General features: G+C 44.4%; 1 protein-coding gene across 1 annotated transcript; it reads left to right on the forward strand.

Annotated features, from left to right (window-relative positions):
* Nucleotides 1-12,370: 12,370 nt before the first annotated feature.
* Nucleotides 12,371-69,121, forward strand: CLIC4 (chloride intracellular channel 4). Its single transcript, XM_040424486.1, has 6 exons — nt 12,371-12,663; nt 45,096-45,205; nt 51,351-51,476; nt 54,123-54,229; nt 67,704-67,885; nt 67,977-69,121. Exons 1-6 carry the CDS (start codon nt 12,595-12,597, stop codon nt 68,139-68,141), a joined length of 759 nt encoding a protein of 252 aa, XP_040280420.1. The 5' UTR covers nt 12,371-12,594; the 3' UTR covers nt 68,142-69,121.
* Nucleotides 69,122-144,179: the final 75,058 nt, after the last annotated feature.

Consider the following 144,179-nt stretch of genomic DNA (forward strand, 5'->3'; position numbering starts at 1 on the left):
AAGCAGTAGTACAGGAAGAAGTCTGCATCCTTCAAGAAAAACATGATTTTCATGCAGGACAATGCTCCATCACACGCGTCCAAGTACTCCACAGCGTGGCTGGCAAGAAAGGGTATAAAAGAAGAAAATCTAATGACATGGCCTCCTTGTTCACCTGATCTGAACCCCATTGAGAACCTGTGGTCCATCATCAAATGTGAGATTTACAAGGAGGGAAAACAGTACACCTCTCTGAACAGTGTCTGGGAGGCTGTGGTTGCTGCTGCACGCAATGTTGATGGTGAACAGATCAAAACACTGACAGAATCCATGGATGGCAGGCTTTTGAGTGTCCTTGCAAAGAAAGGTGGCTATATTGGTCACTGATTTGTTTTTGTTTTGTTTTTGAATGTCAGAAATGTATATTTGTGAATGTTGAGATGTTATATTGGTTTCACTGGTAAAAATAAATAATTGAAATGGGTATATATTTGTTTTTGGTTAAGTTGCCTAATAATTATGCACAGTAATAGTCACCTGCACACACAGATATCCCCCTAAAATAGCTAAAACTAAAAACAAACTAAAAACTACTTCCAAAAATATTCAGCTTTGATATTAATGACTTTTTTGGGTTCATTGAGAACATGGTTGTTGTTCAATAATAAAATTAATCCTCAAAAATACAACTTGCCTAATCATTCTGCACTCCCTGTATACCAACTTTTGATTGGCTTACTTTGCAAGGTTTACACCATAATTGTGGTGCAATTTTGGCTCAAATTGGCAAATATTAGGCCATGCCCCTTTCCAGTCTGGCCTTTTTTGATAAGCTAAACTCTCTTTTCAGACTAGATATAGTTAACTTCTCTAAACAAAGAGGTGCAAAATTGTGCCATATTTTGGCACAATTTACTCTGAAATCTAGATGCACTAACATTAGTAAATGTGGGTCATTGTTTGCTTTTGTATGCACATAACATTTTCCTCTCTGGTAGCGACTTCTGCTGTTTATATTTCTGGTCCACCTTCTCCTGCATTCAGTGGTGGACTGACATGCTCAGTAGCTTTCCTGCTCCCTCCATCTTCTCAGTATGTGCGTAGGAAAAACAGCCTAAAAACCTTTCATGCATTCATCCCTGCTTTAAATTCATAGAAGTACATACATATCTCCCTCAGGACAGCGGAGAAAGAAATTGTGGGGGCATTACCATATGTACAATATCTCTGGGGATGTGATCTGGTGATGTCAGGGACTTTTTTCTATTCAGAGGAGGGAGGACTTAGCAATAACCGATTGCAAGACACCCTGGGAGATGCAGGTGCTTAATTGTAAAGTCTGCAAGATACATAAGGGTACTTTCACACTTGAGTTAAAGTTTTCCGGCATTGAGTTCCATCCTAGGGGCTCAATACCGGAAAAAAATGATCAGTTTTATCCTAATGCATTCTGAAGGGAGAGCATTCCGTTCAGTATGCATCAGGATGCATCAGTTCAGTCACTCTTACGGTATTTGGCCGGAGAAAATCCCGCAGCATGCTGCAGTATTTTCTCCGTACAAAATTCTGGAACACTTGCCATTATTTTCCATTGAAATGCATTAATGCCGGATCCGGCACCAAGTATTCCGGCAAAACGGATCCGGAATGTGCAGACCTATAAAAATGCAAAAAAAAAAAAAAAAGGATCCATTTTTCCGGATGACACCGGAGAGACGGATCTGGTGTTTCAATGCATTTGTTAGACGAATACGCATCTGGATCCGTCTACAAATGCTATCCATTTGCACACAGATTTCCGGATACGGCAGGCAGTTCCCGCGACGGAACTGCCTGCTGGATCTTCACAACGCAAGTGTGAAAGTACCCTAAGTAAAGATTTTAATATTTGTGTGCTATTAGGATAGCCTAAGCCCTAAAAGAACACGTTAAAGGGAACCTGTTAAAAGATACAGTGCAATCTGTTGGTAGCATGTTACAGAACAGAAGGTGATAATTTCATTAAACAGCATATTAAGCAGGATCAACCCTATCTATACAAGTGAGGGCTTAACCACCTCCGGACCGCCTAACGCACGGATGCATCCGGAAGGTGGTTGATTCATTCCTCCTGGACGCATCCGTGCGTCATCTCGCGAGTCGCGAGATTTCGGTCAAAGCCGGCCCGCGCATGCGCATCGCGGGCCGGCAAAAGTTAAAGTACAAGTTCGTCACCAGCCTGCCAGCAACGATCATTGGCTGGCAGGCTGGTGATTTTCAAAAAAACGAATCACAAGCTGTATAACAGATCATATTAGTAAATATGATCTGTTATATGGCTTGTCTGCTCCTCTGCTGGTCCTTTTCGTCGGTTGGATCCAGCAGAGAAGCAGACTGAACTGTGAGTAGCACCAACAGTACACCTTAGCCCCAGATCACCCCCCTGCACCCCAATTAACCCTTTGATCACCCCTTTGATCGCCCCTGTCAATCACTAGTGAAAGGAAAAAAGTGATCAGTGTAAACTGTCACTTTTTTTTTCCACTGGTATTGACTGTTAGGTTTTAGGGATAGTTTAGGCCCCTTGGTTAGGTAGTTTAGGGATCAGTTAGCGCCCAGCCCACCGCACCGCAGTCACTTATTCGCTGTTTAGCGTATCGCTAATCAGCATTTGTACTTTTATAGTATCTGTAAGTGATCAAAACTGATCACGGTCAGATCTATAATTGTATTAGTGTCACCTTAGCTCACCCTCCACCCAAAACGCAGTGTTTGCCCGATCAGGCCTGTTTCGGTCGCCCACACGTGCGTTCACCCACGCCCGCCCCGCCGCAGTGACAAAAAATATATATTTTTTGATCACTGCACATTCACTTTACACGCACTGCGGCGATAAAAAAAACAGTTTTGATATTTTTTATCAACCGCAGCGGCCTCCGGTACTTCGCTAGCCTCCCATTTGTAAGACAGGCTTGCTTTTTTTCTTGGGTAGTCTCAGGGAATACCCCTAAATTTAGTAGTCCAAATGTCAAACAGGGGGTATTCTTCTGAAGAGGCCTACAGGATTCTGACCCAGTCGGATGAGGAGTGGGAACCCTCATCTGACGAATCTAGCGGGTCAGAATATGAACCTGTAGAAAGCAGTAGCTCTCTGACTCAAAGTTCGGACGAGGAGGTTGAGGTCCCTGATAGCACCAGGCGTACCCGGCCCCGTGTCGCTAGACCACAGGTTGCGCAGGATCCGCTTCAAGAGCAGCAGAGTGGGGCTGGCACTGCCGATCACGTGGTGAGGCATACACCAGCAGCGCAGCCCTTCCTGGACCTAGTACCAGCACTGCTGTACAACATGGTGAAGTAGCGAGCACCAGAAGGGCAGTTGAAGCTGGTACGGTGGCACGTGCAGTAGTTACCCCGTCGCCGCCACCGCACAGACAGGCCCGTAGAGCCCCTAGAATCCCTGAGGTGCTGGCAAACCCTGATTAGCAGTCACCAACTTCAGCCGCACCATTAGTTCCCCCTTTCACCGCCCAGTCTGGAGTTCGGGTTGAGACGGCTCAGATCGGTTCGGCCCTGGGATTTTTTGAGCTGTTCTTGACTGCGGAGCTCTTAGACTTAGTTGTGGCAGAAACAAATCGGTATGCCACACAATTTATAACCGCCAACCCGGGAAGCTTTTATGCCCAGCCTTTCCGGTGGAAACCAGTCCAAGTTTCCGAAATTAAAATTTTTCTGGGCCTTCTCCTCAACATGGGTCTAACTAAAAAGCATGAATTGCGGTCATATTGGTCCACGAACCCAATTCATCACATGCCCATGTTCTCTGCTGCTATGTCCAGGACACGATTTGAGACCATCCTGCGTTTCCTGCATTTTAGCGACAACACCACCTCCCGTCCCAGAGGCCACCCAGCTTTTGACCGGCTCCACAAAATTCGGCCCCTCATAGACCATTTCAACCAGAAATTTGCAGATTTGTATACCCCAAAGCAAAACATCTGCATAGACGAGTCCCTAATACATTTTACCGGACGCCTTGGCTTCAAACAATACATCCAAAGCAAGCGTGCCCGGTATGGGGTCAAATTGTATAAGCTCTGTGAAAGGGCCACAGGCTATACCCACAAATTTCGTGTCTATGAGGGAAAAGATCAGACCCTGGAGCCGGTCGGTTGCCCTGACTACCTGGGGAGCAGTGGGAAGACAGTCTGGGACTTGGTGTCACCCTTATTCGGCAAGGGGTACCATCTTTATGTGGACAATTTCTACACAAGTGTGGCCCTCTTTAGGCATTTGTTTCTAGAACGGATTTGCGCCTGTGGCACCGTGCGACCTAGTCGCCGGGGCTTCCCCCAACGGCTCGTTACCACCCGTCTTGCAAGGGGGGAGAGGGCTGCCTTGTGTAACGAAGAACTGCTCGCGGTGAAATGGAGAGACAAGCGTGACGTTTACATGCTCTCCTCCATTCACGCAGACACGACAATCCAAATTGAGCGAGCAACCCGTGTCATTGAAAAGCCCCTCTCAGTCCACGACTATAATTTGCTCATGGGAGGGGTGGACTTCAATGACCAGATGTTGTCTCCGTATTTAGTTTCCCGCAGAACCAGACGCTGGTATAAGAAGGTGTCTGTATATTTGATTCAATTGGCGCTGTATAATAGTTTTGTTCTCTACAGTAAGGCTGGGAGAACACGATCCTTCCTCAAATTCCAGGAAGAGATCATAGAGAACCTCCTGTATCCAGAAGGTTCCGTGGCCCCATCCACCAGTGTAGTTAGCCGTCTACACGAGCGACATTTCCCCAATGTCGTTGCTGGTACCTCAACCCAACCGTCACCCCGAAAAAGATGTCGTGTCTGTAGCAGGAGTGGAATAAGGCGTGACACCCGCTATTTCTGTCCTGACTGTCCTGACCACCCTGCCCTATGCTTAGGAGAGTGTTTCCGGAAGTACCACACACAGGTACACCTAGCATAGGGATCACATCTCACCAGGACAGGCACACAGGGCTATTAGGGCCCATTCACTCACAGCTGCTGCAAACGTCTCCTTTCACATGGGACAAAGTGCATAACGCACTTCGCCACATCTTTGGGCGATTTGCGCTTTGCACATTGACCCATGGGGAAGGAGAGGTTTGTTCTATAAAGGTAAAAAACAAACAAAAAAAAAACACCAGTAAGCAAAAAGGTTAATGTTCAGTTCAAAAAGTTAAAGTTTATATGTTCTCTTCCAAAGTTAATAAAATTATTGTGTTGCGGCCTGGTTTTTTCTTTTCTTTTTTTTTTTTTTACCTTCCAGGTGGACCAACCGATCGACTAGCTGCAGCACTGATGTGCATTCTGACAGAAGCATTGCGCTGCTGTCAGAAAACACGGAAGTCGGTGTATGCGGCGCTGCAAGACGAGATTTCTCCTCTGCAGTAAAAGATACGTTTGCCGAGGCATATGAGCTGAGGAGGTGGCGGTGTTCCTATGCTTTGGCAAACACTTTGTATATAAAAATAAAAATAAAATCCCGGCAATGATTTATTCATCCACATCGATTGATGTGAATGGAGAAATCTGGTTTGCCAGGGCATACGAGCTAAGTGGGTATGGATGTTGGGCGGAGCTCCTATGTCCTGGCAGACGCCTTTCCCCTCCTTTTTTTTTTTTGGCAGAGATTTTTTCATCCACATTGATCGATGCAAATGAAGAAATCTGTGCCGTTCATTTTTTTCTTTCAGCCCAGAGGCTGAACGAAAAAAAATAATCTCATTACCTGTATGCTCAATATAAGGAGAATAGCAGAAACTCCTAATGCTGGCCATACATGTAATGATTGCGGAGACCCTCAAATGCCAGGGCAGTACAAACACCCCAAAACTGACCCCATTTTGGAAAGAAGACACCCCAAGGTATTCGCTGAGGGGCATATTGAGTCCATGAAAGATTTAAATTTTTGTCCCAAGTTAGCGGAAAGTGAGACTTTGTGAGAAAAAATAAATAAATAATCAATTTCCGCTAACTTATGCCAAAAAAAAAAATTCTATGAACTCGCCAGGCCCCTCATTAAATACCTTGGGGTGTCTTCTTTCCAAAATGGGGTCACATGTGGGGTATTTATACTGCCCTGGCTTTTTAGGGGCCCTAAAGCGTGAGAAGAAGTCTGGGATCCAAATGTCTAAAAATACCCTCCTAAAAGGAATTTGGGCACCTTTGCGCATCTAGGCTGCAAAAAAGTGTCACACATGTGGTATCTCCGTACTCAGCAGAAGTTGGGCAATGTGTTTTGGGGTGTCATTTTACATATACCCATGCTGGGTGAGATAAATATCTTGGTCAAATGCCAACTTTGTATAAAAAAATGGGAAAAGTTGTCTTTTGCCAAGACATTTCTCTCACCCAGCATGGGTATATGTAAAATGACACCCCAAAACACATTGCCCAACTTCTGTTGAGTACGGAGATACCACATGTGTGACACTTTTTTGCAGCCTAGGTGGGCAAAGGGGCCCACATTCCAAAGAGCACCTTTCGGATTTCACCGGTCATTTTTTACACATTTTGATTTCAAACTTCTTACCACACATTTGGGGCCCTAGAATGCCAGGGCAGTATAACTACCCCACAAGTGACCCCATTTTGGAAAGAAGACACCCAAAGGTATTCGCTGATGGGCATAGTGAGTTCATGGAAGTTTTTATTTTTTGTCACAAGTTAGTGGAATATGAGACTTTGTAAGAAAAAAAAAATAAAAAATCATTTTCCGCTAACTTGTGACAAAAAATAAAAAATTCTAGGAACTCGCCATGCCCCTCACGGAATACCTTGGGGTGTCTTCTTTCCAAAATGGGGTCACTTGTGGGGTAGTTATACTGCCCTGGCATTCTAGGGGCCCAAATGTGTGGTAAGAAGTTTGAAATCAAAATGTGTAAAAAATGACCGTTGAAATCCAAAAGGTGCTCTTTGGAATGTGGGCCCCTTTGCCCACCTAGGCTGCAAAAAAGTGTCACACATGTGGTATCTCCGTACTCAGCAGAAGTTGGGCAATGTGTTTTAGGGTGTCATTTTACATATACCCATGCTGGGTGAGAGAAATATCTTGGCAAAAGACAACTTTTCCCATTTTTTTATACAAAGTTGGCATTTGACCAAGATATTTATCTCACCCAGCATGGGTATATGTAAAATGACACCCCAAAACACATTCCCCAACTTCTCCTGAGTACGGCGATACCACATGTGTGGCACTTTTTTGCAGCCTAGGTGGGCAAAGGGGCCCACATTCCAAAGAGCACCTTTTGGATTTCACCGGTCATTTTTTACACATTTTGATTTCAAACTTCTTACCACACATTTGGGCCCCTAGAATGCCAGGGCAGTATAACTACCCCACAAGTGACCCCATTTTGGAAAGAAGACACCCCAAGGTATTCGCTGATGGGCATAGTGAGTTCATAGAAGTTTTTATTTTTTGTCACAAGTTAGTGGAATATGAGACTTTGTAAGAAAAAAAAAAAAAATCAGCATTTTCCACTAACTTGTGACAAAAAATAAAAATTTCTATGAACTCACTATGCCCATCAGCGAATACCTTAGGGTGTCTACTTTCCGAAATGGGGTCATTTGTGGGGTGTTTGTACTGTCTGGGCATTGTAGAACCTCAGGAAACATGACAGGTGCTCAGAAAGTCAGAGCTGCTTCAAAAAGCGGAAATTCACATTTTTGTACCATAGTTTGTAAACGCTATAACTTTTACCCAAACCATTTTTTTTTTACCCAAACATTTTTTTTTATCAAAGACATGTAGAACAATAAATTTTGAGAAAAATTTATATATGGATGTCGTTTTTTTTGCAAAATTTTACACCTGAAAGTGAAAAATTTCATTTTTTTGCAAAAAAATCGTTAAATTTCGATTAATAACAAAAAAAGTAAAAATGCCAGCAGCAATGAAATACCACCAATTGAAAGCTCTATTAGTGAGAAGAAAAGGAGGTAAAATTCATTTGGGTGGTAAGTTGCATGACCGAGCAATAAATGGTGAAAGTAGTGTAGGTCAGAAGTGTAAAAAGTGGCCTGGTCTTTAAGGGTGTTTAAGCTATAGGGGCTGAGGTGGTTAAAGGGGTTGTGTCACAAAACGTAGTCTACATTTTTCAAACCAGCACCTGGATCTGAATACTTTTGTAATTGTATGTAATTAAAATGTATTAAAGCCACTGAGTTATTCAATAAAATGCATCTGTATAGCGCCACCTGCTGTTTGTTATTTTCCTTATTTTCTGTCCGTCTCACTGAGCTGGTCAAAGGTGCCCAGTTTAAATCTTCAACTGCCACCAGCCATATGTTCTGTTAGAAGCTGTGGCAGTTACAGGGAGAGAGCTGCAGCAGAAAGCTGCATGGTCTGTACAAACATCATTTTTCCATATGTATTGGCAGCAAAAAAACTCAAACTTCTACAGTTTATAAGTGTTTTATACACATATTCCCAGCATCTCCAGCAAAAAATTGTTGCAATTTTGCTACCATTTAAGTTGTAAAGTGCCGAAGACCCACCAGAGCCCACTGACTATAATGGGACACGGCAGGGATCCGGCCTGTTTCCGGCATTAGTGCCGGGATTTAGCTGGACAGATACGATTTTAGCACTAGTGTGAAACTAGCCTTAGCATAACACATTGTACTGCATAAATATACCACTATAAATTGGCAATACCAGTGTATAGTGTGTTTACAGAAAGGGAGGGACGTTTAATTGCCCCTGTCTGTGACCTACCTAAAACTTACTGTTTAATAATCTGTGTACCAAACCTGTGACTTGTTTAACCCCTTCCTGACAGCCTATTTTTGCAAATCTGACGTGTCACTTAATGTGGTGATAACTGTAATGCTTTTAATTATCCAACTGATTCTCGTGACACACCGTACTTCATGTTACTGGTAATTTTGGGTCGATATATTTTACCTTTATTTATGAATTTTTGTTAAGTTTAGTAGCAATTTTTTATATTTTTAAGAAAATTTCCAAAACCAACATTTTAAAAGGACCAATTCCATTATGAAATAATTTGAAGGGCTTACATAATAGAAAACACACATAAATGACCCCATTTTAGAAATTCCAACCCTCAAATTATTCAAAACTGATTTTACAAACTTTATTAACCTTTTAGGCTACTTTCACACTCGCGTTTGTATTATCTTTAACATAGCCAAGACGGATCCGTCTTGAACACCATTGAAAGTCAATGGAGAACGGATCCGTTTTCTATTGTGCCAGATTGTGCCATAGAAAATGGATCCGTCCCCATTGACTTACATTGTGTGTCAGAACGGATCCGTTTGGCTCAGTTTCTTCAGACGGACACCAAAACGCTGTAGGCAGTGTTTTGGTGTCCGCCTCCAGAGCGGAATGGAGACTGAATGGAGGCAAACTGATGTATTCTGAGCGGATCCTTTTCCATTCAGAATGCATTAGGGCAAAACTGATCCGTTTTGGACCGCTTGTGTGATCCCTGAACGGATCTCACAAACGGAAAGCCGAAACGCCAGTGTGAAAGTAGCCTTATGTGTTCCACAAGAATTAAAGGAAAATGGTAGTGATATTTCAAAATATCAATTTTTTTTTGTAGATTTTACATTTTAGGCCTTCTGCATACGAACGTTTTTTTTTCCGTTTCCGTTCGTTTTTTTGCGTTCCGTATACGGAACCATTCTTTTCAATGGATCCGTAAAAAAAGGACGGTACTCCGTATGCCTTCAATTTCTGTATTTCCGTTCCGTTCAAAGATAGAACATGTCCTATTATTGTCCGCATAACGGACAAGGATAGTACTGTTCTATTAGGGGCCAGCTGTTCCGTTCCGCAAAATACGGAATGCACATGCAAATACTGAAAAAGGCCTCTTGCACACGACCGTATGTCTTTTTCAGTATTTTGCGGTCCGCAAAAAATACGGATGATGTCTGTGTGCATTCCGGAACTGCTGGCCCCTAATAGAACAGTAATATCCTTGTCCGTTATGCGGACAATAATAGGACACGGAAGAGAAAGAGCTCCATGTGCCTGTGAGGCCTAGTTTGGCGATTTACACAGTACTGGCCGACAACTGCAGAGGTTCTGAGGTGAAATAGGAAAGGAAACCCCCAAGAAGTGACCCCATATTAGAAACCACACCACTCACAGAATTTATCAAGGAGTGTAGGGAGCATTTTGACTCCACAGGTGTTCTGCATAAATGAATCAAAGTGAAAATTGCAGTTTTTACATAGATATTCCATTTCAGTGCCCAAAATATGCCCAGTGTGTGCCAGTGAGAAAGGTCATCCCTCTTATTATTATGCTGTGCTTCTACATATGGCCCTACTCTTTTGTGTGAACGTATGAGAGGCTCAGGATTAAAAAAGCACCATGCGCATTTTAAGGCCCATTGTGGTGATTCACATAATTTGTGCTTAAAACTGTACAGGATCTGGGGTGAATTAGTAAATGAAACCCCCAAGAAGTGACGCCATTTTGGAAACGCCATCCATTAAGTTATCAAGGTAGAGTGAGCATTTTGACACCACGCGTGTTTTGCAGTTTTTACACAGATATTGAATTTTGGTGCCCAATATGTCTTTTTTTCAATTGTAAATGGCTTGATGAAGCAAAAGGGTGCATTTTTCTTTTTTACTTCAACTTTTGGGGGTCTGATCCCTTTTAGGCCTCTTTCACACGACCGTATGGCTTTTTCAGTATTTTGCGGTCTGTTTTTCATGGATCCGTTGTTCTGTTTTTTGTTTCTGTTGTGTTTCCGTTTTTGAGTATCACATATACAGTATACAGTAATCACATAGAAAAAATTGGGCTGGGCATAACATTTTCAATGGATGGTTCCGCAAAATCGGAACGGATACGGAAGACATGCAGAGTACATTCCGTATGTGTTCCTTTTTTTTGCGGACCCATTGACTTGAATCGAGCCACGTAACGTGATTTGCGGGCAATAATAGGACATGTTCTATCTTTCAACGGAATGGAAACTGAATGCATAAGGAGTACATTCCGTTTTTTTTGCGGATCCACTAAAATGAATGGTTCCATATACGGAACACAAAAAACAGTCCGCAAACGGAAAAAAAAACGGTTGTGTGAAAGAGGCCTTACAGTGCAGTACAATATATGTTTCTGTAGCTGGCAGGCCGCAATGCCTGCGTAAAGTCTTGGGCTACCTTAGCCACCATCTGCACCCTGCGATCATATCGCGTGAAGCTGATAGGGTCAGACAGGGAACTCCTTCCCACTGTAAACCCCTTAGATGAGGCAGTCAACACTGCCCGCCACATCTAAGGGGTTAATCCTCTAGCATGAGAGTTTTCACCAATGTCGGCGGTTACAGCAGGGCCTGGCTATCAGTACTATCGTATAGTCGCCATGCCTGTCTTGCGGAGGCACAGACACGAAAGGGCTTTGAGTGTTTCTGTGGGCTTCCGATCCATGCCTCCACACTGCAAAAACATGTCCTACCTTTTGCCGTATCTTGTGGATTGCGGACCCATTCAAGTCAATGGGTCAGCACCGCTGCACATAGCCGGTGCCCGTGTTTCGCCGACCTGTTGTTTGCGGTCTGTAACATGGCGCGGCGGCCATACGGTCGTGTGAATGGGCTCTAACAGTGACATGCTAATTGACGGCACAGGTGGCTGAAAACTAGCTTTCTGCATCCATGAGGCATCGTCTGCCACTGCCAGGACCAGAATAAACTGAAAAGTCAATTCCCAACTGACTGGTTGTGTGGCAATGTACAGGAAAAATCGTCCTAAAAATGAGGCACTTTCTCCGCCAGCACAGGGGGTAACAAAGAACGGTGTAAAAAGCCGGTCCTTGTAGATGACCCCTACTAAGGGCAGCAGATCTGCCGGAATTTCGTGCCACAAAACTTTTGATGTGGAAACGGTGCAGATTTGCCACATGTAAACTGACATGCTGGAGTAGTTTTCACAGACTGCCAGAGGTGCGCCTAATTTATGACCAGACCTGCGTCCCGCCGGCAGCGCAGGGGCGATCAAAGATCTTTGATAAATGACCCCCTCAGGTGCTTATCTAAACCACACCACCATTGCCTAGGCTCCCCCATTAGTGAACATGGCAGAAATCACAGAAAGTGGCCATTATTAGGATAGAATTACACAAATCCCCAGAGAAGTCCTAAGCACGACTGACAGAAGTCCAGTCACACACAAGCGTTAACTGTCCCCCACAGAGTCCATTTTCTACTGCATAGAGAACAGAGCGGTGTATTATACTGGGAGGTGAGGTCCTCCACCCTCCAGAATACTGGGCCACATTGTGCGTGTGTGACGAGCACGAAACGGTTAACCATCCACTCGCCGCGCCCTCCTTCCCGCCTCCTCCCTTTCTCTGCCTCAGCTGCCAGTAACGTCCCGTTATACGGTCTGCCTGCCTCTCTCAGCGCCTTTATCCTCCACTGCGCCTTTCCCATCACTTCCCTGAGACTAGAGGGCGCCGAGGAAAACCCCGACTAGTTGTAGAGTAGGTGGTAAGTCCCCACAGAGTGCCCTGAGGGGTGGGAGAAGATAGCGCGGGGAGAGGGACCACCAAACAAGGAGGAGAAGTTGGCCGAGCGCACTGCACGGCAGAGGAGCAGAGATGTCCGTGTCTGGACCGCAGAACGGAGTGCTGGAGGACAAAGACAACCTCATAGAACTCTTCGTCAAGGTGAGTGCTCGTGTGCCGTCTCCTGTGGTGATCCCTGGCGCTTATAGCACTAATCGCCTCACTAATCCCTGATGTTTGCCCTCCCTGGGCGCATCCTGCTGGAGGAGAGGACCATGTGCTAGCCTGGTACAGCAATGGCCACCAGCACATGGTGGAAGAGCATCCTGGGATATGTAGTACCATGGACGTCTGCCGTGTTACACCTGCTGGGACAGTTCACGTTAGGGATTGTTAGCGTTTATCATTCTCTTTATGGCTAGTTTAAAGGGGTTGTCCAGACCTGTGTCCTAGTAAGGTATGTGGATGACATAGAAGGTCGTCTTGTCACGCCACCGTTTATTACAGGGTCGACCACTGCCGTGTAATAAGGTGGGGTCGGGCAAGGCTTCCCAATGCTCATGTCACACACAGGTGGCATATCGCTAGGATAGAAGTGCGGGTCTGGGACCTGCTCCCATCTCCAGAACAGGACCCCCCAAAATGAAGATGGGAGTTCTGAAAATAGTTGAGTCCGAGCGTTCGGCTGTTTTCCGGAGCCCCATAGCGGTGAATGGCGAGTGCATTGTATGAGTGTGGACTATGGGACTGGCGGAAATAACCAAGCCAGCCTCGGGTCATTTCAAGAACCCCCCCCCCCCCCCCCCCATAGCGGTGAATGGAGAGTGCGTTGTATGAGTGTGGACTATGGGACTGGCGGAAATAACCAAGCCGGCCTTGGGTCATTTCAAGAACCCCCCCCCATAGCGGTGAATGGAGAGTGCGTTGTATGAGTGTGGACTATGGGACTGGCGGAAATAACCAAGCCGGCCTCGGGTCATTTCAAGAACCCCCATAGCGGTGGCTGCGTTTGTGAGGCTGCTCTGTTCACTTCGGGGGTCCCTCCTCGGGTCTTCTTGTATGTGACATTGATGCTACGTCCTAGCGATTTGCCATCAATGTGTGAAATGAGCCAACCCCTTTGAGTGGTTTAAGACACAGGATAGCTGATAAGTGTCTGATTGCTGGGGGCCTCGTGCCTGGGCTCCCCCTCACACAATCACCAGAATGAGGGCCCCCTATCCGCTGGATAGGCCATCAGTATCTGACCGGTGGGCGCAGGGGCGGACTGGGAACTTAAAGTGGCCCTGGAAAAAAAACGAAGTCGCCCCAAGTTATAGGTGAGTCCAAATTGACAGTAGGCAGGGACAACGCAGGCCAGTAATACTGTAGTGCAGCACAAAATACCACTCCATCAGGACCAAATACCGTAGCGCAGCACTAAATACCGCCTTATCACCATACTGAGGATGGTGATAGTGTAAATTTGGGAGGACACCTGTGGCTGCTGGCCATGTACATAAGAGCATCAGACTGTTATGTAACTGCCCAGCAGCCATGAGGAGGGCCAAGCAGCTTCCTTAAGCCCACCGGGAAATTTCCCTGTAGAGTATATGACTAGTGCGCCCCTAGGTGGGGGTTTGACGCTCCTGTGAGCCCCGCATCCTTCTCCCTGCTCAAGCACAGCACCGTACACTGTATAGCGGCTGTGCTTGGTATCGCAGCTCAGTCCCATTCACTTCTGTGGATAGGGGATAATTTCAAACAACCAGAATACCCCTTTAAAGGCTATGTACACCATCGGAGGCAATTTTGTTTTTATGATTGCATGTTACTTATTTTTGGCAAAAAATCCTTTTTTCAATTGGTCTTTATTAAACATTTTTCAGCTGTTCTGTCAAAGGGTTAACAGTTTTTCTAGCTGTGTGACTGGTACTTTCACTTTCACTTTGTTAGTCATCTAATATACCTTATCTCTAAAACACTTTATTTAAGCCACATTCTTATCAGTGAGATAAGAACTGAGCTCTAATGAGTATTTAAGAGGTCAGAGAGCAGAGATAAGGAGACCGTCGGCTCCTGGTCTGACGGAAAAGACAGAAAATCCAAAGGGTGCTACTAGAGCATCTCGGCTCTGTACAGAAAAAGGATTCCATATATTTTTTTTAATAAAGACCAATTTAACAAATTACTTTTAGTTGAAAATGAGTACAATGCAGTAATTTAAAAAAAATGCCCCCAAAGGTGTACATAGCCTTTATCATCTTTCCCAATAATTTGAATTTGTACCCTCTGGACAACCCCTTTTTAAACTGACTCTCCATTTTGTGTGCAGTTTTAACACTTGTGATATAGGTGTGTGTTGGCTGTACAATGAAGTATCACAGATCATATTCCATAAGGGTGGTTGGACATTTCCAGTAATAGGTTGACTGACTGGGAACCTATCATCCACTTTATGGTGCCCTGACTAAGGGCAACATAAAGTAGTCACCGATGAGCTACAACTAAGTGGTTGCTGAGAATCGGCTTTATAGTCATCAAAGCCTGGTTTAGAAGAGTCGGTTATTCATGATCTCCTGCTCTCCATGCCTACCTGATGATGATTGGCAGTCCTCTCCTTTAGGGCTCTTTCACACGAGCGGATAATCAACTGCAAGAGAGTGCCAAGCCCCTCTCTGGACAGCAGAGACGCGGAGCATTATCATGATTGATAATGCTCCGTGTCTCTGCTGTCCAGAGCGCGACTTGGCACTCTTACTTGCAGTGAATTACCCACACGGCATCCGCTCGTGTGAAAGAGCCCGTAAGAGGGTTTCTGAGACTGAGACCCCCGCTGATCAGCTCTTTGAGAAGGCACCAGCGCTCCTGTGAGCACCACGTATGGCTCCCCACATTGTATAGCGGTTGTTCCTGGTATCGCAGATCTTGTTGTAACTCTTGTCAGGCAGCATAAAGTTGACAGGTTCCTTTAAGGCAGGGGTGAGGAACCTTTTTGCTGCCGAAAAAATTTCACCCTATTTAGAATTTGTTTCCCGCTGCCTACTACATCATATGCAATTTTAAGTGGTGGTGTTAGAAAGTACAACTTGTCCCGCAAAAAAAAAGCCCTCATATGTGAACCGAAAAATAAAACGGTTATGGCTCTGGGAAGGCAGGGAGCGCAAAACGAAAACACAAAAAAAAACCTCTGGGCCTGAAAGGGTTAAGGTTTAACCCCTTAAGGACCGGGCTCATTTTCACCTTAAGGACCAGGCCATTTTTTGGAAATCTGACCAGTGTCACTTTAAGTGCTCATAACTTTAAAACGCTTTGACTTACCCAGGCCGTTCTGAGATTGTTTTTTCGTCACATATTGTACTTCATGTCACTGCTAAAATTGGGTCAAAAAATTTAATTTTTTTGCATAAAAAAATACAATTTTTACCAAAAATTTTGAAAAATTAGCAAATTTCAAACTTTCAGTTTCTCTACTTCTGTAATACATAGTAATACCCCCAAAAATTATGATGATTTTACATTCCCCATATGTCTACTTCATGTTTGAATTGTTTTGGGAATGATATTTTATTTTTTGGGGATGTTACAAGGCTTAGAAGTTTAGAAGCAAATTTTGAAATTTTCAGAAATCTTCAAAATCCCACTTTTTATGGACCAGTTCAGGTTTGAAGTCACTTTGTGAGGCTTAGATAATAGAAACCTCCCAAAAATGACCCCATTCTAGAAACTACACCCCTCAAGGTATTCAAAACTGTTTTTTCAAACTTTATTAACCCTTTAGGTCTTCCACAAGAGTTAATGGCAGATGGAGAAACAATTTTGAAATTTCTATTTTTTGGAAAATTTTCCAATATAATCAATTTTTTCCAGGAGTAAAACAAGGGTTAACTGCCAAACAACACTCAAAATGGGTTGCCCTGATTCTGTAGTTTGCAAAAACACCCCATATGTGGTCGTAAACTACTGTTTGGCCGAACGGTAGCACATAGAAGGAGGGGAACACCATATGGGTTTTGGAAGGCAGATTTGGCAGGACTGGTTTTGTTTATACCATGTCCCATTTGAAGCCCCCTGTTGCACCCCTAGAATAGAAATTTCAAAAAAGTGACTCCATCTAAGAAAGTACACCCCTCAAGGTATTCAAAACTGGGTTTACAAACTTTGTTAACCCTTTAGGTGTTCCACAAGAGTTAATGGCAGATGGAGAAACAATTTTGAAATTTCTATTTTTTGGAAAAGTTTCCAATATAATACATTTTTTCCAGGAGTAAAACAAGGGTTAACTGCCAAACAACACTCAAAATGGGTTGCCCTGAATCTGTAGTTTGCAAAAACACCCCATATGTGGTCGTAAACTACTGTTTGGCCGAACGGTAGCACATAGAAGGAGGGGAACGCCATATGGGTTTTGGAAGGCAGATTTGGCAGGACTGGTTTTGTTTATACCATGTCCCATTTGAAGCCCCCTGTTGCACCCCTAGAATAGAAATTTCAAAAAAGTGACTCCATCTAAGAAAGTACACCCCTCAAGGTATTCAAAACTGGGTTTACAAACTTTGTTAACCCTTTAGGTGTTCCACAAGAGTTAATGGCAGATGGAGAAACAATTTTGAAATTTCTATTTTTTGGAAAAGTTTCCAATATAATCAATTTTTTCCAGGAGTAAAACAAGGGTTAACTGCCAAACAACACTCAAAATGGGTTGCCCTGATTCTGTAGTTTGCAAAAACACCCCATATGTGGTCGTAAACTACTGTTTGGCCGAACGGTAGCACATAGAAGGAGGGGAACGCCATATGGGTTTTGGAAGGCAGATTTGGCAGGACTGGTTTTGTTTATACCATGTCCCATTTGAAGCCCCCTGTTGCACTCCTAGAATAGAAATTTCAAAAAAGTGACTCCATCTAAGAAAGTACACCCCTCAAGGTATTCAAAACTGGGTTTACAAACTTTGTTAACCCTTTAGGTGTTCCACAAGAGTTAATGGCAGATGGAGAAACAATTTTGAAATTTCTATTTTTTGGAAAAGTTTCCAATATAATACATTTTTTCCAGGAGTAAAACAAGGGTTAACTGCCAAACAACACTCAAAATGGGTTGCCCTGATTCTGTAGTTTGCAAAAACACCCCATATGTGGTCGTAAACTACTGTTTGGCCGAACGGTAGCACATAGAAGGAGGGGAACACCATATGGGTTTTGGAAGGCAGATTTGGCAGGACTGGTTTTGTTTATACCATGTCCCATTTGAAGCCCCCTGTTGCACCCCTAGAATAGAAATTTCAAAAAAGTGACTCCATCTAAGAAAGTACACCCCTCAAGGTATTCAAAACTGGGTTTACAAACTTTGTTAACCCTTTAGGTGTTCCACAAGAGTTAATGGCAGATGGAGAAACAATTTTGAAATTTCTATTTTTTGGAAAAGTTTCCAATATAATACATTTTTTCCAGGAGTAAAACAAGGGTTAACTGCCAAACAACACTCAAAATGGGTTGCCCTGATTCTGTAGTTTGCAAAAACACCCCATATGTGGTCGTAAACTACTGTTTGGCTAAACGGCAGGACATAGAAGAAGGGGAATGTCATATGGTTTTTGGAAGGCAGATTTTGCTGGACTGGTTTATTGACACCATGTACCCTTTCAAGCCCCCTGATGCACCCCTAGAGTAGAAACTCCATAAAAGTGACCCCATCTAGGAAACTACGGGATAAGGTGGTTGTTGTTTTGGGACTATTTTAGGGGTAAATTAGATTTTTGGTTGCTCTATATTACTCTTTTTGAGGCAATGTAACAAAAAAATTAAATTCTAAAATTGTTTCTACATTCGCTATTTAGTTTTGTGGAACACCTAAAGGGTTAACGTAGTTTGTAAAGTAACTTTTGAATACCTTGAGGGGTGTAGTTTCTTAGATGGGGTCACTTTTTTGGAGTTTCTAGTCTAGGCTACATCAGGGGGGGCTTCTAATGGGACATGGTGTCAAAAAAAAAACTGTCCATCAAAATCTGCCTTCCAGAAACCATATGGAGTTCCCTTCGTTCTATGCCCTGCCGTGCGGCTATATAGCCATTTACGACCACATATGGGGTGTTTCTGCAAACTACAGAATCAGGGCCATAAATATTGAGTTTTGTTTGGCTGTTAACCCTAGCTTTATTACCGGCAAAAAGGATTCAAATGGAAATTTTGCCCAAAAATGGGTGTTTTGGCACCGTTTTTATTTTATATTTTTAACACCGTTCATCCGAGGCGTTTGGGCAAAAGTTATTTTTATAGCGACGACTTTTACGCACGCGACGATGCCCAATATGTATGGCTCTCAGACTTTGGAGACACTAAGCAGGCATCCTAAAAACTGCGGCCCTCCAGATGTTGTAAAACTACAATTCCCACCATGCCCTGCTGATGGCTGTAGGTTGTCTGGGCATGCTGGGAGTTATAGTTTTACAACATCTGGAGGGCCGCAGTTTGAGGATGCCTGCACTAAAACTAATATTTTTTTGGGAAAAAAAAAATGTTTCCGTGTCTCCAAAGTCTGAGAGCCATAGTTTTTTATGTTCTCTAGTGGACTGTTGAGGATTATAAAAATTTAGTACTCCATGGAAGTGTGATACTCCCTGAAGCAATCGATAATGCAGAGGCCCGGATGATCGGGGCACGTGTCACACTGAGTGGTGGTGTCCTTCCGTATCCCCCTCTTGTGACACACTCTGCACTTTTTTTGGGTTCGTCCCTTCTTTCCAGTATGGGGGACCACACCTGGAAAGTGTTGGCCAGGGACGATCCGGGCGCCTCCAATTCCCGAGGTACTCCGGCCTGCTCTTTCCTGGTCCGAAAAGATCAGGGCCTTGAGGACTGCCTCATAGAATTGGAGGAATGTCCCTGTGCTGCCAGCACTTCGGGATAGTACAAAAGAGTTGTACATGGCAACCTGTACCAAGTAGACCGCAACTTTTTTGTACCATGCCCGGGTTTTGCGCATGGCGTTATATGGCTTGAGGACTTGATCAGAGAGATCAACTCCTCCCATATACCGATTGTAGTCGACGATACAATCGGGCTTGAGGACCGTTGCCGCGGTACCTCGCACAGGGACTGGGGTGGTGCTGTTACTGTGGATTGTGGACAGCATAAGGACATCCCTCTTGTCCTTATACCTGACCAGCAACAGGTTTCCACTGGTAAGGGCACAGGTCTCACCCCTGGGGATAGGTACCTGGAGGGGGTAGGCAGGGAGGCCGCGTTGATTTTTCCGCACGGTCCCACAAGCGAACGTGGATCTGGCGGCAAGGGACCTGAACAAGGGGATACTGGTATAAAAGTTGTCCACGTACAAGTGGTAACCGTTATCCAGCAGTGGGTACATAAGGTCCCACACGAGTTTCCCGGTAACACCCAGAGTGGGGGGACATTCTGGGGGTTGAATACGGGAATCTCGCCCCTCGTACACACGAAATTTGTAAGTGTACCCTGAGGTACTCTCACAAATTTTGTATAGCTTCACGCCATACCTCGCCCGCTTTGTGGGAATGTATTGGCGGAAACTGAGTCTCCCCTTGAACGCAACGAGAGACTCATCAACCGCGACCTCCCTTCCAGGTACGTAGGCCTCCATGAATTTGGCCCCAAAGTGATCGATGACCGGCCGTATCTTATACAGCCGGTCATAGGCAGGATCACCTCGGGGTGGACATGCTGCATTATCGGAATAATGCAGACATTTCCGGACGGCCTCAAACCGGGAGCGTGTCATGACCATACTGTACAGTGGGGTCTGGTATAGGACGTCCCCACTCCAGTATTGCCTGACACTGGGTTTTTGGACTAGACCCATATGCAGCACGAGGCCCCAAAATGTCCTCATCTCGGCTGCACTGACCGGCGTCCAGCCACCGGGTCTAGCCAAAAATGAGCCTGGGTTTTGAGCGACGAACTGTTGGGCGTACAGATTCGTCTGCTCCACCATCAGATTCACCAGTGGGTTACTGAAAAAAAAACTAAAATAGTCAATTTCAGTAAACCCCACTGTGGGAATCTCAAGCTCAATCTCAGGCTCAAAGTCCACTGGGGGACACCAACTAAGTTCATCGGCAGGGGGCTCCGGTGGACTTATTTGGTGGGCCGGGAAACCAGTACGAACCCCAGGGCGGCTCGTACTAGGGTGGGCCACAGGATCCCTAGCATGTGGGGCCCCTGGCTCCGCCTGGCGGCGTCTCATCCTCATCCTCACTGGGGCTCTCAGAGTCGGAGGCAATCTGGGCGTATGCCTCCTCGGCCGAGAACATCCGGCGGGCCATGGGTGTGTGTGTGTGTGCGTGTATGTGTGCGTGTGTGGAAACCTTTATTATATGTGCGTGTGTGTGGGGGCAACGGGTGTTCACGTACTAAAAAAGGCAAAAAAAGAAAGGGCAAGTGTTAGGAAAAAAAAGTTCAAATTTGCTGATCAGCGGTACAACGCTGATCAGCGGTCGGTGGGGTGGTGCGGTGGTGGGGTGGGCGATGCGCTAACAGTGGACGGACGCTAAAAAGTGCCGGCCAGTCAGCGCACGCAGAAAAAAAAAAAAAAAGTGGTGGTGAGGGGAAGGGGGGCTGGTGGTGAGGGGAAGGGGGGCTGGTGGTGGGGGGAAGGGGGGCTGGTGGTGAGGGGAAGGGGGGCTGGTGGTGAGGGGAAGGGGGGCTGGTGGTGAGGGGAAGGGGGGCTGGTGGTGAGGGGAAGGGGGGCTGGTGGGGGGTGGGGGGGCTGGTGGGGGAAGGGGGGCTGGTGGGGGGTGGGGGGGCTGGTGGGGGAAGGGGGGCTGGTGGGGGGTGGGGGGGCTGGTGGGGGAAGGGGGGCTGGTGGGGGGGGGGGGTGCGGGGCTGGTGGGGGGGTCTGGGGTCTGATGGATCAAAAAAAGTTTTGAAATAAAAGAACTTTTTTTTTTTTTCTAACTTTTCCCTTCTTTCCCTGCCTAACGGTGCCTCTCCCTCACTGACCCTAACCTACCTGGGTGGCGATGGGTGCAGGAGGGTGATGGATGGCGATTAGGGGGACGCAGGAGCTGGTGCCGAACGGTGCTGCACGGTCAGGGTGCTGGACAGGAAGAGGAGGGGAGAGAGGAGCGCAGGAAGTTTGAATCTCGCGCCTCTCTCCCCTGCTCCAATCAGCACCCTGGACAGCGGCGTTCAGCACCAGGGCCAGCAACGCCTCTCCAAATCCTCGGACTGCGATAGGTGGTGTATAATTACGCCACCGATCGCAGTCTTTTTCCGGTTCATCGGGTCACAGGACACCCGAATGGACCGGAAACGCAGAAAACCGCAGGTCTGAATTGACCTGCGGTTTTCTGCGATCGTCGATACGGGGGGGTCAAATGACCCCCCCCTGCATTGTTACGGGATGCCGGCTGAATGATTTCAGCCGGCATCCCGTTCCGATTAACCCCCGCGGCGCCGGAATGCCGATTTTAAGTCAGGACGTACCGGTACGTCCTGTGTCCTTAAGGACTCGGGAAATAGGGCGTACCGGTACGTCCTATGTCCTTAAGGGGTTAATGTTATTTCTGGTTATACGTGTGGCCATGTTCCTATACGTAGCTCACCTCTGACTTCTATGGTGCAGATCTGTCGCGTTGTACCATTGCCAATCGGCATTGAGTACGTTTGTTACACCCATTCTCCTCACAAGAATACATTTGTACAAGACATAGAACAAAATGTGCTCTCTTAAATTTATTGTGCTGCTATGGCCAGTGACCTTTTTAGGGATGCCTTTTAGTAGTAAATGTCTAGTGCTTGTTATGTGGATGGCAGCTGCCCGGCATGGTCGTCCTGTTTACTTCACAGGAGGCATTTCATTCTAGGTTAGCGCTTGATGGATGGCTTTCTCTGACCTGATATTACTCTTCTTTTGTCCTTCAGTTATTTACTGAGCGTTTGCTCTGGAGGGAATCTGTGTCCTATTTTCTTCTGCTTGCTGGGAAATGAAAGGGGATTCGCCAACCAACGGCTCTTCACTGATTCACACTTCATTGGCTCAGTCCTGGGAGAAGTAACACAGGTTTATCTTCTGCTCATGCGGTGCCAGTCATCCTGTTGAGAGGTGCCCCCAGTACTGAGTGGGGGTCATTTACCTGCACTTCCGGAGGATTCGCCTAGTTGTCATGAATTAGGGGCACCTTTGGCAGTCTGCGCACCTGGAGTGAAAACTACTCCAGCCCCTGACTGCCAGCATTTATAAATGTTAGTAAATGTTGGTAAATTTGTCAGGGTTGATTTTCTGGCCAGGCTCCCACACCCACCACTCCCATGTGACAAAATATAGTTGCATGGGCATTTAATAAGTTGCAAAAAAAACAGGTCTTGTGACTATTTTTAAGCCAAAAACTGACTTAAAAACGTGTGTAAATGACCCCATTGACCGTAAGGGGTTCCCAACCCCTATAATGCCCAGGCACCACATACAGGTTATACTTGCCCAGCTCCCCAGCACCCGCGTCGCTCCTAATGCACGACCGCCCGTCACTGGATGTTTTGATCTGATCGGGGTTGGGGGGCTTAGCCAATAGCAGGTTGCGACGAGAACGAGCCTCCCTAGCATCGTGGGTGACGTGGCCTGGTATTGGCTGACCTCCATCACCAGATGTTTTGATGCAGCGGCGACCATACAGGCATCAGGAGCAATGCGGGTCCTGGGGAGTTGGGTAAGTATAACCTGTATCTGGTGCCCGGACATTTTGGGCGCCATTATAAGGGTTGGATAACCACCAGATGCAGGAGACACAAGTGTTATTTGCTACTGCCATTTTTTCAGTGTAGTGGAAATTATAATTTTTTGTCTCAGGCATGGTGAACCAATGGGGTTTCTAGAAAGAAAAAAAAATTGCTATCCAGGCCCCTAGAAAAGTCAGAAGTGAACACTGGCTTTAGCTAAAAAAAAACCTGCTTCATAAACTACAGTGATGTTTTTCCAGAAAAATGTGGTGTATAAAACAACTTTTGATTAGATTTGCACCAGCAGCAGTTACCTTACAACTCTGAGGCTACGACCACCCTGCACTTGGGATGTGGTCACCTGGGGCCAAGTACCACACGCCGTCCGAGCCCCAGCTGCATCCTACTTACTGACTACAACCTCCCCGTTTCTTCTTCATTGGTAATGGCTGTGTAGTTTTGCGGGTTACCAGTGTGGTTGTAATTATGTGGTCGTACCCTGAGTGCAGTGCGTGTCAGGCCTCATGCACACAACCGTATTTTCTTTCTATGAACAGTCTGCGTTTTTTGCAGATAGCACATGGACTTACGGTATTTTGTTGGGTCATTTCTATGGCTGTGTGTTTTAACTGCTTCTTAATCAGGAGCATACATGGAGGAGAAGGGGGAGGGGGGGGCCCCAATTGAAAATCTTAAACCCACCCGTGATGCTGTCAACTTTAGCTCAGGCCACCATTCTCCATGGGCACCATAGCAGCGAGTGGTGCCCTTGACCCTAACCCATGCATGCTGTTTCTGCAGAATCTATCAAACAGTATAGAGCAATTGACTGTGCCAGCATGTGAGGCTCCAAAGGAAACACAACCCGGATAGTTCAGTCAGACATTGCTGGATTTATTACCCGCATGTTAGAAAAGGCAGGATACAATGCGCTCTGCCATACATGTGCCACTCCATGGGGCCTGAGTGGATGGATGTTGTCCCTGCTCTTTTGTCACTAGCTTGGCAGGCAGCGCTCGCATACAAATGTCGTCTTCTTCTCTTTGTCATGTATGGAGCTACTCACATGGGAATAATTCGGCTATTGCATCAATTGTCACTTGATTGACTTTTGATATGTGCTGTTTACGGACGGCTTCTGGGACACACTTGAAAGTGCTGTAAAAGCGGGGGCTGTTCTTTGTTAGGGCACTCTTAATGCATGGGGCCCAGTGTTGCCCCTAGTGACCGATGAGATGGCCTCCTTCATTTTGCACAAGCCTTTTGTTAGAACCTTTTCACCCCCCGGGCATTCTCGAAGTTACGGTTGCTGATTAAAGTGTGTTCCACGTGGATCATTTCTTCGAGGCTGACACAACACGTCCTGGAATTCCTCCACGGATCTGGCCATAAAGCCGGGATTGTTGGACAGCAAAAGCCACATATGTCACATGCAGATTTTGCTGTTGAATGGTCTGCATACTCATTATGGATTTCACCCCTAACCATTGTTGAGGTGAAAATCCTTACACGTGTATTGTACTGTAATGGACGTGAAAGTTAGTGAGAAGACCAGATGTGTTTGCTCATTGCCTGTGTCATAGTCCTTAGGGTACTTCATGGTAGTTTTAGCTGCTACAGCTGTCGTGTGACCATAGATGGGCTGCCATAGAAATGCATAGGGTGGCAGTGCAACTTGCACGTTTGCTGCTACCGCCATTCTTTTTTGCGATTTTCATGTCATGGTCGCAGCAAATGTGCAAGTCTCGTTGCAGTCCCTTTAATTCCTGTTGCAGCCCTGCTGCATTGTGACAAGTGTCGTGCCCTAAATTGCTGTGCAGACGTACCCTAAGGCCTCGTGCACATGACCGTGGTGTGTTTTGCGGTCTGCAATTTGCGGAACAGCACGGACAGCCTTTAAGTCCGCAAAGCGCGGACAAGAATAGGACATGTTGTATTTCTATTTTTTGCGGTGCCATGGAGCGGCGGCTCGGATGCGAACAGCACACCGAGTGCTGTCTGCATCTTTTGAGGCCCTATTGAAGTGAATGGGTCCGCATCAGAGCCGCCAAAACGGCGGCTTGGATGCGGACCAAAACGGCCGTGTGCATGAGGCCTTATGCACATGGTACCATATTATGGACGTGCACACCATCTGTATGATGCCTCTGTATATAGAACCCCTGTAATACAGGATCTAATTGAGTGTGCCTTACATTTTTACTTTCTTCATTTGGAGTCTAGGTTAGGGCTCTTTCACACTTGCGTTGTTCTGTTCCGGCATAGAGTTCCGTCGTCGGGGCTCTATGCCGGAAGAATCCTGATCAGGATTATCCCAATGCATTCTGAATGGAGAAATCCGTTCAGGATGCATCAGGATGTCTTCAGTTCCGGACCGGAACGTTTTTTGGCCGGAGAAAATACTGCAGCATGCTGCGCTTTTTGCTCTGGTCAAAAATCCTGAACACTTGCTGCAAGGCCGGATCCGGAATTAATGCCCATTGAAAGGCATTGATCCGGATCCGACCTTAAGCTAAACGTCGTTTCGGCGCATTACCGGCTCCGACGTTTAGCTTTTTCTGAATGGTTACCATGGCTGCCAGGACGCTAAAGTCCTGTTTGCCATGGTAAAGTGTAGTGGGGAGCGGGGGAGCAGTATACTTACCGTCCGTGCGGCTCCCGGGGCGCTTCAGAGTGATGTCAGGGCGCCCCACGCGCATGGATGACGTGATCGCATGGATCACGTCATCCATGCACATGGGGCGCCCTGACGTCATTCTGGAGCGTCCCGGGAGCCGCACGGACTGTAAGTATACTGCTCCCCCGCTCCCCACTACTACTATGGCAACCAGGACTTTAATAGCGTCCTGGGTGCCATAGTAACACTGAACGCATTTTGAAGACGGATCAGTCTTCAAATGCTTTCAGTTCACTTGCGGTGTTACGGATCCGGCGGCCACCTCCGGCAAATGGAGTACACGACGGATCCGGACAACGCAAGTGTGAAAGAGGCCTTAGGGATCCATCCAGCCCTGTCATATGGCCATGTTCCTGCGGCCTGGGCTATAGGGAATGTCTGGGAAAATGGGTTGCAGAATTCAAGTTGCATGCTGTGACATTTATGGGGACAAAAGAAGTTTTAAAGGGCACCTGTCATCACATTTTTGCCTATGCAACAAAATGGTATGTTGCTGCTGGATACATTACTGTTTTTAAGGGCTCATGCACACGACTGTATGTTTGGTCTGCATCTGATCTGTATTTTATGCGGATTGGACGTGGACCCATTCATTTCAATGAGGCCACAAAAGATGTAGACCGCACACCCCGTGCCGACCACATCCACACGTCCGTTCTGCCCCACAAAAAAGATAGAACGTGTCCTATTCTTGTCTGTTTTGCGACACTTCTATTGCAGTACATAAGAAAATGACAGCATGTACACAGCCGGTAGCCACGATTTGCAGACCGCAAAACGCATACGGTCGTGTGCATGAGCCCCCAACCTGTTTTTATTAAAACTGACCATCAAATCTTTTTCCAGAAGTTTGGATTTGGTCCTGGCTTGAGCTCAGTGTGGGACCTGGAGTCACCTGGACACATGGGTGGATTCACAGAGTCGTGGAGTCATCGACATCACATTAAGTTGCTGACGCCATTGCCTTCACATCCGAAATCCCATGCCTGCGCATTGAACCCTGTCTGTCAACCTGGATGTGGGTGGTGGGACCTCTTGTGCACAGCGAGCTATTAAAGCTGCGGGTTTAAAACACTGCAAAGTTGTGTGAAGGTCACACCCAAAGTGATGTACTGAGTAATTTCTGCACTAACGTCCTGCTGTAACGCTGCCTGCAGCAGAACATGCTAGGTGTTGTAGTTGTAAAGTAATTGAAAATGGCAGAGCTTTTTCCAGTTTTGAAGGTTGACCTATAGTAAGTGGTTCACTGTGACCTTTCTTCCAGAAGAGAAAGGAGTGGTGCTGATATCTCCAGCTGGTTCCTGGAAGCCTTTGAGATGGTAGTTCTTAATCTGAAGGCTGAAGATTTTAGGGTCCTCGGCGCAGGTAGACATCTTCCACAGAAGGCTGTCCTGCTATTCTCAGAATCCTCTCCGGAGAGCCTCCTCACAGGGGCCTGGTAGCTAAGGGAGCTTCATCTCCAGGGATGGACTCTTATCTTGTTATCCCCTAGGCTACATTATTGGATGTGGGGTGTGCCGACTGTCAGCGCTGTCCAAAATGATATATTACGCGGAATAAAAGGGACACAATTCATTTACTTCGCTTCAACCAGCATTTTTAACAATACAAAGGGAAGAGGAAAGAATTGAAATGTGCAGATACGTCAGCCAAATGTCAGGGTGAAAAAAAGCTTCCTATGGCACAAAGACCCCAGATGGTTGGAACTTGTGCACTTGTCAGCTGTGCAGGCCATGACCTGTGACTTGATGTAGCCCTTGTCCTGACACCATGTATGGAGCCATCCTAAGGAAGAATGGGACACGTGCTACAATGGGTGCAATGCCCCAGCAGCGGAAGCTTTCCAAATATTCCTGGTATTAAACCCCATTAAATAGACTTTTGTTTTTAGTTAATTAAGCAGCAAAAATCCTAAAAGCTGTAACAATTCCTAATCTCCAGGACATTCTCTCGATCTGAGATTTCTCATTCCTGGCAGTTTGTAAAAGATTTGTCATAGTTTCTCTGTTTAGTGCCCTTCCCCCTTCTGGGTTCTTTTCACGCTCTCTCCCACCATCCAGTTTTCCCCCTCCTCTCTCACGCTCTCTTGACTTCTGTTCTCCGTCCTTTCTGCTGCTCCTGTGCTCCCTCCCTCCGTCTCTTCCACGGAGGCTTTTTCTGGACCTCCGCTCTACTCATCCTGCGAGCTACTGTTGGAGCAGCAGTTACTTTCTATGTAGCAGTGGCTGTCGATGTAGGAGACTGATGTGCTAAGGCTGTTAAAAGTTTTTATTGGAGTGCTATGTACTATAGGCACCAGACAGGGTGATTATAGACAGACACACAGACATTTATGAGGACCGTCGGAATCCTCGGAGGTTTACAGTGAGGTCCATCCTTGCTTTCAAGAATGCTTATACAGGACAGTTATATAGGCCTTGTGTCCGAACAGATTGACCAATACTTTTGTCTACTAACCTGTCAGCTCATGTTGTCCTGGACAGTGTTCTCATATGGATATATAATGCAGACAAAACTGACTGAACTTGCTTGCAAAATCACACGAGTTTCACGGTCCTCATCCTGAGAGAATCTGTAACGCTTGTGTGAAAGGGGCCTTAGTAAAGCTGCCTCCTTAGGTCACTTTCATACAGTCAGTGTTTGATCAGCAATTTCCATCAGTGATGGTGATAACAAAAAAAACCAGATGCTTCCATTATACCTTATTTCTGTAGGCATCGCTCCTGGTTTTGGCTCAGTCGCTGATGGAAATCGCCAATCAACACTAAGGCCTCATGCACACGAACGTGTGCCGGCCGTTCCATGCATTGGGGACCGCAATTTGCTGTCCCCAATGCATGGGTACCATCTGTGCTGTTGCCGCAGACTCATCCAGACCCATTCAACTTAAATGGGTCCGTGATCTGTCCGCACCACCAAAAAATAGAACCTGGGGTTCTGTGCCTCCGTTCCGCACCGGACCTTCCAGATTGCGGACACGTTAAAGTGAATGGGTCTGCATTTGTGATGCGGTGTGCACGCGGCCGCTGCGCGTATATTGCGGACTGCAATACGAGCACGGCCAGGAAATGGTTGTGTGTATGAGGCCTAACTGTGTGAAAGCTGCCCAAGTCCATTTTCATCCACATATATTGTGGATCGCTCCTGAACCCATTCATTTCTATGGGGCCACAAAAAATGTCATCCATGTGCTGTCCACATCCGTGCAACGGTTACGTAAAACGGACTATTCTTCTAGCCACAGGATAGGGGATAACCATCAGATCAGAGGGGACCTACTGCTGGAACTTCGACCGTACCCTGTGGATCCCTCCTGAAATGAATGTACAGTTGTGGCCAAAAGATTTGAGAATTACATAAATATTGGAAAAGTTGCTGCTTACGTTTTTATAATAGCAATTTGCATATACTCCAGAATGTTATGAAGAGTGATCAGATGAATTGCATAGTCCTTCTTTGCCATGAAAATTAACTTAATCCCAAAAAAACCTTTCCACTGCATTTCATTGCTGTCATTAAAGGACCTGCTGAGATCATTTCAGTAATCGTCTTGTTAACTCAGGTGAGAATGTTGATGAGCACAAGGCTGGAGATCATTATGACAGGCTGATTGGGTTAAAATGGCAGACTTGACATGTTAAAAGGAGGGTGATGCTTGAAATCATTGTTCTTCCATTGTTAACCATGGTGACCTGCAAAGAAACGCGTGCAGCCATCATTGCGTTGCATAAAAATGGCTTCACAGGCAAGGATATTGTGGCTACTAAGATTGCACCTCAATCAACAATTTATAGGATCATCAAGAACTTTGAGGAAAGCGGTTCAATTCTTGTTAAGAAGGCTTCAGGGCGTCCAAGAAAGTCCAGCAAGCGCCAGGATCGTCTTCTAAAGAGGATTCAGCTGCGGGATCGGAGTGCCACCAGTGCAGAGCTTGCTCAGGAATGGCAGCAGGCAGGTGTGAGCGGATCTGCACGCACAGTGAGGCGAAGACTTTTGGAAGATGGCCTGGTGTCAAGAAGGGCAGCAAAGAAGCCACTTCTCTCCAAAAACATCAGGGACAGATTGATCTTCTGCAGAAAGTATGGTGAATGGACTGCTGAGGACTGGGGCAAAGTCATATTCTCTGATGAAGCCTCTTTCCGGTTGTTTGGGGCATCTGGAAAAAGGCTTGTCCGGAGAAGAAAAGGTGAGCGCTACCATCAGTCCTGTGTCATGCCAACAGTAAAGCATCCTGAGACCATTCATGTGTGGGGTTGCTTCTCATCCAAGGGAGTGGTCTCACTCACAATTTTGCCCAAAAACACAGCCATGAATAAAGAATGGTACCAAAACACCCTCCAACAGCAACTTCTTCCAACAACAGTTTGGTGAAGAACAATGCATTTTCCAGCATGATGGAGCACCGTGCCATAAGGCAAAAGTGATAACTAAGTGGCTCGGGGACCAAAACGTTGACATTTTGGGTCCATGGCCTGGAAACTCCCCAGATCTTAATCCCATTGAGAACTTGTGGTCAATCCTCAAGAGGCGGGTGGACAAACAAAAACCCACTAATTCTGACAAACTCCAAGAAGTGATTATGAAAGAATGGGTTGCTATCAGTCAGGAATTGGCCCAGAAGTTGATTGAGAGCATGCCCAGTCGAATTGCAGAGGTCCTGAAAAAGAAGGGCCAACACTGCAAATACTGACTCTTTGCATAAATGTCATGTAATTGTCGATAAAAGCCTTTGAAACGTATGAAGTGCGTGTAATTATATTTCACTACATCACAGAAACAACTGAAACAAAGATCTAAAAGCAGTTTAGCAGCAAACTTTGTGAAAACTAATATTTGTGTCATTCTCAAAACTTTTGGCCACGACTGTAGAGGCTGGTTGGTAATGCATGCCGCTGCTCCATTCATTTCTATGGGAGTGCCTAAGAGCGCTGTACTCGGCAAGGGGATAACTTGTTATAACCAGAATACCCCTTTAAAGGCTATGAACACCTTTTGGAGGCAATTCTTGTTTGATTACATTTTACTCATTTGTGATTAAAAATCATATTTTCAATTTGCCTTTATTAAAAATATTGATCCAATCTGTCACAAAGGGTTAACCGTTTTTCTAGCTGTTACTGGTACTTTCACGTTGTTCTAGTCATATGATAAACCTTATCTCTAAACTACTAATAGGTCATAAACACTTATTTAAGCCTCATTCTTATCAGTAAGATAAGAACTGAGCTTTAATAAAGCTGGGGTCACACGGGCGTCACGTTTTGGCTCCGGATGCGTCCCGGGTGCATTGCGGCAAACCCGTGCGAGTAGGTACGCAATTGCAGTCAGTTTTGATTGCGTTCCGTTTTTATCGCGCGGGTGCAATGTGTTTTGCACGCGTGTGATAAAAAAAACTGACTCTGGTACCCAGACCAGAACTTCACTGAAGTTCAGGTTTGGGTTCAGTGTTGTGTAGATGTAATTATTTTCCCTTATAACATGGTTATAAGGGAAAATAATAGCATTCTGAATACAGAATGCTTAGTAAAAGGTCAATTGAGAGAGTGTGTGCATACATACATACATACATACATACATACATACATACATACATACATACTCTCCTCCTCCAATTGACCGCGTAGCTGCCGGTCTCCTGTTCTTTCTTCAGGACCTGTCAAAGGACCTGTGGTGATGTCACCACAGGTCCTTTAGCCGGCAGCTAATGATTAAAGAAGTAAGAAGAGATCGGCAACTACGCAATCAAGTGAGTTAATTTTATTTTTTTTAACCCTCAATTGACCTTCTACTAAGCATTCTGTATTAAGAATGCTATTTTCCCTTATAACCATGTTATAAAGGAAAATAATACAGTGAATAGACTTTCATCTTAGCAACCATGCGTGAAAATCGCACCGCTTCCGCACTTGCTTGCGGATGCTTGTGATTTTCACGCAGCCCCATTCACTTATATGGGGCCTGCGTTGCGTGAAAAACGCACAATATAGAGCATGCTGCGATTTTCACGCAACGCACAAGTGATGCTGAAAATCACCGCTCATGTGCACAGCCCGATAGAAGTGAATGGGTCCGGATTCAGTGCGGGTGCAATGCGTTCACCTCACGCATTGCACCCGCGCAGGAATCTCGCCTGTGTGAACCCAGCCTAAGTGTTTATAATGTCAGAGATAAGGAGTCAGTCAGCTCCCCAAATGATGGAAAATCCACAGGCTGCTTCTAGAGCAGTTCAGCTGTGTACAGAAAAAAGGATCCATATTGTTAATAAAGACCAATTGAAAAACATTATGTTTAGCTCAAAATAAGTACAATGCAATAATAAATAAAATTGCCCCCAAAGGTGTACATAGCCTTTGGTGGTTATTGCCACTTATGTGAGTATCTGGCAAGGGGCAGTCATAAGTATACTATTAGATAAAAGCACTGTACCTTTCCCCTCTTTATTCATACCTCAGCATCTCATAAGCCTGGATCAGGCACTTGTGTCTTTGTAGATACATGGAGGCTTTGATATTCTGATCCTTGCAGGTGGGCAGTAGCCGTTACATGCTGTTGTTTCTTCTCTGGACCCACATGGAAAAACACTTGGGGTAATACCGGTAATATATTTATTAGCCTATTTGCCCAGCAGCATGGATGTATAGTACACCGCTTACTCACTCAGTTCATTCTCTACTAGACGGACCACCCTCAACCGATCTTTCCACACATCTGTTGGCTTTTAATTTTCCTTCCAGCAACAGGTGTCATCTTGTTCCATGGGTGCAGGCTTACAGAGAGATCGCCCCCTCCCTACTATCCAGATAGTGGGAAACAGGATGGTATTGTCGAGGCAGGTATTCTCTGGCTGTGCCATCTCTTGCTTATTTCATAGTACCCCCAGCCGTCTTCTACTTGGATGCCAGATATTGTGTCTGCAGAGAGGTCTTGGTTTATTTATTCTTCCTTCCCTTCCAAATAAGTCCTTGTTATGGTCTTTACAAGAAGCGGGTCTGGTACAAATCATGGGATTGGCTGTGCAAACACTTATTCTGGAATTTGCCTGCTGTTTTTCAGACATCTGTGAAGAGGGAGCCACGTCGAATGAAACTTTGTGGGCTTACAAACTCTGAAGATCATACAGCTTTATTTTGCTAGCATAATGAAATGAGGTTTCAATTTTATGGGGCAGAAGAAAATTATCATCAGCACCATAAAGTTCTGTAGTGCTTTCACACGTAGATTTTTGGTGGAGTGTTTTTTTTTTTTTTTTGTTTTGTTTTTTGCTGTGTCTTTTGCAGTAAAAATTACTGCTCCAGATGTTAGCTGAAGGTCTATGGCACTCTAGCTGCTGTGAAACTACAACTCCCAGCATGCACACTTGCACATCTGTTCGTGTAACTCCCAAAAAAAGAAAAGGAGCATTCTAGGAGTTGTAGTTTCAGAACAGCTGGAGTGCCGGAGGTTGCTGATCCCTGATCTATGCGAACTATGAAATAAAGGAAACGTTGTTGTTGTGTGTTTTGTTTTTTTTTTTTTGTTTTTTTTTTTTGCTACTGTTTGTTCTTTTTGGTGACTTTTTTTTTTTTTTTTTTTTTTCTTGCTTCTTTTCAACAATGCAGCATGTTGTAGCTTTTGCCATTTTTTTTGGTAAGACACACTTGGGGGAGATTTGTTAATGCTTTAAAGGGATTCTGTCACCAGTTTTTTACCCCCCCCCCCATTTAAAAATATGGTTATGTTCATGGAGCACTAGCGATTCCTAATGTGGTCTTATAACCGAAATCTGTAGGCTCATTTTGTCTAAAAAACGTTATAACTAACCTGTCATTATGCCCAAGGGGATGCTCATGTCTTCCAGATGCTGCCCGCACCCGCCGCCGTTCGTGCCCAGCTCCTCCTTTGCTGTCATCAGCGCCGCCTCAGAATCCTTTGCTACGCCTCCGGCTCTCCCTCACTCCCCCTCCTTCTCTAACATCCCGCGCGTGCGCAAAGGCCTGTGCCTGATGCGCGCGTGCGCAAAGGCCTGTGCCTGATGCGCGCGTGCGCAAAGGCCTGTGCCTGATGCGCGCGTGCGCAAAGGCCTGTGCCTGATGCGCGCGTGCGCAAAGGCCTGTGCCTGATGCGCGCGTGCGCAAAGGCCTGTGCCTGATGCGCGCGTGCGCAAAGGCCTGTGCCTGATGCGCGCGTGCGCAAAGGCCTGTGCCTGATGCGCGCGTGCGCAAAGGCCTGTGCCTGATGCGCGCGTGCGCAAAGGCCTGTGCCTGATGCGCGCGTGCGCAAAGGCCTGTGCCTGATGCGCGCGTGCGCAAAGGCCTGTGCCTGATGCGCGCGTGCGCAAAGGCCTGTGCCTGATGCGCGCGTGCGCAAAGGCCTGTGCCTGATGCGCGCGTGCGCAAAGGCCTGTGCCTGATGCGCGCGTGCGCAAAGGCCTGTGCCTGATGCGCGCGTGCGCAAAGGCCTGTGCCTGATGCGCGCGTGCGCAAAGGCCTGTGCCTGATGCGCGCGTGCGCAAAGGCCTGTGCCTGATGCGCGCGTGCGCAAAGGCCTGTGCCTGATGCGCGCGTGCGCAAAGGCCTGTGCCTGATGCGCGCGTGCGCAAAGGCCTGTGCCTGATGCGCGCGTGCGCAAAGGCCTGTGCCTGATGCGCGCGTGCGCAAAGGCCTGTGCCTGATGCGCGCGTGCGCAAAGGCCTGTGCCTGATGCGCGCGTGCGCAAAGGCCTGTGCCTGATGCGCGCGTGCGCAAAGGCCTGTGCCTGATGCGCGCGTGCGCAAAGGCCTGTGCCTGATGCGCGCGTGCGCAAAGGCCTGTGCCTGATGCGCGCGTGCGCAAAGGCCTGTGCCTGATGCGCGCGTGCGCAAAGGCCTGTGCCTGATGCGCGCGTGCGCAAAGGCCTGTGCCTGATGCGCGCGTGCGCAAAGGCCTGTGCCTGATGCGCGCGTGCGCAAAGGCCTGTGCCTGATGCGCGCGTGCGCAAAGGCCTGTGCCTGATGCGCGCGTGCGCAAAGGCCTGTGCCTGATGCGCGCGTGCGCAAAGGCCTGTGCCTGATGCGCGCGTGCGCAAAGGCCTGTGCCTGATGCGCGCGTGCGCAAAGGCCTGTGCCTGATGCGCGCGTGCGCAAAGGCCTGTGCCTGATGCGCGCGTGCGCAAAGGCCTGTGCCTGATGCGCGCGTGCGCAAAGGCCTGTGCCTGATGCGCGCGTGCGCAAAGGCCTGTGCCTGATGCGCGCGTGCGCAAAGGCCTGTGCCTGATGCGCGCGTGCGCAAAGGCCTGTGCCTGATGCGCGCGTGCGCAAAGGCCTGTGCCTGATGCGCGCGTGCGCAAAGGCCTGTGCCTGATGCGCGCGTGCGCAAAGGCCTGTGCCTGATGCGCGCGTGCGCAAAGGCCTGTGCCTGATGCGCGCGTGCGCAAAGGCCTGTGCCTGATGCGCGCGTGCGCAAAGGCCTGTGCCTGATGCGCGCGTGCGCAAAGGCCTGTGCCTGATGCGCGCGTGCGCAAAGGCCTGTGCCTGATGCGCGCGTGCGCAAAGGCCTGTGCCTGATGCGCGCGTGCGCAAAGGCCTGTGCCTGATGCGCGCGTGCGCAAAGGCCTGTGCCTGATGCGCGCGTGCGCAAAGGCCTGTGCCTGATGCGCGCGTGCGCAAAGGCCTGTGCCTGATGCGCGCGTGCGCAAAGGCCTGTGCCTGATGCGCGCGTGCGCAAAGGCCTGTGCCTGATGCGCGCGTGCGCAAAGGCCTGTGCCTGATGCGCGCGTGCGCAAAGGCCTGTGCCTGATGCGCGCGTGCGCAAAGGCCTGTGCCTGATGCGCGCGTGCGCAAAGGCCTGTGCCTGATGCGCGCGTGCGCAAAGGCCTGTGCCTGATGCGCGCGTGCGCAAAGGCCTGTGCCTGATGCGCGCGTGCGCAAAGGCCTGTGCCTGATGCGCGCGTGCGCAAAGGCCTGTGCCTGATGCGCGCGTGCGCAAAGGCCTGTGCCTGATGCGCGCGTGCGCAAAGGCCTGTGCCTGATGCGCGCGTGCGCAAAGGCCTGTGCCTGATGCGCGCGTGCGCAAAGGCCTGTGCCTGATGCGCGCGTGCGCAAAGGCCTGTGCCTGATGCGCGCGTGCGCAAAGGCCTGTGCCTGATGCGCGCGTGCGCAAAGGCCTGATGCGCGCGTGCGCAAAGGCCTGATGCGCGCGTGCGCAAAGGCCTGTGCCTGATGTTCGGCTTCATGGAGCGAAGTGCATGCGCCGGCACTTCGCTCAGAAGAGGACACAGTTTTAAATTAGAGGGGCAAAGGTTTAAAAGTAATATAAGGAAGTATCTCTTTACTGAGAGAGTAGTGGATGCATGGAATAGCCTTCCTGCAGAAGTGGTAGCTGCAAATACAGTGAAGGAGTTTAAGCATGCATGGGATAGGCATAAGGCCATCCTTCATATAAGATAGGGCCGGGGGCTATCCATAGTATTCAGCATATTGGGCAGACTAGATGGGCCAAATGGTTCTTATCTGCCGACACATTCTATGTTTCTATGTTTCAACCTCCCGATGACCTGAACACTGGCGCCAGCCTGTCAGAGGCCTGTGCGCACGCGGGATGTTAGAGAAGGAGGGGGAGTGAGGGAGAGCCAGAGGCGTAGCAAAGGATTCTGAGGCGGCGCTGATGACAGCAAAGGAGGAGCTGGGCACGAACGACGGCGGGTGCGGGCGGCATCTGGAAGACATGAGCATCCCCTTGGGCACCTTTGTGAGATGAATGACAGGTTAGTTATAACGTTTTTTAGACAAAATGAGCCTACAGATTTCGGTTATAAGACCACATTAGGAATCGCTAGTGCTCCATGAACATAACCATATTTTTAAATGGGGGGGGGGGTAAAAAACTGGTGACAGAATCCCTTTTAACAACTTTTTGCAGTGTTAAAAAGTCAAAAATTATTCTGTCTGCATGCCCTATTTGTGCCATAATTGGCGACTGTTTGAGCTCCTCGCCACTTCTCTGAAGTGGTGAGGAAAAAAGGGGATGGGGGCTCCTCAGACCCACCAGATTTACGCTTGACATACGTTATAGCTCAAGTGTACGCCAGCCCCTTTCTTGTGTAGATTTGAGTTTCTGGAGCAGATATGTGCCTAATCTATTAAGAGGCACCTCCTCTCCGGCGCATAGAGGCTCAGTGCCAGTTATGATAAATGTGCCCGATTGCGTGCAGAAAATACTACAAAAAATGCCCCAAGAAAACAGGTGGCTAAAAAAAAAAGCTTTTAATTCTTTTTTTTTTTTTATTTTTTTTTTTTATTTTTTTTTTTTATAGAGCTATCGAACTCTAAACAACAATAAGGGTCCATTCACACGTCCGTATGTGTTTTGCGGATCCGCAAAACACTGATACTGGCAATGTGCGTTCCGCATTACATCGCTGGCACTCTCATAGAAAATGCCTTTTCTTGTCCGCAATTGCTAGTTTTTTGAAAATGACTGGGTCCGCACCTGTTCCGCAAAATTGCGGAATGGATGCAGACCCATTTTGCGGATGTGTGAATGGATGCTATACTATTAAAAAATTTAAAAATGGAGCTCTGCAGATGAAAATGCCTCAGGGCCTAAAAATGAAGACAAAGAATCCAATACAGGAAGATCTGTTCACACACGGTAAATTTTCTGTGGCTGTCGCATTCATCTTAATAAAGCTTGGAGAAATCCATGCACATGCTGCAGAAAAACCTACGCTAATTCAGATGAATGGTGGTCTTGCACAAACTGAACAGCTCATCTGGTAGTCATGTTTCTTTCTAATATTGTCTCACAATTAAATATTGAATATCTGTTAATCACATGGGGGAAAAAAAATAATAATTTCAATCGGCAATGTTACACCCCCTCCGTGCACGTTCTCTGAACCTCCGTGTAATACGATCATAAGGTGCTTCTACTGATTCTTATTAGGACATCCATTGGTATGTTTTAGTGTGACACACGTGTCTCCTGAACCACTGGTTGGAGATCACCACTTCCAGTTTACTAGAACATGGTCTGTGTCTCCTCCATTCAGGGTCACTGATGCATACCCCATTTTAAATAAAAGTGCTTGCGTGGCTGAGATCACATTTAGCATTTTTTTTTTGATCTGTTGAATGTATCTATCATAAATTTTATGGTTAGTGTACTTTCACTTAGGGTTCGACTGATTATCGGTTTTACCGATTATTATCAGCAGATATTCAGGATTTTGAACGTTATCGGCATCTATTTTGCCGATATTCCGATAACTAATCGGGAACACAGATCGTGCTGCTGTCAGTGCTCTCCGTGTTCCCTCAGCAGCACAGGGTAGAATGAAGCAGTGTCTCCCTCCCCCTGTGCTGCCACCAATTACAGGAGGGAAGAGAAGGGGAGGGGAGGGGCTGTGGCCACTGCGCCACCAATGAAGATAACACTCTCATTAATTCATATACAGGAGGCGGGAGCTGGCTGCAGAATCACATAGCCGGCTCCCGACCTCTGACAAGTAGCTGCGATCTGCGGTAGTTAACCACTCGGGTGCTGCACCTGAGGGGTTAACTGCCTCGGATCGCAGCTACCGCTCAGAGGTTGGGAGCCGGCTATGTGATTCTGCAGCCAGCTCCCGCCTCCTGTATATGAATTTAATGAGAGTTATCTTCATTGGTGGCGCAGTGCGCCCCCAACCCCAGTATTAAAGACATTGGTGGCAATGGCCACAGGGTCCCCCCCCAACCCAAGTAATTTCATTGGTGGTGCAGTGTCAGTTCTGATGTGAGCCCCAGCAGTGTAAGCCTGGGGCTCCGATCGGTTACCATGGCAGCCAGGACGCTATTGAAGCCCTGGCTGCCATAGTCCGCTCTCTGCTGCTGTGTGCACAAAGCACAGGGCAGCAGGGAGAGTTAGAGCTCTATCAGGGTGAATAGGACAAGAGTTCTAGTCCCTAAGGGGCTAATAGTTTAATAAACAAAAACAAATTATTAAGTATAAATGAAAAATTTACAAAAAAAATAAATACACGTTAACAATAAACATATTCATTTTCAGCAGATTTGTGTAGTAATTGTAAATTTTATTTTTTTCAAAAATTTAAATTCACTGAATATCGGTATAAATTATCGGCCTGAAAGTTCACAGATTATCGGCGTGGGTGTCGATCCCTATATGTTTTTGTTTCTGGCCAGATTTTCTGCACGTCCTCGATGCAGCACTTATTTGGACCCCATGCAAAATGAATGGGAATGAGCAATTGTAATACTACAATTTGTCCATATTCATATTGCCTTTGTCCTGTGGATTAAGATACGTTCCACAAACCCTTTTTAGACCCCGTTCACAACGTATTTTGACTCTAAATTCTGCTCCAAAAAGCCACAGGCAGCCATTGTTGTCTGTGGGAGGCCACACAGCCTCTCATGCGGTAGGCTGGTTTTGGGAAGGAAGCAGGGCCAGCAGTGGATCAGAGTGCATTATCTTCTCATTTGCCTATGGGTCTAAAGTACTTTTTCTCCAGAATGAAGCATCGGACGGCTAGGTGAAACCTTCGCTCCAGTGTAGATGGCATGCATTGAAGATGAAGTGTGAGCACCACAGCCCCTTCAATTATGAAACTGGAATGCCCATTAACATCAATTTTCCTGGTGACAGATTCCCTGTAAATGTAGTTTTATTTGTGCACTAGATTACATAGTTCATGTACTGAGTAAGTGCCAGTTCACAGTTTTTGGTGCTGATTTTGGCATGTTTCTGCCTCAAAACAGCCTCCCATTCATTTCAATGGGAAGTGGCTCTCGCATTTTCCATGTGGAAAAAGAAGCATCATGTCCTATCTTGGGTCAGAATCCACTCTGAATCTCCTATTGAAATGAATGGAAAGCGTCAAAAAAAACTTCTCCATGCATATCAGGGCACTGGTCCACTCCAAAAACCACACGCTGAAAATGCAGTTTTGTATTGAGGTAATCGCCGATTGGTTAAAAAACCAAAACGCTGAATTTTGTAGTTGGATTTTTTGAATCCATTATGTGAACATAATAGATTAGAAGCTAAACATTCAAAAGTACCCATACATATTGGATTGAAGTTGATCAAAACAAACATTTTCAACCAAAATGATTGTTCGTCAGATGAAACTTAAAGGGAACCTGTCATCAACTTTATGCTGACCTCACTGAAGGCAGTATAAAATAGTGACAGAAATGCTGATTTTAGCGGTGTGCCACTCATGAGCTAATAGTATCATAATCATTGCAGCACAGACCTTGAAAAGAGTCAAATCTACCTGAGAAGAGTCCTGGTTATCCATAATCTCCTGCTCTCCCCGTCCATCTGCTGATGATTGGCAGTTCTCTCCTAGAGAGAAAGCGAGAAAACTAGGTAGAAGACTGTCAGTCATCAGCAGGAGAGCAGGACTTCATGAATAACCAGGACTCTTCTCAGGTGGATGTGACTCTTTTCCAAGCCCAGTCTGCAATTATTGTGAAGGTTCTCTGCAACCACTTACTTTTAACTGACAGACCGCTGAAATCAACTCACCTGTCGCTACTTTATTCTGCCTTTAGTATGGGCAGCATAAAGGTGAATGACAGGTTCCCTTTAAAGACCACTGTCCGTTTTAGCCGACCGATCAGACCAACATCTGAAAAGAAGTCGGCCATGGTTAATATTTTCATCCAGTAGTCAGACGAAAGATCTTTCCTTCAAAGAAAGGTCGTTCATGGATGAAAGCTGTTCCTTTGATAGAACGTTCCCAGAAAGATCTTTCGTCCATTGAACATGTATGGGCAGTAAAATATAGATGTGTCTGTGAAATGAACGGTCACCAGATTAACTGCTGGTCGACCAACTTCTGTCTGATGTGTATGGTCATCTTAAGACTGGAGCATTTCCAAGATTCATTATAGATTATCATTCTGTTGTCTACACACAACTCATTACAGAGGGTAGCACTTTACAGCTCTGATGCCCGCCTATGCCAGTGTGGTACAGTATTTGATCTTTATGGAGAGTAAGCAGCTTATGGGAGATAAGTATTGTCCAATCAGTAGTCTACTGCTAGAAAGCCCTGTCTATTGTTCATTGAACTGACGACCTCACTCCCACGGCCTGCAAAGAATATGGCGGAAAATGTCATATTAACATATTCAGATTTTATTTAATATTCTGAAATATTAATGACAAAGCATGGTATAGTATGCAGAACACTTACATGGGGCTACAATCTCCTCACTATCATTCTTGCATCTTACAGCTGTGATTTGCTGGTCATGGAGCTGTCTGAGCTCAGTGCCTGATGCAAGTCAATTGAGATGTTCTGCACAAATACATCGTAAGAAAACCGGAGAAACCCTGATGTATATCTGCCTCTTTCACATATCGGGGAACCACACACAGATCCATTGGCTTTAATGTGTTTTATTAACTCATCAGTGGTCTTCCTCTGGCCGGAGTGTTTTGTCAGTGCTTTTCACTGACCAGTTCTAGGATATGCTCTGGAAATTCCTTTTTACACATGGAGGGCATAAATGAACATATGGCTCTTTCACAGAACTGTTTACGGATGACACACTGTGGTCTCTTTCATACATCTGTTTCTGTGACGAGAAGGTTTCAGTTGTGAAGATGTCTGTGACGGGTCAATTGTTGGTCTGGGTGTCTGTTTTTGGCCCTCCAAGTGTCATCTATCTTCCATGTGCACTGTAAGGGCTGTATTACACCAACAGATTATCTGACCAACTTCTGTCCAATCAGACCAATAGTTTGTGTGTAGAACACAAGATCTGAGCAATGATAGGTCAGAAAATCTGTCCGATAACCTGTTAGACCTTAGAGCAGACCTATAGACTGCAGTGGGCATGTTGTGTCCTCACAGACCAGAGTAGTGCATGCTTCTGTTACTTGTCCACTGACCATGGGAACAAAGATGTGTGAATAAGCCGTATATATACGTGATTCACTGCCGTTTGCTGCACCCTGGCATTGACTCCGATACATCTCTTCTCTCAGCACATACAAATCTTGGGTTTTTAAAGGGAAAAAAAATATGGCTGTTCCTCCTAAAAGCTAATTGCCATATTACTAAAAAAAAGGCAAAAAAGTGAATAACCATTTTGTTCATTCTTGTCACAGAACGCAGTTGGGTAAATAGCTTGTAAACTGGGCATGCAGCCGGCAGGTTGTGTATCCATAGTGTCTATAGCCGGTCTGTGTGTTTTGGCCTTGCACACAGGCGCAGTGTAAGGACAGTTTTAGGCCGGCTACATCTGGAAACTGTCAGCAGCAAAACTACTGAGAAAAAGCCTCTTTCAGAAGCATCAGGTTTCTGTTTAATTTTGGCACTTTAGTAAATGGTATACCCAGTGTCCAAGCCGGCTGAGGAACAGGTCCCTATTATACTCTAATAAGAATATACGTGGCACTGACAGGGCTAGTCTCTAGGAGGACACACAGGAACGTTTAGCCGTTGGTCCACCGGTCATTTGACTATATTAGGTTTCAGAGCGATGCAAATGTCCTGCAGATAAGAATGAGCAGAAGGCACTAAGAATAGCACATTGTGTTAGGGGGATCACAATCTGAATGGACATTGTCTCCTTACAGCCCAGGCGACACTTAAGGTGGATTAGATAAAGACGTACTATAAATGTAAGCATTGCTGTAGTATTAGTGTGGCGTTCAGAAAGTATAGAGGGAATATACTTGGCATGGCATGTTTTTGGCGATGCAGTTCACATAACCTGTATGTTTTAATCTACTGTTTTTTGAATTATTTTATTTCAGGGCTCGACAAATCCCAGGCGCCACGTCGCCATGGCGATCAGGATTTTGTCCTGGCGCCTGAGTATTTGCCCTCACATGGCTGCCCCCCAGTAATCCGGGGTGCTCCTGGCACTCTGCCTCCCCGCCCGCTCACATCGGAGCAATGGGGAGGAGACATCAGCTTCTCTAGTGGGCGTTCCTTCTCCCTGGATGTAGCGCTGTCCAATCGCAGCGCAGGGAGAAGGAACGCCCAGGAGAGAAGCTGATTTCTCCTCCCCATTGCTTCGATAGTAATTAGCATATGGAGCAGGAGACAGTAATGGGGCATGGCGGGTGAACGGAGCGGCGCCTAGGAATAATAGGAAGTGCTGGGACATCTCTGGGCGCCGCTCTGTGTAGCCTAATACTTAAAGTCCGGACCCATATAAGGTCGTCTTTAACACCATAATACAGGAGGCAGGTGTTGGCAGTAGAATCACATAGCCGGCTGACAGGGAGCTGCGATCAGCGGCAGTTAACCCCCTCAGGTGCGGTACCTGAAGGATTAACTGCCGCTGATCTGCTGCCAGTACCCACCTCCTGTATTAAGGGTTAATTATCATTGGTAGCACAGTGCTCCCCCACCCCATTAAAATCATTGGTGGCACAGTGTGCCCGCCCCTCTCAAACCCCCAGTATTAAAATCATTGGTGGCAGTGGCCACAGGGTCCCCTCCCCTTCTCATTGGTGGCAGTGGCAGCTTCTGATCGGAGCCCCAGCTGTGTAATCCTGGGGCTCCGATCAGTTACCATGGCAGCCAGGACGCAACTGAAGCCCTGGCTGCCATGGTAACATCACTGATGCTGTGTGCATAAAGCACAGAGCAGCAGGGAGTGTGTAAGATCCTATTCACCCTAATAGAGATCTTAGTGTGAATAGGACAAGGGATTAAAAGATCCCAGGTTCTGGCCCCTAAGGAGGAAATGGTTATTAAATAAAAAGTTGTAAATAAAAGTAAAAAAAAACACCAAAATATTAGGTATAAATCACCCCCTTTCCCAATTTCACATATAAAATATAAACAATAAATAAACATATCAACGTCAAAAGTCCAAACTATTAAAATATAAAAAAAAAATCTATGCGGTGAACGCCGGAACAGAAAATAAATAAAACTGCGTGATTCGCCATTTTTTTTAAAATGAGGAATGCACGTGGCTTTTTTAGTTTTTTTTATGGTATCGAAATCTAATCAAAAATTTGGTTTCGCAACAACTCTACTCTGTACACTGCCGCTATATGTGTGTGTGGTTCTGCACACTGCAGCTGTATATGTTACTTTAAGAGGTGTTGTTTTTGTCGCTGAAAATAAGGCTTTATATGGTAAAATAAAAAAAGGCTCCTAACTTTTTTAGCTGGCTCCTAGATTCCAAGGAAATTTGTCAAGCCCTGTTTTATTTATTTTATTTTTTAGGACTTCTACATCCAGCTGACTGCAGGGCTCACAGCTCACCAGGACTCGGTGGCCATGCCTGGTCTCTGCAGCTCGGTCCCGTACGCGAGAATGAGGGAGGGCTTTCAGCAATAGGGGGCAGACACAACATGGTGTACAGAGCTGTGCCTGGTGGGCTGTGTGCTTGGCAATCGATGGGGTATCTCATCAGTATTAGGCCATTATGCCCAAAAACATTTTGCACAGTGATTTTTGTGTAGAAAATACAGTACCAACTAAGTAGGTCATGTGTCCAACATCTCATCTACACGGTGCAGAAAACTTCCATGTGTAAATTAACCCAAGGGGAGGTTTTGAAATCTGCAGCTTGTCAATTTTTTTGGTGCAGATTTCACCCTTTGCAAATCTGGGGCAAATCCTCATCAAAATCCACAGCAACTACACTGCTGTGTGCACGTGCTCTAAAAGTCCTGGAAAACCTTTTAGACATACACTTCTTTTTTTTCTCTTTAATACATGGAAGCTTGTGGGCTGCACTTGCCAGTGCTGTCTATTTCCAACCCCGACTTCTGGTGATAGAGCTACAGCTGATTGGCAGGGGTGTAGGGCGTCGGACCCCCGCTGATTAGCTAGTGATGGCCTATCATTGGGCTCCATTCACACGACCATATTTTTGGTCTGCCAATCCGCATTTTTTTCCAGAATGGATGCAGACCCATTTTATTTTAATGGGTCTGCAAAAAAATGTGGCCTGTGTGCTGTCCGCATCCGTATGTCTGTTCCTCAGTCCCACAAAAAAGCTACATGTCCTATTCTTGTCCATTTTTGCAGACTAGAATAGGCATTGTTACACTGGTTCAGCAAGTGTCTGGGGGTTTTACGGTCATTTTCTATTAGGATAGTTTTTGTGTTGGGAGACAATGCATGTTCTGCAATTCTGTTGCCTGTTTCAGATGATACATTTTGAAGGGAACTGCTATTCTATTGGGAACAAGTTAGTACAGTCATGCTGTCACCAATATTCTAACCTAAGACTGACGCTTACAAGTGTGCTCAGACCCTTTGTACCATTTTATAGTAAAACCGTGTTATTGGTATCCTTCCAGGCCGGCAGTGATGGAGAGAGCATCGGGAATTGCCCCTTCTCACAGAGACTGTTTATGATCTTGTGGCTGAAAGGAGTCGTGTTCAATGTGACGACAGTTGACTTAAAGAGGTAAGAGAACCGCCAGAAGGAAGGAACCTGATGTAAAATTGGGCGTTAATTATTTATCTCTAGGTTTTGTATAACGTTCATTCTGATTGTCCAGACCTGTTCACAGAGGGTATCATATGGTTAGCAGATGACAGGATGAAGGTAGGGAAGTGTCTTTGTATTGTGTGTAATATTTCTTGCATTGTTCTAAGGCTTAAGATGTTTTATGGAAAACGTTTAATGATCTAGCACCCTCAAGTGTAAGCTCTGTCAGAAAATGGTACTTGCCTGCTCCCTAGTAATTTCAAAAGCATATAATAAAAATGATAGCATAGACATGCACATACCTGCACTGGTGTCTTGACGTGCACTTTAGCAGCAGTGCCTTCAACATGGGTTCCATGACCAAGAACATAAGTAGGTATTGCATGTCTGTAGTAGAGTTGTTGCGATACCAAATTTTTGATTCGGTTTCGATACCATGAAAAAGTATTGCGATACTCGATACCATTCGATACCACGCGAAAAAAATAAACAAAAAAAGCCACGTGCATTCCTCATTTTTAAAAATGGCGAATCGCGCAGTTTTTATTTTATTTTTTCTGTTCCGGCATTCACCACCTAGATTTTTTTTTTATATTTTAATAGTTTGGACTTTTCTGACGTGGCGATGTAATATGTTTATTTATATATTTTATATGTGAAATTGGGAAAAGGGGGGTGATTTATACTTCATATTTTAGTGTTTTTTTTTTTTCACTTTTTATTTAATAACTATTTCCCCCCTTAGGGGCTAGAACCTGGGATCTTTCATCCCTTTTCCTATTCACCCTGATAGATCTCTATCAGGGTGAATAGGACTCCACACTGTCCCTGCTGCTCTGTGCTTTGTGCACACAGCATCAGGGATGTTACCATGGCAACCAGGGCTTCTGTAGCGTCCTGGCTGCCATGGTAACCGATCGGAGCCCCAGGCTTACACAGCTGGGGCTCCGATCAGAAGCTGCCACTGCACCACCAATGAGGGGGAGTGGAGAGGTCCCTGTGGCCACTGCCACCAATGATTTTAATACTGGAGGGTTGAGAGGGGCCGGCGCACTGTGCCACCAATGATTTTAATGGGATGGGGGGATTGAGGGGGGGGGCACACTGCACCACCAATGATTTTACCCCTTTATACAGGAGGCGGGTACTAGCAGATCAGCGGCAGTTAACTGCCGCTGATCGCAGCTCCCTGTCAGGGGCAGGGTGCCGGCAATGCGATTCTGCTGCCGGCACCCGCCTCCTGTATGTGTTAAAGACTGACTACTGTATATGAGTCCAGACTTTCACTATTAGGCCACACAGAGCGGCGCCCAGCGATGTCTCAGCACTCACCATTTAGTCCTGGGCGCCGCTCCGTTCGCCCGCAGTGCCCCATTACTGTCTCCTCTCCTGCTCCACATGCTGCTGATTACTATCGGAGCGATGGGAGGAGACATCAGCTTCACTAGTGGGCGTTCCTTCTCCCTGGCTGTAGCGCTGTCCAATCGCAGCGCAGGGAAAAGGAACGCCCACTAGTGAAGCTGATGTCTCCTCCCATCGCTCCGATAGTAATCCTATCATTGGTGGCGCAGTGCGCCCGCCCCTCCTCCGCCCCTCTCTTCTCATTGCCGCCCCTCCTCCACCCCCTCTCTTCTCATTGCCGCCCCTCCTCCGCCCCTCTCTTCTCATTGGTGGCAGCGGCAGCAGCACAGGGGGAGGGAGGACAGCTTCCTTCTCCCCGTGCTGCTGAGAGAGAACATGAGCGCGCCGATAGCAGCGCGCTCATGTTCAGAGATACTAGACTGCGCAGAAGCGCAGCCCAGTATCGAAAAAACGGAAATCCCGGTATCGTATCGATACCGGGACAAAAGTATCGATTGGGTATCGAAATTTCGATACCCGCAACAACCCTAGTCTGTAGCATAGAATGGATCTGGATATCCCCTGGTGCTGGTCTCAGGGCCTTCCTCATGATCCTCCAGAAGGGGCCATAAACCCACTACAGTCCTGCCAAGCTGTGAACAGACAATACTAATCCGTGTTCCTAAATGTAGGTTCATTTGATTTAGGTTTGTTATTATTTTCATACAATGTATTAAAATCGGATTTGTATTTTTAATGGAAGAAATCCAAGGCGGGCCCTTGGATTTCTGCTGCGGAAGTGCTGTTTGCAGCGGTCACTGCCGTGAATCTGCATGAAGACTAGTGCCATTGTTATCCATTGGGCCCACTCCTTGCCTTTTCACCTGAAATAAGGAAGTAAGTGACATCCCAAAAAATGCCATAGATCCACATTGAAATGTTCCTAACCATGTGAATGGGGTTGTGAAAACCTCCTTCATATGCATGGGAATGTGGCTTTTGGCATGGGATATGCACACAAATTGTGTCAGAATTCTGTAGTGTGAAAATAACTGAAGCACTGCTCCGAGCTCATATTTATGATTATATCACTACTTACCGTATTTTTTGCTTTTTATATGCACTTTTTTCATCCAAAAAGTTGGGGGGAAAATGGCAGTGCATCTTATAAAACGAATACTAATGAGCGCTTGTATTATGGAAGCACTTACTAGTATGCAGGAAGCGTGGGGAGCGGTGAGTGCAGCGCTGGCTGTACTCGCCACTCCTTGGTCTTCTTCCAGGCCCCACGCTGCACTGTGTCCGAACGGCGTATAGCATCAGGACTTGGTGCAGAAAGCTGTGTACTATGATCTGCCGCTGTGTGTCGTCAGGTCATAGTACGGCGTGAGACGGGCAGAAGACCAGGGAGTGGTGAGTGTCTGAACTGAGGGCTGAAATTATAATTTTTTCAGATTTTCCTCCTAAAATCTAGGTGCGTCTTATAAACAGGTGTCTTTTATAAAGCAAAAAATACGGTCTTTTGCTTAAAAAAAAAAAAATTGGGGATGAGCAAATCTACTTTGGATGAAACATCCAAAGTCGATTCGCATTAAACTACGTTTCAATACTGTATGGAGCGAGCGCTCCGTACAGTATTAGAATGTATTGGCTCAGATGAGCAGAAGTTATTACTTCGCGAAGTCTTGCGAGTCTTCGCATAATAACTTCAGAAATTGATTTATACTATAAAAAAAACTTTCCTGAACTCTGGTTTTGTTCCAAGTTGTACCTTGGAACTGAACCAGAGTTCGGGAATTGTTTTTTCGCTCCGTACAGTATTGAAACAAAGTTTTATGCGAATCGACTTTGGATGTTTCATCCGAAGTCTATTCAATCGTCCCGAATTAGAACCATTTCATCTTCAGAAATAGTATAAGAAAGTGAACTATATATATTTTAATTTTTTCCTCCCCTAAATGTCTCTTTAACCAGTGATTTGTTAGTTTTCAAGGCCATTGGAAAATGTACCTGACAACTATTGCTCAGTGTAAAAGAAAATAAAGTTAGCTCTAAAAATAGTGGAGCAGAACCAGGAAATCTTGTTACATGTTAAGCTGAAAATGAGATGGACAGAGGGTGAAGGAGCACACGTCACCCTGCCTGTGCTGATCACAGGGCTTTACACACTGCCCCTTGTTCTGGGCAGACCCTGCTGAGGATTCTGGGAGATGCCTCTTAGGATTATGTCAGTGTCATTTTGGGTTGAGAGTGAGGACCAGATATGTGGTGGAATTTCTAGCATTTATAAGAAAGGTTTCTTTATTCTGCTTTTATATTACATTTTTACACAACTCTCCTCAGTACATCTGAAGGATTACACAAGCATCTTCTGTAATCAAAGGGGCATTCCTGTGGCATTTTCTAGGATGTGCCATTTCTTTATGATTGGTGGGGGCTGACCTCTGGAACCCACCAATGACTGATAATAAACACTAGATCTCCTCTTCACTATTTTTCCCTGTGCAGCGTCTCTCCTGCCCCCACCTGGCTGTGCAGGGAACTGTCCAGGGCTCTGTTCTTTTGCCACAAAGCGGTAATGACTCCTGCATTTAGCAGATGCCATGCTGGATTCCTGCAGCCACCTAGAAGTGTTCTGCATACTGTTATGCATTGAAGTGGATAATCACACAGTAAGGCCTGTTTCACACTGCTGAAATTAGTTCTGGAGCTATCTGGCATAGTTGGATTTTACTGGAATGCCCATCAGCTCCTTTGACTATAATGGGGTCTGGCAGAGATCAAGCCCCTACCCGGCACATACTGCTGCGTTCTCTATCTGAACAGCCTGCTGGAACTAATGTCTACAGTGTGAAACGGGCCTAAGCTCATAAGCACCCTCTAGTGTTAGGTGCAGGTGGTAATGTATGCCTTTATGATCGGCTACATCACTATGCATCAAGCATAGGGTCTGATAGACTTAGATTACCTGATTCCAGCTGTGCCATTCTTGTACCAGACTGTTCCTCCCTTGCAGATAAAACCAGCTTTTTTTGAAATATGTAAATGATACCTTTAGTGCATTGAAGGCACGCCGTTGCTCTTACTGCTTAGAAGCTCTACTGCATTTATTGTCCTGTCTCTCTCTTGGACCATTGATTGACGGGGTCAAGTGAAATTACGTGCCTACTGCCTGGCCTTGTCAATCATCGCCCAGAGGGAGGACGGGGCACTGAATGAAGTGGAGCTTCTGTGCAGTAAGAGCAGCAGTGCCCCCCCTTGTTGCACTAAAGGCATCATTTGCATACAGATCGCTATAATAATGGGACATTTATGACATATCCCTAGCAAGTACCATAAATGTCTGATTGGAAGGAGTGCGACTTCTTGGAGCTACTCCTATCTTCAGAACAAGGGCTTGAAGTGAAGGCAGAGCAAGCCGAGCATGCGCAGCCACCCTCCTTTCACCTTTACAGGACTTCCAAAAATAGCTGAGTGCTGGATTGGCTATTTTTGGAAGTCCCATAGCACTGAGTGGAGTGGTGGCTGCGCTTGCATGACTTTCTTCTTCTATGTAATGCTATGGGACGTCTGAAAATAGCTGAGTGCGATGCTTTCATGCACATGGGTATGTCATGCAGTGTGTGCATACATTTTTTATTTTTTTATTTTTTTTTGTTAACTCTTGCTGAGACCCAGCTGTTGTTCTAGGTCTTACAGGCAATGCTGTCTGGGGGGGCGGCGGCTCTCGTCCAGAAGGAAGAAAACTGCGTATTTAAATAACGCTAATATATTTTCTGAAATAGATTAAATTCCTTTTCTGCTCCTTCTCTGGAAGTAAATATCTACATGCAGAGTGGTTTTCCTTCTGGTTGTTTCCTCATTGTGTAGAACCACTTTGACCATAATGGGACTTCAACTAGCTGAAGTGCGAGTCTTTAAGAGGAAAGGAATTTGGGTTATGAGTGTATCAGAGGACGCCAGAATCACACTTTGGCATACAAGTGATTTCCTGTAGTTGTTTTGAGTCTTGGATTTTAATTGCAAAAAAAATAAAATCCCCGTAATACTACTTTGGGATCAGCTCTTTGAACTGTACGTGTTGGGGGAATTTTCAAGCACCTCTGCATAAGCCATTTATCCTCCTTATTTCTCTCCTATTTATCCCAGTTCATGTGGGGGGTGAAATGCATAAAAAAAGAGACTGGCTCTTAATTAAAAAAAAAAAAGTCAAACATTTAAAGGAAAAATGCTACTTCTGCAGAGGTTTCCCACAAAACATAAAAATGTTTCAGTTGCTCCTTAGCAACAAACTGTAAGCTCCCGATTCGTCCTTACAGAAGTAAAGCACCAGTTTGCTGCTAAGGAGCCTCTGGCAGAATTAAAAGCGTCCATTCTGGAAAAAATAAATAATAATAATAATAATAATAATAATAATAATAAATCTTCGTTTCAAGGGTAAAGTCATATAAAATGTTGTTCAAAGAATAACATCTTAGATTCCATACAGCCCTGTACCATCTTGTCCAGTTTATACAGAAGTAACGAGTGGTTGTCACTGACTCCCTCCGGAAGAGGAAATCGGTGACTTTAATTGCTGAACATAAGTGTGATGTCATTTGATGGGATCAGGAGAGCTGTCATCATGCAAGCTTTGTCCCACCGAGCCACTTCATTGCAGAATATACTAAAACTTTCTTCTCATCATTGAAGTTACATGGTTATTTTCATGCCAATGTTTTATATTTACTTTTATGTTTAGTTACACATATGTCCTTTTTTTCCCCTTTTATTTCTGCAGAAAACCAGCAGATTTACAAAATCTTGCACCTGGAACACACCCGCCATTTATAACCTACAACCATGAAGTAAAGACTGATGTGAATAAGATCGAAGAGTTTTTGGAAGAAGTGCTCTGCCCTCCAAAGTAAGTGAGATGCATTATTCAGTGATGGTCCACAGTTTGTGATCGGATAGTGAGGTTGACTACTAGGCATGCGTAGTTAAAGAAGCACTCCCACAAAAAATTTTTAGGCTACTTTCACACTTGCGGCAGTGTGATCCGGCGGGCAGTTCCGACAACGCCGATCTGCATGTGACTGAAAGCATTTGTGAGACGCATCCGCATGCGGATTTGTCTCACAAATGCATTGCAAGAACGGATCCGTCTCTCCGCTTGTCATGCGGACAGACGGATCCGTCTTGTATCTTTTTTCACATTTTTACCGGTCTGCGCCGGATCCGGCACTAATACATTCCTATGGGGAAAAATGCCGGATCTGGCATTCCGGCAAGTCTTTTTTTCGCCGGAGATAAAACCGTAGCATGCTACGGTTTTATCTTTTGCCTGATCAGTCAAAATGACTGAACTGATGCATCCTGAACGGATTACTCAGAGTGCATGGGGATATGCCTGATCAGTTCTTTTCCAGTATAGAGCCCCTGTGACGGAACTCTATGCCGGAAAAGAAAAAAGCTAGTGTAAAAGTACTCTTATTCTCTGACCTGTTAGAAAGGTACATACTGTAAACTGTAGTGAAGGTAATTTTCTTATCATTGACTGTATTTGTGAATTATAACCTCCCTTCTGATCCTCAGCTGTGTAATGTGACTGAATCGTGACTTTTTCCTAATAACATGGCATCTTATGTTTGGACAGGAAGCCACCTTTTTTTTTATTTTTATGTATTCCTATAGGAGCATCAATGTCAGTCTCATAGGAATGAATAGAGAAGTAACTGACTTCCTGTCCTGTGTCAGTTGGAGATCAGAGTGTTGGTCACATGGCACAGCTAAGGATTAGAAGGCAGGTTATACTCACAAATAAAGTGAGCGATGGGCAAAATGGCGCCCACTTGCTCGTGCAGGGGGCACAATAGTCGTCAGGTCTCCGCTGTTTCAGACAGCAGAGACCTGCGGCTAATGACCGCGAATGGCAGTAATGCCGATCGCAGTCATTAAAGTGTGATCACGGCATCTAATGGGTGAAAAAACGGGAAGCTCGCGCTTCCGGACTTCTTACCGGCCTCTTCTGCGGCCAATGAGGATGCCTGTAATTGATGTCAATACTCTGGGTCTCCCTGAAGAGACCCAGGGTATTAAAGCTGCAATTCTTATTTTGGCAGTGCAATATAAGAAACGAGCAATTCTGTACCAATCTGGATATATAATGGTACAGAATAAAAAAAATAAAAAAAATTTCAATCACCCCACTTTCAATACAATAAAAAATAAATACATAAATAATAAAAAATATATCATGGGGATCACCCCGTCGGACAATGCACATACTATTAAAGTATGAAAATATTTTTCCAATACGGTGAATGATGTAACGGAAAAAGGGTCAAAATGGCCGATTTGCCTTTTTTTTTTTTCATTGCTTCCCTTACCCCAAAAAAGTGATCAAAAAGTCACACTCCAAAATGGTTTCAATGAAAACTACAGATTTCCCAGGAAAAAAAATTAGCCCCCCACACAGCTTAGTAGATACAACTATAAAAAAAAAGTTATGGGAGTCAGAATATGGTGATATACATAAAAAAATAATATTTTTTTATCAAAGTTTTAATTTATTTTTACACTAATTAGACATTAAAAAACCTATGCATATGTGGTATAGTTGTAATCTTATTGACCCAGGGAATAAAGGGCACGGGTCATTTTTGCCACAAAGAGAACACCGTAGGGACAAAACCCATAAAACGGTGGAGGAATTGCGTTTTTTCCCCCCTGCTTTTCGCTACATTTTGTGCCATATTTAATGGTGGCATTAAAAAGTTCAACTTGTCCCGCAAAAATTAAGCCCTCATACGGCTATGTGAACGGAAAAACAAAAAAAGTTATTTGTTTTTGCCTTTTCATTTTTCTTCACCATCTTCCTTCAACAATAAAACGCCATTATCCTAAGGGTTAAACTTTAACTCTGACATTTTTCCTCTGTCAACTGTGTGCATGCTGACAAATGTCCTAGCTTGAAAAAGTTGTTTCATGGAAATAAGAGCCACAAGATGCTTCAGTGTAAAAATTTAGTAAAATCAGAGTAAGGAGTTGACATACATTTACACTATACATGCTGTAAGCCATGCTGCTAATGTGTACAGAGCGAGCAGCTTTACAGGCCCGATGCCTGAATCTGTACTATTAGGGTCCATTCACACGTCCGTATGTGTTTTGCGGATCCGCAAAACACAGACACTGGCAATGTGCGTTCCGCATTTTGCGCACCGCACATCGCCGGCACTCTCATAGAAAATGCATTTTCTTGTCCGCAATTGCGGACAAGAATAGGACATGTTCTATTTCTGTGCGGATCCACAGATGCGGACAGCACATTCCGGTTCTATTGAAAATGAATAGGCCCGCACCTGTTCCGCAAAATTCTGATCATTGTCAAGACATAACGGCTTAGAAAGGTTCTTAGTGGTCTGGGATAATTTATTGATTAGTGTATCCTTGATGGGTTAAAGGGATGCTCTGACAACTGACTTTTTTTTTTATAGCATAAATGTGTTAGAGATGCTTGCTCCTGTAAAATAAATAACTTGTGAATGCTTTTAAAAATGAATTTCAGGTACCGCAAGTTGGCAGCAAAGCACCCCGAATCTAACACAGCTGGCATGGACATATTTGCTAAGTTTTCCGCATACATCAAGAATTCCCGGCCTGATGCCAATGAAGGTAGCTCATCTGACTAGTTTTGGTGTTTACTTACACCACAGCCGACTATATTCTTGAAATAGCTGCCATTGAAAGCTGGTCTGGCAGATCCCAATCTCCCCTGACTTCAGAATTGTTATGCACGTTCAGCTCGGGTAGATGTGTATGTTTATTTCAATAGGGAGAAAGGGAAAAAGCTGCTGCCTGACACCTCTAGTAGTGGCTTATCTTCCGTGGAACACAATGTCGGACGTGTTCAAATCCATACCATACACAACAGGTTGTTGGCTGAGCTCACAAATCAGATATTTTCTGCAATACACAGCATGTTTATAATATATAGGGGGTCATTTATCAAACTGGTATAAAAGTAGAACTGGCTTAGTTGTCCATAGCAACCAATCACCTTTCATTTTGACAGCTCCTTTGGAAAATGAAACGTGGAATCTGGTTGCTATGGGCAACTAAGCCAGTTCTACTTTACACCAGTTTGATAAATGACCCCCATAGTGTTTTTGTATGTATTATGGTCTCTTCAAACTGCTTAAGCTCTCAAGCAGGGTTTTTCCCAAGTGCGTTTCCTAACCCTCTATATGTCTTCTTGCAGTACGCTCAGATTTTTTCTTAAATAGGATCTGTCAGCTTTAGTGATGATTTTTATTCCCCAACAAGTAACAGTTCTAGAGCATCCTTATGTATCATGTCATTCCTGGTAACTTATGACAACTGGGTGTCACTTTAAGGGCCAATTCACAGAACTGTATTTGGTTTTTGCTGACCACAAATTGCGGATCCGCGAAACACTGATACCAGCCGTGTGCGTTCTGCATTTTGCGGATTGGAACGTCCTTTTCCATGATAGAAATGCCTATTCTTATCCACAAAAACTGCCAAGAATAGTAAATGTTCTATCTTTTTTGTGGGGTCGCGGAACACTATTGCAGATGCTGACAGCACATGGTGTGCTGTCCACATCTCATGCGGCCCCATTGAAATTAATGGGTCTGCATCCGATCCGTGATGCGGAAATAAATCTACGGTCGTGTAAATGGGCCCTTAATCTGATTGGTGGGCTGTATCACCGTCTTTTCAGTGACTTCCTATAGACGCGGAGAAGCGTAGCTTCCAATAGTACAATGCAGAAAATGTGCTTCTGAATTTTTATATTTTATAGGGGATACAGGGTTTACAGACATGTCAGGAGGGCCCACAGGTTCTTTTTAAGTTATATAGATCATAGTTCCCCAACTCCAGTTCTCAGGGCCCACCTACCAGTCATGATTTGAGAATAACCCAAAGAATGAATACCTGTGGTAAGTCCTGATGTATTGAAACTAATTGGATCACCTGCGGAATACTAAGGAAATCATGAGAACCTGACCGTCAGGTGGGCCCTAAGGACTGGAGTTGAGGAACACTGATATAGATAATCCCTGTGAGCAGCCAAAAACCTAAAAATGTAATCTGAGGTAGTCTGTAGAGGAATAAATCTATTACATTATCTATCCAGAGCACATTAAGGGATCCCATACCCAAATTAGTATTTTGTATTTCTACGCTTGAGACTTTCATTGGTCTGGAGCGGTGTATAAGTCTGTATGGTCTGAACGGAGCCCACACAGGCTACGGTGATCCACTGCCCGGATTCCTGTCGGTGCTAGGCTCCTGCTGTAATGGCCAGGATTGGAGATAACTCGGTCGCATAACCCTCTAGTTGCTGCGGCCAATAGTGACTGCGGCATCTAGGCAGTTAGACTGAAGGATCCCTTTCTCACAATCCCCTAATTTCCTGCAAACGTAATCACGGGGTGCCAGTACGTTGCTATGCCAGCCAGTGGCGTAACAAAGGCACCCAGACCTTCCATGACTGTATTCCTATTAGACTGTGTGACAGCCACGGCCTAATAGACTGCCTGCCACGGTTACAGTGATGGCTTATAATGCAGTGGGATGCAAGGTATACCAGTGCAGTATAATATTGATGTTCCCTGATGGGCTAAAAATTACTAGTTGTTATAGTGCTGCAGTCCAAAACGTATTCTTTTTTCGGTTAATGTAGCTGTGGGTGGCTTGTTTGTGGGACGAGATGTAGTTTTCATTGATACCATTTTGGGGCCTAGATTTAGGCGCAAGTGGCATTTGAAACTTTGCAAACACAGAGTTTGCGACTTTTTTTTTTTAAACTGAAAACTAGCATGGGGAAATGATCAATATACGGGTTGCGGCAAAGACTGCAAAATCTTGTGTGCTGTGGGGGGGGGGGGGGTTCTCCCACATTTACAAAATATGGAAAAGAGTTTATGCATTTAGTTTGATAAAACGTATTAACCTTGAAACTTGTGTAAAAGTAGTAAAACAAAACCAATAAAACGACATATTTTGGTATTGCAGTAATCATACTGATGCAAAAAAAATGAAAGTACCACTCTAGTTAATGTTGCCCAGTGACTGTCATAAATTTGAGGTGTAAAGGACAATGGCCGAAAAATCTATAAAAAAAAGCCATAAACAAAAACCGCAAACCAGTGTCTTATTTTGTACTCCTCCTTAGCTAAAAAATACTCCCCAAAAACACTAAGTGGACTATTTTTACTCTTCTGGGAAAAATGTAGTGCCGCCTCTGCAAAGCAGTGGTCTTTACCTAACAGGGTATTTCTCATAATGATTTGTCTTAGGGAATGTAAGCTAGCTCTATAGCGGTGCCCTGATTCAGTTATTGGAGTCAAGACAGTTATTGTTATACTGCTGTTCTGTGACTATAGTTTATGGCGTTTACTGTGAAGATTGCAGTTGGTTGATCTAAAACTTCTAAGCATTGTGTTTCGAAAAGCAGAACCTTGTAAATCTGCTCAATTTCACTTCGTCAAATATTTTCTCTTTTTAATAAAATTGCAACAGGTTATAAAGCACTTTATGGTCCTAGATAGTGGCTTGTAAATACGGAAGCCGATATGTCAAGAGATAAGAGGCCTCCCTAAAAGCGCTTACAAGAGGGGGGCTAAAAGGCTAGAGGAAAACATTAACTGACATTGGTCACTGCATTTTTTTGTTGTTGGCATGTACCTTTTTATTAGAAAGGAATATATAGTGAGGGAGAGAATATATGGGTCTGACCCAGTGGCCCCTTATTTATACAAGTAGGCTTATGTGTACTTCTGGCAGTACCTGATTTCCCATTTAACCCCCTTTTTAGACTGGCCAATTTGACAGTTGTTTTTTTTTTTTTTTTTCTTTCATTCACAAGAACTAGCAATCATTTGAATGCCCATAGTCTTTATAGTCATCAGTAAAGACTTCTTTTGCACTATACCGATACAAGCCTGCCACCTGGTGGCCTGTATTGGTATAGTCATCTATTTGACACGGAAAATCACAGAAATAAGATAATAATGCACTTAGTAAAGTAGATGCAAGCATTATATATGGACAAAGTCCTCGCTCTGATGTGATAAAATCTGAGACACTTAGCCAATATATTTTGATCAAAACACTTTGTATATCATACCGTGCAGGATGTTTTTATCTTAGTTTTTTCTGTGATTTTAATTGACACTGAAGCCTGCTTGAGGCTTCGGTCAATTAGCGCAGGGTAACAGGCTCCCTGATCTCTGCCGGGGAGCGCTGTTACCGGCCAGCTTTTTGTACCACACTTTTGTTTTTTACGTGGCATTGCATTTGTAGTGCTCCAGATGTTGATCCCCCCCCCCCCCATGTTCCTGTTGTTATCAAGGATGCTAACTGGTTTGGGGGTAGTGGTTGTGGTACCACGTGCAGGGGAGCTAGCATTAGTGTGAATGTTGGTCAGTACAAGGACGTCCCTCTTGTCCTTGTGCTTAACCACCAGCATCTTATCATGGAGGAGAGCCCTACTTTCACCCATTCTCAGTGGTTGCCCTACCAGGGATCTAGGGAGGCCTCTCTGATTTTTGCGCACTGTGCCACAAGCCACAGTCCCTCTTGCAGTTAGTGACCTGAATAGGGGTATGCTGGTATAATAGTTATCCACATAGAGGTGGTAACCCTTATCCAGCAGCGGGTGCAGTAAGTCCCAAACGATCTTCCCACTAACTCTTAGGATTCTGGGGGTTCTATCTGGGAATCTTTCCCTTCGTAAATGCAGAACTTGTGGGTGTACCCGGAGCTACTCTTGCAAAGTTTGTATATTTTTATGCCGTACCTTATCTGTTTGCTAGGCAGGTACTGGCGGAATCTAATCCTCCCTTTGAACAGTAATAGGGACTCCTCTACACATTTGTTTCTGGGTTGTACACCTCAGCAAACTTGGTGCTGAAGTGGTCAATGACAGGCCTAACTTTGAACAGATGGTCAAATGTTGGGTGGGCACTGTGCATGGTCATTGTAGCAGGGTGGATTTGATTTTTAATCATAGTTTTCTACAAAAAAGACTAATTCTTGCTGGTATAACTTATAATATGCAAGTAGATGAAGATTTTTAGAGTAACAACTTTTCATATTTGATTAGGTTGATTTTGCATTCATAGCTTTGTAGAAGTTCGGATTAAGGTATTTTTCTCAACGCTGTTCATGTTATAACATTTTTGCTGTGAAGAGGCATGTGATCTCTGCTGAGTCAAATTCAGTTTTGAGAACTGCAAAAGTAAACCAAGCATCTGTGATGATATCTTGTAGGCAGAGAACTGCCCAATAATCTTAAAAAAAAAAAACCTCTGGAAGAGCATGACATTGTGAATGGATTAATGGAATTTATTTACCAAAAAAATTACACATATAGAAACATAGAATGTGTCGGCAGATAAGAACCATTTGGCCCATCTAGTCTGCCCAATATACTGAATACTATGAATAGCCCCTGGCCCTATCTTATATGAAGGATGGCCTTATGCCTATCCCATGCATGCTTAAACTCCTTCACTGTATTTGCAGCTACCACTTCTGCAGGAAGGCTATTCCATGCATCCACTACTCTCTCAGTAAAGTAATACTTCCTGATATTACTTTTAAACCTTTGCCCCTTTAATTTAAAACTATGTCCTCTTGTAGCAGTTTTTCTTCTTTTAAATATTCTCTCCTCTTTTACCTTGTTGATTCCCTTTATGTATTTAGAAGTTTCTTTCTATCATATCCCCTCTGTCTCGTCTGTCTTCCAAGCTATACATGTTAAGGTCCTTTAATCTTTCCTGGTAAATTTATCCTGCAATCCATGTACTAGTTTAGTAGCTTTTCTCTGAACTCTCTCCAAAGTATCAATATCCTTCTGGAGATATGGTCTCCAGTACTGCACACAATACTCCAAATGAGGTCTCACTAGTGCTCTGTAGAGCGGCATGAGCACCTCCCTCTTTCTACTGGTAATGCCTCTCCCTATACACCCAAGCATTCTGCTAGCATTTCCTGCTGCTCTATGACATTGTCTGCCTACCTTTTAAGTCTTCTGAAATAATGACCCCTAAATCCCTTTCCTCAGAAAGGGATTTAGGCACCTGAGGGGTTAATTGTGAGGATCACAGCCCCCTGTAGGAGATCGGGTGCTGCCAGGCATCAGGGGGCAGTTATGTACACAGTTCTTAGTATATTCTAACTTTAAGCATCCCCATCACTATGGAAACACCTCTGTGTTAGAATATACTGTCGGATCTGAGTTTTCACGATCTAACTCAAATCCGATGGTATATTCTAACATAGAGGCGTTCCCATGGTGATGGGGACGCTTCAAGTTAAAATTTACCATCGGATTGGAGAAAACTCTGATCCGATGGTATATTAATAGGGACACCTGACTTTACATTGAAAGTCAATGGGGGACGGATCCGTTTACAATTGCACCAATATTGTGTCAATGTAAACGGATCCGTCCCCATTGACTTACATTGTAAGTCAGGACGGATCCGTTCGGCTCCGCACCGCCAGGCGGACACCAAAACGCTGCAAGCAGCGTTTTGGTGTCCGCCTCCAGAGCGGAATGGAGGCGGAACGGAGTCAAACTGATGCATTCTGAATGGATCCGCATCCATTCAGAATGCATTGGGGCTAAACTGATCCGTTTGGGGCCGCTTGTGAGAGCCTTGAAACGGATCTCACAGGCGGACCCTGAAACGCCAGTGTGAAAGTAGCCTTAGTGAAGTGCGCATGCGCAGCGCACAAACCAATCGGCACACACTCCACACACACACAGCAGGGACTGCCCAAAGCACCGCGCCGCCGGCCAATAAAAACACAGCGCATCACATGCAGCCCGGACAGCCCACAGCAGCGCGGCCGTCCAATCAAAGTCACCGCCCACAACTGCGCCAGCCAAAAAAGCACACGGCGCACAACACGCTGTACGGACCGCCCACAGCATGGAGCCGTCCAATAACGCCATCCCCACAACTGCGCCGCTGGCCAATAACCCCCTATTATGGTGTGTGTGGTGTCAGTTGGAGCAGAGTGCATAAGAAGCGCCTCCATTACATGCACAGTGACAGAAATTGCTCTGATACACACTGCAGCTGCTGCCAGCAGTATTAGCCAGCACCACCAATCAGTGCCAGCAATAATTGCCAGCCATCAATCATTGCCACCAGTCAGTGCCAGTGGTCTCAGCGCCAGCCGTATCACCTACCAGTCAGTGACAGCAGTCTCGGCATCAACAGTCAGTGCCAAGCGTATTAGCCACCAGTCACTGACAGTGGTTTCTGCACCACCAGTTAGTGCCAGCTCTATCAGCCACCAGTCACCGTGCCAGTGGTCTCAGCACCACCAGTCAGTGCTAGCCGTATCAGCCACCAGTCACAGTGACGGCAGTCTCAGCACCACGTGGCACTGCCAGTCGTTTCAGCCATCAGCTGCAGTCTCAGCACCACCAGTCAGTGCCAGCAGTTCGTGCCAGCCATCTCAGGCACCAGTCAGTGCCCACAGTCTCAGCACCACCAGTCAGTCCTAGCAGTCAGTGCCAGCTGTATCAGCCACCAGTCACAGTGCCAGTGGTCTCAGCACCACCAGTCAGTGACAGCTGTATCAGTCACAGTGCAAGTGCCTGCAGTCTCAGCCAAAAGTCAGTGCCAGTGACGCATATTACAGCTACATATAAGTCAGTATTACAGTAAGAGAAAATATTATAAAATTTTAAAAGTACAAGCCTATATTACTTGGACTTTTTACTAACATGCCACCCCAAAAAAAAGGACACATCAAGTAGGACAAAAGACACAATGAAACCCTACATAACTAAATTCTCCTGGAGAAACAGTCAAGTCAGCAAGTAAAAATAAAAAAAGGCTGAAAAACAAAGAAAAAAACGAGCAAATAGATCAATTCAAGAAAAAGAAAATGAGTGTCACAAAAACGCTAAAAGAGAAAGATTCAGAAGAGCAAATAGATCTATAGAAGAACAGGAAAATCAGTGTAAAAAACAAAGACTAGCAAATGGATCTATTGAAGAAAAGGAAAATAAAATGAGCATCAGAAAAATGGGAAAGCACACAGAGCTAGGAGAGCAACACTACATCAGCAATAAAAAAGAGGCAGGATAACAGATCTACAAACAGACACAACACATTTAACAGCCCCACAGGAGAGGATAAATGATATGAGAAAGACAAAAACGTTAGAGACATGCTGAAAGAGAAAAAGCTAGGAGAGCAAGTCTTACATCAGAAGAATGACCATTACCATGTTTGCGGCAAGCACAATTACAGAGACTGGCCCGAAGTAAACGAGTGGAAAATAACGAATCCTGGGCAACAATAGAAAGAATGGCAATGATAAATTATATAGTTAATATTAATGAGGGTAACATTATACCCCACACATGTGGAGATTTAAATCAGATATGCAGTTTTTGTCAAGCAAAACATTTTGAAGGAGAAAGACAATCTGATCAAAAATTTACAGTGTTGCTCAAAAGGAAAAGTAAATCTTCAACCAATTCGAACAAATCAGTTTATACAGCAGCTGATGATGGGTCAGCATCATTACAGCAGAAATTTCATGCAAAATATAAGGTCAATAAATAGTGCTCTAGCATTTGCATCTATGGGAGCTAACATTAGTCCGCCTTCTGGCTATGGGCCATACTGTTTTCGAATCCATGGTTCGATTTGTCACAGAGCAGGAACACTGCATCCTCAACAGGGTGAAAACAGACAGTTTGCACAATTATACATTTTAGATCCCTCTGAAGCTGCAGAACAAAGTTTTTTTTTTTTTTTATATATATAACTTGTGGGCTGCGCAGGACGCTGCAGCCTCATGTCAGTACATGCCCCCCTTCCCTAGGCGGCATGTCGCACTCCCCGGCTGCGGCGCTGCCAGGGTCATTTTACCCTCCTAGCCCTCTCACGATACGGCGCTGGTCAAGTGCATGCGGCCCTTTCTGTAGGCAGCATTCGTCACCCTCTTCAGTTATGGTACTGCCATGTGCGGGACCCCCCTCCTGGGCGGGATACTGTACTCTCCCTGGCTACGGTTTGGCCTTGTGCATGATCCCCCTTTCATTGGCGGAATACTGCAGTTTCACCGGATACGGTGCTGGCCATGTGCACGACCTCCTTCCATAGGCGGAACGCTACACTCTCACTAGATTCGTTGCGATCTGTGCATGACCCCCTTTTTTCTTAGGCGGAATACTGCACTCTCACCAGATACGGTGCTGGCCATGTGCACGATCCCTTTCCATTGGTGGAACGCTGCACTCTCACTGGATTCGTTGCCGATCATGTGCGTGACCCCCTTCCATAGGCGGAATGCTGCACTCTCTGATTTCGCTGATGCCCATAGGCATGACTCCCTTCCGTGGACGGCATTGGCACTCTCACTGGATTCACTGCCAGCCATGTGCATGACCACTTTCCATAGGTGGTATGATGCACTCTCATTGGATTTTCCCTGTGGCGGCATACATACACTCCCTCGGTCGGTGATGTTCTCTCGCCGGTACGTTGTTGGCCATGTGCATGAACCCCATACATGGCGGGGTGCTTGCACTCTCACTGGATCCGCTGCCGGCCATATGCATGACCCCTCTTCCGTGGGCGGTGTACGCACTCTCACTGGATTCGCTGCCGGCCATGGGCACGCCTCCTTCAGGTGACATGCACACATTCTCACCGACTGATCGCACTCTCCCTGGATGCGATGCTGACCGTGTGCATGACCCCCCCCCCCCCCCTCTTTTCTGGGCGGCATACTACACTCTCACCGGATACGTTGCTGGCCTTGAGCATGGCCCTCTAACATGGGTGGAACGCTTGCGCTCCCATTGGATACCGTGCTGGCCTTGTGCGTGACCACCCCTCATTCCATGGGCGGAATTTTGCACGCTCACGAGATCCAAGGCTGTCCTTGTATGTGCCGTATTGGACTTGCACATGTTCCCCTTCATTGGGAGTAGTTACACTCTCACGAAGTTTCGGTGTTGGGTGAGTTGTTGCACACTCACTTAATGCTAGGATAGCCCTGTGCATGTCCCCCTTTCACTAGGTGGACCTCCTGCATTCCTGGTGGATACTGTGTGGCTATGTGCATGGCGCCCTTCGGGGCGAAGTATGGTATGCCCTACTTCTCTGACGTAGGTACGGCCTTGGGCATTCCCCCCCTTTTTTTGGGGCGGGCTTTTGCACCCTTGCCGACTGCAATTTGCCAGGTACATTTCCCCCCCTTTCGGGGCGGTCAGTTTTGCGTTCCATCGCATACCATACTAGCCTTGTGCATAACTCCTTTTCAGTTTGCACTTTGCACTTCCGTAGATACTGTGGCACTCTGGCTGGCCTTCGCTGAGTGATATTTTTGCAGTGAGTGGACGTTTTTGTGCGTTGTTTGGGCCGTGTATACCTTCTCGTCCCGTAGGTGGGTTGGCCTTCTCACTGCTTACGGGCTACTCGTACGTATCCCTCCTTTCCTCCTGCGACATATTTTTTTCTCTTGGGAGACGGTGTTTGCAGCAAGCCTTGCACTATTCTCTAAAGAGATCATTCTGTCCACCTGTGTAAGCCTAAAGGTGTTGTCCAACAAACAATAAATGAATGCCTTATATATAAGTAGACGGCCTCTACCTGCTCGCTACTGCTCCGAGCTGGGCGGTGCTCATTCATTTCGTTGGCCCTTCCGCCGGGGAGTGTTCGTGGTTCCTAGACACGTACCCATTCGTCTTCCCGCAGCATTGTTTCCCTGCGCTAGTGGTCACATGGTCGAGAGTGCTGTCTGCAGCGCCCTTCGCATTCTATGTTGGCTCTGGCGGGACTACGGTCCCCTCGCCTACTACTATTTCCTTCTACCAGGTTCGGGCCGCTCTTCTTGGGAAAGGTCACCCCAACATACCACTCTTCAGTTCAAATTACCTGTTCCTATAGTTGAGAACTCAATATCAAATATGCGTCTCAATTCTGCTGATGCTGAAAATTTGAGATAATCTACAGTGCTCATTTGGGATGAGTGTACAATGGCCCCGTCTATTGCGCTTACAGTGGTTGACAAACTGCTAAGGCCTCTTTCACACTTGCGTTGTCCAGATCCGGCGTGTACTCCACTTGCCGGAATTACACGCCGGATCCGGAAAAACGCAAGTGTACTGAAAGCATTTGAAGACTGAGCAGTCTTCCAAATGCGTTCAGTGTTACTATGGCACCCAGGACGCTATTAAAGTCCTGGTTGCCATAGTAGGAGCGGGGGAGCAGTATACTTAGTCCGTGCGGCTCCCGGGGCGCTCCAGAGTGACGTCAGAGCGCCCCATGCGCATGGATGACGTGATCCATGTGATCACATGATCCATGCGCTTGGGGCGCCCTGACGTCACTCTGAAGCGCCCCGGGAGCCGCACAGACGGTAAGTATACTGCTCCCCTGCTCCCCACTACACTTTACCATGGCTGCCAGGACTTTAGCGTCCCGGCAGCCATGGTAACCACTCTGAAAAAGCTAAATGTCGGCTCCGGCAATGCGCCGAAACGACGTTTAGCTTAAGTCCGGATCAATGCCTTTCAATGGGCATTAATTCCGGATCCGGCCTTGCGGCAAGTGTTCCGGATTTTTGGCCGGAGCAAAAAAGCGCAGCATGCTGCAGTATTTTCTCCGGCCAAAAAACGTTCCGTTCCGGAACTGAAGACATCCTGATGCATCCTGAACGGATTTCTCTCCATTCAGAATGCATTAGGATAATCCTGATCAGGATTCTTCCGGCATAGAGCCCCGACGACGGAACTCTATGCCGGAAGACAAGAACGCAAGTGTGAAAGAGCCCTAAAAGAAATAGTGGATAACCAGAAACCCTTTGGAGGAAAAGTTTTATTACTTGGTGGAGATTTTCGGCAAACACTTCCAGTGGTTCCTCATGGTGACCGGACAAAAATTGTTGAAGCATTGTTAGGCTCCATTCACACGTCTGCAAAATGGGTCCGCATCCTTTCCGCAATTTTGCGGAAAGGGTGCGGACCCATTCATTCTCTATGGGGACGGAATGTGCTGTCCGCATCCACATTTGCGGATCCGCACTTCCGCTTCCGTTTCCGCAAAAAAATAGAACATGTCCTATTCTTGTCCGCAATTGCGGACAAGAACAGGCATATTCTATTATGTTGGCAATGTGCGGTCCGCAAAATGCGGAACACACATTGCCGCTTTCCGTGTTTTGCGGATCCGTGTATCCGCAAAACACATTGCGGACGTGTGAATGGAGCCTTAAAGTATAATAAACTGTGGCAAAACTTCCAAATACTTAACCTTACAAACAATATCCGTTCAGTTGATACTGAATTCAGCAATTGGTTGATCCAAGTTGGCAATGGTGATACACCATACATTGACGGTTTGCCTGAAGACATAATTGAAATCACTTCAAAAATTTTATGTACAGGAAATATTGTCAACTTTTTTGGAGAAAGAATTTTAGTTGCTGATGTCTCAAAGATAACAAAAAAAATGTATTCTTTGCCCAAAGAACTCTGATGTTGATAGCATAAATGAAGAGGTGCTAAACATTTTGGAAGGAGATACTGTGACATTCCTTAGCTCAAACTCAATTGATGACTCAACTGAGGAAGATATGCAGAACTATCCTATTGAGTTTCTTAATGAGTTAACTCCAACAGGAATGCTGAGGCATAAACTGAACCTTAAAAAGGGAGCAATAATTATGCTCCTCAGAAATATAAACACTAAAAGAGGATTGTGCAATGGAACCTGCCTCTTTGTTAAAGACTTGAAAAGAAACCATTATTGCTCAAGTAATAACAGGTTCAGCGGAAGGGGACATGGTCTTTATTCCACGTATTGCCAGAACCAGTATTCTGCCACGGTCAGTTATGTTGCATTATCTAGAGTTAGAACTTTTTCAGATGTGGTTGTAAAGGATGTAGATGGTCCTGAACAAGGCAAACTGTTGCCAAATTCAGATAGAATATTTACAAGAAATGTTGTGTATAAAGAAATTTTATAGAAAAATTGAGGTCATAAATGACCCCCTATGTTCCTGTGGAGTCTTGCCACAGGCAGGTTCTCCATAGGAAGTAGTGTGCGGCAGCCTTGTATCACTCAGGAATACAGAGGCTTCTGCCCACACTCTGGCTCCCCCAATCCTTGCTAGGGGGAACCAGTGCACAGCCAGGAGCACGCCTTTGCATTTTATAATATATATATATATATATATATATATATATATATATATATATATATATATATTTATATATATTTATTTATTTTTCACATTTGATCACGGCATTAGAGGGGTTAAATGTATGGGATCGATGTTCTTGTTGAATAGCCTTCATTCAGTTTGGTTCTAGTAGTGTTGGACCCCCACATTCTTCTTCAAAAGGCTGTTTTACTACTGGAAAATTTGAAACAACCTATTTATATTACAGTAATTCTTAATTCTGTCAGCTCCGAATGTATAGTATAAATGTTGCCAAGTCCAGTGTAAGTTTTATCTTCATACTCACTTGCGTTCTGACGCTGTGCTCCTACAAACCAGCAGTAAAATGCATTGAGAGGACTCCAGTGCTCCTGCCCATAATAGACTGCTGATTTGTGTCAGAATGCAAGTGAGTATGAAGATAGAAATTGCATAATTGGACTATCCACCTTTTTACAATATCACCACTTACTCTAATTTGGGGGGTGTTTTGGGCAGATTCCCTTTAATATTAGCAAGTGACTGTTTGTTTTTAAAGGTGTTGTCTGGCTGGTAAAATTGTTTTTGAAAGGGTCAGAATGGCTTAAAAATCAAAACTGCCTCACTACAGTAATGCCCTGCTAATCCTGTTTTAACGCTTACCTGGTCTCTGGCCGGTCTCTGCTCCCTGGTCTGTCTCAATGCAGGAATTGTGACCACTGAATCAGTAGCTGAGGCAGGTCTCCGCCTCTGGCAGGATGGTCACATATTTTGTGTCGAGAGGGACAAGTAAGAGGAGACCTGGCAAGTTTCCGAGCAGGTGAGATATTACGGCTTTTTTGAAATGAGCAAAACCTTCAAATGTGACATCTATGAGCTGTCAAGTGGAAATTTCTATTTGCGTTTCTGATTTTTCTGATTTGCTTTGCAGCTCTAGAAAGAGGGTTGCTGAAAACTCTGCAGAAGCTTGATGAGTACCTGAACTCTCCCTTACCTGATGAAATCGATGAGAATAGTATTGAAGATGTTGCAGTTTCCAACCGGAAATTTTTAGATGGCGATGACATGACTTTAGCGGATTGCAACCTCTTGCCAAAGCTTCATATAGTAAAGGTGTGTAAAAAGGAATCGCATTGGAGTGATGAGCAAGAGAGTTTGGTTCACTTTCCAGATAACCTATTCTATTTGTTTCACTGTTGTACAGGTGGTGACTAAAAAATACAGAGACTTCGATATCCCTAAATCAATGACTGGGATCTGGAGATATCTGAGCAGCGCGTACAGCAGAGACGAATTCATCAACACTTGTCCATGTGATCGAGAGATAGAAATTGCATATGCAGATGTAGCCAAAAGGCTCACCAAGTGAACTGTGCTTTCTAACCAAACGGGGCCTTAATCCACAAGTTTTTCTTAGGAGAGTCTCATGGGAAAAATATTACTGTCCCCCTTAAAAAAACAAAACAAAAAAAAAAAAAAACGTTATTTTGAAAGTAAGCGGTATAAATCTACATTTTCATTTTTCCCATTTTAGTGCAAAATTTATTTGTTGTGATCTGAGTTATTAGGTTGCAAAAATTAATACTGTTGCCAAGTATAGTACTAAACTAATGCAGTCCCCTTAAAGGGGTTGTCTCATCTGGATAATTATGGCATGTTCACAACACTTAATTGGCTATTTTCGGAACTCCCTTAGAAGCGAATGCAGAGAGCCACGCATGTGCGGTTACCTCTCCATTCAAAGTGGTGTGAGGCGTAGATAGGAGTGGGTGGTGGAGATGGAACCCGCACCTGTCAGGCATTTGTCACTTGTGGATTCGCCATTAATGGTCAGATGGAAATACCCCTTTAATACTTTCAAAGACTCTTGATTCAAAGTGACCTAGTTAAGGTTAATCTATAGATTTCTGTGCAATCCTCTAGCCCTCAGTCACTAACTGTCCATACAGATGAGTTGCTGTGCCATACTAGTTCTCATCTTTTACATCCTTTTATTAGTAACAATGTGCCATCATGACATAGTAATATCTAAACCTCAGATATTGGATTTTGTGTAACTAGAAATATATTTATCCCTTTAAGTAAGAGTATATATTGTTTCATATTGTACAGTTTATAAAGATATATTATTTTAGGTTTGCAATAATTAAGGCCACCGTAATGAAGATCTTGTATACCCATGACCTGATGTGGCATCATGTCTCAAAATATCCTCCTTTAAAGGGGTTGTCCCACAACTACAACTTATCCCCTATCCACAGGATCCTGGGGATCTGACTGCTGGGTCCCCTGCCAATCACTAGAATAGGAGCCTGTGTTTCCCTGATTGAAAGCAGCATGCATGTCTGTCCACCCCCCATTCAACTCTAAGTAACAGCGGACATAGCCAAGCGCCATGTACTTAGCTATCTCAGGCAGTCCCATAGAGTTGAATGGAGGGGTGGACACACTTGCATGTGTGGTGCTGCTTTCAGACGGGGGAACACAGGCTCCTATTCTAGTGGTTGGTAGAGGCTCCAGCAGTTGGACCCCCCGATTAGTCACTTATCCCCTATTCTGTGGATAGGGGACAAGTTGTTATAGGACAATCTTTTTAAATGTTGCTGAGCTGCAGTACCAGGCCACATGAAAATGTGTTCTTTTAATGGGACTTTACAGCGGAACTGTCATGAACAAGTAGCCACTTGTCCCACTGAAATCCACACTCTAGCAGCTAGTTTCTGGTAACGCCACTGCATATGGGGTTAGATGAAGAGTAGTGGAAAGTAATCTTGGTATATTCCCAGTTTTAATCCTGCCATCTATAGCTAACAGAACCAAAACACCAGCTACTTGGCTATAGTTGGCCAAACTTTCATTTGATTGGGCTGTTAGACCATTTTCATGAACGTTTGACGGATACCTTGGGTTTTGACCAAAAATCCATATCCCTGATCAAAAAACAAACAAAAGGAGATTTAATTTAGAAAGTGTAGAAGATGCAGTCTTTGATAGATGTACCCTTATTGATGGAGCTGATGACACCAAAACACCAAGATGATTGACACTCCATCTGGGTGACTGACTACTGCGTGTATGGAGTAAATGGAAAGTAGAGGATCCAATACATCGAGCTTTAGATGCAGCTACACAGCACATGTAATGTGTTATCATGCTGACAAATCTCCTCACCAGAATGGTTTGTTATCCTGGATTCAGGGGAGGTGTGTATATTGGTATCAGTGGAGGTTACAGAATCTACCGAGCAAGACCATTTTGGCTCTTTCCATAAATCTCATTTATTTCAATCAAGACTGATCTCTCAAGAGTGGTCAAAAACTGGTGGTTTGTCTTTGATCCGTTGGGGGGCCTTTTGACCAGGCCTTCAACAATTTAGTATTTTATATAATCTCCCATTGACATGGGTTAGAAAGTCGTGCAAAAACTGATATTCTGATGCATCTTTTAATATATCAGTGCTTGTCCATAAAGAACGTGTGTGTAGAGATGTTTTATGCTTGAAATTATTTTCCCTCTATGACAAATCAAAATAACAGAATAATTGTAATTTTCCTAAGTAGATTAATCTATACGCTACCAATCAACGAGGATCAGCAGAGCATGTTTTTACGCAGGTCTGATGCAATAGATTTCTACTGTAGATGAGCAGACTATTGGCACGAACACTCATTATTGGTTGCATCATCCAAATAATATGCAAGTCTTTGGCCATATCTAGCAGTAGGTACTAAACCTCCAGTCTAGTTAATGCGAACCTGTCACCATGAAAATGCAGTACAGTCCGCAGACAGCATGTTATAGAGCAGTAGTAGCTGAGCAGATTGATGTATAGTTCTATGGGAAAAGATGCAGTCAAATTTGTAATTTTATTTTTTTATGCACAGAGGTCATGTGACGGTCCTACTCAGTGATTGACAGCCTGCCCTGTATGTGTAGTCATGCAGAATTAGCTGTCAATTGCTGATAAGGCCACCCATATGACTTATGCATAAAAAGAGCAGAGGTATATTTCATCTATTTAATTTAATGTTTGTGTGTCGCTAAAAGATATCGACAGTATCCCCTATAACGGTGACCTCTACAGCACCCCGCCCCTTTAACAGTGAACACCACAGTGCCCTGCCACTTTAAAATGGGACCTTCACAGCACCCCATCCTCTTAACTTTGACCTTCACAGCAGCCCGCCCCTTTAACAGTGAGTTTCACAGCACCCTACTCCCTTGACAGTGACCTCAGGGGCCCTCGCCCTTAACAGTGACCTCCACGGTGAACTGCCCCTTTAATGCTAGGGCTACACGACGACATGTGTCACGCGACATTTTGTCTTAACAACTTTTTATAATGATAGGCTATGGTTATGTACTGCGACATGCTGCGACTTTGACACGACAGTCGCAAAAATCCATCCAAGATGGATGCATGTAGCAATCTAGTTGCGCCCTATGTGTCGTGCAACTTATTGTCGTCCTGTAGCCGTAGCCTAAAGCAGACCTACAGCAGTGAAGAAAAATGGCCGGGTTGGTATAGAAACCTGGAGCAAAACTGTGTGTATGGCAGTTGGGATTTGAAGAGAGAGGCCCCTTTCACACGGGCGTCGCGGAAGAGGTCCGGATGCGTTGCGGGAAACCCGTGCGAGTGTGCACGCAATTTCAGTCAGTTTTGTCTGTAATTGCGTTGTTCAGTTTTTTTCCACGCAAGTGCGAAGCGTTTTAATGCGTTTTGCATGTGCGTGATAAAAAAAAAATGTTGGTACCCAGACCCGAACCCGCATGTCCTGCAAGAAGAAGAAAGACGATAACTGCTGCGCGATCAAGTGGATGAGGTAAGTTATTTTTGTATTTTTTAACTCTTAATGGACATTTTACTTCTGTATTAAAGAATGCTATTATTTTCCATTAGAACCATGTTATAATGGAAAATAATAAAGTAAATGGACTTTAATGGGGTCCAGGGGCTCATCCCTATTTAACATCTAAGCAACCATCCGTGAAAATCGCATTGCATCCGCACTTGCTTGTGGATGCAATGCGATTTTCACGCAGCCCTTATTCACTTCTATGGGGCCTGCGTTGCGTGAAAAACGCAGAATATAGAACATTCTGTGATTTTCACGCAACGCACAAGTGATGCGTGAAAAACATTGCTCATGTACACAGCCCCATTGAAATGAATGGGTCAAGATTCAGTGCAGGTGCAATGCGTTCACGTCACGCATTGCACCCGCGGGGAAAACTCGCCCGTGTGAAAGGGGCCAAAGACTTGCAGACTTGTATTGGCTAATGCAGGTCATTGTTTGGGAATATCTCAGGAACGGTACGTGCTAGAGAGCTGAGACCCGGTCTAAAAACCTTCCCGGACACCTGATGTACCTTGGTGAAGATGGGTCCACTCGTTTGGTCACGCATAAAGGACAGACAGACAAACTAATTTTTATATATATATGAGACTAATTATACTGAATCTTTTCCCATCGAACTATACATCAGTCTGCTCAGCTTCTCCTGCTCTATAATATGCGTGACAGGTTCCCTTTAATGCTTTGAGCTAACACTAACTGATTTATATATTTTTTATTATTATTTTTTACATAACAGCATATTTAATGTCTATGTAATCTACAGCAATGCACCAAAGGTTTTCCAAAGTTTAATTATTGAGTTATAGATTACTAACTGTACAAAATTTGTAAAGTTTCCTATATCATGTTATGCCCCTTATGTTATAAAAAAAATCTTGATTTGGCCTTAAATAGAATACTAGAAAATCTACTAGGGATGTGCAAAATTGTACAAAATCTAATCTAGCAGAACTTGTCCGATACAGTACTGTAGAAGTATCTGACCATTTTATGTAGGGCATAGACTTCTGACTTAACACTTAAAGTTAAAATATCTTAAAGTATCCCATTGGATACTTCATGTAAAATGTACTTAAAGGGGTTTTCAGGATTAGAAAAAGATTTTATTTTTTTTGGTGGTTGTTCATGAGGAAAAACGGCCATACTAGTGACCAGCACGGTCTCTGAAATAAAACCAGGCCATGCGTTCTAATCCTGGACAACCCCTTATAAGAGGACAGGCTCCTCTTACACAAGGGCATGTGATGATGGTCCATCACAGCTCAACTAATGTGTGCACATGCAAACCACAAAGTAGTCCATCCAAAATGCTGTTAGGGAACCAGAAAAAAAAAATCAATGCTATATATACATAAAACCTGTATATTGGTGGGTGAGATATATTTTACAAGCTATTTTTCTAGCCCTGACTATGGATTTGCATGGTGCCCGGGTGTTGAAAGATGTGTAATCTTAGTTGTGCATTTTTGCTATGATGCCATTGCGCACAGTGTATAGCCGTGCCCAATGATTGTTTAGGTAAAGTGGCCTGTCAGCAGACCCCTTGCTCCATTGCGTGGCGCCCTGTGTTACAAACCAGAAAGTAAGTGTCTTCTACATTCCACCTTAGAGAGCAATGCATGTGGAGCATGGTGTAGTTTGTTCCCCAGTGGAGACATGCATAGGATCATCTGCCTGGGATCAAAGATGAGAAATCTGTGCTCAGCTATAGACAGGAATTGTCTCATGCCAAGCATCTTTTACAATAAGCTCTGTGTCAAGACAGTTGCTTTTGGATGCGTGTGAAGCTACTTCCCAGCTGTTTTTCGGTATCGGTTGTAAGAATCCTGTTCATTTTGCTTTGTATGCAGTGCAACGTAAAATGCATATGGTATCTGCTGACTTGGAGTTATGAACAGTAATGACCGCAATGTTCACATTGGTCAAGCATTACATACACTGTACAATGGCTGATATTAACCTATCTGTATATGTGACAGGTTGCTGGTTTGCACTTTGCCATGCTATCTGGCTATCTAAATGTTATTGTTCCTTTACTTATATCTTCAGGGATTTCTGAGACTGTTTTATGCTTTTGTTACAATTTTTTTACCTAAAAAGTGTCCTTTACTGATTCTTGTACAGTGATTTGATGGAGAAAAAAAAAATCTCCAGTTAAACTGAAGTTTATTTTTACTGACATCTTTTTATTATACTTTTCTTTTTTTTTACAAGAAAATAGTGACAATATACAGATTTGTCCCATTCAGTTTTAACAACAGTTTTCTAATCATATGTATACTTTTTAACTTGAATATAGCAAGTTGTGGAAAATAGATTAATTGTGCTGTATATAGTTAGGGCTTTTTATTTGAAGTTGTTTTTTTGTAAAAGCATTTTTTGTGTTTTTTGTTTTTAATTAACAATATGGGACTATGTGAACGTTAAATAAACCACAGAACCCTCATAGTCCTTTTAAAAGACATAGGACTAAAGTAATGTCCATTTATGCATGTTTCTATAATTTCTGTGATCCTGTCCTTGCTGTCCGTAGGTCAATCTGTATGTATAGAAACCATGATGGCAGTGTGAACAGAGCCTAAATAAACAGTGCATCCCCACTCTCAGATATTAGCCAAGTGTATTTTAAGGAAGTGTTGGGGCTACTACACAAGCTGTTTGTAACATCACAAAAAACTTCTTTAACCTATCACCTGAAGCTTTTCACATTGCTGGGTGTGTCAGACCTGAGGATTAAAGGGGTTCTCAAAGAGTATAAAATGTCCCATCATGTTCCGGGCACCCCACATGGAATATACTTGCCCTGGTCCCCGCACCGCCGCTGCTGCTTCTCCCTGCACACAGATGAAAACATCCAGACGGGGACAGGGCGAGCCTCCGTAGCGTCACCGGCTATGCTAGGGAGGCTCTTGGAGAACCCCTGTAAGGTTAATTCTACAGAATATATGATGTAATTGCATATGATAATGAGTCATGTTTTGTGTTCATCATATTCTTTGTAACCAGTGACTGTAAGTAAGAAATTATTTCAGTTTTATTTCTGTTACAACTTATTAACAAATAAAGTTTTTGGTTTTGATGATGCCTGTGTCTTGAGGAAACATTCATGTGGGTTGTAAGAAGCTTACCTTTCTGGGCTCCAGCGGCGCGATTCCCCCTGGTGATGCAACAGCATCCTTAGCAACAGAATGCAATCCTCTGTTTCTCCCTGCAGCGGGTGTGTGCTGGGGGAGATTGTCAGTGGGCTGATTGCTCACTTGCTCTATTACTGTGTGCTAGTGTTTCTGACTAATGGATTGCCGTCATGGACCTATCTGGTTCTAATCCAAGGACCTGGTGCTATATTTAAACCTCTTCTTGGCTAAACACCTATGCCAGCGATAGTCTGACTCACTAGCTTGGTTCCTTGTTCTTGTGCTTATTGGATTGCTCGTTCCTATGACCACGGCTTGTCTCCTGACCACTCTGTCTTTTGTTTGGTACTGCATTGTCTGTCTGGTTCTGATCTGTTTGTCTTCTGACCACTCTGTCTCCCGTTTGGTACTGCAAAGCTTGTCTGGTTCTGACCCATTTACATATGACTCTCTGGTATTGTGTTTTGCCTGTCTTTGTTGTTTGTCCATCTCTGCACTTAAATGGTGTAGGGACCGTCACCCACTTGCGGTCTAGCTATCTAGGGCTTGTACTGCACGTAGGTAGAAAAAGCAGTCTGCTTTCTAGCCTTAGGGCTCACTGTCCTTGTCTGTCCCTACCTACAATCTTAACATGGGTATAAAACTATTCCAAAGTACAAAGGATTAATGGCTATGCATGCAGCAAATTCACAAGGCACCCATATATGTTTGAAATGTCAGTGTACTGGCTGGAAAAAGCATTGAAATTTAAGGCCCCACTCTGGGTCATAACTTGTCATCAAGAATAACACTGCTTTATGGTTTTGCTATAAATACAAACCACACTGCAGAAGTGAACAGAGCCTGGTATTTGTAGTCTGTTAAATGAAATCAATAATTTGTCCAAAAAAAAAAAAAAGTGAATTATATCCAGTATACTGACACTAGTTTGTTCAATGCAATAGCAGCACACAATGGTGTCATCAGAAGAAAATTGTCAAGAGATAAGAGAAACGTATTGAAATATATTGGTCGGAAAAGGGATAAAGCACCTGGTAATCCAGTGAATCCCATCGAGAGTCTAGGGTGATAATTTAATTGGTTTATGAAAGTAAAACTGGTGTACAAAAGTTGGATATTTTGGCTCAAGCCTCATTTTTTTCCATCCCACGTGACAAAGACAAAGGTTCTGCCCTCAGGGACAGGAAACCTTCAAAATAAAAAGGTGGGGTCTCTCTCCCACGTCAGGGGTTTCCAGTATATTCCTTAGTAGATTCTTACCGCCTGTCTAGATGTCCTGGGGAGTACCTGGAGGATCAGCGGTTCTCTGCTGGTGTCTGTTCTCATGCATGTTAGGTGGTTAGGACCATGGAACACTAAAAGTAATCCAGGTCCCTGTTGGTCTCTTGCAACAGACGTGTGAGCAGTGGAGAGGTGATACGCTGATAATTCAGATGGAAGGGTGGATCGCATGTGATGTACCTCTGGCACGCAAATGAAGTGCAGTGTCTTTTTCTTGGACTGATTTTGGCCCATAACGGAAGATACAGTAAGGAGATCTGGAGTTGCGGTACTCAGAGACAAGGTGGCTCTCCAGGTGGTGTAGCAGTCCGAGGTCCTTCTCCTTGGCTTCTTAACCCCATCTTGGTGATTTCCCCCATCCTCTAATAAGTAAAGATATGCTCTGAAGCTAATTATAACAGGCCTTTTTTTTTTTTTTTTTTATAATTGAGACAAGGGTGTGCATTCTGGCAAATTATGGAGCGAGAAAAGAAGGCAGATTCAGTAGAATTGGACAGCCCGGCTCCATGAGAAGTACATTCTGTATGATGAGGGTGGTAAGTGGCCACATTGGCTCATCTTACTTACAATTTCCATATGGCTTGTTAAACAGGTCTTGCCCAAGAAAGCATTATAAAAAAAAAAAAGCGGGGAGTGTGCATTGTGTAGAAGTTTATTATCTTCTTATGATAAGTTATGTTCAGCCTGTATAGTTCTCCTTCCTTTCACGAAAATATAAAGTCGCTTATAAGTAAAATGTTCCATAACATCCTGTAAGAGACAAAGGGATTCTCCCTCACCATGATGTATTTCAAAATGACTCATTGGATGAAAGTGTCTCGGTTTTGGATAGTTTTTTCATTTTGAGGAATAGTCATCGGATGAGGAAACAGTGCCATCTTTGTTTTCTACTAGAGAATACCAATAAATTATTGAAGGTGATTAGGTCCACTATTATTTTAGAGACGGTGAAGATTCTATGCTTGAAGGTTTGGAAGAGAGAACTCCGGTATTTTCCAGTTCATAAAAATGTGCCTTCTTTAATTAAAAAAGAGTGGAAGAGGCCAGACATTAAAGTTTTTATTCCTAGAATTAAAAGGAAGTACCCCTTTGAGAGAGAGTTAAAACAAAAAATGGTTTTCTGGGACGCTGGACACTAAAACTGTAATTTAATGCATACAAGTCCTTAAAAACAAAGTCGAACAGGCAGAGGGTGACTCGTTTCTGAAGCGGTCTGCCTCCTTCCTCAGACCTTTTGAGGAGGTATTAGCCTGTTGAGATAAAGCATCTGTTTGATGTTGCAGTTTGTAAGATGTCTATGAAATCCCATTTACCTTTTGATGGAATTTTTGCTGCACTTCTGGGTTTTCAGTTCTCAGATGACGTGGTCACATTTGACCACGGCATCTGAAGAGTTAAACGTCTGCGCCATTTTGGAGACATTAGACCCTGATGTCTGCTGTTTAAAACAGCAGTCACTCATTGGCTATGGCACCCGTTGCATTCGCTAATAAGGCGCCATATTTAAATGCCCAACGTCTGCCTTAAATTTACTGTGGTTAGTCAGGAAGGGGTTCACTTCAGTCTTGTGCTCTGTAAACAACTGAGGCAGGAGAGAGGCTTCACCATTTTGTTCTGTAGGTTTCCTATCCTTGGAGGCGGATCCTCTCTCTCGATGGTGCTGTCATGGGGCCCAGAAAATCAGATCACCAGTAAGTGTATAGTGTAATCATCATTTTTGCAAACTGCATCTTTTTGGACATTTTCTGCTGCTCTTACCAGTTTTACTTAGTGGCAGGGAGCATAGCATCCCGCAGCCAGACTGAAACTGGCATTAATTATTGCACAAATTTCCACCAGTTCATAGTTGGTATAGAATTCCTTTTCTGGCACACAGGCAGACAAAAGTTGACGTTTATTTAGAGGCTACTTAATAAACTTATTGCTACTCCAGCTCGCTTTGTGCCAACACAGATGAATGAAACACTAAATTCCCCCCCCCCCCCCCCCCGCCCAAAAAAAGAAAACTTAGAGGTATCTTCTAGAAATTATCTTCCAGCTAAAACACTGATTCAAAAGTGTATCGCTGACTCATTCAGAAAGTCACAAAAGGAACCAGAGGAACATTTATCTGCTTGACGAGCGGATTGGGCGTCATAGCCTCCATGTGTTTACTGTATTACACAGCAGATACCCGGAGGCAATTTCCATGATCGTCTATAACACTGATCATGGACACTTAACCCTGGAGGTGCTGCAGTCAATTTCAACCACGGCATCTGAGAGGGCTTTCCACGAAAGTTATCATGCAACGATTGAGGGAGCTGTTCGGTGGCTATGGTAACCTCAAAACCTTTGAAGGATCTGAGGCCTGCCACAGCAATGTTCTTGTGGAGCCCTGCTTGTGGCAACGATACTCCTATAGGTTGCAATAGTAATTCCTTAAAAGTAAAAAGTGAAAAATGTTAAAAATATAAATTAAAATCCACTCCTTCCCCTTACTAAAAATAAAAAAGGTTATAGGCATCTCTGCATCCCAAAATTTCCAAACTATTCAAATATAAACATACTTATCCCATTGGGTAAACACCATAATGGAAGAAAATGAAAATGGATGTTTTGCCATTATTTTACAGCTTCCCCTCCCAAAAAAAACTCACTAAAAAGTGCTCATACTCACCCCACAAAAAATGAGCCCTCACACAGTGTTATAGGCATAAATCTAAAAAAAGTTAGGGGGGGTGGGGGGCAGAATATGCTAATGCAGTAAAGAAAAAAAAAATGAAGTTTACTTTTTTTTAAGTATTAAAACACAAGACAAACTATATAAATGTGGTATCACTGTAATCATACTGATGCATAGAATGAAGGTAGCAGGTGAGTTTTAGGCTACTTTCACACTTGCGTTCAGAGCGGGTCCGTCTGGTATCTGCACAGACGGATCCACTCCTATAATGCAAACGCTTAGATCCGTTCAGAACGGATCCGTTTGCATTACCATGAACAAAAACAAAAAAAAAAAATTTTTTTTTTTTTTCATGATAATGCAAACGGATCCGTTTTGACTTTACATTGAAAGTCAATGGGGGACGGATCCGTTTGAAAATTGAGCCATACTGTGTCAACTTCAAACGGATCCGTCCCCATTGACTTACATTGTAAGTCTGGACGGATCCGTTTGCCTCCGCATGGCCAGGCGGACACCCGAACGCTGCAAGCAGCGTTCAGGTGTCCGCCTGCTGAGCGGAGGCTGAACGCCGCCAGACTGATGCATTCTGAGCAGATCCGCATCCACTCAGAATGCATTAGGGCAGTACGGATCCGTTTGGGGCCGCTTGTGAGAGCCTTCAAACGGAGCTCACAAGCGGACACCCAAACGCTAGTGTGAAAGTAGCCTTACCACATAAGAAAATTCCACCTCATTTGGATTTTTTTCCAGCTATGCAATATAAGATGGGCTCATTAGAAAATACAGGTTGTCCCACAAAAACAACCCCTCATACAGCTATGTGAATGGAAACTTTAAAAGGTTATGGCTCTGGGAAGGTAGGGAGATAAAACAGAAAATTGCCCAGTCCTTCAAGGGAGTCTGTCAGCAGTTTTATGGTGTCCTAAGGGCAACATACAGTGGCATGCAAAAGTTTGGGCACCCCTGGTAAAAATGAGTTATGGCCCTTGCACACGACCGTATGCCCCCCGAGACATATGTTCCTTAAGCAGGCCATATGTCCCGGAGCAGCATTGATTGTGCGCACGGGAGTACACAGCATCATAGATTACAATGATGCTGTGCACGTCGGGCTGCCTGCGGGGCTATTGTTCCACGCTCATAAGATCATATGAGTGTGGGGCAATAGTACCAAGGTCTGCCCGACATGCACAGTATCATTGTAATCTATGATGCTGTATGCTCCCATGCGCATGATTAATGCCGTTCTGGGACATATAGCCTTCTCACGGACCGTATGTCTCGGACGGCATACGGTCATGTGCAAGGACCCCTACTGTGAACAGTTAAGCAAGTTGAAGAGTAAATGATTTCCAAAAAGCATAATGTTAAAAATTTAAATACACCTTTCAACATTTTAAAGTGTAACTGCCATTTCACTACCAAAAATGAAATTCCTAACATATGTGATGCTGAAGGAAAGATATTCATGAAGCTGCATTTTTCAGCTAACTTTACCTTTCTGATGTCTGTATTCAGCCCTTAGCAACCATATTTCTCTGTGCCTCTATTTCAGCAACTTCCTAAGATGGCCTCTGCTGCTCTTCCTGTGGTGATCTTTGCCCTTCCTTGAGGCCATCCTGTATTTCCCTCAGTTCCCATAAGCCCTTGCTCTTCTCACATGAACTAGCAGGACCAATCGGAACACAGATAACTTCCCACAGTACCCAGAGCAGTGTGTATCCTCACATACAGCTAACCAGAGACAACCCCTGCAATTACATTAAATCCTTAAGCATTTCTTTTAACCTCTTAAAGGGCTTCTGTCACCCCCAAAACACATTTTTCATTTTTGGGCTTGTTAAAATCCTTATTGAATGACTATTCCCTATATAGGGTTCTTACCTTTGGTATGTGGCTTAGTTTCATAAAAAATCGATCTTTTAAAATATGCAAATTACTTCACTACCAGCAAGTAGGGCGTCTACTTGCTGGTAGCCGCCGCATCCTCCTTTTAAAAAAAACGCCCCCTCCTCCTGTTGATTGACAGGGCCAGCGAGCGCTCTCCTCCTCCGGCTGGCCCTATTTCAAATCCCGTGCCTGTCTTCATTCGGCGCAGGCGCTCTGAGAGAAGGATGCTCGCCTCCGCCGATGTCTTCTCTTTTGGTGACGTCATCGGCGCAGGCGCACTGAGGGAGTGCTGAGGAGGTGAGCGTCCTCTCAGAGCGCCTGCGCCGAATGAAGGCAGGCGCGGGATTTGAAATGCTGATGGCCAGCCGGAGGAGGAGAGCGCTCGCTGTCCCTGTCAATCAACAGGAGGAGGGGGCGTTTTTTTTAAAAGGAGGATGCGGCGGCTACCAGTATATAGTGAATTGGGATTTACCTCACACATCAGCCAGAAGGAAATCTGTTACCTTGACACCCTGGTCAAAATTGACCAATCAGGGTCGCTCAACATAGATCTATACCAGAAACCCACGGACCGGAATAGTCTTCTCCTTTATAACAGCTGTCATCCCAGAGCCACAAAAAAAAAAAAAAAATCCTTACCACGGTCTCAATACACATGGGTCAATTGGATCGTCACAGATACCACCATTAAAAACACCAGATTTGACAACCTGACTGACAGGTTTATACAAAGAGGTTACACGAAGGCCATCCTAGATAAAGCTCTCCTGGATCTCAAAAATCCACCCACATCACCCCAAACCAAACAGGACAATTCTAATAGAATAGTATGTGTAACCACGTATCATCCCCTCATGCCTAAAATACAGCAGGCTCTCAAAAATAATTGGTCACTACTTTCTAAAGCTTACCCGGACATCAAAGAGTTTCAGCAACATCCACTAACCTGTTACAAAAGACCACCCAACATTAAGGACAAACTGATTAAAGCAGATGTAGGTAGCTTTACTAGACCTCCTAAACAAACCTTCCTACGCAGTAAAAGACAAGGGACATATCCGTGCTTACACTGTGCCCATTGCTCCAGCGTCATTAAAGGCGAATACGCTACGCATCCACGCACCGGAAAGGCTATGGCGATTAAAGGATTCTACACCTGCGATTCGAGCTTCGTCGTCTACCTAATAAAATGTCCATGTGGCTTCGGATATGTCGGCGAGACAACACAACACATCAGGGACCGGATAAGCAAACATAAATCCACAATCAGACTAGGCCATACTTTTTTTTTTACCTATACCTCAACATTTTCTAGAGAAAAAACATCAAATTTTCCAGTTGCGTTTTCAAATTCTGGAGCAAATCGATCAGCCAAGGAGAGGAGGTAACTGGACACTCCTCCTGAAACAGAGGGAGGCTTTCTGGATCCATAAACTGGGGACATTAACACCACACGGCTTGAATCGCGAATGTGACTTTTTTATAAACTTGTGACAGTATTGATGTATATTGACATATGTGTCTTTAATTTTTTCTACAGACTCACTGAATTGTCCACAGCGGGTGAGGGTGATGTATTGGCCTGTGTTCCCTCTCCTCCCCCCTTTCCCCCCCTTTTTCCCCTTTCCCCCCCTTCTCCTTTGACCTTCCCATACCTAGACTAAACAATGCCCCTTGACCACCGGCAGAGATGTTTTCTCCCGTGTACCCCTAGGACCTAACAGTCCTATACATACACACACGTGTAGAATACACCATAATATAGTTCATTAGGGCACAACAATCCCTCACGTATAGATCTCAATAGGGCCCATCCAAACCGCCCCCCCTTTTTCCTTTACTTTTTCTTTGATTGGTGCCATTATTCCCAGATGGCACTTATTTTCCACATTAATTCCCATATCATATTTCATATCTACATTCTTGGTAGTCGTGCACTCCCTCCCCAACAGAATGCTCTTACATTAATGTGCCACGCATGAAACCTAGCTCCACACCCATGAGGCCAGCCCACCACCCTACCTCCCCTCCCAATCTAGTGCCACTAGTTTTATTATCGCCTTTTTAATAATTCCCCCATAACCATCCTCATTCTATATTAATGCTCCTAGATTAAATTGCACTCTCCCCAACCATTCTCATTCCACATTAACCTCATTCCACTTCCAGATTGAATCAAACTCTCCCCTCATCATGATCCACTACTTCACCGGACACCGAATACCCCACACTATATAATGTACTTCATACAGTGAGAAATAACGTTGATACGGGCATAGATTTAGTCCAATTCACAGTGGAACACATACTCATACTACTTCCGCCCATGTGACGATATACGGAACGCATGTATGCGCTCCACACACCATGCCACATCCGGTCATGTGACTGGAATTATCGTGCCTCACAGTATTGATCAAGACTTCCGCCCTATGGAACGCAAATGTGCGTTCCACGCGGCGCGTCACTTCCGGTCACATGACCGGAATTACCAGGAAGCACACTATTTAAACGGCGGTTTACACTACCGACATTCCTGCATCCAGCGCCCAGGAATACCTCCACCCATTATACAGGTAGTTAACTGATTCTAATCTTCTTTCCACAGGTAGTACATATGAAGCTCCATCTTCAAGCTACACTGACCTATCATGTTGCCATTATGTTATGTTTTGACCTTCATGTCTCCATACCTGTATATGTTTATATGACATCCCCTGTGGGATTTATACCCTGTGTTTTTCCAGTACATCCTCTCAACATGCTTTGTCATATTGGATATTAATGCTATGACCACGAGGTCAACCGTCTATGCAAATTGAACAAGCAATTATGGATATTGAGCAAGCAATTAGATGTATGCAAATTGAGCAAGCAAATCTTTATTAGTATTGCCATACCTGACACAGATGAGATATATGCAATTGATATAGACGATATGACCACGTTTTGTACAATCATGTTCCATACCAAATCCCCACAGAATCATGTTCACTGTATCCACCACCACTTTTTCCCCCCTTGTCGTTTGCCTTCCACGGCATTTCTTTATGTATATCCAAATAATCATGCTCCACATACCATGTTCATTCTAGAACTATGAGTATATGAATTTCTCCATGTATTTATATGTATCTACCAACCTCTGGACACCTACCTACTTTGCTGCTATAACTTTATCAAATTTCGCTTGTAAATTATTTATTATGTTATGTTATATTATTATTTACTTCATGCTCTGCCATCTATAAAAGACCTATTTAAAATATGTATTCAATACTATTCCAGATAACATGACCGCTGATGAAGGTCCACCGTGAACGAAACGTCCGGTCAGAAATAGTCTGTCATTTCTAAATATACCACGGGCAAATGGATGATGCAGAAAAATGAAATAAAAATATACTTGAATTGCAAAACTTCCTAACTGAGTGCCTCAATGTTTTATTACTTGGATACGGCCTAACAGCCCTTGATCGGCACCGGTGATACTCCTTGAACAGAGTGCGGTTCCTCACTTTACTACAGATTAAAAAGTACAACTTGTCTTGCAAAAAATAAGACCTCATAAGGCTATGTGAACGGAAAAATTAAAAAAGGACTGTGGGGAGTGAAAAACAAAAATGAAAAAATATCAAGGTCCTGAAGGGGTTAATTGACACAGCTGGTGTGCTAAAATCTTATGAGTCCTCCATATTCATGCGCTCCAGTGAATAGCGCTGTGGACCTTAAATTGGCTGCCGCAGCTCAAAAGCCTTCCATTTCTGCGTCCGTTATGTCAGCACCCTCTGAAATTGATCTCCAAGAGGATGACATGGACGATGGAGAATTACTTTCAGGATCCGATTCCGAATCCTCGGATGATGAGTCTGGACGCCCACTTTGCTCTATTGAGGACACTGATTCCTTATTAAAAACAATAAGAGCAACTCTAAATTTAGAGGAGGCTAAACAGCCAAAATCCGTGCAGGATCTCATATTTAACCCCTTAGGGACGCATGACGTACCGGTACGGCATGTTTCCCGAGTCCTTAAGGACACATGACGTACCGGTACGTCATGTGTTGCGATCACCGCAGCCCGGCGGGCGTTGATCGGAACAAGGTGCCTGCTCAAATCATTGAGCAGGCACCTCGACTAAATGCGCGGGGGGTCCCGTGACCCCCCCCCCCGTGTCGGCGATCGCCGGAAAACGAAGGTCAATTCAGACCTGCGGTTTGCGGCTTTTACCTTATGCGGCAGCGGTGATTGGAGGTGCCATCGGGTCCCCATGGGGCTGTGGGGGGGACCCGATGGCATGGAAGGCAGCGTGATGCCTTCCTGGGGCATTTGCGCTGCCTTCCGGTGAAGAGCCTGTGAGATCCAGCCCCCTGGATCTCACAGGCCCCGGAAGCTGTATGAGTAATACACACAGTATTACTCATACAGCCAATGCATTCCAATACAGAAGTATTGGAATGCATTGTAAAGGAATATACCCCCAAAAGTTCAAGTCCCAAAGTGGGACAAAAAAAAAGTTGAAAAAATAAAGTTTTCACCCCAAAACAAATTTAAGTTTCAAGTAAAAATAAACCAAAACGGCATTTTCCCCAAATAAAGTTAAAAAAAATTGGTAAAAAATAGGGGGGGAAAAAAAGTATACATATTGGGTATCGCCACGTCCGTATCGACATAGCACATGACCTAACCCCTCAGATGAACACCGTAAAAAAATACAAATAAAAACTGTGCTAAATAAACAATTTTTTTGTCACCTTACATCACAAAAAGTACAACAGCAAGCGATCAAAAACGCGTTTGCCCACCAAAATAGTTCCAATCTAACCGTCACCTCATCCCGCAAAAAATGAGCCCCTACCTGAGACAATCGCCCAAAAAATAAAAAAACTATGGCTCAGAATATGGAGACACTAAAACATCATTTTCTTTTGTTTGAAAAAAGCTGTTATTGTGTAAAACTTACATAAATAAAAAAAAAAGTATACATATTTGGTATCGCCGCGTTCGTATCGACCGGCTCTATAAAAATATCACATGACTTAACCTCTCAGATGAACACCGTAAAAAATAAAAACTGTGCTAAATAAACAATTTTTTGTCACCTTGCATCACAAAAAGTGCAATAGCAAGCGATCAGAAAGTCCCACGCACCCCAAAATAGTGCCAATAAAACAGTCATCTCATCCCGCAAAAATTATACCCTACCCAAGGTAATCGCCCAAAAACTGAAAAAATTATGCCTCTCAGACTATGGAAACACTAAAACATGATTTTTTTTTTGCTTCAAAAATGACATCATTGTGTAAAACTTACATAAATAAAAAAAAAAGTATACATATTAGGTATCACCGCATCCGTGACAACCTGGTCTATAAAAATATCACATGATCTAACCTGTCAGATGAATGTTGTAAATAACAAAAAATAAAAACGCTGCCAAAACAGCTATTTCTTGTTATCTTGCCTCACAAAAAGTGTAATATAGAACAACCAAAAATCATATGTACCCTAAACTAATACCAACAATACTGCCACCCTATCCCGTAGTTTCTAAAATAGGGCCATTTTTTTGGAGTTTCTACTCTAGGGGTGCATCAGGGGGGCTTCAAATGGGACATGGTGTAAAAAATAACAGTCCAGCAAAATCTGCCTTCCAAAAACCGTATGGCATTCCAGCTGTTTACGACCGCATATGGGGTGTTTCTGTAAACTACAGAATCAGGGCCATAAATATTGAGTTTTGTTTGGCTCTTAACTAGGGATCGACCGATTATCGGTTTTACCGATATTATCGGACGATATTCAGGATTTTGACAGTTATCGGTATCGGCATCTATTTTGCCGATATACCGATAACGTATGGGGAACCAGGATCGCGCTGCTCTCAGCGCTCTCCGTGTTCCCTCAGCAGAACAGGGGAGAAGGATACAGTGTCTCCCTCCCCCTGTGCTGCTGCTGCCGCCAATTAGAGGAGAGAGGGCAAAAGAAGGGGAGGGGCTGTGGCCACCGCTCCACCAATGAAGATAAGTCTTTCATTAATTCATATACAGGAGGCGGGAGCTGGCTGCAGAATCACATAGCCGGCTCCCGACCTCTATGAGCGGTAGCTGCGATCTGCGGTAGTTAACCCCTTAGGTGCCACGGATCGCAGCTACCGCTCATAGAGGTCGGGAGCCGGCTATGTGATTCTGCAGCCAGCTCCCGCCTCCTGTATATGAATTAATGAGAGATTTCTCTTCATTGGTGGCGCAGTGGGCCCCCCCCAAGCCCCCCAGTATTAATCATTGGTGCCGCAGTGCGCCCCCCACCCCCATCCCAGTATTAAAAACGTTGGTGGCGCAGTGTGCCCCCCCCAAGCCCCCCCCAGTGTTAATCATTGGTGGCGCAGTGTGCCCCCCCCACCCATGCCCCCCCCCCCCCCCCCCCCAGTATTAATCATTGGTGGCAGTAGCCACAGGATCCCCTCTCCCCTGCTCCTCCGATCGGAGCCCCAGCTTTGTAATCCTGGGGCTCTGATCGGTTACCATGGCAGCCAGGACGCTATTGAAGCCCTGGCTGCCATGTTCAGCTCCATGCTGCTGTGTGCACAAAGCACAGAGCAGCAGGGACAGTGTGAGCTCCTATTTACCCTGATAGAGATCTACTCTAGAGGTGCATCAGGGGGGCTTCAAATGGGACATCGTGTCAAAAAAAACCAGTCCAGCAAAATCTGCCTTCCAAAAACCGTATGGCATTCCTTTCCTTCTGCGCCCTGCCGTGTGCCCGTACAGTAGTTTACGACCACATATGGGGTGTTTCTGTAAACTACAGAATCAGGGCCATAAATATTGAGTTTGGTTTGGCTGTTAACTCTTGCTTTGTAACTGGAAAAATATTATTAAAATGGAAAATCTGCCAAAAAAGTGAAATTTTGAAATTGTATCTCTATTTTCCATTAATTCTTGTGGAACACCTAAAGGGTTAACAAAGTTTGTAAAATCAGTTTTGAATACCTTGAGGGGTGTCGCTTATAGAATGGTGTCATTTTTGGGTGGTTTCTATTATGTAAGCCTCGCAAAGTGACTTCAGACCTGAACTGGTCCCTAAAAATTGGGTTTTTGTAAATTTCAGAAAAATTTCAAGATTTGCTTCTAAACTTCTAAGCCTTGTAACATCCCCAAAAAATAAAATATCATTCCAAAAATGATCCAAACATGAAGTAGACATATGGGGAATGTAAAGTAATAACTATTTTTGGAGGTATTACTATGTATTATAGAAGTAGAAAAATTGAAACTTGGAAATTTGCAAATTTTTCAAAATTTTTGGTAAATTTTGTATTTTTTTTATGCAAAATAACTTTTTTGACCCAATTTTAGCAGTGTCATGAAGTACAATATGTGACGAAAAAACAATCTCAGAATGGCCTGGATAAGTCAAAGCGTTTTAAAGTTATCACCACTTAAAGTGACACTGGTCAGATTTGCAAAAAATGGCCAAGTCCTTAAGGTGAAATAGGGCTGAGTCCTTAAGGGGTTAAAGGATTGGGAGAAAAAAGAAAGAGTGTTTCCCCTACATTCAAGTATAACAGAGCTAATAAATAAGGAATGGGCCGACCTGGATAAGAAAACAGGTGTTTCTAGAATCATGAAAAGGAAATATCCCTTTTCTGAAGATGATACTACCCTTTGGGATAACGACGCCCCTGTAGCGAAAATGACGAAAAAATCTGCGCTACCCTTTGAGGACCTAGGTCTCCTAAAAGACCCTATGGACAAAAAAAGTGAAGCATTCCTAAAGAGATCTTGGGAAGCATCAATAGCCATTTTAAGACCTAGTGTGGCATCTTTGGCGATCTGGATTAATCAGCTAGAAGAACATCTTATGGCAGGTACTCCAAGGGAGGACATCACCGCTTCCTTGCCCATGATTAAACAGACAGCAAATTTTTTGGCAGATGCCTCAGTGGACACTATTAAACTAGCAGCAAAATTAGCGGCCCTTTCTAATGCCACTAGAAGAGCCATTTGGTTAAGATCATGGTCAAGAGACGCCGCATCAAAAAATAAGCTGTGCAGTATCCCCTGTGAAGGTGATAGGATCTTTGGATCCGTACTTGATGACATTCTTGAGAAAGCCACTAATAAGAAAAAGGGTTTTCCATCAGATCCCCGTAAATTTTCGTCCGAAACGGAATTTCACCTCAGCCACTAGGGGCAGACAAGATCAGAAGAAAATAGGTTTTTCTTCCAGATGGCAAACGGGTAGAGGAAGAGGAAAGGGTTTTCTCTTCAACCCAACAAATTCTTCCCAAAAGTCTTCAGACCAATGACGCCAGAAGCAGCGTGGGAGGAAGACTAAACAGATTCTTGTTGGCCTGGAAAAACATTTCCAAATCTCCTTGGGTTTTGGACGTCATATCAACAGGCCTAAAACTGGAGTTCTCCTCCTTATTCTGGATGTCTTCCGGATCACCAGAGAACCAGGAGCAATTCAGTCTTTGCTCAGAGACCAAATAAGAATTCTGCTACAAAAAGAGGCCATTGTTCCAAATTCTGGAGTGCAGGGCTTGTATAATTCCCCCCAACGTGTTCCGATTCATGAACACAGAGACGCTCTTCAAACCACATCAGAATTTACCAATTCAGGGGGCTTTAACCCCTGCACCTTCACTTCAGCCCAGTACATGATTGTGGGCTGTGCCCACTAGCCCAAACACAGCAAAGGGACTGGGATCGGTCACGATAATAATACCGTCAACTGCCAAAAGAATCTACACTGAGCATGTGTAGACAATTGATAACATGAAGAAGGTGGTCTAGTCTCATTAAATGTTTTTTTAAATTTTTATTATTATTATTTCATGTGGACTGCCATGTGCGTAACTTACCTGGGGAAGAGATGGCACCAGAATACACTTTGGGCAGAAGGCAAGCCAGAGAAAGTGGCATGATGCTCTGGGCTGGGAAACTGGTCCTGGTAATTATTTGGATGTAAGGGTGGGTTCACATCACATTTTTGTAATACTTTTGACATACATTAAAAAAAAACGTATACGTTAACAGATGCCTCAGACAGATGCATACAGAGGCATCCATCACGATAGAGTTCCATTGTAAAAAAAAATAAGGACTCTGCAAGATGGAAAAGTGTAGTGTGCCATGCTTTTTCATCCTTTAAAATTCACACACACAAAAAACTATACGTTAACGTACACTTCGTTATACAACAGAAATCTATGGTGATGAATGCCACTGTATGGTACCTGTCTGAGGCATCCGTTAACGTATAAGTTAAATGTCTGCCAGCCTTACCTTGACATGTACCACCTACCTAAACATTATTGTAGACCAAGCGCACCCCTTCTTGGCAGTGCTATCCCCTACTGGCAGTGGCTTCTGTCAGTAGGATAATGATTCTTGCCACACTGCAAAAATTGTTCAGAAATGGTTTAAGGAACACAATAAAGAGTTCAAAAGGAGAGACTTATTATTTCCTTGTGCTGTTTTGAAAACCTTGTTCCAAACTTTCTCAAGTTTCGCTTCTGCGCTGCCCACACCACTTTCTAAAAAGGGGATGGGGCCAGTGGTTCTCCCACATTTATCTTCATTTGAGCCCCTAGATTTCACTATGGTGCACTACAGTCAGAGAATGTGCCTTGTGATAAATTATCCTCCGGCAATGCAGGAGATTTCAAAGACTGGCGTAAAACTCCGGTCTTTGATAACTCTCCCAAAACGTGTTGAATAGACCTCCAAAATGCTACGATTCACACCTTTTACCAAGTTATTAAATGGCCAGTATTCTAGTTTAACCAGTAGAGGGAGCAAAAGCTTATCATATAGAAGCATGTATTTTTCCCATTTTAGTGTAGTCACCCTTAGACATATTTTCTGCACACCCATCAACCGTTCATTACATTCTTAGGGCAACAGACTATAATTTAGTACAAAAATGTAATTTGTTTGCTGATCTACTATTGCATCATGGAGGATAGGCAGTAGTGTGTAGTCTCCTGATAATCTGGGTCCTGCTATCCGCAGAGCTGCTTTACTATAAACAAAGCACGAGAACATTGAAATGTAACATTTAACCATACTAGAGGTATTTTGGTATGTGTGATTTTAACAGCTATAACTTTTTGAATTGTCCTGGTAAAATTTTAATAATTATTCTGTCATTACAATGTGTATCATTTTCCTTCCTGTAAAATGTCCCTAAAACAGTTGAATGCTTGGCTGAATGAGGCTATGCTGCAATTTCTTTTCAGTGTCTGATCAGTGTCACTGATTCAGTAAGAAAGCTGAAGGAGCCACTGCTTAGTGCCCCCTACGTTCTTGGCATTGCTGAATTTTCCAGCCATCAGATTTTCATTAACCAGAGCACCAATGCCCCACCGGTGTCTGGAGTGGAAAAAGAATATCCACTTTATAGGGTTTTATGAACTAATTGTGGTCATGAGGCTAGAGACAAAATGCGGTATTGCCATATCCTGCCATTTCAACATGGTCATTTAAAAAAAACAAAAAAAACCTTAGGACCTTTTACACAACACTGCCTGGAATCTGCACTGAAAAATACCTCTAAAAAGCCTCTCATCCATTTCAATGTGAGGCAGAACCTGCTTTTTTCCCACGCTGGAAAAAAGAAGCAACATGCTGTATCTTAGTGCGGAATCCGTGCTGATGCTCCCATTGAAATGAATATAAAGCTGGAAAAACACTCCAAAAACTGCACCAAAACCACACAGAAGCTGAATTTTTTTCAGCGTGTTTTCTAAATCCATTGTGTGAACTTACTCTTATCTGGCAAATCTAAGTCACATAAATTAAACTCCTAATAGGGTTCTCGAGTTTCATAATGACCTTTTTTTTAATTGCCAAGAAGTGACCCAAACACTGTGTATTTTTCCATTATTTAGTGGAACCACGGTGCCAACCAACAGATTTGACGTTGAGATAAATTGTCAATAGAAATTGGCAAATCCCAGGAAGCGATGAATAGCTCTGAGACCAGTGGGTCAGGGCTACTCTAAGACCACTGACAACTTTTCACAATCCATAGATTTGTCCTCTTGTAGAATTATGTAACCCAGGAAGTGTAGGGATGTCTTCTTGAAAAGACATTTATAAATTTGATGTATAGCCAGTTTTCCTACACTAAAACAGAGGAGGCTCCAGAAGATATCTTTAAGAAGCTCCTGGAAGGGGGCGTGGCCTGACAAGTAATGGAGTAAGACGCTGTGACTGGGGCTCCTGTAAAGTATCCTAAATATATCCTGCTGTGCTGCATGCACCTGCAATACTACAGACGAGAGCCCAAACGGTTCCTGAACCCCTGCAGTACCTCAGTGACCGCTGATGCTCTGTTCAAATGCCGAAAAAGGGCAAACCCCTATCCAGCCTGAGCGGGAGGCCTCCTTACAAGATGGCGCCAGAGGAGAGGGAGCTATGGAAGGCGCGCAGTGAGATATCACAGCGTGGCTGGAGACAGCCGGCCAGAAGGCCGAGGACCCAAGCGTCATTCATACTGAGGAGGACCGCGACCAGGATGGCAGTAGTATGGATCAAAATGGGGACTCATCTAAAGAAGAGGCTATTCCATTCGAAACAAGATCCTCACCGCAGCCACACCGCCCCCGGCGCAATGTTTCCGTGAAAGGCCTGGTAAGGAGCCCACACATAAGGATGTAATGGCAGCGCTGGCTACATGCAATACCTCCCTCTCACTACTTACCGCGCAGATGGTGGTGCTAAAGGCAGACTTGTCTCTCATTAGGCATGATTTACACAAGGTGGCGGAGGTGGAAAATAGGGTTTCAGACATGGAGGATACTATTGCCCCTCTCTCTAATACAACTAAGAGAGCAGAGCAAGATATTGAGGCCTTATTTCTTAAAGTAGATGACTTAGAGAACCGATTGCACCGCAACAATATGCATTTGGTGGGGATACCAAAGCAAACTGAGGGGAATAACCCCACAGAGTTTATTGAAAAATGGCTGATGAAAAGTTCAAGGATTGTGACCTATTAGCTCTATATGCAGTGGAAAGGGCTCACCGCATGCCCATACACCCACTACCGCCTGGGAGACTGACCCGGCCTATGCTGGCCAAGATACTTTATTACCGCGACCGGGACACTATCCTGCAGAAAGCCCGAAATCACCCTGATTTGACTATCAATGACAGCAAAATATCCGTTTATCCAGATTATTCCACAGAGGTACAGAAGCGACGGGCGAGATTTCTGGACATTAAAAAGCGGTTGAGGGCACTACAGATCCATTATGACATGCATTTTCCCACTAAACTGAGGATCGTGGTGTTGGGAGAAACACACTTCTTTGAGGACGCTGCAATGGTTGGATCAGCATGAGGCACAGATCAAACACCGAGTGGATTCTAGTTGAAGGGACAGAGCATATCCTTTTATGTTACTTCAGTTGTTTGGTATTGCTGCTGGGTTCGGAGTGCAGCACTACAACACCTATCGTGCTAGTCCTCTTTAGCTCTGACGCAGAAAAAAACAGGGGTGTGACAGTGCCTTTATACAGTTATTCTTATTTTTGTACTTATAGGTTCCACTTTATGGACTTGAGTACTGTTATAAGTTTGGTATTTAGTAATCACTAGTGTTGATCGAGCATTCTCGGCCAAACACCAGTTCGGCTCGAGCATCTCGATGCTCGGCACATGGCGGTATTCGGCCAAATACTGCATGTGCTCGAGCACAATGCTCAAGTCTCCTCCCCAGCAGCCAATAAACGTGCAGGTAAGTACTGCCCTGACTGTAATGCCGTAGCCATGATGGTTACTGGCATTACAGTGATTGGCTGGCCAGAACGCCTCATCAGGTGCTATATAGCACCCGATGACGCATGTTTGGCTCAGTCTTAGTCAGGGAGCGCTGTGCTGAGGAAGGGATGTGCAGTGTAGGGATTGATATACAAATATTTATACCGGTAGTAGAAAAAGTTTTCAGAGACCCAAAAGTACTTTTAAGGACTATAGTCTGTGGCAGCAGCAATATCTATTTTTAGCGCAACCTGCGCTAAATAGCTAAAACTTTACAGACCCAAAAGTCCTTTTAAGGACTATTGTTGTGTGTGGCAGCAATATCTATTTTTAGCGCCTCCTACGCTAAATAGCGTGCAATAGTTAGGCAACTGCAGACAGTGACATTAGCTGCGCCACATCTCCAGTGTAACGTGTGCGCATCGAAAAAATATCTGTGACATCCAGTGTTGTTTTTCCGTAGACTGTGTCCGCTGCGGACAGTGACATTAGCTGTGCCACATCTCCTGTGTAAAGTGTGCGCATCCAAAAAATATCTGTAACATACAGTGTACTTTTAAAATAGACAGTGTCCGCTTCCGACAGTGACATTACCAGTGCCACATCTGCAGTGTAACGTGTACGCTGAGAAAATGTATCTGTGGCATACAGTGTACTTTTTCCGTAGACTGTGTCTGCTGCGGACAGTGACATTACCAGAGCCACATCTGCAGTGTAACGTGTGCGCTGAAAAAATGTATCTGTGACAATTTATCTGTGTACTTTTTTCGTAGATGCTGCGGACAGTGGCATTACCGATGGTACCTCTCCTGTATAACGTTTCCTCATCCCAAATACCTGTGACATTCCCTGTAATTTTTCATTAGCCGCTGGTGACAGCATTGACATTATCTGCGGGATATCTCCTGTGTGACGTTTCCACATCCCAAATACCTTTTTAAATTTGTTTGCGCATACACTTCCAAATCCTACGCTACTGTACGTGTGACAGACTTTCAGGCTTATATAACATTTAATATGAAGAAGGCGAGCAGTAAGGAACGGGGCAGTGGCCGTGATGCTGATGATGCACGCAGAGGCTGTGGCCCTGGGTGCGGTGAAACTGTGCCTGCTGCCAGCGCACAAGAAAAACAATTATCCACGATACCTAGCTTCATGTCCCAGTTTGCAGGGCGGCAAAGGACACCACTCTTGAAGTCAGACCAGTTCGACCAGGTGGTTGGTTGGATTGCAGCAGATAATGCTTTCAGTCGGTTAAGCACCACCCTTTCTTCCACCAAGTCCAGTCTCAGTAGCCAAGAGTCTGCTCATCACAATCCTCACCCCGATCCTCCTTCCTCCCACCATTTACAGTCTGGGCAAACAAGTGATCCCACACTCGGATATTCCGAGGACCTCTTTTCAGCACCATTCCTTGATTTGGCCCTCTCGCCAAGCACGCTTCAAGAGGAACAGATCTTGTGCCCTGATTACCAAACTCTTAAGCATCCACAGTCACAAGAAGATGACGGTGGGGAACAGCAATTACTGTTTAATGATGTGGATGATGATGAGACACAGTTGCCAATAAGTCAACGGCAATTACTGTCTCAAGGGGTTGATGAAGAGGATAAGACACAGTTTTCAATCACTAAGGTTGTGGTTAGGTCAACAAGTCAGGAGAATGAACTGAGTGAGGGGGTGGTGGACGATGAAGTCACTGACCCAACCTGGGACGGTGGAAAGCCGAGCGAGGACAGCAGTACAGAGGGGGAGGGATCTGCAGCACCTCAACAGGCTGGAAGAGGCAGTGGGGTGGCAAAAGGGAGAAGGCGGGCCACACCAAACAGGCCCGCAACTGTTCCACGGAGCACCCCCTTGTGGAAATCTCCCTTGCCAAGGGGTAGGTGTTCCGCAATATGGCGCTTTTTTGAGGAAAGTGCGGACAACAAAAGAATAGTAGTTTGCAACCTGTGCCGTACTAAAATGAGCTGGGGCGTGAACACTAGCAACCTCACCACCACCAGCATGATCCGCCACATGGCATCCAAGCACCGTAATAAGTGGGACGAACGCCTGGTCCACAATCTGTGTCTGAGGGTCACACCACTGCCTCCTCTACCCCTGTGTTACGTGCTGGCCAATCCCCTGTTGAAGGCGCAGGCCCGGATGCCTACCGCCCTGCACCTGGACCTTCGCAAGCACCATCAGCGACCACATCCACTTCCGTGTCCCAGCGCAGCGTACAAATGTCCTTACCCCAGACTTTTGAACGCAAGCGCAAATACCCAGCCACCCACCCACAGGCCAAAGCACTAAATGCGCAACTTTCCAAATTACTGGCCCTGGAAATGTTGCCATTTAGGCTTGTGGACACGGAGGCCTTCTGCAGCCTGATGTCGGCGGCCATCCCGCGTTACACAGTCCCCAGCCGCCACTATTTTTCAAGGTGTGCCGTGCCCGCCTTACACCAACATGTGTCTGTAACATCACACGTGCCCTGACCAACACAGTTACTGGGAAGGTCCACTTAACCATGGACACAAGGACATATGCATTCGGCCAGGAACGCTATATTTCCCTGACGGCACACTGGGTGAACGTTGTGGAGGCCGGGAGCGAGTCATACCCTGGGATGGCACAGGTTCTACCGACGCCAAGTATTGCGGGCCCTATGTCGATCAGGGTTTCCGCCAGCATCTATGTTAGTGGCTCCAACCCCCACTTCTCCTCCTCCGCTTCCACCTCTGAATTATCTGCATGCATCACCAGTCAGCCATCAGTCGGTAGCTGGAAGCAGTGTAGCACTGCAGTGGGGAAGCGGCAACAGGCCTTACTGAAGCTGATATGATTAGGGGACAAACAGCACACCGCCGCAGAGCTGTGGCAGGGGATAAGAGACCAGACTGAGCTGTGAATTCCATTCCATGCCTAGCCCATGTCTTAAACTTAGTGGTTCACAGTTTCTCAAAACCTACCCCAATTTGCCTGAGCTACTGGTAAAGGTGCGCCGCGTGTGTGCACATTTCCGCAATTCATCGACAGCTTCAGCCGGTCTGTCAATGCTGCATCAGCGTTGGAAATTGCTAGCTCACCGGCTGTTGTGTGACGTGAGTGCGCACTGAAACTCGACGTTCCACATGTTGGCCAGGCTTTGTGAGCAGCAGAGGGCAGTAGTGGAATACCATCTACAACATGGTCGTCGCCTTTCCAGTCAGCTTCCGCTCTTAACAAGCGACGAGTGGGCATTGATGTCTGACCTCTGTGAGGTTTTACGCAACTTTGAGGAATCAACACAGATGGGGAGCGGCGATAACATGCCCCTGCAATATATTGTCTTCAAGAGACTCATATGTCATCGGACAGGGTGTACCCAATGTGTAAGAACTGGCAGGGATACACCCTCCATGCTATGTACACTAGCCACTCTAGAGGGGTCAGCATATTGGTACACAAGAACATACGATTTTAATGTTTGAGGGCAGAGGTGGTTCCGGAGGGACAATTTGTATGTATGCTGTGCTTAGTACAAGAAGTGCAGATGATATTAGCCAATATATATATTCCCCCACCTTATACTAGTGTGCCACTCAACAATGTGCTTGCATTTATTGCTCAATATTCGGAGGTACCTTGTTTGGTGGTAGGAGATTTTAATAATGTTATTAGTACTTTCCAGGACAGGCATGGGGTAGTGGCTTCTGGGTCAGCTTCATCAATTACTTCATTTGGGCTTTTGATATCTAAAGTGGGTTTAGTGGATGTTTAGAGAGCTCTGCATGGTGACAAATGCCAATTCTCATGTTGTTCTTCTACCTAATCCTCCTTGTCTCGCATCGACCTTGCCTTGTTGAATTAGTGCTTCCTTCCTATAGTGCAGACCATTGATTACTTACCTAGGCCCCGGTTGGATCATGCTCCTATGAGATTAAGGTTGACGTTAGAGGGGAGCAGAGGCAACGTGAAGCATCAGTGTGGCGGCTGCATTCCTTTTGGCTGAAGGTGGTACGAAGTGAGGACCGAATTAGAGAGGGCTTATAAGAGCTTTTCTGGAACAATAAGGAAACTGCCTCACCCTTACGGTGTGGGATGCTATGAAGGCATACCTAAGAGGCCTGTATATTGGTACCATAAACACAGTAAAGTCAAAGTCCAGAGAGAAGGACAGGGCTTTGCAGTAGACATTGTGTGAGGCAGAGGAAGCTTTTGTTCAGCTTCCATCCTCTGATAATGGAGGTAGGTTAAAGGTGGCCCGAAAGGACTGAAACAATCACTTGCTTGAAATGGCAAATAGGAAGCGTCAGTTCTATAAGCAACAACACTTTGAGGAGGGAGAATGGGCGGGACATACTGTATGCCTTCTATGGTGGTAAAAGTGGAGCAGGACTTGACCTACATTTCCTCACTCCAGAAAGAGTCAGAAACAGTGGTATCCGATTTGGAAGGGCATTTTGACACTACTGGGAGATTTTTACTCCTCAGTGTATGCCTCTATGGTTTCCCCTTCTGATTCAGAGATATCTAGCTTTTTGACCAAGGTGCAGCTTCCTACTCTATCACTGGAAGATAGGGATATGCTAGATGCCCCTATTAGTATTGAGGAGGTAGAATTGACAATACAGCGGATGGCCAAAGATAAAGCTCCGGGGTTAGATGGGTTGCCCATAGGGATATACAAAACATATAAGGATTCTCTCTCTTTGCATCTTTTGGATATGTTTAATTACTCTCTGGAAGTGGGATCTCTGCCACCATCAATGCAGGAGGTGTTATTAGTGGTCCTTCCTAAACCGGGGAAGAATCCACAGCTGGCAGACTCTTAGGCCTATTTCCCTCTTAACAGCTGATATTAAGATCTTGGCCAAAATACTTGGCAATAGGCTGGCTAGACTGATCCTGTCTATTATACATGAGGATCAAACAGGCTTTATGCCCGGCAAATCTACCTCCATGAATATTAGGCGGGTATTTATGAGTGTCCAGTTGGACAATGTGGGGGATAGGTTGATCTTATCGCTAGATGCAGCTAAGCCATTCGATAGTGTGGAATTGTGGTATTTGTGAAAATCAGACAACTTTGAGGGATTGCTACATAGACTGTCTTTTCCCCTTTGTGGAGGAATGATAAGCTGCCAGAGTTCAAAGTACTGGAGGGTTTTGAGGCGTGGGAGAATAGGGAAATAACTAGACTAGGTCACGTATTGGAAAATAATGTACTGAAAACTTTTGGTAAATTGCAAGAGGAATTCCATTTGACTCATAGATGCTTCTATCAATATTTGCAATTCCCACATGGCTTTGACACCATGCATAGAGACACTGCTCTCAAGTGCACTGATGATGCCTTCCTCAACTTAATAAGTTCTGGCAAAGGAAACCAAGGGATGATTTTGTTAAAGTTCAGGCTACTTTTAGACAACTTTCTTATGAAACACCCACTATCTAGGATAAAAAAAATGGGAACAGGATGTAGGGGGGATATCGGAGGCCAATTGGTCAGATATTTTGGAAGCTGTCACTAAGTCATCCTTGTGCGAGGGAGCCAAGTTGTCACAATTATATATCATACACCAAGTATATAAGACGCCTGTATTGTTACAAAAGATAGGTATTCGAACGGATGATTGTTGTCCCAAGTGTGGGGAGGAGGGGGCAGGGATCATCCATATGCTCTGGCAGTATCGAATGCTTATCTCTTACTGGGACTCAGTGATAAAGAAAAGAAGGTCTCTGATTGTAATAGAGTTGTTATAACGAAAGATCCTAAGATGTGTATACTGGGTCCATTTGATTGAACAAGAGAAGGTGGCTGTGGGGAGACTACTTTATGTTGCTAGGAAACTTATAGCTTACCATTGGATACAGGCGTCTCCACTGACGGCAGTTGAGTTTATAAGGAAAGTATATGCTATGCTAATTCAGGAAATTGCAGTATTTCAGAAGATAGCAGCTAAATTTGAGAAATTATGGTTGCCATGGATGACCAGAGTAGATCTGGTATAAGGTGGTAAAGAGACAGGGATAGTACAGGTGGCACCTGAGACCAGGATGAGAATGAGAAGGGGTAGGGTTGGTAAGGGGATGGGAGGGAGTTGGGATGAGGAAGGGACGGGATATAGGATGTGATTAATGGATGTATACTTGTGTATTTTTGATATGTATCATGCTTATACACTGGATGCAATATGTCCAATGTTGGCTGTTCTAATAAAAAAAAAAGATCTGTCTAAAAAATAATAAGCTCCTGAAAAACCGTGGGGAGTCACAAAGGCCAAAGGGCATCACGTGGTATTCGGAATGCCCCTCTTTAATGTTAAAAGTGTTTTTTCACTCATCCCTCTTTCATATCTCATTTAAATTGTAAGCCCTATAATATAAATAAGGCCTATAATAGAAATACTGCAGTAGTGTGAATAGGCACCAACATTCTGCACAGAAAAGGTTCCCCCTAATGCATAGAAGACATTTCTGGAAACAATCTGTTCCAAGTTTAAGTATAAATGGAGAAAGACATGGCACGCTCAGTTAGTAAAAAATGCATAATTTCCATTTTTAAGTTAAGACCATGTGGGATTTGTCTGTTTACAATTAAAAAAAACTAAAAGCCTCCCTAGTTCTTAGACGCCTCTTACAGTGCCAATTAAATTCATGTCCTTGAAAGAACCAGTATACGCAAATAGAAGGTGCCCGGAAATATTAGACATGTTGCAGTTATGGGGATGAACTATAGCATTAAAATGGTCTAAAAATCGAACTTTCTATGATCTGATAGTACTTCCAGTGTATATTTTATCACATACAATAAAGACTTTTTAATAGTCTAAATAAAGCAACAGATTTTAATTTTTATTCCGGTGGAGCTGGATTGCTTTCTGTTCTGGTTGCATTACCAGCACTTGCTGGAGTGGAATTTATGAACCTGGTACATCCCTTGGCTGGATAGCTGGTGAACATTCTACTGGATAGTCCCACTACACCTGATGAGAAAAGGTATGTCTGCTCTCCCCAAGCCTCCAGCTCGTGCTGTCAGGTGTTTTTCATGGTCAAAACTGAACTGCTGACAGACTCCCTTTATCTTTACAATTGAAAAAGCTTCATTTACTGAAACTATAATAGTCCTTTTAGGATGCCATTTTATGCCGTTTTTAAAGTAAAATCTAGAAGTGGATAAAAAGAGAAGTAGAATATTTCCTATATTATTCCACTACCTTTGCTATTTACCTGGGCTTCAAAAACTGCATCAAAATGGCACGTGTAAAAGCACGCTAAGTCTGTTTCATTCCTGAATTGTGTAAAGGAGTCAGACCTCACCAGAATCTTTTTGGGCTGTGAGTGGTGTTTGAGGGCTCCCCATTTAAAGATGCCAGAAGGAAGCAGGTGCACACAGATGTAAATGGAGTATTGGCTTTACTGATCACATGTGGAGCAACAAGCTTGTCAGTTACAAAGTTCTTACAAGTGGCAACTAGCTTGATGGTGACAGGATCACATGGGACAAGTTTGATGTTTACAACAGTTATTCAAATAGGGCACAGGCTTAGTCAGTTGGGGCTGACTTTTTGACTCTCTACGGCAGTTTTGGGCATAGAAAAGTCTTACGGCCATGTTATGCAACTTTTTAAATGCCTGTGCGCCTAAATTTAGAAATACAGGACGTTTTTAAGCGCCCTCAACACTAGGGAGTGGTGGGACCATCATCTATGGCAAATTCTCTAACATTTAGGCTAGGAAAGTGGTGTAAATGACGACAGTGAGGGGCTGAAGTAGACTTCATTGTAGGCACGGGCTGCTGGAGGCAGCATCTAATTTATGACGAAGCCTGTGCCTCATCATAAATAAGGCTCACACTCTGGCAGGCCAGGTGTTATCAAAGACCAGTGTAAGACTCTTACGTAAGGTCTTTGGTAAATGACCCTAAGACTCTTTAAGATTCAACGTGCTCACTTTGTGTCTTTTACACCCTACTTTCCTGGGCAACAACATTCTCTCTGGGAATCTCCCTCTAGCTGACTGTAATGAAGATGGCTTTTGCGGCTTGATTGGCCACAGCACTCAATCCTTGTTGTGTCCAACTGCACAATCTGCACAAGTCGTACATGCCTCTGTCCTGATTTTCTCTTTATCATTTAGGGGAAGTGTAGGAACACCTCAGACTTGACCTTCATGCTGACCCTTGACTTACAGTAGCTCAGCATTGCTACATATATTATGTGGACAAAAGTAATGGGACGCCTACATATTACACCTACAGGATCTTTTATGACGTCCTATTCTAAATTTATAGGTATATGAGGTTGGTAGACTTTGTAGCTAAAACAGTCTCCACTGTTCTAGGAAGGCTTTCTACCTGATTTTGGGGTATGTCTGTGAGAATTTTTGCCCGACCATCCAGAATAGCATTTTGAAGTCATCCCAAGGGTGTTCAGTGGGGTTCAGGTCAGGGCTCTGTGCAGACAAATCAAGTTCTTCTACACTTAACTCACCCGACCATGCCTTCATGGTGCTTGCTTTGTGCACCGGGGCAGTCATGCTGGAACAGAGAACAGCCTCCCTCAAACTGTTTACACAAAGTTGACAGCATACAATTGAGCAAAACATCTTAATATGCTGAAATATTAAGACATCCCTTCGCTGGAACTAACTGTTGCATTATCCCCTCTTCCACCAAACTGTACAGTTGGCACAATGCCAATCAGATCGGTAATGTTCTCCTGAATTCGCCAAACCCAGACTCCTCCATCAGACTGCCAGATAGAGAAGCACAATTTATTACTCCACAGAACATATTTCACTGCTTCAGAGTCCATGGCTGTGTGCTTTATGCCACTCCATCCATTTGGCATTGTGCTTGATGATAGGCTTGCATGCAGCTGCTCGGCCATAGAAATCCATGCCATGGCACACATGAAAAGAAGAGGTTTGGAACTTTGCAGTTATTGTCAGTTATTGCTGACTTTTATGTGATGCCGCTTTGTTGCTGAGTTGCTGTGGTTCCTAAATGCTTTCATTAATACCACTCACAATTGACCATGAAATATCTAGGAGAGAAGAATTTTGTCAGAATAGTGGCATCCTATTATAGTACCACGCTGGGATTCAGTGGGCTCTTTAGATTGACCCATTGTTTCACAAATGTTTGTAAAGGCAGACTGAATGGCTAGGTGCTGGATTTTATACATCTGTGGCAACGGCACTAAATGAAACATCTGAATTCATTAAGAGGTGTGCCCCAATACTTTTGTCCATATAACGTAACTTGGCATTTTCATGCCAACACAATATCAGTGCGATTTCAATAAAAAAAATACAATGCAGTTCACCTCTTACTGGTTTGCTGCACTCATAAACATCCTGCCTGAAAGTGCATGACTCCCATGATGTCATTCCAAAATTACAGGCTTCCTGTGATGTCACCAGTATGCAGTTTATACACAGCATAAGTGATCAGGGAATATAACCCACAATAAAACAAAACATGTGAATACCTCGCTGGCAACTCACAGCAGCTTAAAGGTACATTATAGCACATTGATGTACATACATGACACACTTATGTGTGGGTGACATACAATGAGTGTCACATCCTATAAATAATTACATTAGTGTCATATTTTGTAGTAGTTAATCACATAACATTTCAACATAGGTGGTAACAGGGTCAATGATAACCAATAGAAATGGAAGAAAACGGCAAAGGATACATATCATCTTGTAATAAGGGATGCACTTTGTTTCAACCCTCATACATATTATCTGTCTATAGGTCAATTATACTGTTTACTGTAATAACTATTACTCTTTAGGTACAACTATTGGTGTCTTGTAAGCTGAAAAAGACAAATCTATACAACAGACCACCTCTTTTAACCTACTACAGGTAGGCAGCCTTAGCGTGATGGAGATCTAGTCTTGTCATTTCGGAGTGTCTTGAAATCTGCACAGAGCACAAATGGTATCACAGACATGGCTAAAATCTTAAAATGTCCCTGGATGGATTTTACTTTTAAATTAAATTCAGTGTTGCAGAACATACAGGTGAATATACCACTCATCAGATACAATAACAGGAGAACTACACAACAGTTATATCCAGTGACTTGCAGGTGGCATTTTCTCTGATGTAGACGTTCTCCATTTTCATCTTCTCCATTTGGCCCAGAGCACTTCTTTCAGCTACAATTCTTTTAGACCAAGTTTTTTCTCAGACATCTTAGGCTCTTCACCCTGCTGCTATACCCCTGTGACTGTTGTACTGCTCAGTGCACCCTAAGTGCAGTATTTCAGAGATAATACTGACATAACTATATACCAACCCTATCATATGGTGCCAACATCTAAACATCACCGTTCACTGAACCCATGTCAACAGGAACCACGATTCATGCCAACATCCAAACTTTAGGACATTCCCATTTCATGGATGCCAACAATCAAGAACAACCCTCTTGATTAGGCTTCATGCACACGGCCGTTGTTTTGGGCCACATCCGAGCCACAGTTTTTGCGGCTCGGATGCGGACCCATTCACTTCAATGGGGCTGCAAAAGATGCGGACAGCACTCCGTGTGCTGTCCGCATCCGTTGCTCTGTTCCGTGGCCCCGCAAAAAAAATATAACCTGTCCTATTCTTGTCCGTTTTGCGGACAAGAATAGGCATTTCTACAACGGGCCGTCCATTCCGTTCTGCAAATTGCGGAAGGCACACAGGGCGGCTTCCGTTTTTTGCGGACCGGAAAAAACAGAACGGTCATGTGCATGTAGCCTTAACGATAGACATCAAAAAATAAAACATGTTAATGCCAACTTTTAAAGATCATAGCCTATCCCACAACTTATCGACCCTCTATTAAAGCCTATTCCATATGTTAATGCCATCCTCCAGTGCACACCCAATACTAAATCCTAATTGTAGGAGAACACTACCTGCATAATGCTATCCTTAGTACGTCACTGTTTTTATCCATGCCACCCTAATGTTCCCACCTGTTCCGCTGATACAACCCTAAAGCCATCACCTACAATTAATGCCACCCTCAATCCAATGTCTACTCCACTGATGTCACTTTGAAGCCAATACCAACTATGATGTAAACGTTAAATCCCCGCCCACTGTTGAAATCATCGTTAATTAAATAACTACTGACTGCTGACACCCTAAAGACACCAGCATTCCTCCAATGCTCCTTCTTCAAAAATAAAAGTCCACCCACTACAGCAGTGCCAGCTTTCACTCATTTGTGTTAACCCCTTCCAGCAATAACAGATGTCAAAACCGACCTGATATTTCCCTCCCTCCCCTATTATGAGGCCAGCTTGTAGCCATCAGAACCCACCTAGCCCCATGATTCATATGTGTTTTCTATGGCAGTTCCCCTCATATGTATGTGCTGTGTCATATCTCATGTGTACTGGTAGCATGTTTTCCCTTTTGCCATTCCTCATCTCCATCGACTGACCACTCTTTGAGGGGACCACTTCTATGGGAGATGATTTTTAATGCAATTTTCAATGGTTACCTCTAAGGGGTATTACTATAAATGCATGGAGAACATAGAGTGTGTCCTTCCAGCATCCATTCTGTCCTCATCTGAGTCAGGGAAGCCCATCACATAATCCCTATGTCCCTGGTTTCTATTGCAGCCACCTGCTTGGTGAAGCAACCATTTCAACATTTGGAACACAGAGCTGAGCAGGCAAACAATTCAACATTTATGATCTTAGATATAAACATATTTTAGATTAGACCCACATCTATGCCTGTACTTAATGCTCTCTGATTATAAAGAAGTGTATGATGTGGTGGAACAATATAAATACTAGTAATGTCCCTGTCTTAGCATATATAAGTAGTTTGGTGTATTTATGAACTGTAGTCTCTATTTTGTCTGCATTGGCTCATTACCACTTACCGAAATCAAACGTAATGCAGACTGTATTATTGTACTGCTGTTGAATGTTATCACGTTCTCCAACTAGTTGTTTCAAAGTTAGCAAAGAAAAGTGACATTTCTAGGAAATGGGGGATAGATCCTACTTTATTTTTTTTTTTTACACGAATGTAAAGTATTTGCAAATTGCATACTAATATCTTTTTAATGAGCACTGGTTTTAGTGCCCAGCCACATGTAACCTGTTTCCTTGAAGCAATTTAGCTCAAAACTTTGTTTTGTTTAGATAAGGCCATACTTAATTTGCTTTGTCCTATATACAGTAGTAAGTGTAACCACATAAAAATAATGCACTGAGACCACTGTGTACATTCAAATATCAGTCTGTACCTTGCAAAAAAATATGTACAGTATATGATAAAAACACACAGATGATATTTCATGGACCTTCAACAATTATGCATTAGTCTCTCTTCCCAAACATATTCTCATGAGTATTTTATCTCTACCAATGTTTAAAAGGTCAGAGTAGAATTTTTACCTCCTGAAAGGAGAAATCTGGATCCCCTTTCTCTAACTAAACACAGTTGCAATAATTATAAAGGTGACCACACAATTTAGTCAAAATTTGATCAAATTGATTGTTAGTCAGGAAAAATGTATCAACAAATGATCTTTTTAGCTGACATATGACAGACCATCATCTTCTGGAAAGAAGTCAACCATGTTTAAAATGTTTGATAGTTGCTAGCTCACAAAGGTTTTTTTCATGTAAAAGAATGTTTCCAGAAAGATTGTTAATCCAGTGTCACGTACTAAAATCTGTAGGGGTTCAGTACTGAAACAATTGTTGATTCAATGGTTCTTCAACCATCAACCTAGTTCTATCTGTGCATGGCCTCTAGATGTCAGGAGGTTAAGGCAATTGCCCAACCCCCCTCTCATGTCAGTTTTGTGTATCTTAATGCCTTTTAGTCAGACACAGTTCATACCTTGCAAAAGCAGGATCAGATTAAATAGGGTAAGCTTTCACTTAATTAATTTTGACTGTAGCCTCCACTTCTGCTTTTGTGTAAAAGGGCACAGAAGTAAATTGCACTGAGGCTGCAAACTGTCAACTAGTCCCTTAGACCCAGTAGACTCTTGTTGACATATTCTTTGTCCTATAATTATAAAAATAATTATATTTATAAAATACTGAATTCATGGTGTCCATCTAGACCTGTGTCAACTTGAAGCACAAATCATTGTGCTTAAAAGGCCATTTTACCAACCTATTTTTGCTACATATTAAGTACTTATATATGACTATTCTATGTATTTTTAAAATAATAACTGGTGAATGGTTTTCTGGATATCATTTATTGATGTTACTCTATGTATACTAGTTCATGTCCTGGCTCTTTAGCTTTCTGTCAGGACTTCTAGCACAGCAGAGAGTATCACTTAACACTTTGTCAGACCAGCATGGAATTAATGGTGGTGACTTAATGAGAGCACCAGACCTCCTATCCCAGTAGTGCCTCTTTGTTTGCATCTTTATCTAGACCTATCAAGAGAACAGTAGAGCTGTAATTCTGCAATTCCAATCCTCCACCTACCATTCTAAAGCTGGCCATGCACTTTAGACCTATATTAGCCAAAGACGCTGATATGGGATTCAGATTAGAACATCTAATGTGTATGGGGCCTCCTAACTCTCCCCAGATGGCATGTTAGATTTCAATCTGATCCTTTTGTTCTCAGGGAGTAAAGCTACTGCCAGAAGTGTTTGGTAGTGGCTTTTTCACCTTTCCCCATTCACTACTTATGCATGCTCGGCTAGGTCAAGCGTCCATATGTAGGTAAGAATCGGCAGAGATGTTTGTTGGCCAAACCAGTTTCAGCCAACAGTTATCTCGTGATCTTAATGAGGATTTATTTACAGATAATCCCATCCTTGTGCATCAGAGTAATAAAACCAACCACAATGCTAGCGGGTGTGAACCCACTGTGCCACGTGCCCTACCTCCTCTAAAGGCATTGCCTAAGTGAACCCCTCGTTGTTCACAGTCTCCCTGATGGTGGGGATAGGCTTTCTCAAGAGAAACACCAGGTTGCTACCTATTGAGAAGGATTGGCACACGAGGCAGCTGGTCCAGGCGGACCAGGAGGTACCTGAGCAAGGTACCAGAGGTACAGACGTAGTCAGCAGGCTGAGTCATAACCAGGAGAAACAGTGCAGGACTGAAGGATGAGGCAGAATCCAAGTCAAACAAGCAATAGGTCAGGGCAGGTTGCACAGGTCAGGCAATACGGGTCGACAACAGGAGAGTCTAAGCAAGCAGGCAGGGATCAAACAGGTAGCGGAGTCCAGAAACACAAGCACGGGTCAGGTATACAGAAACATAAGCAGAGAAATCAGCAACCTTTGCAGGACACAAGGACCTTGACACTCAGGCATCTAGGAAGGGGGCTGAGCCACTTATATACATGCAGGAGGGCTAGGATTGGTCAGCGAGGTCACATGATCTAACCCATAAAGCACAGGAAGTGACAGCCTCCGGCCCTTAAGGAAGTACTGCAGGCTGAAAGGAAACTGTGAAGCGCATCCCAGAGCAAACAGTACCTGCAAGGACAGAGCCCAGGACTGCAGCGGTTAATGGAGAAGCACAGGCAGCAGATCACCGCTGAACAGGGTGACCAGGACCGCGGCGGTAAGCAACAGCACTCTGCAAATACAAAATACAGGCTAGCCCACAAAAAAGTAGCATGCCTCTAGTGATAGTATAACAAGATGAACGAGCAAGTAAATAGTTTTTTGTTTTATTACGTCACGTTCCACAGACTTGTCCACATGTGATTTTTATCTGTGGGGAAATTTAAAACAGAAAGTGTCCGCTAACAATCCACATACCCTGGATAAACTTAAAGGGCTTCTGTCACCCCACTAAAGTGATTTTTTTTTTTGGGCTAGTTAAATTAGTTATATTGCGATATATGAAAATATAATGGTGTTACTTACTTTGATCCAGCAGTTTCTTCCAAAAACGAAGTTTTATAATATGTAAATTAGGTCTCTGCAGACCTGCTGCAGAAAACCGCCCCCTCGTCGTGTTGATTGACAGGGCCAGCCGGGATCTCCTCCTCCGGCCAGCCCTGTCGGCATTTCAAAAATCGAGCGCCTGTGTTCATTCTGCGCAGGCGCTCTGAGATGAGGAGGCTCGCCTCCTCAGAACTCCCTCAGTGCGCCTGCGCCGATGACGTCTTCTATTTCGGTGATGTCATCGGCGCAGGCGCACTGAGGGAGTTCTGAGGAGACAAGCCTCCTCATCTCAGAGCGCCTGCGCCGAATGAACACAGGTGCGCGATTTTTGAAATGCCGACAGGGCTGGCCGGAGGAGGAGATCCCGGCTGGCCCTGTCAATCACCACGACGAGGGGGCGGTTTTCTGCCGCAGCTACCAGCAAGTAGCCGCCCTACTTGCTGGTAGAGACCTAATTTACATATTATAAAAGTTCGTTTTTGGAAGAAACTGCTGGATCAAAGTAAGTAACACCATTATATTTTCATATATCGCAATATAACTAATTTAACTAACCCAAAAAAAATATATCACTTTAGTGGGGTGACAGAAGCCCTTTAAGGAAAAACTCACAAACACTATCCGCAGCATCACTGTTGAAGAGCTGCAAGCAGTATCGGGCAGCATAATCTGATGTGCCCAAAGATGTATAGAAGTGAACAGGGATCACTTACAGCATCTTTTGTGACTTGTGGGTAATTAAAAAACAATCCACTTGCTCTTTCACCTTGTCATACTATTGCTGGAGGCGGGCTACTTTTTCGTGGGCCACCCCGCTTATGAATTAATACCATGCTGACCAAAAAAAATATACTGGTACTAATACTATGCTCATTATATAAATGCGAGATTCTTGGCAAATACATTTTGATCAAAGTAATTTGTGCCCATCCACCATGACAAGCTGATCTCATTCGGACAGGAACCCACACTAAATTCTACCTCTTTTGGTGCCAACTTTCCTTCAATAAATCTAGGGAAGCCAGGTTGCACATATATACTCAGCCCACTCTGCAACCTACCTCTGCTGGTGCCAAATGGCCTCCAATGAATATAGGGAGAGCAGGCTTCAGCTTTATATTGATGAAAATTACCAAGGCTTAAGCATGTGACTAGTTGATATATTTTGCTTTTGCAGAGCGCTGTTGTAATGTCTTTGGTTTTGCATTTTCACCGAGTCATTAACTGAGATTACTTTGCTGTCCTTTGCTGAACTTTAATTTCTTTGACATTTCTGCCGCAGAATGTATTTAATTTTCAATGGCATAGATCTGATTAAATTAAATAAAAACAGGCAGAAATTCTTACAAAAATGTCTTCTATGGTTGGAAAAGATTGGATAATAGCATTAAAGTCAAAGACAAAAAATGAATATGATTATCATCTCAAAAGTCACTATTCCAGGTACCAGGTAGATAAAGGGGTTCTCTGGGCTTTTTCTATTGATGATCTATCCTCAGGATAGGTCATCAATATCGGATCGGTGGGGGTCTGACACCCAACACCCCTGCTGATCAGCTGTATGAGGAGATGGTTCACGCAGTGTGCATGTGCTGTCTCCCATTTCTCTTCCTGTTCACTGCTTCTTTGTCATAGACAGCAGTGGACAGGAAGAGAGAGGTGATATGGCACGTGCACACTGGGTGCACTGTCTTTACTATCGGACCCCCGCCGATCTGATATTGATGACTTATTCTGAGGATAGATCATCAATAGTAAAAGCCCAGACAATCCCTTTAAGATGAAACGTCAGGGTAAATTTACTAATACTTTTTAATACTAAGTAATAATAAGTATAAGCTAAGACCAGATGGTCTAAACTGCACCAGATTTATCACAGTGTTTGACGCTGGATAATAAATGTGGCCCACCTTTAGACTGTCAAGTCTAAGTTTACACCATCTATTAGTTGGCTTACTTTCTTACATTATTAGTGCATCTTAAGCCATGCCCCTTTTATTCCAGGCTGCACAACATTCCTGCTAAGTCAGACCCCAGAAGAAAGATCTAAAAGTGTCTAAAACACATAGGGGTAGATTTATCAAAACTGATGTAAAGAAAAACTGGCTTAGAGTCCCATAGCAACCAATCAGATCCCACCTTTCATTTCCAATGGAGCTCTGAAAAATTAAAGGTTGAATCCGATTGGTTGCTATGGGCAATTAAGCCAGTTTTCCTTTAGACCAGTTTTGATACCTCTACCCCATAGTTCTGGCAATCTTCATTAGTAAATTTTCCCAATTGTTTCAGTTTATCCTTTACATGTCCAGGTAAAATAAGTTTAAACTTATCTTAAGGTTAGAAAAATGGTTTCACTCTTTGCAAAATTAAGTTTATATCCACCTGGGTTATTTTTCTGGTTAAATGTGACTGAGCTTCTGATGGAAGCTTAAAAGGGTTTTCCAGGATTTTTATACAGATCAGTGGGGGTCCTACACCCAGGACCCCTGGCAATCAACTGTTTTGAGAAGATAGCACCGCTCCTGTGAGCTCCTCTGCCATTGAACAGCTTACCAAGCACATCACTGTACATTGTATAGCGTCTGTCCTTGGTATCGCATTCAGTGAACATGAATGTGTTGTCACTGAGTCTAGGAAAAGCTGAGAGAAGCTGGCAGAGCTCACAGACTGCATTCTCAAACAGCTGATCGGCAGGGGTCCTGGGTGTTTGAGCCCCACCGATTAGACACTGATGACCTATCCTGAGGATCAGTATGAAAATCTCAGAAAACCCCTTTAAACAGAGCCTAAAATGTACGAGTCAGATGTTTGTTAATATGCCTAATATCTTTCAGTCTTAAATATATTTTCAGAAGATTAGTATTTTTCAACAATTTTTGAGGCAAACACTTGTTCATCAGGTGATTGTGTGGTTTGGGCAGCCCAGAAAATTATTGTTGCTACGCAGAAAATCATACTGTCTAAAAAGGGATCTGCTGTGCTGGCACAATGATTTTCTATGGGGAGAAGCAACTGCTGTATTGATCACTCATCCCCATACAGCGGAGGTGATTGCTGCATGTAAATGCCGCCCTAATCTCTGCTGGTGATCTGACAGTGATCGGGAACGTCCACTTTGTTCCCGATAATCTGACAGGCTATTAAATTTCCCCTGATTGCATCACTGAGTGATTTCTATCTGGTGCATGGGGAATATGAAAATACGAAGCTTGATTTGTCTCCGTTAATAAGGCACAAAGCCGAGTTCAGCTTAGTATTTTGATACATTCATTTATGGCAATAAATGAACTGACGTGATAGTAGCGAGACAAAGTAACTCTTGCAATATTTGCAGAAACTTCGGAAAGACCTCCATGGAGGACATATATTTTACAGTAAGACAGAGCCCATATTGTTAATGAAGTGTTTAAACTAATAGCAATCCGAACCCGATTCGGTCAAACCTAATCCTGATCATCTGCTATTTCAATGACATGGCCTGATCTGAGGTCTCAATTTATTCAGGATTGAGGTGTGAAATCTGAATTTATTTTAGGCTTTCATCAAGGGTTTGATAACAACGCTGCCCGATTCTATATTTTCTACTTATGTCGATGATAGTGTGTATAGTACCAATGTTTCTGTTTTTTCCACTCCCTTACCCTAGATTTTATTTCTGAATTGTCCCCTAGGAAAAGAAGGTCACAACCAAGGGCAGCCAGGCAGTGAAACCAGAAAAGGAGAAGAGCACACCAGCCAAGATTGCAGTACAGGAAGAGAGAGCCTGACAAGAGTGAATGTATCCGTGTCTCTCCATCTCAGGCTCCACACCTTATTAGATAAGATGAGAATGGACTGCAGATTATGCCACCAGTCACCAAATTTAGCTCAGAGGGACTCAATTTGCTGGGCACTGTAGCTCATAGACAAATTAAATTTCTAGGTGTGTCCCTGTATCTCTAACATGGTAGACAAAGATAATAGCTTTCTGTGGCCTTGGAAAAAAACTAAAAGTGGCCCCATGTTGTAGGCGGCTCTATATTGACAGAAGACAGGGCAACACAAGTAGTCAACGGCAATAGAAGTAGGTGGGGCATGCAATACTATAGGGCAGCACAAAATGCTGTCCTAGCAGAAACAAATACTACAGTGCTACACAAAATACTGCCGCCCTCGCCACAGTATTCAGGAGGGCACCTGCGGTCATTGGCCAGGTACATAAGTACCTGATGCTCGCAGGAGGGCTCCAAGGAGGGCTCGGTCAGCCCCCTGTTAATTGGCCCAACGGAAAATTTCACGGTATCGTCTATGGCCAGTCTGCCCCTGGACTGAGGGCGGTAGCACAAACTGATATGATTGGAAGAAAAGCTCCAATAAGGTACTATACATGAAGATCACAATAAAGATTTTCAGCGGAGGTATGCTTTGAAGAGCCACATTAACTTTCCAAACTGCTTTCAAGACAAAACTAAAGTTAAAGCAATGTTTAAAAAAAAGCTTCAAAATAATACTTTTAATATGAGCAGAATATTATATAATTTAATTAAAGTACCATGCCATGTCATGTTTAAATGTTCTAAGGCAAAAAATTATTTTCAATAGTATGAATAACCACAACTCACTGGGGTTCCCTATGTGTGGAATATAATCCTTCTGCCTTTTATGAATGCCATGAGAATGTCCTCCCTTTTCACAATAGCTGTATTGTCTTGATCATAATATAATGCCTTTAATTATCCAAGAGTCCAAACTTTCTTTATCAAATGCAATGTACTTTGTACTTTATACTATAAAGTTACACAGTATTAAAAGAGTTCACTTCCTTCTTAAATAAAGGATACAAATAGCAGAAATTGCTTTTGTTGGAACATATAACAATGCAATTTCCAAACAAACCCATGTCAGCTCAGTGTTACACTCAGAGTAATGCTTTATTCTCATGTCCACTTCCGTGTCCGTGACGACATCTATATGTGAAGACAGTGTTTCATCTGTGAAGGGTCTGTGTGTCCATTTTTTGCCCTTGAGTGTCATCAGTATTCCATGTGCACTGCTAGACTGAAAAAGGGATTTGTAGAGCATTTCTTACCAATGGTCAGACCCATAGACTTCAAAGGGCATGTTTGGTCTGGTCAAAGTAGTGCAAATCTCAGTTGTTTTTCCACCATGGTCGGTGGAAAACATCTGATGGGTGAATAAACACATTAGGCTTCTTTCACACAGTCAGTTTTTGGTCAGTGTTTTGCAATGGTTTCCATCAGCATTTGTGAGCCAAAACCAAGTGCTGTTATTGTTTTATTAAGCTGGAAATAATCATGAGACAACAATCAATGACCATAAGCTACCTTTAATCATGCTGAACCATGTGATTCGCTGAACGGGCATGTTATTTCGTTGGTGAAAGCAGTGAAAAGAGATGGCTCTTGGAGGAAATCTAGGTTTAAATCCAACCTGATTTCTGGATCTCTGACAGCAGACAGCTGGGCATGGTCTACTGGTTACTGAGACTGTCAGAGGACTGTAGAATAGTCGGTTTGATCTTCTCACAAAAAGCTCATTGGTGTACAATATATTTAGTACACATATTACTGTAGCTCACAAATAGAATAATATATCATATTAAATATTTTGTTATGTAGAAGTGCAAGTCTAGCACACAGCCATGCACTCTCCATAGACGAACATTATAGGTAGTATGGATAATTCTGTGCTGTGGCATTGTCATATAATTTCACCGTTGCCCCATGGTAATTTGTAATATGTTTCACTTCAAAGTAATATGAATTCACTTCATGTAATATGAATTCACTTCAAAGTACTAACAAATACATACAAGGCCGTCCATAACCTGTCCCCTCCCTACATCTCTGAACTACTTTCCCGATACATCCCCAGACGCACTCTCCGATCCTCACAAGACCTCATTCTCTTCTCTCCTCTTATCTCGTCTTCCCACCATCGCCTCCAAGATTTCTCCCGCGCATTCCCCATACTCTGGAACTCGCTACCCCAACATATTAGACTCTCACCTACAGTGGAATCCTTCACAAAAGAAAGCTGAAAACCCACCTCTTCAGACAAGCCTACAACCAGTGATCCTGCTGCCTTTATACCGCCATGACCAACTTCACCCGCACCTACTGTGTCCTTCTCCCATACCATGTAGATTGTAAGCCCTCACGGGCAGGGCCCTCTCTCTTTCTGTACCAGTTTGTAACTCGTCTTGTTTATGATTAGTGCTATTGTCTGTATTATGCATGTATACCCCTTTTCATATGTACAGCGCTATGGAATGAATGGCGCTTTAATAATAAATAATAATAATATGTTTGATCTGACCTGGTCAACTGTACGTATCATTATGAAGTGCAAACATCTAGGAGTAACAACATACACATTTTATACAATTTTACGCTTTCAACTTTGTGGGAACAGTTTGGAAAAGGCCCTTTTCTGTTCCAGCATGATGGTGCTCCAGTACCCAAAGTAAAAACTTTATTAACTTGGTTTGTCAAGTTTGGTGTGGGGAAGAAAGCCCTGACTTTCCTCCTCAAGCCTGTAAGTATAATCTACTTTTGCAATCCATTGTTGTTTTGTGGGAGGGTCTAAATTGAGTCATTTCAATGGAATGAGTAATTTAGCTGCTTTAATAAGATGAGCAGCAAGAGAGTGCTTGTTAGGCTTAAAAGTGGGGGAATCTAACCATAAGACAATGCTCTCCATAAAAAGGATAACGAAGAGTTAAAGATATGGTTTATTCAACCCTTCACTTCTGCCCAAAAGCTCAAGATTCTTTTATATTTCCACCATACTGTATATGTGAAATATAACCTTGCTCTAGCCCACATCTCCAGCAAAGGTTACTACCACAAAGGCCCTGTGACCTGATGTCCTGTTACCTTCCCACACACAATTTCCAAGCCTCACAAGACCTCCTTCTCAACTCTCTTCTTATCTGCTTTTCCAACAATCACCTCCAAGATTTCTCCCATGCTTCACCCATACCCTGGAACTATCTACCCCAACATATCAGACATTCAACTACCGTGAAGACCTTCAAAAGAAACCTGAAAACTGACCTCTTCAGACAAGCCTATAACCTACAGTAACCTTGCTGCCGCTATACAACCATATGACCAAATTTACCCTCACCCACTGTATCCTTTCACCATGGCTTTTAGATTGTAAGCCCTCGAGGGCAAGGTCCTCTCTCCTTCTATACCAGTTTGTAACTTGTCTTGTCCATGCTTATTGTACTGCAAGGAGAGGGTATCACCGTGTGCATGACGTTCTAGTTCACCCACATTCATAGATAATCTGTTCTGTTGGTACTGTGCTATCAGTGTTACAAGCAGTTGTAATTTATCGCCGTCTACATCACTGTGCAGGGCATAAGATTCATAGCTAATCCTTTCTGTTAGCTGTGGAATTGTCAGTATTAAAGGTCATTAAAAGCGTCAGGTCTAATTTATCACCATTGACTTAACCGTGCAGTGCCCCAAGATTCAAGTAGTGGTCCTATGACAGAGTGGGGAGGAGGGGCAGTAGCAGTAAGATTGTGTTAACTTCACTGTTTTTGTTTCCGTTCTTCTGATCCATCAGAAGAACATAAAATAAACAATCCTGTATTTTGAGCCTTTTTCAGACGGTCAGTATTTTGTTAGTGTTTTGCATCAGTATTTGATCAGTAATTGTCAGCCAAAAAAAGGAGTGGGTCCAATTCAGAGATAAAATGTAATCGAATTACTTGCATCTCATCTGTGTTTTGGACCCACTTCTGCTTTTGGCTTGCAAATTCTGATCAAATACTGATGCAAAACACTGACTAAAGAAACGCATCAGCTACAATGGTTTTAACTCAAATGCGTGTTGAAAGCAAAATACCATTAAAGGGGTTTTCCGGGTTTAGAGCTGAACTCAGACATATCTCCATCTTCACCCCTCCAGCCCCCCTGATATGAGCATCCAAGCATAACGATCAAAAAGGCGTATGCCCCCCAAAATGGTATCAATAAAACCGTCACCTCATCCCGCAAAAAATGAGCCCCTACCTAAGACAATCGCCCGGAAAAAAAAAAACTATAGCTCTCAGAACATGGAGACACTAAAACATAATTTTTTTTGTGTCAAAACTGCTATTATTGTGCTAAAGTGAAATACATAAAAAAAAGTACACATATTAGGTATCGCCACGTCCGTAACAAACAGGTCTATAAAAATATCACATGACCTAACCACTCAGGTGAACACTGTAAAAAAAAAAAAAAAAAAAAACTGTGTAAAAAAAAAAAGCCTTTTTTGTCACATTACATCACAAAAATTGCAACAGCAAGTGAATAAAAAGGCGTATGCCCCCCAAAATAGTACCAATCCTACCGTCACCTCATCCCACAAAAAATGAGACCCTACCTGAGAGAATCGGTCAAAAAATAAAAAAGCTATGGCTCTCAGACTATAAGACACTAAAACATTATTTCTGTTTCAAAAATACTATTATTGTGTAAAACTTAAATAAATAAGAAAAAGTAGACATATTAGGTATTGCCACGTGCGTAACGATCTGCTCTATAAAAAAGTCACATGACCTAATCCCTCGGTTAAACGCTGTAAAAAAACAAACAAAAAAAAAACGGTGCCAAAACATCAATTTTTTTGTTACCTTGCCTCACAAAAAACGTAATATAGAGCTATAAAAAATCATATGCACCCCAAAATAGTACCAATAAAACTGGCACCTTATCCCGTAGTTTCCAAAATGTGGTCACTTTTTTGAGTTTCTACTGTAGGGGTGCATCAGGGGGGCTTCAAATGGGACATGGCATCTGAAAACCAGTTTACCTTCCAAAAACCATATGGCGTTCCTTTTTTTCTGTGCCCTGCCGTGTGCCTGTACAGCAATTTACGATCACATGTGGGGTGTTTCTGTAAACCGCAGAATCAGGGTAATAAATATTGAGTTTTATTTGTCTGTTAACCCTTGCTTTGCTACTGGAAAAAATTTATTAAAATGGAAAATCTGCCAAAAAAGTGAAATTCTGAAATTTCATCTCCAAACCTAAAGAGTTAAGAAAGTTTGTAAAATCAGTTTTGTATACCTTGAGGGGTGTAGTTTCTAAAATGGGGTGGCTTCTATTATGTAAGCCTCACAAAGTGACTTCAGACCTGAACTAGTCCTTAAAAAGTGGGTTTTGGAAATTTTCCAAAGAATTTCAAGATTTGCTTCCATACTTCTAAGCCTTCTAACGTCCCCAAAAAATAAAATGTCATTTTCAAAATGATCCAAACATGAAGTAGACATATGGGGAATGTAAAGTAATTACTATTTTTGAAGGTAATACTATCTATTATAAAAGTAGAGAAATAGAAATTTGCAAATTTGCTAATTTTTTAAAATTTTGGGTAAAGTTTGTATTTTTTTAGGAATAAAATTTTTTATTTTACTTATTTTCACCAGTCATGAAGTACAATATGTGACGAGAAAACAATCTCAGAATGGCCTGTATAAGTAAAGGCGTTTTAAAGTTATCACCACATAAAGTGACACATCAGATTTGCAAAAAATGGCCTGGGCAGGAAGGTGAAAACAGGCCCGGAGTTGAAGGGGTTAATGGGACTAGAGAGCCAGGAAAGGACATTGACTGTCCGAAGACCTAGTTTCTCCCAAGCTGTGTGAAGATCTTCCGGTGTGCGAATCATCACTTGTTTTGTCGTTGCCTTTGGAGATAGATCCCAAAGGTAATAGCCAATAATATTGTAAAATAATTGGCCTAATAACAGAATAAAGTGGTCTTAAAAGGCAGAAAATGCTCAAAACCAACCCCAAAATGCTGTTGCGCATTTCTAACCGGGGGGGCAAATCCTGCACATGTGATCCGTTGCTAACAGCAATCCCCAGCAAAAATGCATACAATGGAGGATGCCCACAGCGGACCACATGTACCACAAATATATCCTGCACAGGATAGCCAAAGGCGCGGATGTGATTGGCTGAATAAAAGCGAAATTTACAAAAAAAATTGTGCACTACAATGGTAAATGTAATTGACAATATATGGCTAAACCCTCAAACTGATATTAAAATGATATTAAAATGAGACTTTCGCCAATATATTCTTATATCAAGAACATACCGGAGCCCGCGCACCCCGTCAAGGTTTCTCAAAGTGGCACGGGACCTAACGCTAACCTACCTGTGCCGTATGGGCAATTACAGGGACCGTATGGCCAATTACAGGAGCATAAAGTCTGACACACAGCAAACAGCTCCCAGGTTACCTCCAGCGTGAAATCACATATACAATGGGAGGAGGGAGGAGGCTGTGAGTCCCACCTATCACTGACACAGACTGCACAGTTGCACCTGAATGTTACCCATAGATTAAAATCAAGGCACATTCAAACCTGGAGTCGCCACACCTCCAGGCGTGCATGTACAAACATAATAACAGAATAAAGTGGTCTTAAAAGGCAGAAAATGCTCAAAACCCAAATGCTGTTGCGCATTTCTAACCAGGGGAAAAAACCCTGCACATGATCCATTGCTAACAGCAATCCCCAGCAAAAATGGAGTATGCCCGCAGTCGACCACATGTACAATGTACCAAAGTCTCATTTTTAATATCAGTTTGATGGTTTAGCCATATATTGTCAATTACATTTACCATGTAGTGTACCATTTTTTTGTAAATTTCTAAAATAGCTGGCCCCCAGATACTCCAGCAGAGGTTTCATGTAGTGGCTTTTGGCTAAAGTAGTTAGATATCTTGATTAATGGATGTGCCCTCATATGTTATGTCATTTATTTACTGTATACGGCACATATTAAGGTCCCCCAAGACACTAACCATAATAAATGCATAAAACTTCTTTGGTCGACCATGGCCAGGCCTGTTTTGAGTGGAACCTGTCTTGTTAAACTGCTGTATAGTCTTGGCCACCGTCAGTGGCGTGCCTAGGGTGTTTGGCACCCGGGGCGGGTCTTTTCTCTGGCTCCCCCCCCTCCCCCCCACTACTTGACCACATACCTCTTAAATCCAGGGACATCTCCTGTCATGTAGACCTTTCTGCCTTCGTTATACCGCCATGACAAATTATTTTAGCCGCATCTCGCCTCTACAGAATTTGTAATACACCACACGTTAGATTTCTACATTTTTCCTGCAACCTCCCCCATCCTGGTGTCCCCACAGTGTCCATCCTGCTGCTATAGTGACATCATTGGGGTAATTTATCAAACTGGTTTAAAGTATTTCCAAAAGAGCTGCCAAAAATGAAAGGTGGAATCTGATTGGCTGCTATGGGCAACTAAGCCAGTTCTACTTTACACCAGTTTGATAAATTACCCCAAATGTCCCTATAGTGTCCACAGCAATTATAATGTCCCTTAGAGTGCCCCCTGTAATAATAACACACTATATTGTGCTCCAGGCAATAATCCCTGTATAGTGTCCCCCAAAAATAATAGAATTGGGCCCCCTACAGTGCCTCCCCAATAGCAAGGCCCCCCATGCTGCCCCCATATAGCAATTTCCCCCACACAGTAATTTCCCCCACACTGCCCCATACAGTAATTTGCCCCACACAGTAATTTCTCCCACACTTCCCCCATACAGTAATTTCCACCCCACTGCCCCCATACAGTAATTTGCCCCACACTGCCCCATACAGTAATCTCCCCCACACTTCCCCCACACAGTAGTTTGCCCCACACTGCCCCATACAGTAATCTCCCCCACACTTCCCCCACACAGTAGTTTCCCTCACACTGCCCCCACAGTAATTTCCCCCCACACACTAGTTTCCCCATACAGTAGTTTCCCACACAGTAGTGCCCCCCACACAGTAATTTCCCCCACTCTGCCTCCACACAGTAGTGTCCCCCACACAGTAATTTCCCCATACAGTAGTGCCCCCCACACTGTCCCCATACTGTAGTTTCCCCCACACTGTCCCCATACTGTAGTTTCCCCCACACAGTAGTTTCCCCCACACTGCCCCCACACAGTAGTTTCCCTCCCCCCACACTTCCCCCATAACAGTAGTGTCCCCCACACAGTAGTTTCCCCCACACTTGCCCCACACAGTAATTTTCCCCCATACTGCCCCCCACACAGTAGTTTCCCCCACATTGGCCATATAGTAGTTTTCCCCCCACATAGTAATCCCTCCCATAATTATTGCCCCACATAGTAATCCCTCCCATAATTATTTTCCCCCACACAGTATCCCACCATATTTCCCCCCACATGTCCTCCTGTGTGCACCCCCCTCCTGTCCCCCAAAGTTGGCACATAAAATAAATAAAAATAATTTGCCCCCACACAGTATCCCACCATATTTCCCCTCTCATGTCCCCCAAAGTTGGGCACATAAAATAAAATAAATAATTTTGCCCCCATACAGTATCCCACCATATCCCCCCCACATGTCCTCCTGTGTGCACCCCACTCATGTCCCCCAAAGTTGGCACATAAAATAAAAAAAATTAAATTTGCCCCCACATGGTATCCCACCATATTCCCCCCCCCCCCCCCACCCACCCCACATGTCCTCATGTGGCTTTTGGCTAAAGTAGTTAGATATCTTGATTAATGGATGTGCCCTCATATGTTATGTCATTTATTTACTGTATACGGCACATATTAAGGCCCCCAATACACTAACCATAATAAATGCATAAAACAGTCCAAAGTGGCAACATTTCAGCCACTTTTGATTTAACAGAAACATTATACAGTTGGGGAAACCAAGTGATTGTGATACCTCACAAACAAGACAATGCATTACAACCCCCAGAGTCAGGGATACTCTATAAACCAAGCTTGTCTGATGAGCTGCCAACTTTTTAGGGCGCACTGTACCATCTGCACCTGGCTGGCCCACCAAATAGCTGACCACTGACAGTAGAGAGGAGGACTGTTTAGAGGCCTCATTCACTGCTTCCATTCTAAAACACTTCTAGGGTCTCTAGCTGATCTCTACACTTCCTTGGTCCTCTTTTCAGATGGAAATGTGACTGCGCAGCCAATTGCTGGCCTTAGGTGAGTCAGTGCTGCAATCAGTGATTAGATGAACGATTATTTTTTGCTGCGTCAAGATGGAACAAGAAATAAAGACTTGCCGGGCAATTTCCTTTAATCTACTTTGATATCCCATATCTTAACTAATACTTTTGCCCCCTGACAGGGGAGGCCACATAGCTATCTCTTATACTGAGTCTTGTGACCTCACTAAGTATAACTAAGATTGTCAACTATTCATTATCTTTCTGGACACTTTAATAAGTATGACTGATTTAGAAATTTTCTGATTAGGCCCATTTCACTTTTGCACACTATTCTAGATCACAGTTTATAAGTCTACCTGTTCTGTTACATTATTTCCAATTAAATGTATATGATAAAAAAATGGAATAGTAAGTAAGGGTCTGTTCACAACAAAAATTTACGTTTTTCTGCCCATTAACAGAAAATAACAAAGTGCAAGATCTGTTGTATGATGGACACCAATGACGCCTGAAGGATCCCATTGACTTATAACTGATCCATTAGGTTTCTATCACAGTGTCTACAGTTTCAACAGAAAGAATGATGCAACACGCCATGCTATTTTATTTGTAATTTTTGACAGAGGCTTCTAAAGTAATTTCCAACAGAAATGTGAACAAAGCCTAGGAGGGCTTGCCATGGGCTATTTTTTTTTACAAAATATTTAAAGTGTATCTCTACTTTAAAGAGCGGTTAGCACTGGTGCCTTTTAATGCTGGATTACCAAGTTGTAAATCTGACCAAGGACAAAATCTGCATGGAGTTTCTATGTTCTCCCCTTGTTTTGTGTGGGTTTCCTCCTTGGGTACTCTGGTTTTCCATCACACTCCAAAGACATACTGATAGGGAACTTAAATTGTGAGCTCCATTGGAGACAGCAAGTGATGATAATGACACTTTGATACAATGTAAAATAGTCAGTGTAGAGCTTGTATAATGCCCTCAAAATAACACACAGCCATTAATGTCTAAACCGCTGGCAACAAAAGTGAGTACACCCCTAAGTGAAAATGGCCTAAATTGTGCTCAAAGTGTCAATATTTTGTGTGGCCACCATTATTTTCCCAGCACTGCCTTAACTCTCTTGGGCATGGAGTTCACTATGAGCTTCACAGGTTGCCCACTGGAATCCTCTTCCACTTCTCCATGACAACATCACAGGAGCTGAGACCTTGTACTCCTACAGCTTCCGTTTGAGAATACCCCACAAATGCTCAATAGGGTTTAGGTCTGGAGACATGTTTGCCCAGTCCAGCACCTTTACCCTCAGTTTCTTTAGCAAGGCAGTCGTCGTCTTGGAGGTGTGTTTGGGGTCGTTTATCATGTTGGAATACTGCTTCTGTGGCCCAGTTTCCAGAGAGAGGGGATCATGCTCTGCTTCAATATGTCACAGTACATTTTGGCATTCATGGTTCCCTCAATGTACTATAGCTCCCAATAGCCGGCAGCACTCATGCAGCCCCAAACCATGACACTCCCACCACCATGCCCCCACACAGTAATTTCCCCCACACTGCCCCCCCCACACAGTAATTTCCCCCACACTGCCCCCATACAGTAGTTTCCCCCCACACTGCCCCCCACAGTAATTTCCCACACACAGTATTTTCCCCCATACAGTAGTTGCCCCCACACAGTAGTGTCCCCCACACTGCCCCACACAGTAATTTCCCCACACTTTCCCCATACAGTAGGTGTCCCACACACAGTAATTTCCCCCACAATGCTCCCATACAGTATTGCCCCCCACACTGCCCACATACTGTAGTTTCCCCCACACTGCCCCCACACAGTAGTTTACCCCACACAGTAGTTTCCCCTACACTGCCCCCACACAGTAGTTTCCCCCACACGGCCCCATACAGTAGTTTCCCCCACACTGCCCCCACACAGTAGTTTCCCACACATTGCCCATATAGTAATTTGCCCCCACATAGTAATCCCTCCCATAATTATTGCCCCCACATAGTAATCGCTCCCATAATAATTTGCCCCCACACAGTATCCCACCATATTTCCCCCCCACATTTCCTCCTGTGTGCACCCCCCTCATGTCCACCAAAGTTGGCACATAAAATAAAAAATTATAATTTGCCCCCACAACAGTATCCCACCATATTTCCCCCCCACATGTCCTCCTGTGTGCATCCCCCCCAGGTCCGCCAAAGTTGGCACATATAAAAAAATAATAATTTGCCCCCACACAGTATCCCACCATATCCCCCCCCCACATGTCCTCCTGTGTAAAAAAAAAAAACTAAAAAAAACTAAAAAACTAAAAGCTAAATACTCACCTGTGCTTGCTCGCAGAGTCCCGGCATTGTGCTGCTGAGTCCAGCACAGGCGCGCGCGATGACGTCATTGCACGCACCTGTGCTGGGATTCACTACGCATTGCCCTCAGGCCTACTAGGCCTGAAGCTATGGTGGTGAACTGGCGGAGGGGCAAGGGACTATGCACCATCTACTCGCCTCCCGTGCCCCTGCCGCAGTATGTGGGTGTCAGCGCTTCAGCAATGAGCGCTTCCATCTGTATTGATGGAAGCGCCTCATTGCTTATGGCGCCTGGCAGTGGCACCCCCATGAGAGAACGCACCCGGGAGGACCCCCCCGCCCCCCCCCCCCCCGGGCACACGCACTGGCCACCGATGCAGACAGCTCAGTTTCGAGGGTGTTAGCGAAGCTTCTTATAGACTAGGCCATCGTTTCATGTAGAGCTAACACAGTCGTTTTGTTCAGATCTCCTCAGAGAGTTCTTTGCCATAAGGTGCCATGTTTGAACTTCCAGGGTCCAGTATGAGAGAGTGCAAAGTTTGTGCAAAGACAGAAGAAAAAGGCGCTCATAGGGTGAGTAAGGTTCAGAAACAAGCCTCCAAATACAGGAAAAGTGGTTCTGCTCACCTGTTATTGTTGCACCTAAGATTCGGTGCAACTGTAATGGAGGGGCGGGTAGAAGTGATTGAGTTAGCTGGTTGGTGCTGCCCGATTCTGTCCGTGTTCTCCTTCGGCGGGGACCAAGCCGCCGTCTGGGTCAGTGTATGTGGTAAGTTTCCACTGGACTTGAGGTCGAGTGGGAGGATGGACGGATAGGCGCAAAAACGCAACCAGGAGTTTTTGCAAACCAATAGGTTTTTAATCGTTAATGATGACAAACGCGTTTCGGGGTTCAACTGACCCCTTTTTCAAGTCGGTGGAGACGCGGCTGGTGGAGAGAGGCCCTGCTCCCAGATTCTGGCACGTGCGGCATCTGGTTGCGTTTTTGCACCTATCGTCCATCCTTCCACTCGACCCTCCAGTCCAGTGGAAACTTACCACAGTATGAGAGAGTGGTGAGAGCGATAACACCAAATTTAACACACCTGCTCCCAATTCACACCTGAGATCTTGTAAGACTACGGGTCACCATGACACCGGAGAGGGAAAATAACTTATTGGGCATAATTGGAGTGCAGGGGACGCTCCTAAAGACCTTCTTTGACTCAGTGGGTGGCATCAGCCATATTTTATGGTGGTGGTTTGTTGGGGGAGGCAGCTTATCTGTGACTGAGAGACAGAGATTAGGGATAACTCATTAAGAAGGGCCAGCTCTGCCCTAGGTTGTCCCCTTGATCCAGTGCAGGAGGTGGGTGACAGAAGAACTCCTAGCAAAATTAACATCATTGTTAGACAATGTCGTCTCCCACCCCTTGCACGAAGGTTGTTTGTGGGAGCTGGGAGAGTTCCTTCAGTGACAGACTGCTGCATCCTAGGTGCACGAAGGAACGTTAGTCGGAGGTCCTACTTCCAGCAGCGGTTAGGATTTATAACCACCACTGTTCCCAGAAACCCAGTACTGAATTTTTAAAGTAAATTCTGTGTTATGTTTTTCTTGTATTTTACTCTTTAATTTCTAATTACTCTTATTTTGCTCCTGTTGTGAATGTGATTGCTGCTGTTATGCCAAAATGTCCTCACTGAGGGACAATAAAGGGATTTTCTTCTTCTTCTTCTTAATTTGGTCATTTTCCCTTAGGGGTGTACCCAGTGGTTTAGACATTAATGGTTGTGTTGAGTTATTTTGAGGGCACACCAAATTTACACTGTTATACAAGCTGTACACCGACTACTTCACATTGTATCAAAGTGTCATATCTTCAGTGTTGTCCCATAAAAAGATATAATAAAATATTTGCAAAAATGGGAGGGGTGTACTCACTTTTGTGAGATACAGTAAGTGATGTAAGAAGGTACAAGGAATCATCGTGGATGATAGGTACGTGTCACCGAGGTTCCTGGCCTTGGTGGAGTAAGAGCCGGTTTATATGTGTCAGCAGCAGTTGCTGTTTGACACCTTAATACTTAGTATGGCTGTATAGCTGATCCGGGACAGCTCTTACTGGGAGTAGTCAAAGTGCTGGGTGGGGTGACTACTCCCATGATCCAGGCCGGGTTTGGCCAGGCCTAAAAACCAGCCAGCAACTGCCAGGTGAGGAGGATTACCTCAGTCTGACAGTGGAGCTCAGGAGGTGTGTGTGCTGGGATCTTGAGGCTTGTGCCGTGCTGGAGGGCTGAGGACCCGTCTGTAAGGGAAAACGGGCCCCCTCTAAAAGCCTGCTATGGACTGCTGGAGGCAGAACTGCCGACAAGGGTGATTTTTTGCTATGTGGACTTTTCCATTTGTGTATGAACTATACAGCAAGACCTGCAAAGTGTGACTGTTATTTTTATTTGCTTTAATGTGTGAATAAAAACACAGATGTTTGATTTAAGACCTGGTAATTTGGCCTCTGTACTGGCTGCTCTACATAGCACCAATGACCCTGTCCGACCAGAGTGCGAATCCCCACAATTGGTGGAGGATGCAGGCAAGAGCAGTGAGGCTGGCATCAACACTGATATTTTTGGGTTCTGCATTTTTACAGGAACGGTTGTATGTCGTATATTAAACCATCTGTATTACAACCAGTGCCCTAAAATGGAGGCTGTTGTGAAGGCCCTCATGGAGGCTAATCTGCAGCAGCCAGAGACAAACCTGCAACAACGCGAGGCTAATAAGCAGCAGCAGGAGACCAACCAGTTGCTGCTACAACATGTGATTAGAGTTGAGCGGACACCTGGATGTTTGGGTTCGACGGGTTCGGCTGAACTTCACAAAAAAGTTCGGGACCTGAACTTGACCCCGAACACGAACCCCATTGAAGTCAATGGGGACCCGAACCTTTGAGCACTAAAATGGCTCTAAAAATGTATGGAAAGGGCTAGAGGGCTGCAAATGCCAGCAAAATGTGGTTAAGAGCATGGCAAGTGCTCTGCAAACAAATGTGGATAGGGAAATGACTTTAAATAACATAAAATACGTAAAAAAAAAAATATATATATATCTTGATCTAGGAGGACGAGGTCCATATGGAGTAGGAGGTTGAGGAGGCGGTGGATGTGACGGTGTAGGTGGAAGCGGCGGTGGAGGAGGAGGAGGTAGCCTACACTGCTTTTTGGTTTAATTTTTTTTATTTTTATTAGGGTACATTGGGAAATATAACCTGTGATAACCCCCTTTAGTCGTGCTAAACACACGTTCTTACAATACACTGGTTGCAGGGCAGGCCAGCACCTCCAAGACGTAAAGGGCAAGCTCAGGCCGTGTGCACACTTACTGCACCACCATGTCGCACGTCCCCGTGATGTTCACGATCCAATTTGATACCTGCTCTATCAACTTTCGATGTTCTTTTATGCGCCTACCATGGTGATCACGGGTGTCGCGGAATCAGGGTTCCAGGCCGGAGAGGGAGCCTGAGAAAAGGATACCACATGCAAGGGAGGTCAATGGATGAAATTAAATGTAATCGAGCGGAAATGTGGGACAAAGTATTGAAGCATAAGCTTCCAAGTTAAGGAGGGGGTGCGCGGCAAATACCCGCTCCCGACTCGGGGAGTTAGTGACGACAAATAACAATACAGGACTCTTAAGATGCCCTGTTTTTGGAATGATTAATAAAAAATTATAGGGAATGTCACTGTGGTATTTTTGATTTGTAAACGTTAGCCAGGAGAGGCCCTGCTGCCGCTTTGTTGACTCTAGCTTTCTTCTGCCTGATCGCACGTTCCTGTGACGTCCACCATCCATTTTTTTAAATTTATGTTCCTGTCACCTATGCAGAGGTGCCCTAGTGACATCCACCATCCATTTGGATATCTTCTCTATCATCTTTCGATGTTCTTTTCTGAGCCTACCATGTTGATCACGGTTATTGACGAAACAGGGTTCCACGCCGGAGAGGGAGCGTGAGAAAGAGAGACCACATCTAAGGGAGGATTAATTGTTTCAAATTAAAAATGATAGAGCGGAAATATGGGACAAAGTATTAAAGCGTAAATGTGGGACAACTTTTTAAAGTTTAAGCATTGAATGAATGGATGTGGCGCGCATCAATTAATGAATAATTTCTTAAATTTTATTCCCTGTCAACTATGCAGAGCAGGGATTTCTATCCGGCAAAATTTGAAAAATGTCACCTGACAATGCAACAGATGATTTTTTTTAATTTATGTTCCTGTCACCTATGCAAAGGTGCCCCAGTGACATCCACCATCCATTTGGATATCTTCTCTATCAACTTTCGATGTTCTTTTCTGAGCCTACAATGTTGATCACGGTTATCAGGGTTCCACGCCGAAGAGGGAGCGTGAGAAAGAGAGACCACATCCAAGGGAGATAAATTTTGGATCGAGCAGAAATATGGGAAAAGTTATTGAGGCGCAAATGTGGGAAAAATTTGTAAAGCGGAAATGTGGGACAAATTATTGAAGCGCAAATGTGGGACAACTTGTTAAAGTTTAAGCATTGAATGAAATGAGGTGGCGCACATCAATTACCCCTTAAGGACTTAGGACGTACCGGTACGCCATGTTTACCGAGTCCTTAAGGACCCGGGGCGTACCGGTACGTCCTAAGTTTAAAATTACATTGCGGCAGGGCGGGGGTTAATCGGTGCAGGATGTCCGCTGAAATCATTCAGCGGGCGTCCTGTCACAACGCCGGGGGGGTCATGTGACCCCCCCGCATCGGCGATCGCCGCAAACCGCAGGTCAATTCAGACCTGCGGTTTGCGATTTTACCTTATCCGGCGGGCGGCGGTGCCATCGGGTCCCCATGCGGCTGTAGGGGGGACCCGATGGCATGGAAGGCAGCGCAATGCCTTCCTTAGGCAACTGCGCTGCCTTCCGGTGACGAGCCTGTGAGATCCAACCCCCTGGATCTCACAGGCCGGGAGCTGTATGACTAATACACACTGTATTACTCATACAGCCAATGCATTCCAATACAAAAGTATTGGAATGCATTGTAAAAGGGATTAGACCCCCAAAAGTTGAAATCCCAAAGTGGGACAAAAAAATAAAGTGAAAAAAAAGTTAAAAAAATAAAGTTTTCCCCCCAAAAATTAAAAGTTTCAGGTAAAAATTAACAAAAACATATTTTTCCCCAAATAAAGTTAAAAAAATTGGTAAAAAATAGGGGCGGGGGGGGAGTTGACATATTAGGTATCGCCACGTCCGTATCGACTGGCTCTTTAAAAATATCACATGACCTAACCCCTCAGATAAACACCGTAAAAAATAAAAACTGTGATAAATAAACCATTTTTTGTCACCTTACATCACAAAAAGTGTAATACCAAGCGATCAAAAAGTCATATGCACCCCAAAATAGTGGCAATCAAACCGTCATCTCATCCTGCCAAAAATGAGACCCTACCTAAGATAATTGCCCAAAAACTGAAAAAACTATGGCTCTCAAAATATGGAGACACTAAAACATGATTTTTTTTTTCTTGTTTCAAAAATGATATTATTGTGTAAAACTTACATAAATAAATAAAAAAGTATACATATTAGGTATCGACCGGCTCTATAAAAATAATCACATGACCTAACCCCTCAGATGAACACCGTAAAAAATGTAAAATAAAAACTGTGCTAAATAAACCATTTTTTGTCACCTTACAGCACAAAATGTGTAATAGCAAGCGATCAAAAAGTCACACGCAACCCAAAATAGTGCCAATAAAACCGTCATCTCATCCCTCAAAAATCATACCCTACCCAAGGTAATCGCCCAAAAACTGAAAAAATTATGGCTCTCAGACTATGGAAACACTAAAACATGATTTTTTTTGCTTCAAAAATGAATCCATTGTGTAAAACTTACATAAATAAATAAAAAGTATACATATTAGGTATCGCAGCATCCGTAATAACTTGCTCTATAAAAATATTACATGACCTAACCCCTCAGGTGAATACCATAAAAAAATAAAAATAAAAACGGTGTAAAAAAAGCCATTTTTTGTCACCTTACATCACAAAAAGTGTAATAGCAAGCGATCAAAAAGTCACACGCACCCCAAAATAGTGCCAATAAAACCGTCATCTCATCCTGCATTAATCATAACCTACCCAAGGTAATCGCCCAAAAACTGAAAAAATTATGGCTCTCAGACTATGGAAACACTAAAACATGATTTTTTATTTTTTTTTAAAGAAATCATTGTGTAAAACTTACATAAATAAAAAAAGTATACATATTAGGTATCGCCGCATCCGTGACAACCTGGTCTATAAAAATATTACATGATCTAACGTGTCAGATGAATTTTGTAAATAACAAAAAATAAAAATGGTGCCAAAACAGCTATTTCTTGTTACCTTGCCTCACAAAAAGTGTAATATAGAGCAACCAAAAATCATATGTACCCTAAACTAGTACCAACAATACTGCCACCCTATCCCGTAGTTTCTAAAATGGGGTCACTTTTATGGAGTTTCTACTCTAGGGGTGCATCAGGGGGGCTTCAAATGGGACATGGTGTCTAAAAAACCAGTCCAGCAAAACCTGCCTTCCAAAAACCGTATGGCATTCCTTTCCTTCTGCGCCCTGCCGTGTGCCCATACAGCGGTTTACGACCACATATGGGGTGTTTCTGTAAACTACAGAATCAGGGCCATAAATATTGAAATTGGTTTGGCTGTTAACCCTTGCTTTGTAACTTCAAAAAAATTATTAAAATGGAAAATCTGCCAAGAAAGTGAAATTTTGAAATTGTATCTCTATTTTCCATTAATTCTTGTGGAACACCTAAAGGGTTAACAAAGTTTGTAAAATCAGTTTTGAATACCTTGAGGGGTGTAGTTTATAGAATGGGGTCATTTTTGGGTGGCTTCTATTATGTAAGCCTCGCAAAGTGACTTCAGACCTGAACTGGTCCCTACAAATTGGGTTTTTGAAAATGTCTGAAAAATTTCAAGATTTGCTTCTAAACTTCTAATCCTTGTAACATCCCCAAAAAATAAAATATCATTCCCAAAATGATCCAAACATGAAGTAGACATATGGGGAATGTAAAGTGATAACTATTTTTGGAGGTATTACTATGTATTATAGAAGTAGAGAAATTGAAACTTGGAAATGTGCAATTTTTTAAAAAAAATTGGTAAATTTGGTATTTTTTTATAAATGAAAATGATTTTTTTTTACTTCATTTTACCAGTGTAATGAAGTACAATATGTGACGAAAAAACTGTCTCAGAATGGCCTGGATAAGTCAAAGCGTTTTAAAGTTATCAGCACTTAAAGTGACACTGGTCAGATTTGCAAAAAATGGCCGAGTCCTTAAAGGGTTAAAGAAGAATTTCTGAAATTTTATTCCCTGTCACCTATGCAGAGCAGGGGTTTATTCACGTCCAAAATTGTAAAATGTCAACCCAAAGAATGTAACAGAAAAATTACTAAAATGTATTAACCTGTCTACTTGGTAGAGCAGGGGTCTATGACAGAAAAAAATATGTTTATTTTCACCCGAAAATGTAAAAGAAAAATTATTGAAATTTATTAAGCTGTCAACAAGGTAGATTTCACCCGAAAATGTAACAGACAATTTTTTTTTTCACTTGTCTACTAGGTGGTACATCACACCCAAAAATTGGTGAATTTCACCCGAAAATGTAACTGACAAATAATTTTTATTTTTTTACCTGTCTACTAGGTATAGCAGTGGTACATCACACCCAAAAATTTGTGAATTTCACCAGAAAATGTAACTGACAAAGTAGTGAAATGACATTAAATAAAAAACGTACAAATAAATAAAAAAAATATATTAATTTATGAGGTGGAGTTCCATATGGAGTAGGAGTTTGAGGAGGCGGTGGACATAGCGGTGTAGGTGGAAGCGGCGGTGGAGGAGGACAAGGTAGCCAACACTGGTTTTTGGTTTTAATTTTTTATTAGGGTACACTCCAAAAGAGTGTGAAATATCCAAAATACAAGAATGAGCAATTGCGCTGCAGTAAAACAATGGCTGGTTAAGGCCTGTGGGATCCATGCCTGGTTCAATTTAATGAGCGTGAGCTTGTCCACATTGGCTGTGGACAGGCGGCTGTGCTTGTCTGTGATAACGCTCCCTGCCGTGCTAAACACACGTTCAGATAATACACTGGCTGCAGGGCAGGCCAGCACCTCCAAGGCGTAAAGGGCAAGCTCAGGCCATGTGCCCAATTTGGAGACCCAGAAGTTGAAGGGGGCAGACCCGTCATTCAGTACGTGTAGGCATCTGCACACATACTGCTCCACCATGTTGGTGAACTGCTGCCTCCTGCTAAGACGTTCCATATCAGCTGGTGGTGCTGGTTGTTGTGGCGTGCTGACAAAGCTTTTCCACATTTTGCCCATGCTAACCCTGCCTTCTGAGGTGCTGGCGGTGCCCCAGCTGCGTTGGCGACCTCTTCCTCTTCCTTCACCTTGTTCTTCCACTGTGCCCCTGCTGTCAGGTGGGAATGCCACCAGCAGCGCGTCTACCAGCGTGCGCTTGTACTCGAGCATCTTACGATCACGCTCCAGTGAGGGAATTAAGGACGGTACGTTGTCCTTGTAACGGAGATCCAGCAGCGTGGCCACCCAGTAATCAGCACAAGTTAGAATGTGGGCAACGCGGCGGTCATTGCGGAGACACTGCAGCATGTAATCGCTCATGTGTGCCAGGCTGCCCAGAGGCAACTAAAAGCTGTCCTCTGTGGGAGGTGTATCGTCTGTGTCCTCTGTATCCTCTGTATACCCCCAGCCACGCACCAGTGATGGCCATGAGCTGGTCTGGGTGCCACCCTGCTGTGAACATGGTTCCTCCTCCTCATCCTCCAGAACTGTGCCCTGGCTGGACAATTGTGTACCTAACGTTTGTGGGTGCAGGAACCCATCCTCAGAGCCACTTGTGAATGACTGTCTACTACGAAATGTCTACTACGAAATTTCACCCTACAAAATGATCCCTCTTCCTCCTCCTCCTGTGCCACATCCTCTTCCATCATCGCCAGCAGCGTTTTTTCAAGGAGGCATAGAAGTGGGATAGTTATGCTGAGAACGGCATTATCGGCACTGGCCATGTTGGTGGAGTACTCGAAACAGCGCAACAAGGAACACAGGTCTCGCATGGAGGCCCAGTCATTGGTGGTGAAGTGGTGTTGTTCCGCAGAGCGACTCACCCGTGCGTGCTGCAGCTGAAACTCCACTATCGCCTGCTGCTGCTCACACGGTCTGGCCAGCATGTGCAAGGTGGAGTTCCACCTTGTGGGCACGTCGCATATGAGCGATGACAGGCGAGCAGCAGCAGGGTGAGAACGCCGAAAGTGTGCACAGACGGCCCGCACTTTATGCAGCAGCTCTGACATATCGGCAGGGCCGGGCCGACACAGAGGCTGGGGAGGCTCCAGCCTCAGGGCGCTCCAGCCTCAGGGCGCAGCAGTCACCGCCGGAGTCAAACACTTTAAGTCCCGCCCCAGGCGGCAGGCCAGACAGTGGCGAGCCGGCGGCAGGCGAGCGCTTGCTGCCGCTTGAGTTGTGATGTGCAGTGCAACAGTGCGCCGCGCCGAGTGCGGTACTTAAAAGACAGTCTGTCTGACAGAGACATCATCACAGCTGAGCCGGTGATTCAAAGGACCCAGGAGGGAGGCGGCGGCGGCAGCGGCAGGAGAACGGTGGGCGGGCCCAGAGCGTGATGCGTCACGCTGATGTCACGCTGCGCCAGGCAGAGCCCGCCCACTGACTGAATTCTTCTCCCGACTCCTGCGCCTGCTGCCTTCTCCAAGTTCTCCCGCCTCAGCTCAGGGCCAGGCAGCCTGCCCACTGTGCCCAGCTCAGCTGTCCTGGTGTGGACTGTAGTCAGTAACAGTACTTACCTCCAGTAATAAAGTGCCCTGGCCGCTGCCTCTGTATAACTTGTAAGTCAGTCAGACAGTTTGAAAAATAAAAATGTGATTTTTACAGTGCCTGCTGGGAAAGGGGGGGGGGGGGGGATGGATGCATATGAGGCATAAAAGCAAAGCTCTGCAGATGTGACTGTATTGGGTCAGTCAATCACTAAATGAACCCTGTTATGGGGAGAAACTGTGGATGACACTATTTGTAATAGTGTCATCCACAGTTTCTCCCCATAACAGGGTTCATTTAGTGATTGACTGACCCAATACAGTCACATCTGCAGAGCTTTGCTTTTATAGTAGTAGAATACAGTCACATTGCACGGGCGACGGGCCCTGCTGTCATTATGAAAGCAAATGCGACCCCACACCTCTTTTATTGGACCAATAAAAGAGGTGTGTGGGGTCGCATTTGCTTTCATAATGACAGCAGGGCCCGTGCAATGTGACTGTATTCTACTACACCCCCCCGCTCACTGGATATAATCTTATTAACTATATAACCGGGCCCCGCTAGCGCTGTTACAGCACCACAGCCTCACCCCTTGTATTTGGGGGTCATTCCTACACGGACCCTGTTATGGGGGGGATTCCCCCAATAACAGTGTCATCCTCAGATCCCCCCAATAGCAGTGTCATCCACCACAGATCCCCCCCATAGTGTCATCCACCACAGATTCCCCCATAACAGTGTCAACCACTACAGATCCACCACTACAGATCCCCCCATAACAGTGTCCTCCACCACAGATCCCCCCATAGCAGTGTCATCCACCACAGATCCCCCCCATAGCAGTGTCATCCACCACAGATCCCCCATAGCAGTGTCTTCCACCACAGATCCCCCCATAGCAGTGTCATCCACCACAGATCCCCCCATAACAGTGTCAACCACTACAGATCCCCCCATAACAGTGTCATCCACCACAGATCCCCCCATAGCAGTGTCCTCCACCACAGATCCCCCCCATAGCAGTGTCATCCACCACAGATCCCCCCATAACAGTGTCAACCACTACAGATCCCCCATAGCAGTGTCCTCCACCACAGATCCCCCATAGCAGTGTCCTCCACCACAGATCCCCCCATAGCAGTGTCCTCCACCACAGATCCCCCATAGCAGTGTCCTCCACCACAGATCCCCCATAGCAGTGTCCTCCACCACAGATCCCCCCATAGCAGTGTCCTCCACCACAGATCCCCCCATAGCAGTGTCCTCCACCACAGATCCCCCCATAGCAGTGTCCTCCACCACAGATCCCCCCATAGCAGTGTCCTCCACCACAGATCCCCCATAGCAGTGTCCTCCACCACAGATCCCCCCATAGCAGTGTCCTCCACCACAGATCCCCCCATAGCAGTGTCCTCCACCACAGATCCCCCATAGCAGTGTCCTCCACCACAGATCCCCCATAGCAGTGTCCTCCACCACAGATCTCCCATAGCAGTGTCCTCCACCACAGATCCCCCATAGCAGTCTCATCCACCACAGATCCCCCATAGCAGTGTCATCCACCACAGATCCCCCATAGCAGTGTCATCCACCACAGATCCCCCATAGCAGTGTCATCCACACATCCTCCATAACAGTGTCATCGAAAGATCCCCCCATAATGGTGCCATCCACAGATCCCACATAACAGTGTTGTCATCCACAGACCTGCCCGATCTGGAGATCGCTCAGGGAGTCCCATCCTGTGGATGGGGGATACATTTTAAATAACAGGACAACCCCTTTAAAGTCATACAAGTCTGCATTTATTTTCATTTCCCTCCTCTGTGCCCCAATATAGTACAGCCCCCATATAGTACAGGCTCCCCCATCTGTGCTGTCATATAGTACAGATTCCTTTTCTCTGTGTTGCCATGTTTAGTGGGCTTTATTACTGTGTGGGGCAATACGCATTGGGAGTTTGTACAGAGGTGGGGATGGTGCTGGAATCATGGAATGAGAAGCCTAAACTATTAGTTTTGCAGATTCTGCGGAGACGAGTGGTGGCCAGAAAAAGACTGATTCCAATCAAAGAAGACGTCGCCTTTGATTCACCCTTGAGTCGCCGTGTGAGTCAATATTTAGGTACTTTTAATCACTTATGGTTTGCAGAATCGGTGTAGTGCTAGTATTTTCCACTATATTGTCATATTGGTTTTAATTTAGTTACAGTGTGGTGTTAGTATCCAGTCACTATGCGGGGGTCATTCCTGTTAGATTCTATGCGGCCGGCGACGCAGACTCTGCCAATCGCACCGGCCGCTGCCGTTGTGCTGGTATAATTACGCAATGCTATGGGGCTGGTATGTAATTTCTTCCAGGGCTGGTTTTCATCCCCAGTCTGGCCCTGCACAGAGCCGCCTATCTTTGGGAGCACTCGGGCTCCCAATGCCTTCCACAGCGACAGATTCTTAAGGGGGTGACAGCACTACAACCAGGAGACGTTATAAGAACAGGAATGCTCTATGGGAATTAGAGCCTTCACTCTCCATAGGTAAGTACCTGTATTTTTTATTTTTTTTTCTGGTTTCATTATTGCTTTAAGATCGGAGAAAGGTACCAGGCAATTAAAATTACTACAGCAGACAAGTCCTCAGTATATGGCACCAGCAGAGATCGCCTGATGCCAGATAAATGTGCTTGCCTGTTGCTGTAGCAATTGGCCAAAAAAGCAAAAATCTCCCCCCCAAAATACTCACCCAGCCTCACCAAAATTAGTGATGGCTTAGTAAAAGGTAAATGGCAGCTCGCCTAGAGTTTTCCAAAAGGCACCTAAAGGACTTTCAGATCATCATAAACAAAATTCTCTGGTCTGATGAGACAAAGATTGAACTCTGGTTTGAATACAAAGTGTCACGTTTGGAGGAAACCAGGCGCCGCTTATCACCTGCCCAATACCATCCCTACAGTGAAGCATGGTGGAGGCAGCATCATGTCTGGAGGAGACCAGGCGCCGCTCATCACCTGCCCAATACCATCTCTACAGTGAAGCATGGTGGTGGCAGCATCATGCTGTGGGGATGTTTATCAGGGGCAGGAACTGGGAGAATAGTCAGGATAAAGGGAAAGATGACTGCAGCAATGTACAGAGACATCCTGGATGAAAAATATCTGTCAAACATGATTAAAAATAGATAATTGGGGAACAAAAATGTATGAAATTACACCTGACCTTATGCTTACACAGTTGCTGTCACTACTTGGAACCTCCTAAGTTTTTTATTTGCTTATAACAGAATGTCTTCTAAAAAACCTTCTGGAGCAGAGTTCAGAAAAAGAAGAAAGTTGAGGGAAGAGGAAGCAAGTAAGAGTTCTCAAAAATTGCAAAAATGGCTACAGCCTAGCAAAGGTACAGACACAGAGTCAGAAGCAGGAGCAAGTTCAAGTTCCAGAGAGCCAACCTCAACTGCTACAGAGATTGGTTGCAGTCCTACAGATCCACATTTTGGTTTTTCCACTGAAATGGCAGAAAGTCCGGAGTACAATGTGTCAGAAAGAGAACAGATTGAAGGTGAAGAATGCTTGCAAGAAGCTGAAGACACATCGGCAATACCAAGTGAACTCATGCCGGAAGAAATGGCAGCTGAAGAGCCCAGCAGGATGACGTTTAACTTGAATGATCCACCCTCATGGCCTGATATCACAGACAAAATTCGGCGTTATTTAATAGAACAGGGCCCACATCAAGGAATCGATGCAGATTTTGGAAGATCTCAGGTCAAGAGAAGGGCGTACATTCTATCCCAGTTGGTTTATAAAACATCTACCTGTGGTAGGAAAATTGACCGTGCATGTTGATATAGCTCCAAACATCAAATGCAGTGTTTTTGTTTTCCATGTATCTTATTCGGAAAGCCAACAATTTTTCAATAACAAATCCAAAAAAAAGGTTTTCTGATTGGAATACCCGTAAACCCACGTATCCCCACACAGGAAAAATTCAGCAGAGCATCGGACCAACTATTATAAATGGAAAGTAATGAAAAGAACATGAAAACCCGGCCATCTTTTTGACAGCACAATAGAGAAAATGGTTTTTGACTGAGAAACAAAAGTGGCGAGATGTCTTGAAGTGCATTTTGGATGGAAATTTGTTTTGTGGCAAAAAACAACCTTGCACTCAGAGGTTCTGAAGATATTATCGGAAGTCCAAACGCTGGCATATTCCTTGATCTAATGGAGGTAATAAGTCATCACAACATGTCACTGAAAGAGAAGATTGAGACTCATCAGAAGCGTGGTGTCAATTACCTTTCAAGCAAAATTCAAAACGAATTTATCAGTATTTTGGGGGATACAGTCCGCTCTCAAATCATTAATAGAATAAAGGAAGCAAAATTTTTTTCAATTCTTTTTGACTGCACTCCTGATATATCCCATCAGGAACAAATGAGCGAAATAATCCGTTATGTTACAGTTGTAAATGGAAAGGTAACAATAGAGGAGAGTTTTATCGATTTTATCCACACTAAGGAAAAAACTGGAAGTGGATTAGCTTCTGAGATAATGAACAAGCTACAGACTGATGGACTCGACTTTAAAGATGCACGAGGGCAAGGCTATGACAATGCAGCCAACATGGCAGGAAAATATAATGGAGTACAAGCAAGACTTCTTCTGGAAAATGAATATGCTAAATTTGTTCCATGTGCAGCACATAGTCTCAATTTGGCAGGGGTACATGCAGCATCTGTGAACCCTGACATTAAAACCTTTTTTGGGACTGTTCAAAGAATTTTTACTTTTTTCTCCAGTTCCACAGCTCGTTGGGAAGTACTTCTAAAGCATGTCAAAACTACTGTAAAAGGCCATACCGATACTCGATGGTCATCCAGAGCAAGTGCAGTGAAGGCTTTGTATACACAGATCACTGAAATATGTGAATCACTCACAGACATTGCGGAAAATTCAGCAAATCCAGATTCAGTTTCAACAGCAGAAAGTCTGGTGATGCAAGTGGACTATGGTTTCCTGTGCAAACTTTTTGTTTGGAACAGAATTTTGGGTCATGTCGACAGAGTAAATCAAGCCATACAGGCCAAAGGCGTTTCTGTGTTGCAGGCTTCAAAAATGATTGACGGTTTAAGAGGAACCTTTCAAGAAATGAGGAATATTGATTTTCAGGAAGTATACCAGTATGCTTCAGAGGCATGTGGAAAACTTGACATCCCTGCAGTGTTTCCTCAAAAAAGGCAAAGAAAGAAAAAAAACAAAGCACCTTATGAACCCCCTGATGAAGGAGCCAATCTGACTTCTGAGGACAACTTCCGAATTACTGTAAAACAGGTTTTTGACATTCTCATTTCTGACTTAACTTGGAAATCAAAAGCACTAATGGAAACATCCCAAGATTTTGAGTTTCTTTGTTGTCCTGCACTTCTTACACTGGATATGGCGGAGTTACAGAAGGCCGCTTCTGATTTGGCTCTGAAGTATAACAAAGACTTAGATGCCATAGAGCTGTCTTCAGAAATTGAAAGCTTTAGGTTTCAGGTGCAAGCCATATTGCCACAAGCTATGTCGGCAACAGTTATTGATATCTGTCAAATGATCTATGATTATTCACTGTCAGCTTGCTATCCAAATATTGAAACAGCGTTGCGTATATTTCTGACTCTACCTGTCACTGTAGCATCGTGTGAAAGAAGTTTCAGCAAGTTAAAACTTATCAAAAACTATCTACGCTCCAGTATGGGACAAGAGAGACTTTCAAATCTTGCCATTCTTTCCATTGAATATGCAATGGCAAAGCAAATTGACTTTGAAAGGGTGATCGACCAATTTGCTTCAATGAAGGCAAGAAAAGTTGCACTGTAATTTACACCCGTATCTGTTTTTCACTTGGAATTTTGCACTTGGAATTTTGCTGACCACAAAACTATACAGTTTTTGATGCAAAACTTGCTAGTTTTTATTCTGTCTTGTTGACAGGATTATGTTTATATTAATATTATGTGGTTATTGTCTTATATGACTTCTTTTTGCACTTTATTTCTTTCTTTATATGGATCTAAAGAGGTTGTGCATTTGTTTACAGCTATAGTTAATTGGTAAATAATCATTAAACTGCCATTAAACTGCGCATACTTATGTGTGATTACAACAGTAAGTATTTAGTAAAGACTACACAAGTTGATGGGGGGGGGGGGGGGGGGCGCACTTGGGAAGCTCAGCCTCTGTTGGTGGTTGACCTTGTCCCAGCCCTGCATATCGGGGTAATTTTTAAGGAATCTCTGCACCACCAAATTCAGCACATGCGCCAGGCAAGGGATGTGCGTCAAACCGGCTAGTCCCAGAGCTGCTACTAGATTTCGCCCATTATCGCACACCATCAGGCCGGGTTTGAGGCTCACTGGCACCAACCACTCATCGGTCTGTTGTTCAAGGCCCGTCCACAGCTCCTGCGCGGTGTGTGGTTTGTCCCCCAAACAGATAAGTTTTACAACTGCCTGCTGTCGTTTAGCCCTGGCTGTGCTGAAGTTGGTGGTGAAGGTGTTACGCTGACCGGATGAGGAGCCGGTAGAGGATAAGGAAGCGGAGTAGGAGGAGGAAGCAACAGGAGGCAAAGAGAAATGCCCTGCAATCCTCGGTGGTGGAAGCGCCAAAATGCTATCCACCTCAGGGCCAGCTGCCACTGCATTTACCCAGTGTCCTGTTATGGAGATATAACATCCCTGATCGTGCTTACTGGTCCACGTATCCGTAGTGAGGTGCACCTTGCCACAGATGGCGTAGCGCAGTGCACACCTGATTTTGTCCCCTACTTGGTTGTGCAGGGAAGGGATGGCTCACCTGGAAAAGTAGTGGCAGATGGGCACGACAAACTGTGGGACAGCCACCTCCATAAGGCCTTTAAAACTAAATGACTGGTCATGCAGGTTGTGCTCAGGTTGAAAACGTTTATGCCTCGCTTCAGGCTCTGATTGCGCAGCGTGCAAACCACTTGTGTCTTGTCGTCAGCACATTGTCTGCTGAAGAACTGCCACACCAGGGAACTCCTTGGAGCTGGCTTTGGTGTGCTCGGTCCCTTGCTGCGGTAGGCAGTAGCAGGCGTACTGTCTAGTGGACGGCCGCTCCGCTTTTGCACCCTGCTCCCTCTTCTGCTGTGCTGGTGGCTCTGTGCGACCACCGCCTCTTCCTCCGAACTACATAGGTCACTCGCATGACCTTGATTTCATGTGGGGTCGAGGACCTCATCTTTCTCCACATCATCTTCCACCCAGTCTTCACCCCTACCCTCCTTGTCGGTCTGCACACTTTCGAAAGCCGCAGCAGTTGGCACCTGTGTTTCGTCATCATCTGAGACGTGCTGCGATGGTCCTCCCATGTACTCATCTTGAAAGATAAGTGGTTGGGCATCGGTGCACTCAATCTCTTCCACTTCTGGGGCAGGGCTAGGTGGATGGCCCTGGGAAACCCTGCTAACAGAGTCATCAAAAAGCAGAAGAGACTGCTGCATGACTTGGGGCTCAGACTGCTTGGCTGATCTGCAAGGGGGTGAGGTGAAAGACTGATGGACATGGGCTGAAGTTGCCAACTCTGATCTTTCAGCAGGAGACTGGGTAGGAGACAATGTGAAGGAACTGGAGGCACTGTCAGCAACCCAATCTACTATCGCCTGTACTTGTTCAGGCCTCACCATTTGTAGAGCTGCATTAGGCCCGACCAAATACCGCTGCAGGTTCTGTCGCCTACTCACACCTGAGGAAGGGGTTTCACTTGTGTGTGTAGCTGGCACGGATCGACCACATCCTCTCCCTGAAACAGGAGCTCCACCAGCAGCACTATGACCTGGGCCACGTCCCTTATTTGACGCTCTCCTCATATTTCTCAAATTTAGGATCTTGCCCTAAATGGGTGTTTAATTAATAGCAGAATAGAACGACAGTATGTACAGGGTGTATCTCACATGCCCTGATCCAGACTAGGCTGCAATTAAAGATTTGTGCCCAAAATGGGTGTTTGTTTAATAACTGAATAGAACCATAGCATGTAAAGGCTGTATCTCACAATGACCTATGCAGCAAAGGCTGCAAAATCAACTTTTTTTCCCTAAACGGGTGTTTGTTTAATAACTGAATATGACAGCAGTATATAACCCTTGAATTTTACACGTGCTGATGGTGCAAGGCCAGAGAAATTGTGTATTTTGCCCCAAAAAGGGTGTTTTATTAATAGAAGAAAATATCCCCTGCATATAAAGGGTGTATCTCACACACCCTGACCCACACTAGGCTGCAATTAAAGATTTGTGCCCAAAATGGCTTTATTTCAAATAACTGAATAGAACCCCTGTATATAAAGGGTGTATCTCACACGCCCTGACCCACACTAGGCCGCAATTAAAGATTTGTGCCCAAAATGGTTGTTTGTTTAATCACTGAATATGACAGCAGTATATAACCCTGGAATTTCAAACGTCTTGATACTGCAAGGCCTGAAAAATTGTGTATTTTGCCCAAAAAAGGGTGTTTTGTTAATAGAATATAACCCCAGTATATAAAGGGTGTATCTCACACACCCTGACCCACACTAGGCCGCAATTAAAGATTTGTGCCCAAAATGGCTGTATTTCAAATACCTGAATAGAACCACACTATGTAAAGGCTGTATCTCACAATGACATATGTAGCAAAGGCTGCAAAATAAACTTTTTTGGCCAAAACGGGTGTTTGTTTAACCACCTCCGGACCGCTGTACGCACAGACGCGTCCTGGAGGTGGTTGATTCATTCCGAGTGGACGCATATACGCGTCATCTCGCGAGACGCGAGATTTCCTGTGAACGCGCGCACACAGGCGCGCGCGCTCACAGGAACGGAAGGTAAGAGAGTTGATCTCCAGCCTGCCAGCGGCGATCGTTCGCTGGCAGGCTGGAGATGTGTTTTTTTTAACCCCTAACAGGTATATTAGACGCTGTTTTGATAACAGCGTCTAATATACCTGCTACCCGGTCCTCTGGTGGTCCCCTTTGTTTGGATCGACCACCAGAGGACACAGGTAGCTCAGTAAAGTAGCACCAAGCACCACTACACTACACTACACCCCCCCCGTCACTTATTAACCCCTTATTAGCCCCTGATCACCCCATATAGACTCCCTGATCACCCCATATAGACTCCCTGATCACCCCCCTGTCATTGATTACCCCCCTGTCATTGATCAACCCCCTGTAAAGCTCCATTCAGATGTCCGCATGATTTTTACGGATCCACTGATAGATGGATCGGATCCGCAAAACGCATCCGGACGTCTGAATGAAGCCTTACAGGGGCATGATCAATGACTGTGGTTATCACCCCATATAGACTCCCTGATCACCCCCCTGTCATTGATCACCCCCCTGTCATTGATTACCCCCCTGTAAAGCTCCATTCAGACGTCCGCATGATTTTTACGGATCCACTGATAGATGGATCGGATCCGCAAAACGCATCCGGACGTCTGAATGAAGCGTTACAGGGGCATGATCAATGACTGTGGTGATCACCCCATATAGACTCCCTGATCACCCCCCTGTAAAGCTCCATTCAGATGTCCGCATGATTTTTACGGATCCACTGATAGATGGATCGGATCCGCAAAACGCATCCGGACGTCTGAATGAAGCCTTACAGGGGCATGATCAATGACTGTGGTGATCACCCCATATAGACTCCCTGATCACCCCCCTGTCATTGATCACCCCCCTGTCATTGATTACCCCCCTGTAAAGCTCCATTCAGACGTCCGCATGATTTTTACGGATCCACTGATAGATGGATCGGATCCGCAAAACGCATCCGGACGTCTGAATGAAGCCTTACAGGGGCATGATCAATGACTGTGGTGATCACCCCATATAGACTCCCTGATCACCCCCCTGTAAAGCTCCATTCAGATGTCCGCATGATTTTTACGGATCCACTGATAGATGGATCGGATCCGCAAAACGCATCCGGACGTCTGAATGAAGCCTTACAGGGGCATGATCAATGACTGTGGTGATCACCCCATATAGACTCCCTGATCACCCCCCTGTCATTGATTACCCCCCTGTAAAGCTCCATTCAGACGTCCGCATGATTTTTACGGATCCACTGATAGATGGATCGGATCCGCAAAACGCATACGGACGTCTGAATGAAGCCTTACACGGGCGTGATCAATGACTGTGGTTATCACCCCATATAGACTCCCTGATCACCCCCCTGTCATTGATCACCACCCTGTCATTGATCACCACCCCTGTCATTGATCACCCCCCCTGTCATTGATCACCCCCCCCTGTCATTGATCACCCCCCCTGTCATTGATCACCCCCCCTGTCATTGATCACCCCCCCTGTCATTGATCACCCCCCCTGTCATTGATCACCCCCCCTGTCATTGATCACCCCCCCTGTCATTGATCACCCCCCCTGTCATTGATCACCCCCCCTGTCATTGATCACCCCCCTGTCATTGATCACCCCCCTGTCATTGATCACCCCCCTGTAAGGCTCCATTCAGACATTTTTTTGGCCCAAGTTAGCGGAATTATTTTTTTTTTTTCTTACAAAGTCTCATATTCCACTAACTTGTGACAAAAAATTAAATCTCACATGAACTCACCATACCCCTCACGGAATCCAAATGCGTAAAATTTTTTAGACATTTATATTCCAGACTTCTTCTCACGCTTTA

This window comes from Bufo bufo, chromosome 3, assembly GCF_905171765.1.
Source record: "Bufo bufo chromosome 3, aBufBuf1.1, whole genome shotgun sequence".
Classification (NCBI taxonomy): Eukaryota; Metazoa; Chordata; class Amphibia; order Anura; family Bufonidae; genus Bufo; species Bufo bufo.

What these genes read in the sequence shown, in the direction of transcription:
- CLIC4 (XM_040424486.1), top strand. Translation starts at nt 12,595, where the DNA reads ATGTCCGTGTCTGGACCGCAGAACGGAGTGCTGGAGGACAAAGACAAC. An exon ending in ACGACAGTTGACTTAAAGAG is followed by an intron (nt 45,206 to 51,350) that starts GTAAGAGAACCG and finishes TTATTTCTGCAG; the next exon opens with AAAACCAGCAGATTTACAAA. An exon ending in CAAAGCTTCATATAGTAAAG is followed by an intron (nt 67,886 to 67,976) that starts GTGTGTAAAAAG and finishes ACTGTTGTACAG; the next exon opens with GTGGTGACTAAAAAATACAG.